The 121,896-nt window shown below is 31.8% G+C and overlaps 6 protein-coding genes across 16 annotated transcripts; 2 read left to right on the top strand and 4 right to left on the bottom strand.

The window, feature by feature from the left end:
• Positions 1–261: 261 nt before the first annotated feature.
• LOC143068922 (uncharacterized) lies at positions 262–17,088 on the bottom strand. 3 transcript variants are annotated; one of them, XM_076243303.1, is made up of 18 exons: positions 16,802–17,088; positions 16,164–16,276; positions 15,400–15,685; positions 14,891–14,984; positions 14,339–14,421; positions 13,864–14,003; positions 13,245–13,344; positions 12,679–12,791; positions 10,658–10,819; positions 10,016–10,123; positions 9,429–9,551; positions 8,464–8,592; positions 6,516–6,684; positions 6,187–6,336; positions 5,488–5,607; positions 4,473–4,576; positions 1,403–1,576; positions 262–737 (listed from the first exon to the last, which is right to left on the bottom strand). In XM_076243303.1, exons 1-18 carry the CDS (start codon positions 16,941–16,943, stop codon positions 516–518), a joined length of 2,532 nt encoding a protein of 843 aa, XP_076099418.1. In that variant the 5' UTR covers positions 16,944–17,088; the 3' UTR covers positions 262–515. The 3 variants fall into 3 exon arrangements, with proteins under 3 accessions (XP_076099418.1, XP_076099419.1, XP_076099420.1); XM_076243304.1 differs by having other exon boundaries at positions 262–734; XM_076243305.1 differs by having other exon boundaries at positions 16,164–16,267.
• A 10,296-nt stretch (positions 17,089–27,384) lies between these two features.
• Positions 27,385–34,624, bottom strand: LOC143068920 (cancer-related nucleoside-triphosphatase-like). 2 transcript variants are annotated; one of them, XM_076243301.1, is made up of 7 exons: positions 34,492–34,566; positions 32,184–32,287; positions 31,800–31,871; positions 30,850–31,021; positions 30,101–30,194; positions 27,993–28,187; positions 27,385–27,478 (listed from the first exon to the last, which is right to left on the bottom strand). In XM_076243301.1, exons 3-7 carry the CDS (start codon positions 31,843–31,845, stop codon positions 27,401–27,403), a joined length of 585 nt encoding a protein of 194 aa, XP_076099416.1. In that variant the 5' UTR covers positions 31,846–31,871; positions 32,184–32,287; positions 34,492–34,566; the 3' UTR covers positions 27,385–27,400. The 2 variants fall into 2 exon arrangements, with proteins under 2 accessions (XP_076099416.1, XP_076099415.1); XM_076243300.1 differs by lacking the exon at positions 32,184–32,287 and having other exon boundaries at positions 34,492–34,624.
• LOC143068917 (leucine-rich repeat-containing protein 57-like) lies at positions 34,596–49,916 on the top strand. Its single transcript, XM_076243289.1, has 5 exons — positions 34,596–34,845; positions 42,435–42,570; positions 43,188–43,456; positions 43,908–44,093; positions 45,875–49,916. The coding sequence occupies exons 1-5, from the start codon at positions 34,762–34,764 to the stop codon at positions 45,914–45,916; spliced, it is 717 nt and encodes a 238-aa protein (XP_076099404.1). The 5' UTR covers positions 34,596–34,761; the 3' UTR covers positions 45,917–49,916.
• A 5,418-nt stretch (positions 49,917–55,334) lies between these two features.
• Positions 55,335–95,490, bottom strand: LOC143068919 (synaptosomal-associated protein 25-like). 8 transcript variants are annotated; one of them, XM_076243298.1, is made up of 8 exons: positions 95,369–95,490; positions 87,491–87,606; positions 71,661–71,702; positions 68,837–68,885; positions 63,486–63,603; positions 62,534–62,671; positions 61,959–62,103; positions 55,335–58,060 (listed from the first exon to the last, which is right to left on the bottom strand). In XM_076243298.1, exons 2-8 carry the CDS (start codon positions 87,590–87,592, stop codon positions 57,992–57,994), a joined length of 663 nt encoding a protein of 220 aa, XP_076099413.1. In that variant the 5' UTR covers positions 87,593–87,606; positions 95,369–95,490; the 3' UTR covers positions 55,335–57,991. The 8 variants fall into 8 exon arrangements, with proteins under 8 accessions (XP_076099413.1, XP_076099414.1, XP_076099411.1 ...); XM_076243299.1 differs by lacking the exon at positions 68,837–68,885 and adding an exon at positions 68,113–68,161; XM_076243296.1 differs by lacking the exon at positions 68,837–68,885 and adding an exon at positions 65,384–65,432.
• Positions 95,491–97,044: 1,554 nt separating this feature from the next.
• LOC143068918 (transmembrane protein 223-like) lies at positions 97,045–99,779 on the top strand. Its single transcript, XM_076243290.1, has 2 exons — positions 97,045–97,474; positions 99,451–99,779. Exons 1-2 carry the CDS (start codon positions 97,081–97,083, stop codon positions 99,756–99,758), a joined length of 702 nt encoding a protein of 233 aa, XP_076099405.1. The 5' UTR covers positions 97,045–97,080; the 3' UTR covers positions 99,759–99,779.
• A 4,793-nt stretch (positions 99,780–104,572) lies between these two features.
• Positions 104,573–119,738, bottom strand: LOC143068916 (carboxypeptidase Q-like). Its single transcript, XM_076243287.1, has 14 exons — positions 119,661–119,738; positions 117,011–117,091; positions 116,433–116,564; positions 115,400–115,461; positions 114,393–114,560; positions 113,365–113,529; positions 112,563–112,647; positions 111,996–112,099; positions 111,535–111,621; positions 111,039–111,110; positions 110,271–110,315; positions 109,517–109,592; positions 107,766–107,945; positions 104,573–106,453 (listed from the first exon to the last, which is right to left on the bottom strand). Exons 1-14 carry the CDS (start codon positions 119,710–119,712, stop codon positions 106,347–106,349), a joined length of 1,416 nt encoding a protein of 471 aa, XP_076099402.1. The 5' UTR covers positions 119,713–119,738; the 3' UTR covers positions 104,573–106,346.
• Positions 119,739–121,896: the final 2,158 nt, after the last annotated feature.

The following is a 121,896-nucleotide window of genomic DNA, read 5'->3' as shown; positions in this document are numbered from 1 at the left end:
TAGTCTCAAATGACAAAATTGCAATAATACATGCACGTAATAATTTCTGAATTTACAGTATGGTCTCTTTGACACATTCCAATATTTCCATCCATTTTAAATTTTTCTCTACTTTACAGCTCCAATGAGATTGTCCATATGAACAGTGATGAGAGCAATAAACAGTATTGAGAATATCCAAGTATATTAGCTTAACACTCAACTGTACCCAGTTTTATAGTTGCAATTCTTACTTGCAGGCACTGTTATTAGAAACAAACAAGATTTTGATGATTTAATGTACAGATGATCAACAATGAACAATGATGACGATTTTACAACTGATAGTTGACACATAATTCTATATAAATTTTCTATTTACTTCATGTTGTTATCAAAAAACATTCAATTTACAACATTTAATGTCCACAACACATTTCCGAAATTGAATGTTATTTTACATAATTAAAAGATGATTTCATTTTCATTCAGAATATAACAATAAAAATATGTCTCTGATAGATAGAGTAAAGAGTTTATTTTCTGTAACTGTTGTAACTGCTGCTGCCACCACTACCACCCCAGCTGCCACTTCCCTGGTTGGTTCCTGAGCCGTATGATCCTTGGTTATATGATCCACTACCCCAACCAGATCCTTGTTGCTGCTGACCTGACCAGGATTGTTGTTGTTGTCCTTGTCCTCCCCATCCTCCACTTCCATAGCCTGTGTTTCCTTGCTGATAATTACCCCACTGCTGCTACAAAAGGAAATAAACTCATTAGATTTTAAGAACACATACACAAGTTCAAGAATTAAGCCCCTAATTAAAATTGATATTGTAATCTAATCAAGTTTGAATGTATTTTGTAATCAAATCAAGATGCATGTAATTTCTTAACAAAAAGAAAACTGTTTGAATTTCTCCGTAAATTGTGGAGAATGATTCTCAGCTACCATTAATTATTACCATGCAATTATTCTTGTTTCCATACATTATTTCAAAATTTTCATTATGATGAAAGTTTTTTTTTTCATATTTTATTTACTTGCCAAAAGTTAGGACAGAAGTTCAATCCTACTTCTTAAAAGAGTTTATTTCGTTTGATTCAAGGTCAAAATATTGTATATTTGCCCAAAATATCTCTTCTGGACAGTTTTTCTCAACTTGAAAGTATAATTACAAGCTTCTGTGTGAGCCAAGACTCTGTGTTGAAGACTGTAGTTTAACCTTTAATGGTTTAATTATACAAATTGTGACTTAGTTGGAGAGTTGTCTCATTGGCACTCACACCACATCTTTCTATATCTATTCACAAGAATCATGTCAGTATTGGTAATAGCATATTATTGTTTTTAAAGAATTCTACTACATTCTTATAAGATTAAATCATAAATATATTTATGTTTAAGCAAATGCCTTACCCCATATCCTTGCTGTTGATTACCCCAATTTCCTTGATTACCCCAGCTGCTTTGGTTTCCCCAATTTCCACTCCCTTGGTTACCCCATTGTCCACCCCCTTGGGATCCCCATCCACCGCTTCCCTGTCTACCACCACCTCCATAACTACTTCCACCACTCCTGGAGTCTCGGCCCTACAATATAAAATTTCATCTCAAGTTTCATCCAATGGCAAAAAGTTAGACCGACTCATAATCTAAAGTTGAGATTTACAACAATATGTAACTTAAATTTGTCTTCATAATATAACCATGACACAAGTTCTAGGCTTAATGTAGTCTGTATTCCTTATTTTGTTCATTTTCTTTTAAAACTTTTTTATAGCTATGAATTCTTTTTAAAATTTTTACATTTTTTACGTAAAGGATTTCAAAATCTGTAATGGTATATTTTAAAGCAATCAAAATGTTACATAGACATACTATATTCTGAAGATGGTTAAAGTCATAAGAAACCTCAGATTAAAAAAAAATAATGCATATGTTTTTTTTTATAACTCAATGGATAGTTTACATTATAAAACTTATGTACATATACTTTTTTTCTGAAAAAAATTCTTTAATTTATTCACATTTAGAAGTTTACTTTATTTTAATTGCTTCCTTCCTTCAAGGAAACAATCCCCCCCCCCCCCCCCCCCCCCGACATATTTTCTCAATTATGGTAAACAATCAACAAAAAGCATGGATATTGAGCACATGTTTAACACATACAATCAGATAATTGTTTGTTTTATTGACAGATTCATGCATATTGCAATCACCGGATTTTTACAAGACGGGTCAAGATAAGGTCACTTGCATATACAGAAAATATGTTGGCGAATTGCTTCCTGGAAACAAGCAATTAAAACAAATGAAACTTCTTCTGAATGTGGACAAATTAAGGAGTTTTCTTCAGAAAAAGGTATATGTACATAAGTTTTATAATGAAAACTATCCATTTAGGCCACACCAATTTAATTTCTTGTTGTACAGATTTTTGGACTCCAAAATTTGGGGCGAGCGAGCGATTTGAAAATTTTAATAAAAAATATTTAATTTGCAAATTTTTGAGGCGAAGCTTGAAAAGTAAAGGCGAGCGTTATAATTTTTTTTTGTAAACATAAAATAGTAGGTTTTGACAATATTAAAGCTTGATTTATCACTTGTACTTTGACATTTCTTTAATTTCTGAAGTATTTTTTCTCTGTTCACCAAGAAATAATTAAATCTGGTCTATGTATGTGTGACTGACAATGAGACAGTTCTCCATCCAAGTCATAATCAGTTTGGGGACAACCCCTTAATGTTATAAATATCCCTTTTACATGTTTTATGAGGGATCAATATAAGTTATAATATATTTGTTTGTACAAAAGGGCTCATATTTTCTCAAAGAACTATATATCTATCTGGTATTAAATGGTCAAACATGTCAAAGAATTTTGTAATATTCCTGGACTTTAACCAAGTTAACACATTTACTTTAACAGTTTAATATTATTCAAAATAAGTGGACCCCTCTTTTAGAAAAAGTTGTTTAAAATATGATGTAACTCTCCTCTTTTTGAGTACAAAATTCTCAGTTTTCAAAGATTTTGTATAGAAGAACTATACAAATCCTTGGTATTTCTATTTTCTTTTCTACATCAGTAAACTGACCCCTTGTCTGAGGGAGGGTTGTTCTCAACCTGATAATAACAAACACAGGTCAAAGTACGGCCTTTTACACAGGGCTTTGATACAGACCAAACAGCAGGCTATAAAGGACCCCAAAAATATTAGCGTACACAATTCAAACAGGAAAACCAACGATCTAATTTATATATCATGTATATCCAAACGGGAAAATACCAATGAACAACAGCAGTCAGCAACAAACAATAACTGCTGAAGGACAGGCCCCTCAATCAATCAGGACAGGTGCATAAACATGCAGCAGCTATGGATAGTTTTGTTTCGTCAGCATACAATATAATTGCAGTTGAAGGCAAATCCTTCAGAAGTTCTTTGTACTTTATTCTAACAACGAATATTTTTTGATAGGGAATATAAGTAAGGGGGAAAGTAACCAATTTTTTGTTCTTTACGGGTATCCGCTGTTATAAATTTATATCGGAGCACTCCCGCTTTGGATAAATAGGTTTTATGCTGAAACAAATATTCTCACAGATATTTACAAAGTGTGGTGGGGTGCTTTTATGTTTAAAATCGTTATATACAGGTTAGACTGTGATTTTAAAAACAAATGTTGATATCTTTTTATAATATTTACCAAAAAAAAAACGGTGCAGGAAATGGTCATGATTACATTTCCGGATGCGGGAAGCGGGAATATAAAAAAAATTCTGTTTTGAAAAAAATAGGTGCGGGAGAGTCCGTCGAACAAGGAATCAAATTGGTGTGGCCTTAGTTATAAAAAAAAGAAAGTTGGTACACATTGATATGGATGGCAAGGCTTCTAAAAACTAGAGGCTCCAAAGAGCCTATGTCGCTCACCTGTATTTACTGATGCTTTGGAAATCATGTAAAATAATGTTAAAATCATAACTAATAGTACAAAATCTCATTAGATACTGTAATAATATCCAAGATAAGAAAAAAAAAATGCAAAATTTCCATAATAATATTAACTCGGGGGCAGCAACCCAACAACTGGTTGTTGGATTTGTCTGAAAATTTCAGGGCAGATATATCTTAATCTGATGAACATTTTTGCCACCAGTCAGATTTGCTCTAAATGTTTCAGTTTCAGAGATACATGTATAAGCCAAAATCTACAATTTACCCCTATGTTCTATTTTTAGCCATGGCGGCCATCTTGGTTGGTTGGGCGGGTCACCGTTCCCATTTTTTACACTACATACCCCAATGATGATTGTTGCCAAGTTTAGTTTAACTTGCGCCAGTAGTTTCAGAGAAGATTTTTGTAAAAGTTATTGATGACGGACGCAGGATGCAAAGTGATAAGAAAAGCTCACTTGAGATGAGCTAAAAATGTGATTTTAACTTTCAAATTCTTGTTAACTAAGTAATATATTTTTCATACCTTCCAGCCTCCACTACTTCTGTCGTCTCTCCTCCTATCCCAACTTCTATTATCATCTCTACGATCTCTACCTCCACCGCCATACCTGTTGTCCCTTCCATAATCTGAAATGATAAATGTATTGATGTTCAAACTGGAAATCTTTCTTCACATTAATGTTAACAAGCTGAATTGACATTCAATAAGAACTGATTGTGAAACAACAAATAGGCTACACAAGTATATTTTCAAAGATCACAATCTTGAAACGAACATGGCTTAAAAAATTCATTCTATTAGTTTATCATGTTAAAAGTATTGTACTATAAAAACATTTTCTGTAAAAGTAGAGGGTTGAATGCTCACAGTAATGTTGAACCAGGCCACATTCTTTTAGAGCCTATAGTTGAGTGGTTTTTCTTGGTTCATGTGTGTCAATTTTTTTTCATAAACTGTTTTGTAATACAGTGTAGGTATTTCTCTTTGTTGAAGTCAGTAAATTTACATATAATTACTTCATTTTTACTCTAGTGAATAGTTGTCTCATTGGCAATCATACCATCAATATTATTATATATGCAGCTAATATTCACATCTGGTTGTCCAATTGAAAGCTTATCATCTACTGTAAAAGCAGAATTTTAGTGGAGGATTTACTTTTGTTTATTTTGTGGAAAGAATATCTCAACAAAAATTTAACCTTCATATAATATTACTTCAATTTACTGGAAACCACGAAATTAAATTCCCATGAAATCTTATCTAGAGACAAAACCACAAAATTTTAACCCTAGGACAATTTACGTTTCTTACTGTATAGCGGGTCATTTTCACGAGATGTAAAATTTTGCTTATTTTCACAGATAGAACAAAATCACCATAATAAATTCCGCCAATTTTTAAGTGCACATGCAAAGATATTGATAAAAGTTTTGAATCCACCAAAATATTTTGTATACCTTATTCAATGAAAATCGTGAAATTTTACACCCGTGAAAATAACCCGCTATATATGTTATCTATATATAAATCTTACCTCTTCCTCCTCCTCGTCCACCACCACCACCTCCCCAGCTATTGCCACCTCGTCGTCTATCATCCCTCCAATTATCTCGTCCTCCACTATGTCTCCTGTCACCTCTGCTGTCTCTGCGATCTGATGATAACATAATATTCATAAATTAATTAAGAATTATCATTTAAAACTACTAATATAAATCCCAATGAAACTGATTTGTGTATCGATAGGTGTGTTTTGAATTAATAGTATTGTAAATCTGTCAAATAAAACATTAATTATTGTTGTGCAAAGAATACCCCAATTCTTTTCACTCAGTAATAAAATAATTCCATACGCAGGAGGTACACTAAAAGTTCAGAGTACCATCAAACTGGAAGTAACTGTCCAACAGATCTGACCATTGATGACATGATAACAATCAACCATATTAAGTTCCAGACAAAATATATTCCTTTAAACAGCAGTTCATTTATTGACAGAAATGGTTATTGCAGTATATATCCATTTCTCTTGTCTGCAAAGTGTATGATAAAAATTATTGACTTCCTTCTTTCATTGTTGTTTTTGAAAAAAGATTCAGATTTATTTTTTGCAAACAGATACATTACAATTAAGTTCTGCAAATTAGGAACCTTGATTGAAAATGTATCATTTGACTCATGCTCATTCAACCAGTCAGATGAGACACTTAAAATCTTGTTATCAAAGACTGACCTTCAAATCTGCTTTTCTTGGATGGAGGAGGACATGCAGCCTTTCCTTCCTTTACATATTCCTCTACAAGTTTAGTTGCCTCTTCTTTGTCAAGTTCTATGAACTCTACAGTATCAAACAGAACACCTTCTTCTGGTAGTGTGAAATTAGCTGAAAATACCATTACATAACAATCAGTACATGGTAGAAGTGACAGAAACAAGCTGTTCCATTAAATATCCAGGTGAGGTTTAATGAAACAGCTTTTAACATACATAAAACACAGTTTCTACATCAATATTTAAATATCTTAAGTGTAATTTAAAATGTGTTGTGTCTTCACAGCCTACCTTTCATTTCAAGTACTGCTTTTTCAGGGACATCCTTGCCTTCATCCTTTTCTCGTGTCTCAACGCGCTTTTTGTATTCTTCATCACTGGGAACAATCACAACTGCTTTACGTTGAAAACCTTCAAAAGGCTGCATTTTACGTCTTCTTGCGGATGCATACACATTTGTCTAGTATGGCAACAAAGAATATATAGATAATTATTCTTGCTAAATACATGGCAGCCATAGATGGCATCATCAACATCATCCTCCAAATAAATTTATGGTATGACCCCTCCCCTACCTACCTTTGTTATCCTGGTGATCTGTCCAACCCCTATCCCCATTCAATAATACATCAAATATACATAATTATCAAGGCTTCATATTCGCCATCACCACAACATAATAATACAGCATTCTTCATCAATAATATCAGTACAGATTCAGTATCAACAAATATATATGGTAACTGGTCTACAGTACAAGTTGTAGAATGTGTCTATACATTACTTGGATCCTCCTGGATTCTATGCTGATTAAACTACTTCAAGGGAGGAGTCTCAAAAAAGAAAAGCACTTACCTCTGAAAAGAGGAATCCCAGGGGAGGATGATGTAAGGTCAGTCACAAATAAAATGTTATTTACTTACCATACCTACCTATCCTGTGTGTATTGACTTGCTGAAATTCTAGCTCTAGTGTTTTTAAAGCAAATATTTTGATCCTTTCATATATTTTGTATAAGTATCCTGTTATTTCAATACAATTGTATCTACAGAAATATAGCTCCTCGGATATATTTTGTTCTACTGACATATTGCTCCTTTCATATATTTGTATCAGGCTGTGACTATGTTCTTTCATACATTTTTGCCAACACTACTCATGAAAAACTGTGGCAATATAATTCCATGCAAACATTTTATAATACAATTTGTTTGGATGACTGTAAATTGGTCAATGTAACTTGAAACATGCGTGGTTCATTTTCAAGACAGATTTAAATCATCGTTTAAATGAACTGTCTGTTATATATATATAACTATTATACTCTCTTAATTCACCCAAGATCCTATTTCTTATGACGACTATCATGCATTAAATATGTATGCCCCTGTACTAATATCACGAATATGTAAGCATCCAATGTTTATCATAATCAACCCATCTCAAAAGAATTCAAATAAATCATGCTGAGTACATATTGCTGTTTGACCTACGTCTATATACCTCTTATACTAACCATATTAGATCTACAACTAGTTTGTATACCCAGTAACATATCAACCAATTTGTGCTGCCACTTTGACAAACACTTACCAACACACTCTATTACATCAAAAGCAACATATTTTCAGTATAACCTAGAGACTCTAAACAACATTAAGCTTGCATAAACATACTTCAGTTTACACTTTAGATTCAGTAACCCCATGGTACTAAAGGCCGGGATATCTCAAACAACAGAAATCCTATAATCTATGTAGAATTTTATTTCAATAACAAAAACTTGTCAAGTCTTTATATGTTGTCTCTTTCTCCATCAGTTGTATATTGATGCAATTCAATGCAATGTATATTGTTTCAAATTTAATGATAATTCCTTGTTCAAATGTATGTCTCCAATAAAAATAACATCAATCCATTTCACTAAAATTCCAGTCAGGTGTACTCCAAAAAATCTCCACATATCCTTTTTCGGTTAATATTCATAAATTGTGTGTCACAGCAAATCCCAATGTATACATTTACATCCATAATAAATATTCCCCCTTTATAGTCCATGTATTCTTTCTGGACTCACGGAAATGGTGCAGAAAGTTATAGTTACTCTTCCAACCAGTTGTAGCAAACACAGGGCAAATACAAAATACCGCAATTCACGAATTAAAGCGATAGTTTCAAGTTACAACAACCATTTTACAGTCATACCCTAAGTCTTACCAAGTGTTTTTTCCTAACATACCTGATCTAAAATGTAGTTCCTCTTTTTAGTAGCTCCTACTTCTAACAGCTTGTTCAGACATTTTGTAGATTTGTCGATCAATACATCCCAACGTCCAGCATAATTCTTCTTACGAGGGAGACCCATTACCTATAATGAAAATTGGTATCTTTTCACTTAACCTTATTACTTTATTTATGTCAACAATATTGGTAATTAACACCAATACACTGTATCATATTCATTAGCTCAAATCACAGTGTAACCTTGTGCTAAATTCAATAACCTCCAATGTTTACAAATTACTTTTGATGAAATTCTAAATTCATCCCAAGTTGCAAGAAAGTGCATCAACAAATACTTGACATTCACTATACAAAACTGTGTTACTGGTGGTCATACATTATATGCTAACCTCTAGGTCTTTCAGCTTTTTTCTGTCATCAGGTTACTTTCTCATTTTACATTTTTCAGTACAATGTTTCAATAGACAGTATTTTTTTAATAAATGAAGAATGTGTCACTCGATCAGTGTTTTGTGATAATAACCAGGGCCACAATTAAAAATATTTTGGTTTGCCCAAACCCTACCCAAAGGTTGAGACAGTGGGTAGGTAGGTAGGCATTTTCTTTTTTTTTTTTTGAAAAAGAGAAATTGAAATATCAGGTGTCTATTAGTCTTAATGCCTATCTGATAAAAAAAAAACTTCTTAAAATCAGGACAAAAAAGAATTTGAGTAGGCAGCTTTTTTCTGGGTAGGTAGCGTTTGGGCAAACATACCTATTCTTTTTTATGGCCCAGTGTATGAATTTTTAAACATTAGGTTGAGGCAAATCAAGTTAGAAAACAGTTATTTTGGGGCATGCAGAAGTAAAACTTAATGGCCCCTCCATAAGAGAGGGGATAAAATGTCTCAATTGATTCGGCAAAGGAATCTTCATTCATCATACTATTAGTTTATGAAATTTTCCTAAATTCGACTTACCCTCATTTTGTCAATGATATTATTGGTCCCAAGTACATTGTATCTTTTGTCAGCATTTTCTGCCACACATTTGTCAACCCAGTATGTCTTTCCTGCACCAGGCAATCCAACCATACAGATTATCTAAAAAAATCCAACAAATAAGTTTTCATAAATGAACGTTCTTAATGTGTCTGTCCCAAGTCAGGAGCATGAAATTCAGTGTTTGATGTTGGTTCATATCTGAAATATTTGTTTTATTTTTTTGTAAATTGTTTTGTTATATTTAAGGCCATAAGTTTTCTCAATTGAATTGTTTCATACTTTTCATGTCAGGGCATTTTATAGCGGACTATACAAAATAGGTTTTATTCATTGTTAAGGTCAAACAGTTGCCTTTAATTGATTACATCTATTTAATTTGAACTTTGGTGGATAGTGGTCTCGTTAGCAATTAAACCACATCTCGTTATTTCTTTAGACATATCATACTATTTCTTTTCTAAAATAAAATTCCTTTGATCAAAATCTTGACTATATCAAGCCTGCTCTAGCTTACGACTAATTTCATTATATTTACACTGCATTCATGTAAGATGAAGATATACCTCACATTCTTCTTTCTTTTCTGGTGGAGCAATTCCTTTAACTCTTTCTTCCAATGGTACTTTATCAATAAACACAAAGTCCTCTTTCAATTCAAACCAAGGTTCTTCCTAGAAATCAATGTAAAATAATAATAAAACATAGGATGGAAAGTCAGATACCTAGTCAATTATTGCTCATCCAGCTTGAATTAACAATAGTTTGAAGCAAATATTTATCCATTAGAGTTATGTCTGATTAAACTTTTTAAAATTAAGATTTTGTTTTGCTTACCAGTTTAAGAAATCATTTTTATAATTTATAAGCTTTAGCAGCCAACTTAGATATGGATATTCCCTTAAAAGAGAAGTGACACCACAGGAATTTGTTAAATTTGAGGACACTTATTGCAAATTCGATGAATGTTTTCCACATCTCTATCTGGTCAAGATTTTTAAACTTAAGTAAGTTCACATGTCCTTTTGAATGAATGCATTAGCTATGGTTCCCTGTGTAGTTTATTCACAGCAAGTCTGATAATCATCCATAAAAGGCTCGCAAAGTTTACCAGGACCAACAGATGATGCCAACCCCTAACAATTTTTTTTTGAAGAGCATTTCTAGCAAAGCAAAAAATTTAATGACACCATGTTGTGAATTCTTACCTGTGCACCAAAGTTGATCTCAAATGAAGTATTCTTGGTTAAAATATGTGGGAACATTGCATTTCCTTCCAACTTGGATTTTTCTACTTGAAAACAAATGCCAAGATCATCTCCATTCTTTGCATAAGACAAGTATGCTTCCTCTTCATCCATTTCATAATCCTGAAATATGGAAAATTAGGTCAATACATTTCTAAACAAGAGGCTGTCACAACGACAGCAAACCGGATTTATTAACATTTATTTGTGTCCTGGCAATATCACAAGAACCATTACTGATGAATGGTGAAAGTGAAAATCGTCAATATCAAATTTGACCTCCATTTTGTCATCAGTATCAACATATTAAAATTTGAAAAGCTTAGATTGAATGGTTCATGAGTAAATGCTACAACGTGAATGGAAATGCCATTTTACGATCTTTCAAGAACCATTACTCCTGAACGGTAAAAGTCAAAATCGTCATTATTGAACTTGACCTCTATTTTGTCATCAGTAATAACATATTAAAATTTCAAAAGCTTTAGTTGAATGGTTCATGAGAAAATGCACGGACACGACGGGAAACACCATTTTTCAATCTTTCAAGAACCACAACTCCTGAACGGTAAAAGTCAAAATCGTCATTATTGAACTTGACCTCCATTTTGTCATCAGTAACAGCATATTAAAATTTCGGAAGCTTTAGTAGAACAGTTCATGCATAAATGCACGGACATGACTGGAAACTCCATTTTTCAATCTTTCAAGAACCATAACTCCTGAACGGTTAAAGTCAAATTCGTCATTATTGAACTTGACCTCCATTCTGTCATTAGTAACAACATATTAAAATTTGGGAAGCTTTGGTAGAACAGTTCTTGCGTAAATGCACAGACACGACTGGAAACTCCATTTTTCAATCTTTCAAGAACCATAACTCCTGAACGTTAAAATTCAAAATCGCCATTATTGAACTTGACCTCGATTTTGTCATCAGTAACAACATATTAAAATTTCAAAAGCTTTAGTTGAATGGTTCATGAGAAAATGCACGGACACGACGGGAAACACCATTTTTCAATCTTTCAAGAACCACAACTCCTGAACGGTAAAAGTCAAAATCGTCATTATTGAACTTGACCTCCATTTTGTCATCAGTAACAGCATATCAAAATTTCGGAAGCTTTGGTAGAACCGTTCATGCATAAATGCACGGACACGACTGGAAACTCCATTTTTCAATCTTTCAAGAACCTTACATTGTAACTCCTAAACGGTAAAAGTCAAAATCGTCATTATTGAACTTGACCTCCATTTTGTCATCAGTAACAACATATTAAAATTTAGGAAGCTTTGGTAGAACAGTTTATGCGTAAATGCACGGACACGACTGGAAACTCCATTTTTCAATCTTTCAAGAACCATAACTCCTGAACGGTAAAAGTCAAAATCGCCATTATTGAACTTGACCTTCGTATAGTTGTCAGTAATAACATATTAAAATTTTAAAAGCTTTGGTTGAACGGTTCACGAGTTAATGCACGGACAACATTTGATTGCCGCCCGCCCGCCGTACATCCCCAAATCAATAACCAACATTTTTGTCAAAAAAATCTGGTTAACAAACTAAAAATTTATGATAAACAGTCGACTCTCTTCGTCTTTGCTTTAATATCATTAAATGATAACTTGTAGATAATTTTATTTATATGGATAATCTTCTATTTCTCATGGAAAACTCCATGAGAAGTAAACTTTACCCCTCAAATTAAACAGCACATCTAATACTTTTATACTTATAAAAAGAAAATAAACCCTTTTGAACAAGAATTGTTTCCACAGTACATGGATGTCCCACTTGCACTATCATTACCTATGTTCAGTGGACCAGAAAATTGGCATTAAAAGTAGAAAGATCATATCATAGGGAACAGGTGGACATCAACTTCATCAAAAATTACATACACCAAAATCCTGAAGAGGGACAGACAAAAGGGGGACATAAAAACAAAAATTTTAAATTAGCAGTTGAAACCTACAACATAAGCTGTAATGACATCTCCTGCTGTAAATTGTTGTCCATAATCAATAAATTTAGTGTCTGTTGAAGCTTTTCCAGTTCCACCAAATCCAAAAGATAAAGGTTCTTCTCCTGAAATAACAAATAATCATTTAGACTTTACAAATATTTATATGTAAAGAGATATGATAAATTTCTTTTTTTGGTGTCAACTTTGATGTTTATCTTGAAATTTTTTTAAAGAGAGAAAAAAACAGAAAACCACATTGTTAATTGCAGTTGAAATTATTTTTGGTATCTTGGTTGTCTCGCCTCCAAGTGCAGGTTTAGGATTAACAAGTCAAACTCTTTAAAACTGGGTTTTACTGCTTATCCACTAAGAATGCAGCACAATGATGTCATGATCAATGTTGTCTAGCTAATTCTTTCCTTGTGAGGTTCTACATTGTTGTCAAGTCTTATACAAAGCAGGCATGAGTATTAAAAGTTCTAAAATGCTAGTAATACCTTCTATTCTGCCTAGAAAGTACCCATAAATACGTTGATCAAAGTATCTGAGATTAAATAAATATAATCAAATTTTACCTAATTGCATAGATGTGGTTGAAGCGGACCATCCAACACGAAGTACATGTGTGATTATTTCTTCTGGAGGTAAATGGTCAACACTCAGATTTTCCAGCAACTAAAATTAAAATAAACACATTTTTTCATAAATTATTTTTGTAAAACACATACAGGTGAGGACAATGTCCTTGTATCAAAGTCAATCTGTTTTAAGTTCTTTATACCAACTGATTGAAAACAAGGTCTCAACCATCTCTTGGAAAACAGATTTTGAACAAAGCAAGCATTATCTCAATTTTGTTATCATGCATGACCAGTGTTCTTCATTTTATGCTATTAAAAGGGTGAATCAATTTGAGGAGCTAGCAGTCTCTGCCATTTGGACACAGTACATAACTCATTCATATTTCTGACCTTGAATACCCCTTCAAATTGTAATTACAACTGTAAGATGCTCTAATCTTCTATTGTTTAATCATTTATTCTAACCTCAAACCAACATGGATTCAAATATGTTCTACCTGCAACCAATTGAATTCAAACAAATGATCATTCTTTGACCACAACATACAAACAAAAAACTGTAAACATCAGTTATAAAACTTCCATTATTATTTAAATTCTAAGGTATACTTACTTTAACCTCATATGCTACTTGTCCTTTTGTTATTCCATAATTTGCACGTACTCCTGCCCACATCATGGCAAAGCCATCCTCTGTCATGGGTACAGCTGAAAGATTATTCTCTCCAAGCTTCAAGCTCAAATCAGAGTTAACTGCAAAAAAAAACGGCCATTAGAAAGTGTTGATAATGTTTTATCCATACAATAAATTAATGAATGGGGATATAATAAATTAATTGTTGTCCAAGAACATCTTGGGGAGATTAATTTAGAATTTTCTAGCCTATAAAAATAAATTTATAGAATGGCAGCTGAACACCATTCTTATATAAGATTGATGGACAAATGTTCAAAATTTCTACTTTGTAATGTACAATATACATTTTGCAATTCTTAAACATGTTAAATATTGTAAAATAGTCAGAGTGAACATTAACATTTGCCAAAAAAAAAAAAAAATGTATTTAAACGAAACTTTAAGTACTTACATCTGTCAAACAACACACTTTCAGATGTTTCCCAGGTTTCATCCTCCATAACAACTTTCTTTGGGGATCTACTGCGACTGCGCCTGTAATATATTACATAAATAAAATGCTGCTATTAGTTATAAATTTTGCTTAACAATAGACATGTTGTCTATAGGTAGGATATGCAAATTAATAGTGGTTTCAAGTTCAGTCTTGAACTGGTCAACCTGAAGAAGTTATAATTGTTATATGCCGACTCTTTCTTAACATGTGACACTTAAAAGTTACAGCAAATGATGTGATTTTCTGCAGATCAACGCCTTTTGTGCCAGCATGTAAAGAATCCAACCTGAGAGTGTTGGTCTAGTAAGATTTATTCATACCTCACTTTGTATGTTATAATTGCAGGTATGATTTTGATGATGAAAATAAAACCAACAATGGCTGTCAGTGTGTATTACAATTGTAAAGATATATATAATGATGATTGGTGCTGAACGTCAAGGGGAGATTTTTTTTTGCAATTCAACGTGATGTTCAACTAAAATATCAGCACTGTACAAAATATACCTTCTTTCTCGTGAATGAGATCTCCTTCTTTCCCTTGATCTACTCCTGTGACGGTCATGGGACCTTGATCTTTTCCTTCTGTGTTTTGAATCATCTGAAATGTACATTAAAATTCAATTTCACAAGTTCTTATTTGGTGATGTGGACACATTTAACAAAACCATTGGTCATTATCAAACAAAAGAATTGACAAGTTATATATGCTACTATTTCAGCATGTTTTGAATTTTATCACTAGACCAGAGCATCAAAATAATCAAACCAAATAACAATTTTCCTTACATTTGAAAATGTCATTTAATATTTTTATCTTCAATTTACAGGATAAGTGAAAACCTACAAATTAAACTTGACCATGATTTTTTATAAGGATTGGTTGAACAGTTCTCATATCATTGCAAAGAAACAGTTCAGAGCTGCCATCTGGCTGCAACACTATCCAATAATAAATGACCAGATATTTTTGGTCAGAGAACCCATCTTAAAACTGTATTTTGTCACTAACTTACCATCATCACATGTAGCTTCATCTACTGTTTGTAATTCTTGTCCAGCAACCTCTTCTTCTATATTAGTAGACTCCCCATTTGCTTTCTCCTCTCCATTTTGTTTATCTACTTCAATGGATTCTGGCTCTTCTGTTTTTTCTTCTGATTTCTCTTCAGCTGCAGTTTCTGCTTTGGGTTCCTCCTCTTTTTGGGGGGATTCTTTTGGTTCTTCCTTTTTAGGTGATTCTTTGACTTCCTCCTTTTTAGGTTCTTCTACTGATTCTTCCATTGGAGTTTCTTCAGCAGGCTGAATAGAAAATATAGAATAAGTAGTTAAAATTAAATGTCATGACCTAGATAATCGCCAACCTCTTTCTAGACCACTCAGTGAGGTTATGTAAGGAGTACATGTCCAATGCTCAGTATAGAATATAAACTTTTTTTTTAAATTATATCTTTATTGCATACATATGAACTTTTCTACACTGTTACATGGGCTACTCTCCACCCATCAAACGTCAATTTAGCTTTCAATATCTACTTCTAGTAATGAGTGGAATAAAATGATTCGCAAGTTTCTGACAGACTTAGCTTTGATGAAAAGAAAGGATAATCATTTTATTTCAAAACTTTAATTCAAGCATGTCATTTTCTTTTGACTGAAATGCAATTTGCTATCATTATATTTCCAATTTACCTTGTTTGACTGTAGACAAACATATTAACAAGTCTTTACACGTTTGTTATTTTAACTCGTAGACATAACATACAAAAATTGGTCATACCTTTTCTTCTGAAACTTCAGGTGCTTCCTGAGAACTTTCATCTACACTTTGGGTACTAGTATCTTGATCTTGGGAGGATTCATCTAACATGGAATCATCGCCAACTGAAAAACCTATTAGTAAATAACATTAAAGTTCTTGAAACAAAAAACATCCCTCGTTACACTTCATTGAAACATTCATGTTATTCTTGTTCTCAATTTGTGATTTACATACACTTTATATGTCCCTTTGACCAAGATTTTCATTTGAACCCAGTAGACTTTATATATAATAAGCTCATGTCTTCTTGCATTGGTCACTGAATTTTTGAGTTTATATTCTGTATACATGTAAATTAGCAGGTGTGTGTTTACCAATCTTAAGTCAAATTTCCTTACTTTCATCTCAAGACAAGTTATATAATCCATAACCAAACATTTTTTTCAATGTAAGCGACAAAATGCATGGCCGAAACGTCTTTATAAGCCATGGCCAATTCGGCTGTAGCCGAAACGAAGGAATGGCCGTAACTGTTATGGCCGAAACGTCTCACATAGACCGAAAAATATTGCTTTCATAACATTTTGTTTACAATTCCAAATCATTCAGCATTTACTTCAATTGTCAACTTTAATCTTATTATACATTTTTCCTACCTGATTCGCCTTTTTCTTCTTTTAATGCTTTGGTGAGTCGTCTGGCAAGAACTGCTTTTGTTCCTTTTGTGTCGAGGCTTCTTGCTTTCAATTCATCTCTCAATTCTGCAACTTTTAACTTATTTGGATCAATGTCACTCATGTTTCCTGATGTAATGTATGAAAATGAAATAAATGCAAATTGTTTGGTATATAATGTGACGATGTAAAGCAGCTAAATTTTCACTTGTTCTGCAAAGCATTTAACTCTGCCACCCTAAATTACAAATGGCAGCCAAAGGACGCACATGGATGGTTTATTGATATTCTAGATTTACCTTATCAAATTTACGAAACGAAACTAATCACACTTAGATTTACCGCGATGAAGATTTTTTTTTATAAAAGTTGTAATCTAGAAAAAAAAATCAGCACTGTTTAGCGATGATATATATATATTGGGTCGCTATACTCAGACTCACTATATGCATTATCTTATACGCAGATCATCCAATACATTTGCAATGAGTCTTTTATCAATACTTATAGGAATATTTAAGATGTATACAAATATTGTATAGAATTTTTAGAAATTATTTTGATAATAGCGGATATACTATATGACCAAAGGGCGAAAAGCTTGTCAATTACTACATTCTTCCCGGCGGCCTGACTTAAATAATTAATCTTTTAATAGTCATCTATAGCTAAAATCTTCCCATATAATTATTTTTTTGTTAAAAATGTAATGTCTCTACTAATCCGACAATGGACTTCATATCTACGTTTCAAAGTGCCGGACAGTTTTTATCAGATTATCCTAACAATTGACACTAATGGCTAAATCATACTATTATTATTATTTATATACTTTGAAATAATTCATATCTACTTTTTTTAAGATACTCTAACCGTAAAATACAGAACTCAATAATGTAACATCTTGTTTTAACTTTTTATTCTTGTTAGAACGTTAATTCTAAAAATGGTTAAACTTTAAAAAGGCATGAATTAAAATCAAAATATGATATCTTTTTTTTTTGTTCAACCATTATTGAAAGTGAAAAAGTGTTCAACAGCCAGTTTGGTTTAATTTTGTCAAAACAAGTCAAGAAATAATTACCGATGATTTTTTAACTTGCAAGTTAATATTTCGATCTCATTCAATCCGTATTTATGTGACCTTTGATTAAACTGCTTAGCTAGAGATGGTTTACTCATGACTTTGGCGTGTTTCACAAAAATTATAGAAAAAAACACGAAAAACGATCTGTACATTTTCAGCATTAATAACTAAAATCATTTTCTTTTCAGTCTTGCATTACTTTGGAATTTTATGTTTATTTACATTTATGTATTGTATAGTTTAAGTCCAACAATGGTTACATACAAAAAATGGACACAAATCGTCTTCCAATGATACAAGCATGAAGGGCGATGACTTCTAAACGAAAAAAAAATATCAGCTGTGTTGACCTACATGAAGATGTTATCTTGGTGATAGTTTCTCTTTCCTTTCTATGTTTTTTGCCTCAACACGTCAAAAAAGGTTTAAAATCACCCACTCTCCTATAAGAGGTCAACTGAAAATTTCGACAATTTTTACTTATTCTTTTTTTTTTTTCTTTTTTTCAAATATTCCCAAAAAAGAAAGGGGATAAAAAGGGTTTGTGAGTCTGACAATATGGATGTAAAAAGTAAAATCACAGAAATACTGAACTCGCGGCCGAAGGAAATTCAAAACGGAAAGTCCCTAATCAAATGGAAAAATCAAATGATAAAACACATGAAACGAAAGGATAGTATCTATAGATCTCTACACCCTGAAAATTTCTGTCCGTATAAAAATAAGATGTGGTATGATAGCCAGTGTGACAACTCTCCACAAGAGATCAACTGGCACAGAAATTAACACTTAAGTTATGGGTCAACATACGGCCTTCAACAATGTACAAATCTCATATAACTATAGTCAGCTTTAAAATGCCCTGAAATGACAACATGGACAAATGTTGAACACTTCAAACGAGAAAACTAACGGTTTACTTTATGTACGAAAAACGTATATGTTACACAGCAACCAGGCGCGTAGCTACGTTAACGTCAAAACGCCCGGGCGTACACTTGAATTTTGATAAAAAAAAAAAAAAAGAAAAGAAAAAAATATAATCTAAAGAAAAGAAAAAGAACTTTACATTTTTTACACAACAATTTCTTTGTCAAAAATTCATCTAATTAATGAAACTTAAGCAGAATCCAAGAATTTTGTACAAATTTTGTCTGAAGCAAAGTTTTGAAAGTAAATTTGTTTATTCCTTTTTCAGTATTAAACTGAGACTGTATGGCTTTTTTTAAATTATAAATGCATAAAACTTCACAGACTGTCATGAAACTTGGACCAAAACTAATATTCCAGATCAAGAAAAGTCTCTAAAGAAAATGTTTGATTTTTTAAAATCCTGTAATGGACTGATAAATGGATTCACTTTTCCGAGGAATATACCATTTAGATTCTAAAGTATGGTGCTACTGATGCGTTTTAATGACAGGAATGGTATCAATTCTCGATAACTCTTTCGATTCCGGGGGCCTCGCTCCCTAGCTCTAACCCACTACAGCACTTGTTTGACATGGACCCGTTTTTGGGATCCTTGGATTCCTCGCCAAGGTTCGGGCGTACACTTCAAAATGACCTATAGCTACGCCACTGGCAACCTGCAACAAGTAAGTAAGTAAGTAGTAAGTAAATTTTATTTAGAGTCGGCATATATATACATAATAACAAGCAAAACATGAGCTTTTTAACAAAACATGAGCTCTTTAACCGATATCACATAAAAAAATCATGCAGCATCATGCAATACTACCAAATACAAATGAAATAAAAATGAACCATGCAAAATAATGAAAGCAAAACTATTTGATTTGTGAGCCTCCAGAGTCAAAGTTCATGTGGCAAGCGCCTCTATGTGCATTGAAACGGGGGAATCAGCAAATCACTTGAAGATCATAAAATATAACAGACTAAAAGCATAAAAACAATAAATAAATAAATATAAGCACTAGCATTTAATGGTAGGTATATTCAATAAATGCATAAAAAGCAGAGCAAAAGGCCATTATAAAAAGAAAGGAAGAAATTTCAGCTTTGAGACAGCACTGGGTGGAAACGACATGAACTGCAGTAGCATTTTTGACCCCCACACCAGGAATTTATATAATTCCTAAACTGGTCAAAAGAAGTCACGAGTCTAGCCTCATCAGGAAGTGAGTTCCATACTTGTGCTGCCTCAAATCTAAAGGATCTTTTACCATAACTTGAGGTTATAGGTCTAGGTACCTCAGCAGTGTTTACATACCTGAAATTATAAGAATTGTTTTTTTATAACAACTAAATCTTGAATAAATAAAGGACATTTTTTATTAATTATTTTAAAGGTCTCCAAGGCAATTGAGCGCATTCTACGAGTTTTTAATGATGGAAGGTTTGAAATCTGCACGAGTGTTTCGTATGAGCTCTGATGGTCTTCATAAATAAATCGAAGCGCTCATTCTTGTATTTTTTTTCTATTTTTCTGGTATTTTGTTCCCCACAGAAATGCCAAGTCAAAGGGCAGTAACTAAAGTTTGACATAATAAAAGAGTAATAAATTGTAAGTTTACTTAGTTTGTTTAGATGTTTTCCAATTCTTTTCAAAACATTTAATTGCCTTGCAGCCTTTTTACAAATATTTGAAATATGTAAATTGAAGTTTAATTTAAAATCAATCGTAACTCCAAGTAGTTTAACCTCATCCTCACATGATATAGAAATACCATTCAAATCAAACACAATCTTTTTATCATGTGTTTTTTTGCCAAGAGAGATAGCTTGAAATTTCTCTGGGTTGGCCTGCATTTTATTGGAAGAAAACCACTGTATTAAATAATTGCTGTCTTCCTCAAGAGCAGAAATTACATCTTGTAACGAATTTCCAGACTTTGACAAAGTATTGTCATCAGCATAATTATATAAAGAACAATTTTTTACAAAAAAGAACAAATCATCAATAAAAATATTAAATAGGATGGGTCCAAGGATGGAACCTTGTGGTACCCCTTTAAATATGTCAAGCATACCACTTAAATTTTGGTTTACTTTCACACACTGTTTTCTTTTTGTTAAATAACTATATAACATATCAAGTGAGGATTTGGAGAGACCATAAGCTTTTAGTTTCAGTAGCAGTAAGTCATGAGGGAGACCGTCAAATGCTTTTGACAAGTCCATAAGGATAGCTGCTGAAGGTATTTATTTTGATCTAAGGCTAATTTCCAATCTTCAATCACTCTTAATAAAGTTGACTGACATCCAAAACCAGATCTAAAAGCTGCCAAAAAAGGACTGAAGATTTTATCAAAGTACTGTACTAATTGTACTTCTATGGCATTTTCAAAAATTTTTGAAATAGCCGGTAATACACTTACCGGTCTATAATTTCCCTTTTCTAATACACTATTCTTTTAGTGAATAGGTGCAACTTGAGCTTCCTTAAGACGGTCAGGGAAGGTCGATGATGATAAAGATAAATTAACAATATCTGTAAGGGGTTTTACAATAGCAGGTTTAGCAAAATGCAGTAATTTAGGTGAGATACCATCTATACCAGTGGCTTTTTTAACATTAATTTTAACCTTTGAGTTACAGGCTCCTGAGTTCTAGTTTCATCTATCTCATGTTCCAACGGCGTGTTTCAAGATAATAGACATCTCTAAACCATATCGGCAAAGTTGGTTGGCAACATTGATCTTGATTGACATGTTTAAAATTAGATGTCAGAATGCGGATGCTGTAAACTTCTAATTGTTCTAGTAGTTTCAGAGGAGAACACGAACCCTACAATAACCAGGGAAAGTATCAGGTGCTGCGAAAGGATAAGCAGATCATGCTCCACTGATGGCACAGTAGTCTAACAGGACGAACCCTACTAATAACCAGGGATAGTAGCAGGTGCTGCGAAAGGATAAGCAGATCATGCTCCACTAATGGCACAGTAGTCTAACAGGACGAACCCTACTAATAACCAGGGATAGTATCAGGTGCTGCGAAAGGATAAGCAGATCATGCTCCACTAATGGCACAGTAGTCTAACAGGACGAACCCTACTAATAACCAGGGATAGTAGCAGGTGCTGCGAAAGGATAAGCAGATCATGCTCCACGAATGGCACAGTTGTCTAACAGGACGAACCCTACTAATAACCAGGGATAGTATCAGGTGCTGCGGAAGGATAAGCTGATCAGGCTCCACTAATGGCACAGTAGTCTAACAGGACGAACCCTACTAATAACCAGGGATAGTATCAGGTGCTGCGAAAGGATAAGCAGATCATGCTCCACTAATGGCACAGTAGTCTAACAGGACGAACCCTACTAATAACCAGGGATAGTATCAGGTGCTGCGAAAGGATAAGCAGATCATGCTCCACTAATGGCACAGTAGTCTAACAGGACGAACCCTACTAATAACCAGGGATAATATCAGGTGCTGCGGAAGGATAAGCAGATTATGCTCCACTAATGGCACAGTAGTCTAACAGGACGAACCCTACAAATAACTAGGGATAGTATAGGTGCTGCGGAAGGATAAGCAGATCATGCTCCACTAATGGCACAGTAGTCTTACAGGACGAACCCTACTAATAACCAGGGATACAATCAGGTGCTGCGGAAGTATAAGCAGATCATGCTCCACTAATGACACAAAAGTCTAACAGGACGAACCCTACTAATAACCAGGGATAATATCAGGTGCTGCGGAAGGATAAGCTGATCATGCTCCACTAATGACACAGTAGTCTTACAGGACGAACCCTACTAATAACCAGGGATACAATCAGGTGCTGCGGAAGTATAAGCAGATCATGCTCCACTAATGACACAGTTGTCTAACAGGACGAACCCTACTAATAACCAGGGATAGTATCAGGTGCTGCGAAAGGATAAGCAGATCATGCTCCACTAATGGCACAGTAGTCTAACAGGACGAACCCTACTAATAACCAGGGATAATATCAGGTGCTGCGGAAGGATAAGCAGATTATGCTCCACTAATGGCACAGTAGTCTAACAGGACGAACCCTACAAATAACTAGGGATAGTATAGGTGCTGCGGAAGGATAAGCAGATCATGCTCCACTAATGGCACAGTAGTCTTACAGGACGAACCCTACTAATAACCAGGGATACAATCAGGTGCTGCGGAAGTATAAGCAGATCATGCTCCACTAATGACACAAAAGTCTAACAGGACGAACCCTACTAATAACCAGGGATAATATCAGGTGCTGCGGAAGGATAAGCTGATCATGCTCCACTAATGACACAGTAGTCTAACAGGACGAACCCTACTAATAACCAGGGATAATATCAGGTGCTGCGAAAGGATAAGCAGATTATGCTCCACTAATGGCACAGTAGTCTAACAGGACGAACCCTACAAATAACTAGGGATAGTATAGGTGCTGCGGAAGGATAAGCGGATCATGCTCCACTAATGGCACAGTAGTCTTACAGGACGAACCCTACTAATAACCAGGGATACAATCAGGTGCTGCGGAAGTATAAGCAGATCATGCTCCACTAATGACACAAAAGTCTAACAGGACGAACCCTACTAATAACCAGGGATAATATCAGGTGCTGCGGAAGGATAAGCAGATCATGCTCCACTAATGACACAGTAGTCTAACAGGACGAACCCTACAAATAACTAGGGATAGTATAGGTGCTGCGGAAGGATAAGCGGATCATGCTCCACTAATGGCACAGTAGTCTAAGAGGACGAACCCTACTAATAACCAGGGATAGTATCAGGTGCTGCGGAAGGATAAGCAGATCATGCTCCACTAATGGCACAGTAGTCTAACAGGACGAACCCTACTAATAACCAGGAATAATATCAGATGCTGCGGAAGGATAAGCAGATCATGCTCCACTAATGACACAGTAGTCTAACAGGACGAACCCTACTAATAACCAGGGATAGTATCAGATGCTGCGGAAGGATAAGCAGATCATGCTCCACTAATGACACAGTTGTCTAACAGGACGAACCCTACTAATAACCAGGGATAATATCAGGTGCTGCGAAAGGATAAGCAGATCATGCTCCACTAATGACACAGTAGTCTAACAGGACGAACCCTACTAATAACCAGGGATAATATCAGGTGCTGCGAAAGGATAAGCTGATCATGCTCCACTAATGGCACAGTAGTCTAACAGGACGAAACCTACTAATAACGATGGGATAATATCAGGTGCTGCGAAAGGATAAGCAGATCATGCTCCACTAATGGCACAGTAGTCTAACAGGACGAACCCTACTAATAACCAGGGATAATATCAGGTGCTGCGAAAGGATAAGCTGATCATGCTCCACTAATGGCACAGTAGTCTAACAGGACGAACCCTACTAATAACGATGGGATAATATCAGGTGCTGCAAAAGGATAAGCAGATCATGCTCCACTAATGGCACAGTAGTCTAACAGGACGAACCCTACTAATAACCAGGGATAACATCAGGTGCTGCGAAAGGATAAGCTGATCATGCTCCACTAATGGCACAGTAGTCTAACAGGACGAACCCTACTAATAACCAGGGATAATATCAGGTGCTGCAAAAGGATAAGCAGATCAGGCTCCACTAATGGCACAGTAGTCTAACAGGGCGAACCCTACTAATAACCAGGGATAATATCAGGTGCTGCGGAAGGATAAGCTGATAATTCTCCACTATTGGCACAGTAGTCTATAAGCAGCCTGAACCTACCAATAACCAGGGATAATATCAGGTGCTACACAAGGATATAAGCAGATCTTGGTCCACTATTAGTACAGTAGTCTAGGCATCATGATTCTTAGTCTAATATATATATAATGCATATATTGTATTATATGTCTCTGATGGAAGAAAGAGCAAGAAGTCTATTAATCCTAGGTACAGTATTCCAGATCGCTGTCCCTGTTTTAGGACTGTTTGAAGTGTTGAAGGCTGTACTTCGATCTACTAGTATAATGGTTTACTTTTTACAAATTGTGAATTGGATGGAGAGCTGTCTCATTGGCACTCATACAACATCTGCATATATCTATATATCTGTATATTTTTAGAACAATTAATGGTTTTCAAGTCAGAGGTTAAGCTAGCTTTAAAACCAGGTTAAATCCAACATTTTCTACATAAGTAAAGGCCTGTACCAAGTCAGGAATATGACAGTTGTTTTCCATTCATTTGATGTTAATTTTTAGATTGGTTTCTGAATAACAGTTTTGGTTTTTATTGCTGATTTTCAAATGATGGGAGAGATTTTAATGTCCATTGTCAAGATCAGAGTAATTTATGAGACAAAACATATAGAAGAGGGGTTATAGAAATATAGAGTTGCAATTCGTTGTTTATAGGTAATTTTATGTGCATAACAAGTGGCAGACAGCCTTGTGATTTTGAGGTAAATAGGTTATGATCACTGATGCATAAACAGACAACTATACATTGCATGAAGCTCTTTAGAGTCTGGGGTTTCTGGATAACACGCTCCCAACTACGGCTTTTTTTCTAGGAATCAAAGAATATTGGCCATGTGTATCTTGATCTGATGAATAAGCTAGGGTTATGGAAAATCTGTGTAAGCCCACTTCATTGCAAATGGTGTGAGTGGCTTCTGTATATCATGGTTCTCGAGCAAGTGTTTCAACACATGACAGCTGCATTTAGATTGTAATTTCTTGCCCAAGCCTAAAGTTTATAGTTAAATTGTTTTATATTGATGCCTATGAAATACTCACCAATGTGCATTTCTCAGATTTGCAGTGATCAAATGAAGTTAAATTGCAAATACAAAGTTTTTTAACCAATCAACTATCCTGAAAATGCATGAAATATTTGCCACTGGACATGAACAAGCTATGATCAATAAAACCAATGTGATGTTAAAGCTTTCATTGTAATGGCTCATAAGTTCATAACAAAGGTTTGTCATTTGAATTGCAAGTTTCAGTTTGTGGGAAATGTTTTAGAGATCAGTTTTGTTTGAAAATCTTATGTTAAGGTATTTTTGAAGATCAATATTACAGTTCAAGCGGCAACATCTTCTCTATGATGTCAGTTGACAATTTACACAATGTTGGCTTATTTGTAGATTATTTATTTTGCTGAACAGTTTTGCTATTTACTGTTGCTCTCTATCTATTATAGTTTCTGCAAAAAATAAAAAAATGTCCAAAATTGTCATGCAGGGGCAGTAACTCATTTGAAGAGTTAGTTGATTATTATTTTGCTGTATCAAATATATATTTTACTTTCTGTAACTATTTTGATTTCTACATAAATGGGGCAAATTATATTTCAAGGATGATAACTTCTTAAAGATTGATGATTTAAGATGCTAAACTCTTTTACAACTAGTTTCTCTTTATCTTTTATGGTTTATGCAAATCACATTTGCTTATTTTAAGATCTACTTGAACCAGTGATTTTTATCTGTTAAAAGTTTCTCTCTATATATATAATACATTTTAGGGGGCAATAACTCCATAATGGAGTGTCAGAATTTTCTGAAAATTCTATTCATATAGAAATTGAACTGCTGAATTTTTTTTCCACGATACTTTTGCTTTTTACTGTTTTAGTTTTGAAATAAGACAATAAAAATTGAAAGATAAAAAAAGCAATACATGTTCTCCAACTTGTCTTACAATCTAGAGATACAGTATAGGCAAAACACTACATTTAACTGCTATGTTCTATTTTTAAGCAACAGAGACCTGTTTTTTAATGGATTAAGTCCAGGATACAATTTTTTAACTACATTCCCTTTGGAACACTCTGGTAACTTTTGTAACAGAAGTTTCAGAGATTTTTTTTTGGAAAAAAAGTGAAAGACATCAGTTAACCAAATTGAATGCCAAGAGATTGTTAAAAAACAGATTGCCCTTTAGAAAGAGTGAGCTAAAAAGGTGTTGAGTTGAGTCCTATAAAGATGAGGTTAAATCCACCTGTCACATATGCCTGTTCCAAATTCTAGATTCCTGTTGTGGTAGTCACTAAATATAAATAAAATGCATTTTTGATTTGAGGGAAATTGGTGAATATGGCAGACCTTTAAAATTCGATGTTAAATTCAGTCACAACTTCTCCAAACTCATGGCATATTAAAGTTTAAAAAGCTGTAAACTTAACACTTCATTTTACAAAGACAGAATGTTGACCTCTAGAAGGCATTTGGTGTTTGTATCAAGGGGATGCTGTTTCATTATCATACACCCAATACATCTTTTAAGTGAGATTAGGAAAAATCTTAAGAGGAAGAGATGTCTTCTAATACATATATTTTTTAATTATCTTGCTTATGCCATGGAAATATCACCTTGATTTGCATGGTAACATTTTATTAAGTAACATATTTTTTCCTGCATAGTCTACAAATTTGTAACTGTTTGATATGTTTTTTCGGCTTCTATGGTTAGAACATGTAATCTTTATGTTTCAGTCTGCATGAAAAAATGTAAGCTCCATGATCTAAAGACATGGAGGATCCTGTTATCTCAAATAACAAAACTTTATAACATAGCTAATTAAGTATTATCCTTTAATGACAGCATTACTGATGTTGATATATCTGCTAAAATATTGTCTCTATTTTCTTTTGTTATCTGTAACAAAAATAATACATCGTTATGTTGAGTACAAAATATCTTACACTTTAAGTGCATAATACTATCAGTTACATCATAGTGTATTAGTGACCTAACAACAATATATACACAAAATTTGCATTCTTTCTTTATTTTAAAATTGGCTTTTTTCAGTTGATAAAACTTAAATGAATATATTGCAACCAAAAATAAAAGGGAGACAATTCATGATATCTCTTTACAATTTTTATTATTCTAAGGTATGCATGAATGTGGAAAGCACCTTTTGAAGGTCAACACTGATGTTAATGTATTCATTATTTTCTTGAAATCCATTGCAAAAATCTTTATAAGAAAACTAATTTATTAATTTTTTTGAAGAATAAAATACAACATTGTGTCTTTCTACTGCAATGCTACAAGCTACTCAAATAAATGCAATATTATAAATGTACAGAAATCAGCCTAAAAATGAAATTCCAATGTTTAATTTACAAAGAGTGAAAAATAATGCCTCAAAATTAAAACTAACTGTAAAAACTTGAGCATCTGGTCTTGCTCGAACTTCCTCTACCAGCTGTAGTGGTCTCCCCTTTGGAACAGGTATTGTTGCTATGACAGTTAAACCTTTTGTATCCAAAATATGTTTGACATGTCTGATAAAGCTCTGACTAAACAATTCCATCTTTCCAATCTCATCTATGATTATGACTCTGTTCTGTTTATCCTATCAGCAATAAAATCTTTTTTTTTTTAAATATAGATGGCGTAATAATGTGATAGGACTATAACAAATGGACAACTTCTGTCATTTGGTCTCTGGTGGAGAGTTGTTGCATTGGCAATCATCCCATATCTTCTTACTTTAATATAAATTATAAGCTTTTATCTGGTTTAAATAATGTACAGTGGCACATATTTTATTCCATTTTTTTCATAGCCAGTCATACTTGTCCTGATAATGCATGACATATTTTGGTATTGGATGTCTGACTTAACATCCAGTGGCAAATATTGTATGCATGCTTAGGACAATTTACATATTGTGTATTATAGTAGTCTCAGTGGATGTTAAGTACAAAATAATTAACCAATCATAGCCACATTTGCATTTTCTTGATTTTTTTTAAATTGGAATTTTGACAATTCTTGTTGTAATATAAAATTAGCCAGAAAAATTTACATTGAAAGTTCCAAATTCATATTTGCATGATGTTTACCTTATCAAAAATTGAAAAGTCAGCTTAAATTAAATTAGTTATGCTGCACTATCCATTTGAGATAATTAAACACTACTTAAAGTCATATGAAACCAGTGAGTGGTGAAAAATAATGTTTATCCAATTCTTGAACCAATGCATGTATATATCATAAACTTAGAACTTTGTGCACGATTTTGTCAATTTTTACGCAAATATATCGTATAATCGTCAATTTGTTTTTCTCTCTGTCTGTTGTGTTTAACAAATATGGCTGCTCATTAAATGCCGTGTTTTAAAGCCGAAGTTAACCGATTGTCACCTTATAGTAAACAAATAGCAAAGAGCATGGGTGTTGAGCACATGTTTAACATGAACAATCAGATAATTGTTTATTTCAATGACAGATCCATGCGTATTGCGATCACCGGATTTTTACGAGAAGGGTTATGCTCAGGTCACTATGCATACAGAAAATATATGTCGGCGAATTGCTTCCTGGAAGCAAGCAATTAAAAATCAGTAAACTTCTTCTAAATGTGGACAAATTAAAGAATTTTCCTCAGAAAAAGTATATGTACATAAGTTGTATAATGAAAACTATCCATTTAGTTATAAAAAAATTTGTAAGGGTTCCGCGGAACCCAGTGTCTCGCCTATTTTTGCTGTAAATCGCAGACTCAACAACAATGAGGAAAAAAATCAATAAAATATTCCTCTTGTTACTATTTTATGATTGTAAGAAAATCTAAGTCCATTTAAAAGTAAATTACAGAAAAAACGGAGTAATCTTTTTACAAACTTTACTTCTGGATACAATCTTATGATCATAAATAAGCTTCTGTCCAAGTTTGGTACAAATCCAGGATAGTTTAAGAAAGTTATTAAAATTTTAAAAACTTTAAACACAGAGTGAATGTAATGGTTCCCCGCAGAAAATCTAAGTCCATTTAAAAGTAAAATATGGAAAAAATGGATTTATTTATTTACAAAATTTACTTCTGGATACTATCTTATGATCATAAACAAGCTTCTGTCCAAGTTTGGTACAAACCCAGGAGAGTTTAAGAAAGTTATTAAAATTCTAAAAACTTTAACCACAGAGTGAATGTAATGTTTCCCCACAGAAAAAACTAAGTCCATTTATAGTAAAATACGGAAAAAATGGAATTTTATTTTTACAAAATTTACTTCTGGATACTATCTTATGATCATAAACAAGCTTCTGTCAAAGTTTGGTAGAAATCCAGTATAGTTTAAGAAAGTTATTAAAATTTCAAAAACTTTAACCACAGAGTGAATATTTGTTGACGCCGCCGACGACGCCGACGACGACGGAATGTAGGATCGCTTAGTCTCGCTTTTTCGACTAAAGTCGAAGGCTCGACAAAAACATATGCATGATTTTTTTTAATTTGAGGTTTCTTATGACTTTAAATACCTTAATTTGTAGTGTAGGTAAGGCTGTATTTTCAAAAGACTGTAGACAAACATTGTACTTTCCAACAGTGTACTGTCTGCCACTTGGTATATCACTGTGGAAATGAGAAATGGAAATGAGTTAAGCCTTTTTCAACTGATTTTTATAGCACATTCTTATGCTGTATTGTTGCACCATAGTCCCAGGTCAGGGGGAGGGTTGGGATCCTGCTAACATATTTAACCCGCCACATTGTATGTGCCTGTCCCAATTCAGGAGCCTGTAATTCAGTGGTTGTGGTTTGTTGATGTGTTACATATTTGTTTCTCATTCATTTTTTGTACATAAATTAGGTTGTTAGTTTTCTCCTTTGAATTGTTTTACATTTGTCATTTCTGGGCCTTTTACAGGTGAATATGTGGTATGAGCTTTGCTCATTGTTGAAGGCCGTATAGTGACCAATAGTTGTTAATTTCTATGTCATCTGGTCTCTTGTGGAGAGTTGTCTCTTTGGCAATCATACCACATCTTCTTTTTTTATTATAAAGACTTTAAATTTACTTTTTGATGGGTTTTGTCATTTACTTTTGATAATTTCTATCCATCTGAAGCATATCTTATAAGATTTATCCTCATTGGTATTTTTTTTTGTTCATTTGAGGACATGTGTTATAACATTGCCTGTATTTTGCCCCTTCTCTTTTCTCACATCCTTAGTAGTAACCATGATTACCACAACTTCCTTAGTATAACACCTATAATCTTCTTACCTACTAGTCTGTACTGTTGCTAAAGGACCCTGTTCACCATCCAGTGTTACAACACTGAAACCTGTCCTTTGTCCCCTTTCCCTGACCTCCTGGGTATAAAAGCCCTGCACATTAACTGACTTTGTCTTTAAAACTTTACATATTTCTTTGATAAGTGTTGTTTTCCCTACACCTGCAAATTGAATGGCATTATTGTTATTATAATGCAGTAAGTGAATAAACATGATGACAAGAAATCATATGTACTTCCTTAATATGGAAAATAATATGATGCAGATGTAACCTATTAAGGGGAGTTGATTGATTGATGGTTGCTTAATGTCCAGTGGCAAATATTTCATGTTCAGTAAAAAAGAAGAGAATAAAGTCTGCAATAGTGGATATAATTTTTGTATAGTTGTTTTCAAATATGTTCAAAATATACATTTCTGGGAGCATATTACATTAAATTTTTACATAATTTTATATTTGTTGGGAAAATGTGAGCTTTTCCTTTCAATGTGAAAACTTAATATTGACTTAACTCACATTTCTATATCTTAGTATATATACTGCAATATAATATTGTAATTTATGAGAAAAAAAATCCAGTTATCAGAAATGTTACAGCTAATAAAACATACATCCTTTATCAATGACTACTTAACAAAATATTTAAAATATTTTACTGTAACTTGACTATAATGTTTCTCTCTACCTATTGCAGTTCATTAAAATTCTGACCCAATTGTAATTTGTTTATCGGGTAATCAATTGAAAACTGTCAAACTGGTTAGAAATTTTATCAACCTGCTCTAGGAAAGCCAGTCTAGTTATTTAATCAGTTATACAGTTTTATTTGATCAGTTGTACAGTTTTATTTGATGCTTTGCAATAGGTGGAATAAGTGAAATACTAACAGTCAAGTCAGAGTAATCAATTTACACACACATTTACATTTAGAATAGTACCTGGCACACCAGTCAGTAAAATAACTCTTGCTGTGTTAGTTGCCATTTCTTCATTTCTTCACCATGCTCACTCTTAAAGTATACATTATAATATTAAAGGGTTTCACAAATGTCAATAGGAAGTAATATTTTATTCACATTTATCAAAACTTCTTTGCTGGATTGATTGTATGTTTATGTACTTTACATTTACAAATAACTGCTAAACTGATTTGCAATCAAATAATCTGTTTTTGTTGTTTAAAGTGTGCATTCATGCCTTGAGGTAAAGTGAGTGCCCTGCTTTCTTGGGACACACTAAGAAACCATTCAAAAATCAAATCCATAAGAGGTCTGTAGTTGGCCTGTTGCATTAGGAAAAATGTCTACCCCTATTATATATACCCTCATTATTCAGTGACTGTAATGATTTCCCTGTCAGCCTCTATTACAGGACCTGTGTATAGTGTATTTGTTGTTAATTGGTTCTTGCCCTGAAATATCTGCCACTGGAAATTAAGCAACAAACAATAACTACACCAACCATATTATGTGTAAAATATTGCATTTGTATTTTACTTAATTTCTAAGCTGTCTTGATGTATTTTTTTTTTAAATATTTGTCACTGGACATTCAGCAACCAACAATTCAATCTAATCATCCTTATGTTCATTTTCTTATTTGTCTTGAAATTGAATTATTAACCTTTAAAATTGTGCAATAGACATCATTGGAAAAGGGTTTATAAAACAAATAACAGATGAAAACATTTTTGCTGGATTTTTGGTTTAAAGGGTGCATTCATGTCCAGTTAGAAAAAAAATCTGATGCCAGACATAAAGTGAGTAACTTGCTTCCTTACAAATGTTTAATTTCTTCATCTATCAATATAATAATAAAAATTATCAATTTATTTCTGCCCGTATATTAAAAAAAACTACATTTGTAAATGCATATTTTTTTATATTTAGGGGACGACCATTTGATATTCTGGGGGGGCCAGGAGGATTTTGAAAATAGATAACTCAGCCTTGATAATCACAAAAATAAATGGTTTGTTCTGTGGTAGTTTGAAAATAAATTACCTGACTTGCAATGTATAGAAAATAAATAACTCAGCAGGTCTAATCGAAAGTATATGAGATGGCACCAGATTCTTCATAAATTCATCTTTTTTCCCAAAAAAAATCTGGAAACACTTCCCAAATTTTTTAATAACAAAAGTATAAATATTATTTAAATATACTTGAAATGTCTGAAAATTGGTTTCATTTAACTTGAAGTATATTGTCTCAGGAAACCTTACCTCACCTTTATTTTAACAGGGCCGTAACTCCATGTAGGAAATTTCAAAACCAAACGCTTGTCTCCATATCAAATTGTGTTCACGGCCTTGCAAGAAGAAAGTTCTGTTTTCCCTCAGACTTATAGCCCTGATTTTTCAGGATCAATGTTTCTTATTTATTTGTCTTTTGTTCATTGATTGCCCTTCTGTATTCTGTTAGTGTTGCATTCCTTTTGTAATCTAGTAATTTTGTTATGAACTTGATCATAAGTTTAAAAAAAAAAAAACAGCAGCCACAGGCTTAACTATGTGAATTCCATTTTTGCTTTATCATGCACATTGGTCTTTTGATGTTTTCCCTAGAAACTTCAGACTTACACTGAATTTATACATTTTGCTTTGAGACCAAAATATTGTCAAAAAATTATTAAAACAAAACTTCATTTTCAGATTATGAAAGGGTCTTCCGAACACCCAGAAAGCATGATTTTGTATCATTTGTTCTATAGCTTTTTGGGCCTTCAGTGGCTCCAAAACCCTTCAAAAAAATTTTTGCCTTGCTCCGCTCGGCATAGTACTGGTTTGCCAAAACATTTAAAAGTGCCTAGTTACAACTAAACTTAATACTATGTGTATATGCAGTTGGGAATTTAAAAGATTCATTTCTGTAGAGGGGGATGGTTAATCTAATTAAATGTTACATAATGACTTGACTATACTATATGTATTATTTATAAACAAAACATTTAAAAAATTGTATGTTTTTCGAATATCAAAAATATAGTTGTGAAAATGAATAATCAGTCCCTTGCTTTAATGAAAATGAAAAATCTTGCTTCAATAGTGCAGAAAATGAATAATCTGTCCTCTTAGTTTGCAAAAATAAATAACCGATCAAAAACAAATCCTCCTGGCCCCTCCCAGAATATCAAATGGTCGTCCCCTTAATAAAAAAAAATATGTTTTCTTGTCGCTAAAATTCTTCTTCTTGTCACTTCTTGTCGCTAATTAGTGAGACCCATTCAATCGACCAATTATTCTTTACTTAATCCAAATAGTTATGACGTCTTGGAAGGCTATTTTAAATTTTTGCTTTGACACCTTCCTGTGAAGTAAAGCCGAAGTAAGCGTCAGAAAAAAATATATATATATTAGCTATATAGCCTTTCAAGATGTCATAATTATTTGGACTATCTTTTACTTTAATAAACTGTCTTGATATCAAATTATTGCCCTTTAAAATGGTGCAAAAGACACCATTGGGAAAGGGTTTATAAAACATAATAACAGCTGAAGAATAGGGGCAAGCATCGCAGAGAGTTGTTTACAGAAAAGTCTGTGAATATTTTAGATGTTATCAGACAGGATATTCAACAAGAAGGCCGGAATCCATCATTTTTTAACATAGTTTGATTTCTGAAATTCACCTCAGTCAAGATTTCATCACAACTGAACCATTGGGAAAATATATTTATATTTTAGGAGTTCGTGTTTGTATGATATTGCCTTTTGGGTTATGGCTAAACCAAAAATACTTAGTTAATCTAAAAATAGCTTCAAGGTATCATTTTTACATTACTTTAAACGCTTAGGTGACAACGTAAAGTTAAATCAGTTAAGCGCTTATTGTTATCGTTTCCAGAAACGGTGTTTAAAGCTAAATTTTGACATTGACAACAACAAAATTATTGTGAAAAATGGGAAACTCCCCAGTAAAACAACATATTGATACAGCACAGAAAACTGGAGCTTGCCAACTCAGTAAACTTGGAATAAAAGAGGTTAGAAAGCGTAAAATTATAATTTTGTTTGCTTTCAGCTTGTTGGCTTTTTCATTCACTGAATAATTTATTTCCAGTTTCTTCCCGGAGTCAGAGGAATCCTGGTCCGTCCGTCCTGATTTTGGTTCGCCCTAGTTACTGTTCGCCCTAGTTCCGTTTCGCCCTGAGACCGTTCGCCCCGATTTTTATTTTTTATTATATAGTGTTGTGTTGCATGTATTTAATTGAATATGTTGAAGTCAGTCTACAATTTCGCCGAATATTTACGAACTATTGAGAACTAAGTTAGTATCTGTATGTAATTACATTACTAGGAAATCACTATCACACATCCTTTTACTTTACATTTCCACACATGATTTGATCAATAAAAATGATACATTAGGAGTACTAAAGTTATACATAAGAAAGTGTTCAAAGTTCAAAGTGTTAATTGATCTAAAAGTCTTTACTGCAGCGGATGAACGTTGTCTAGTGGGTTGTCGGACGGCTTGTACAGTTTGGCAATAACTTTGTAAAAATTTTATTTGAGAAAAATGTTATTTTCATTATTAATCCATCAAAGACAATTCATATAACAATCAGTGATATCAAAGATTTCAAATTATCAACAATCAAAATTCAAATTAACAGTAACTAAAAGTAATTATAAAATAAAGTGTAACAATGCAGCCAAGAATTTTATTTCATTAATATTCTGTATTTAACTTTTAATAGATATACATAAATTTAATTCATATAAATATATATTTGTTTCATTAATGTAACGTATACATTGTACAAATAGGGCGAACGGATGACCAGGGCGAACAAACTCAGTGCGAACGAACCTAGGGCGAACATGTAGTCAGGGCGAACGATCCCGATACCGAGTCAGAGTCAGTATCTAGTTTAATCTTTGAATACTCACCCTCATGCCTTCAGGGCAAAATCTTTCTTGAGTGTACAAAAATTCTTAATGTATAGATTAGTACCAGCACATTAAAATATGAGACATGATTGACCATCTCATCAATGATCATGCTCATTAAAATCGATGCAGGACGTGACGGCCATACTGCCATGACGTCCATAGGATGTATCGGCCATACCCCGAAAAGATGAAACGGCCATAATAGGACAAAAACAGCCATACTTTGTAAAGACGTATCGTCCACGTTTTTTTTTTTTTTTTTTATAGATGTTATTATATGAATTATTCTGATACTTATAGATGGTTATTACAACTTTTGAATAAGCTATACTGTTTTTACATTATTTATCATGTTTTATTTTGTTATATATTCTCTGAAAGAAGGTTGTTAATTGCTTATTATTACTTCTTTGATGAACATACATATTAATTATGCTTTTGTCAAGAAATTGTAAAGGTAATACAATTCGAGAATCACATCACTATTAAATTTTTTTTTTACAGATATACTAAAAAGATCAGTAACATGTGCTTGTAATTTGTATTTATATACTAGTATCGTCATCGACAGTCAACATTCCTATAGTTTCAAAAACTTCATTTAAAATAAGATGCCTTTATATTACATTACGATAAAAACAATTCTTCAGAAATTGTTTATAACTGATAATGAAGAAATAATCCATGTACTTACATAATGGCCCAAACAAGATGTATATAAACACGAGTGATAATGATAAAGCAAAGATAACTTTTACAAGAATAAATTAAGGTGAGCAGTAGATCTCTTGTGCAGAAAAAATATAAGTTACAAAATCATATTTATGTTATTACTATGAATAGATACTTATTATATTATTATATTTTATGTTATAACCAATAAAAAAATTTTTTTAAGTGTGGACGATACGTCTCACAATGTATGGCCCATACGTCCCATGGACGATGTGGCGGTATGGCCGACATATCCTGGGGCCGTCATGGAAGTATGGCCGTCGCATCTCGAAAGCATTAGAATTACAGATCAGTATCCAGACTTGTCTACAAGGATTTTATTTCTACAATGTACTTCTACCAGATAATTACTACAATCAATAAACTGATTTTTTTTGCCATGGCTACTCCAGATCAAATGAGGAAAAAAGATAGCAATTATAGGCAACCAAAATCATCCTTCAACAATGAGCAAATCTATATCATATGGCATAGCAAACTACAAAAAGACCCTATATGACAATATTAAAACTAATATGAGGCAGGCATTACCTGTAAATGGAGATGAAGTCTGTATGAATTATTTTTTTGTAACCTAAATATTTGTTAAAAAAAAGAAACGGAAATACCGTAACTTTTCTGATTTTGGTTCTGTTGTTAGGGATTTTAGTTGTGACGTTATTTAAGTTATGACGTCATATGCAATGTAAACAAAGAAACGCTATCATCAGGTAACGTTTTTATACGACCGCAAAAATTTTAATTTTTTGGTCGTATATTGCTATCACGTTGGCGTCTGCGTATTCGTCGTCATCGTCGTCGTCCGAATACTTTTAGTTTTCGCACTCTAACTTTAGTAAAAGTGAATAGAAATCAATGAAATTTTAACACAAGGTTTATGACCACAAAAGGAAGGTTGGGATTGATTTTGGGAGTTTTGGTCCCAACATTTTAGGAATAAGGGGCCAAAAAGGGCCCAAATAAGCATTTTCTTGGTTTTCGCACTATAACTTTAGTTTAAGTAAATAGAAAGCTATGAAATTTAAACACAAGGTTTATGACCACAAAAGGAAGGTTGGGATTGATTTTGGGAGTTTTGGTTCCAACAGTTTAGGAATTAAGGGCCAAAAAAGGGACCGAATAAGCATTATTCTTGGTTTTCGCACAATAACTTTAGTATAAGTAAATAGAAATCAATGAAATTTTAACACAAGGTTTATGACCACAAAAGGAAGGTTGGGATTGATTTTTGGAGTTGAGGTCACAACAGTTTATGAATTAGGGGCCAAAAAGGGGCCCAAATAAGCATTATTTTTGGTTTTTGCACCATAACTTTAGTATAAGTAAATAGAAATCTATGAAATTTAAACACAAGGTTTATGACCATAAAAGGAAGGTTGGGTTTGATTTTGGGAGTTTTGGTCCTAACAGTTTAGGAATAAGGGGCCCAAAGGGTCCAAAATTGAACTTTGTGTGATTTCATCAAAAATTGAATAATTGGGGTTCTTTGATATGCCGAATCTAACTATGTATGTAGATTCTTAATTTTTGGTCCTGTTTTCAAATTGGTCTACATTAAGGTCCAAAGGGTCCAAAATTAAACTTAGCTTGATTTTAACAAAAATTGAATCCTTGGGGTTCTTTGATATGCTGAATTTAAAAATGTACTTAGATTTTTAATTATTGGCCTAGTTTTCAAGTTGGTCCAAATGGGGGTCCAAAATTAAACTTTGTTTGATTTCATCACAAATTGAATAAATGGGTTCTTTGATATGCCAAAATCTAACTGTGCATGTAGATTCTTAATTTTTGGTCCAGTTTTCAAATTGGTCTACATTAAGGTCCAAAGGGTCCAAAATTAAACTAAGTTTGATTTTAACAAAAATTAAATTCTTGGGCTTATTTGATATGCTTTATCTAAATATGTACTTTGATTTTTGATTATGGGCCCAGTTTTCAAGTTGGTCCAAATCAGGATTCCATATCAAGTATTGTGCAATAGCAAGAAATTTTCAATTGCACAGTATTGCACAATAGCAAGAAATATCTAATTGCACAATATTGTGCAATAGCTATTAATTTTCAATTGGAGTTATCTTTCTTTGTATAAAATAGTAGTTGATAATATATGTTGGAAATTTGCCAGACATGACTATGATGTCATTTTCTATTTTTATTTGCCAATAACTTTATGTAAATAACTTCATTGGAAATTTGCCAATATAAAATGTTGCTGATGAAGTTTTTTTTATTGTTTTATACAATAAACAATGTATATTCACTTTTACTACCAACCAATCTTTACCATTCAGTGATAACAAGCACTTTATTTTACATTTTAATATTTTATGATGTATTTAAAAGAGTAGTTATTGTTGCAAACTCCATTAGAAATTTGAATTGATATCAGTTTTGAAAAAGGGAAACGGGGATGTGAAAAAAAGGGGGGGGTTTAAATTTTTCTCATTTCAGATTTCATAAATAAAAAGAAAATTTCTTCAAACATTTTTTTAAGAGGATTAATATTCAACAGCATAGTGAATTGCTCAAAGGCAAAAAAAAAACTTTTAAGTTTATTAGACCACATTCATTCTGTGTCAGAAACCTATGCTGTGTCAACTATTTAATTTTAGATTTAAAAAGTTTGAAGAAGAAATCTTTAATTGATTTGTAAAATCTTGACATTTGTTTTGTGTAAAAAAAAACCTCATGTAATGTCAAAAATTTGATCACAATCCAAATTCAGAGCTGTATCACACTTGAATGTTTTGTCCATACTTGCCCCAACTGTTCAGGGTTCGACCTCTGCGGTCGTATAAAGCTGCGCCCTGCGGAGCACCTGGTTTTATATCAAGGAATTTATATTAAAAATGAAATTGGTATTGCGTTCCTTCCTATTTTATACTAGACTGATAAATATATATTTTACTCAAAGTTTCATACAAAGGAGACCGGAAAAGGAAGTACATTATAGATTTCTGCGCATATGCGGGAATTCAAAACATGACATCCAAAAAATTGAACAATTTTGAGTTCATTAGTACAATAAAATTTTCGGGAAAATTTTCCCGATTTTTTTTTTTTAATTGATTTTTCTTCTGTTATTGGAGACTTCGTACCCATATTAAAGCGAGAAAACTTACAGCCTGATTTATGAACCAAATAATAAATGATTACAAATATGTTATACAGCAATATATGGCTTTAGTCTTTAGTGAGTGTAAACTTGACACTATAATCTCTCTGTATTTAGATCACTCTGGTAATTTTATGTCTTTAATGTTTAAGTGGCTGTCCAAGTAAATATCAGGCAAATCCTATGATATGGGTGGCACAGCATAATTTTTTTCCCACTGATTTTTTGGTTCCAGTGCAATGTTTATATCATACAAAGGATATATGTCAAAGATATTTTTGAATCACGGTGGATGGCTCAGAAAATGATTTTAAAGTTCACTTTAAATACAATGCAACAAAATTTTGTACAAAATGAAGAGTTTCAGTGCTTTCTATGTATTTTTTCTCTTTATTTGTTGTAGTTAATAAAAAAATAAAATTTAACTTTGAGAAAGAATGAATTTGTGATATGAAATAGATGAAATAAATTTGAAAACAAAATATGTCATGTGCCATCCACTGCCTGTTTTTTCCATGGACAGCCTCTTAAAACTCATTTGTACGTTTGTATTTATGATGTGGCACTGCAGAGAAAAATAATTTAATAAATAAATTAACCCTTATAAAACCTTAACTATCTATTTTGTGAACCTTCCAGTATCTTTAATAAAGACCCCTAACAAATGTTGAATATCTTCTATGTGATGTTTGTAATTTTCATTTTCTGTTGTTGCTAATAATACTTCTGATTCAAGTGTTAGTTTTGATGTTATGAAGTTGAGTGCAGAGGGGAGTTTCTCTCTAGCCTCCTCATAATCTTCACAATACAGTAGATAATGATCAACTGTTTCTTTTTGTCCACAGTTGCATTTGTCGTTGAGTGCTAGGCATATCGTTGATATGTATGAATTTAAATTACAATATCCTGAATATCCTGTTCTTAAACTAGTTGATATCCGATACATTTTAGTTGAAGGTTTGTCATTTGGAAGTGTATTTTTTACATTTTGTTGAAAGGAATAATATATTCTTCCTTTATCACTGTTGTCCCATCGGTTTTGCCATTTTAACATTACACTGTCTTTTGCTCCTTTTTGTATATCTTCAGTTCTTGTTTTGTGAATATTGGAATGCTTTCTATTTTTTCTGCCTCCTGTGCTGCTTTTTTAGCTAGTTGGTCTGCTATTCATTATCTTGTATTTCATTCAATGGAAACAATGATTCCATCAGATTTTAGTGCCAAAATACCGATTTTAATATCATGAATAGTTTTGTCGTAATTATCCGATATCAAATTAAAAGTTAGAATTCCAATTGCTGATTGGCTGTCTGAGAAAATTTTTATGGATTCTGTGTTTTTTCTGTTGTTTGGAATTATAAGAAAATCTATTACCAGCTTGATAGCTACTAATTAATTCCCCTAATAAAATAGATCCTCTATTAGAAACTGGCTGTGTTAACTCCACATGTTCTGTACTGTTTGGTATTAAAATAGCTGCCCCAGCCCCGCATGGACCTGGGTTTCCTCTGCAGGAGCCATCAGTGAAAGCTATTGTTGTATTTTTTTTTAGTTGATGTATTTTTTCCAAAATAATAGTCTTTCCCTGAAAAGCTTGTTCCTCTGATCTAGACTTTGAGCTTCTGAGATTTTTCCAATACTCTGGTGGTGATTTTGAGGCTGCTAATCCTCGGAATTCAAATTCAGACTCTATACCATCAGAATCAATTTCTGTTGACCTCTTCATGTCTTCAGACTGTAATACCATTCTTCCAATTAGTGAGATTATTTTTTCAGGTTCATTTATATTTTTCCAATCTTCAAAAATTTGTTAAATAGAGATAGTTTCTATAAGATTTTATTTTTGCAATTTGTCTTATACCGTTTTCTTCTCTTTTGAGGTCCAGTGGAAGAATTTCTGCTGCTAATTCCAAAGTTTCTATACTAGCAGTTGTTGGTTGGTTGGTTGAGACATAATGCTAGTCCTTTTCTTTGAATGGCATTTAATTTATTTATATGCTTGTTGTTGTTGATTTGCCATACACTGCTAGCATATAACATTGTAGACAGCACTATACTTTGATATATTTGTATTAAAATTTTTGTAGATACCTTTGCTATTCCCTTGATGTTTCTGATTATCCCTAAGCTGCTAAGGATTTTTGTGCTTTTTGCTCAACAGTGACTATGTGTTTATTGAAGTTACATTTTTCATCTAAAGTAAGGCCTTAAATTTTGGGGTTGAGATTGTATTTTAATTCCTTTCCTTGTAACATTATCTTGATGTCCTCCTTTGTCATACCATTTCTGGAAAATACACAAAATTCTTTTTTTTTCTATACTGAGGTTTATTCTCCATTTTGTTGACCATACATTGATAGAGTTAATATCTTGTTGTAACTCCTTCACTAATTCATGTTTGTCTTTGCCTTTTTTCCAGATTGTCCTATTATCAGCAAATTTACATTTGTTAGAGGAAATTTTAGCAAAAATATCAATAATAAAGATGTTGAAAAGTAAGGGGATAATACATTCACCTGACTCAGGAAAGCCACAACCTGTGTGGCAGGGTAAACATGTTTGTGGGCACCTTAACCTCCCCTTAACTGGTCATTATTAATGTGTTATTTTTACTCTAAACTTCCACAGAAGCACTTAACACTTAGGACTCACCGTACAGTCTTGTTAGATGGCTAGATTAATTGAAATTTAGTTTATTTGCAACTATATATTGAAAAACATTTTTTGAGCATTATGTTACAAATGTACATGGACTTACATAAAAGGTTTAATAACATATAGAATTTTGTGTTCAGAAGCAGGATTAATTTATATTTTTGTTTTCAGTTTCCTGAAGATTTATACCAACTAGCTAAAAACTTGAGAACACTTGATTTGTCTGAAAATAAACTACATGGGCTGCCACAGCAAATAGGCAATTTTACTTCTCTAAAGAGTTTGATACTAAATAACAACAAATTAGGTAAGTGTTGTGTCTGTATAAGACAAACCAAGCAGTAAGTTCCAGTATTCTTATTAATTGATTGATTGTTGGTTGCTAAACATCTAGTTGGAAATATTTACTGCATGTTTAGGACCAGAACAAGTTAACAATAAATAAATTGAGGTTTGGACTGCCTGGAAATTGAGGATAGATTGGATACAGACAGAAATTTGGCATCAGGCCACATACTGACCCCTCAAAGAGTTGTTGCAATAACAACGGTTGTTAACATGTGAAGTGTGTGGCATACACTTTACATAAGGTATCTGATTAAACTTTTGTATTCTGATCTTTAACATCCTGCACAGCCAAATGGACACCCCACATCATGTTGTGTAATGTATGCTGGCTAATACATATTAACATTTTATCATCTTTTCACAAAAAGAAAGTAAAAATAAGGTTAGCAGACTATTTAGGTACATGAATCTGAAAAAAAAACAATGATAGCAAACAAAATGAACAAAACAGGATTTATGAATTCTTCCACAATGTATAATTGCAGTTTTGTTAAAACATGTGACAATGTCATAGAAGTAAATTGTTGAAATTATTTGAAAGTATCAATGTTATTGTTAATTTTTTTCTTTTTTCAGAAAGCCTACCAGCAGAAATAGGAAATTTAAAGAAGCTTGAAACATTATCTTTAGAAAACAACCACATAACATCAGTACCTTCCTCTTTATGTAATCTGACCAATCTAAGAACAGTAAACCTATCTGGTAACCATATAAAAGTGTTCCCTGCTGACCTTAGTAAACTAAGGCAGCTCGATGCTTTAAATCTGTCACGAAATGGAATTACAACCATTCCAGAAAGTGTTTCATCGTGTCAGGCTATAGAAATTAATCTTAACCAAAACCAGGTTAGTAACAATATCTTTTTAATGCATGTGTACTTGTTAAAATAAAATTTCATGAAAAAGAAAAAAAATTTAGTTGTAAATTTATGTGTCTGGAAGCCTGAATGAGTTAATTGGTTAAATATATGTACCATTTGAGGCTAGCTTACTTTTACCAGCACTAAAACGGAATAATTCAAATCTGGAATAATTTTGAATTCTGGAGAATGGTTAAGAAATGTATGCCTTATATTTACAAGTGTGGGGAGGGGGAATAACCCAGGATGGGGTGGGGTAATCTCTGTATCTTATAGAGACACTTTTTTTGTTTTTTTTTATTTTCAATTGAAACTTTGGAAAAAATTGTTGTTATTCAGTATTAAACTGATGATTTTTTGTAGGACTCACCTTTAAAATTTGTGTTCTTTCACTCTGTAGGTGTACTTGTTTATAATATTTATGATATTAATTGTAGGTATCTGTTTTACCTGAAAGTGTTGCCAAATGTCCACGATTAAAAGTGTTACGATTAGAAGAAAACTGTTTAGAAATCTCAGCATTTACACCACAGATTATGAAACATTCACAAATAGCATTATTAGCTATTGAAGGAAATGTGTTTGATTTTAAACAGTTCAACAATCTAGACGGTTATGAAGAGGTAAGATTAAATAATCAAGTCCTGTTTTAAAGTTTAAATCTTAATAATTTAATTTTGGATGTAACGCGTCTTCTGATTGGCTGACGTTATTTTGTTATGAGCCCATAGACATAATTTAGTCATGTGACCGTGACGTCATCAACGTTTTTTCATGGTTTTCTACGGTTTAAAATGGAATTTAGAATTAAATTATAAGAAATGACTGTAACATTTTTTCTGTCTATTCGAAATAACATAAAAAATGTGGTGCACACTGTTAAATAACCCACTACGCGCGTTATTCAGTGTGCACCAAATTTTTTATGTTATTTCTTCATAGACAGAAAAAATATTACAGTCATTCCTTAAAAGGATCAGAATTATTTTTTAAGATTAGTTAGGATTATATAAAGACTGGTTGAATTATAGATGTTATACATGTATATTTTTATTACCCCATGAATATATCTGGTTTTTTAGAACACATAATTGTTCTGTTTTCACACAAGAGGGTGGCAATTCAGCCTTTTTTTTCATAATCATCATCTTTAATATCAATTATTTTCATTTTATTCTGTTTTAATGCATAAACAATATTCCAAAGAATATTTTGTTTTGAGTATTATTAAATTGGTAATCTGCATTATGAACTTTAGTTGAAGTTTTTTTCAAGTCTTTGACTTGACTGGATAGGGATCAAACCAAAAACTTCCCATACTTGAGGCCATAGATCTGAGAATGGAAATGTGTCAAAGAGACAACTACCAGACCAAATAGCACAAAACAGTCCAAACCCACCATTGTTCTTCAACACAGCAAGAAAATCTTGCATCCAGAGGCTGGCGTCAGTTGGCCCCTAAACAAAAATGAGTACTAGTTCAGTAAAAATGAACGTCACACAAAACTCTGAATGCTACCTAAGAACCAAGGAAGTAAAAAAGAATTGTTAACAGACAATAGAAGTATTTAAACAGAACTGTTATTGAATATTTTTCACTGATTTGATTTTTAAGATGAAAACTTGCAGTATTCTACTTAAGGTAGCACAATACAAAGATTTTTTATCCCTGATCAGGCATCTTTAAACTGACGTAATTCCACTCATCCTTCTTTAAATTTTATAAATGAGGTACCAAAAGAGAGAAGAATGATTAATCTTTCAAATTGTGATAGTTTCATAATGACATAATTATTACATAATTAATTGTTATGTAATTAGTTGCTATATTGTGATGTCCATACTTGAATGAATTTAGCTTCTTTGTTATTCATAGCATCCCAAAATATTTTATAGATTCTATCACAACACAGTTTGACCTCCAAAACCGTGTCTCAGATTTTTCCTATTGTATTTCATTCTCTCATAAATCTTCAATGAAGTTTGCAACATCAATTCATAAGAGATCACTAAATTCAATTGGGTATAAAATTTGTTCTATTGATGTTTTTGGAAATCTGAGACACAGTTTTGGAGGTCAAGCTGTGTTGTACAAGAATTTATAAAATATTTTGGGATGCTACGAAGAACAAAGACGCTAAATTCATTCAAGTGTGGACATCACAATATAGCAACTAATTACATAAAAAATTGATTATGTAATAATTATGTCATAATGAAATTATCACAATTTGAAAGATTAATCTTTCTTCTTTCTTTTGGTACCTCATTTATAAAATATAAAGAAGGATGAAATGAATTACATCAGTTTAAAGTTATCTGATTGGGAGTGTAAAAATCTTTGTATTGTGCTACCTTAAATAACTTGTAAACATGCTGTAATTATTTTAACTTTAAATTATAGTACATGGAAAGATTTACAGCAACAAAGAAAAAGTTCAACTGATTAGTAAAGTCTAGAGCCAGAATAGAAGTTCTGAAAATCCAGTGGATGACTGACTGGTTCCCTTCCATGATCACAGAGATAGTACTTAAGCAGACTTGATTCATATAGGTCATATGTACAATACTATAAACCTAGATTTAATCATCATGTTCTAAGATTTCTATTTTAAGGTCAGGGCTATTTCATCTAAATGTATGCAAGAGGAAAAAGGGAACATGTGTATTTAGTCTTTTATGTGTGTTTGTCCTTTTCATGTATGCAAAATTATTCAAAAAGTATGTTGGGTGTGTATAGATTTTTGAAATTCCTTCATACTCTTAAACAAAATATTTTAATGGAACATCCATTAGAAGAATGGATTGATTATGACATAGAGACTGTATTAAATGTACAGTTATCAAGTTACATGTTGTAAAAAAAGTGTATTATTTTGTATTAAGTTTTAATATAATTTGAATTATGTCTGTTACAATAAAAATGATTGTGCAATATGTATGATATTTGATACAATAATTGTAGTATTTATAAAAGTTTTGTAGGAATCTCCTTTAAGTGACAAATATACTAACTGCCCAATATTTTTAATTGTTATGTAAATCTTTGCACAAAATTTTGTAATTACCAAGTATCATTTAATTGACCTGTATAAATCTGATGATTGGGTCTTAGGTGAAATAGTGGCAGTTAGATTTTTAACCTTTGTGAATAACTGATAATGCATTAAACCTTTATGACAGTCTGCACTAAAATAGTTTCTAATTACTAGTCCGAAGACCATAATTCCAACATTTTTTTCACTAGTCTAAATTTTGCAAAAATTAACAAGTCTGAATAAAATTAAACTAGTCTGCGGCATCAGACTAGTGGCTAACGCTGCAGACTGTTATGGTCTGTTTATAACATTAAATGTTGAAAGTCTGTTTATGAGACCAGACATCATTGCATGTACCTTTTTGCACCTTTCTTTTACACTTTGACTGAAATGGATCCTTATTATATTAAACTTTTAATTACTTTATACCAGTAATTTTTGTTGTGAAATTATTTGTGTTGGTCCTCAACTGTATCAGAGGTGTTCAGTCAGTAATGTTGCAAAATTGTTAAACTTTGTGTGTTCATTATAGTACATCAAGCAGTTAAAGTATTTGCTTGGTGAACAGTAAGCTCAAAAGATCTCTAATCATCATTATTATAGGTTCAATATCTCTACTGTGATTTTTTAGGCAAGAAACAGTAGTATACTGTTCATTTTGTACACCAATCCATGGCAGCTTTGTGTCAGTATTTATTATTTCAGGTGGTTTAAAGTTAAAGCAAAGCGTCTGTATGTATGTATTGGTAGATTCCTATGTTATTTAGAGCACATGATCTTTCTTCTTCTGCTCAAAAAGCAATTTACTAGTGTTAATTTGGCACACCATTGCAATCCAGGTCTGTGTCAATACACATGAATGGATAATATATATGTATAAATGATGTGTAGTACTTCTCCTAAAGGATAAATGCTTAATGAGGCCTCATTCTTAAAAAATTGAAATTCCCTTGAACTACAGGTATTTAGAGTCCCAATCCATACAAAAAATCATCATCATCACTTTACCTGTATTGGAACTCTTTAGTTGAATTAATATGAATCTTATATATATAGAATAATACATGGCAAAATCCGTATCGCATGCTGTATCATCACGAGAAACCAATATCAGTCCCGAGGGCCGAAGGTCCCGAGGGCTGATATTGGTCGAGTGGTGATACAGCATGCGATACGGATTTTGCCATGTATTATTCTGTTTATCATATATTCTTACAGAATCAGATTCAAATCATCAGATTTAAATCGTCCGAAAATATAAGGAAGAAAAGAACATTATGATTTTCCTGTATTTTTTCAGCTGCCTTTTTCTTTTACAGTTCTTATTGTATTTATTTTTTTATGAAAATCGCTAGTAAAGTTACTGGGTAATGATTTTTTTAAAAATATGGATTTAAGTTGAAATGATATGACATTTTTTTTTAGTAGGAACAGCAACTTGACGTCATAGGTCAAACGTTGACGTCATTCGAATTGTGACGTCATGCCAGGTATGCGATACGGGATTGCTATACGATACGGGGTATGCGATACGGGTTTAGCCATGCGATACAGGGTATGCGATACAGGGCAGGTGATACAGACTGGAAAAAAGAACCTTTATTAGATATACAAAATTGCTGTATTTTGTACTAAACATATGATAAATGTATAGAATACATTTACATAAGCAGAGATATGAATACTAGACTGCCAGTTCTCATATCTGTATTGAGACATATATCTTTTGTGGCAAACCGATGTAAATGAACATATTGTTCAGTACTGAGCAAATTATGTTAATAATTCTGTAGGATGTAAATCTATGTTTTGTCATCAAGTGTATGCAATTTAGGCTGTGATTTTATTATATATGTGAAATAATTGTACATACCGTACTTAAAATATTTATAGAACTTAGTCTTAATAAATATTAATGAGAGACTCTAAAATCCTGTATTGCTCATCAGATAAGCTGTTTAATGTGCATTTTAGACTAGAATTTCTCTAAATTTTGTGTTATTTTCACATTTCCTGACTGGTGTGAGAAAAATATTTCTTCTCACTAGTGAAAAATCTGTTCTCGACAAATGATTGGTTGAAATTTAATTGTGACGTTAAATTTTCTTGTTTTCTTCTGAATTTTCTTATTGTGACATCATGAAAAAAGGCGACCACGCAGTGGCGGATCCAGAACTTTTCCTTAGGGGGGCCTGCTGACTGACCTAAAGGGGGGGGGGGGGGCGTTCCAGTCATGCTTCAATGATTCCCTATATAATCAACCAAATTTTTCCCACAAAAGGGGGGGCCCCCTGGATTCGCCTATGCCATGCCTGATGACATCACATCAAAAGTACACAACTTTTTTCTAATCTTTGAGGGTCCGTAGGTGGCCTGTTGCAAGGCAAAATTTCTGACCCTATCCAATATACCCTCATTTTCCAGTGGCAGTCCAAATTTCCCTGACCATCATCCCAGATGGCCTCTATTGTATCAACCTACCTATTGTATTTATTGTGAACTTGTTCTCGTCCTGAATATGCATGAAATATTTGCCACTGGACGTTAAGCAACCAACAATCAATCAATCTAATCTTTGAAAAGAAAGGATAAAAATCATTAGAGAAACAGATTCCACCATTGTAACTCGTGTATTACGATATTTCTCCACTCTCAACAGTTAAATTTTAATTACTTAAAAAGCTCGGCAAGCCTCGTGCTTTATATATTAAAATTTAACTGTCTGGAGTGGAGAAATATCGTTATACACTTGTTGCAGTTGTGGAATCTATATATAGTGCATGACTAAAAAGAATTTTCTTTCAAATTGACTTATTGTAAATTGTAAAGTCACATTTTGTTTTGCTTTGTTGTTTTTTTTTTTGGCTTAAAAACTGATTTGACTTGTTTAAAACTATATGTCCCATTGTGAATTTATGATTTATTTTGTTATTCTTTTAAATTAGTTGAGAGAGAATAGTGTAATGCATAATATGTAATATAGTAAACTATAAGGGATTGTGAATAGACAAAACTGTATTCCATTTTTATTGTGCTTTTATTTATTATTGTTATTTTTTATTAATCAAAACAAATAATGTTATGTCATGCTAGCTGCACTATTCAGGATAAATATAATGAGTAGTTTCTTCCAGAGTTACTAAATTCGTGTTACTTAAATATGATTTCATAAGGTATAATGGAATGCCTCGGCTCTGTCCAAGCAAAGCCTGAGGAATTGGAATGAAATTGCAACTAAGGTAGTATTCAATTTAGAAAACACAAATTGTCTGATTGGGTCAAGCATACTAAAACATTTGAAAATTAATAAATGTTATAATGCAGATGGTATGAAGTGTTGGCCTGATTACTGTTTATAATTATTTTTATTATGTATAAAAAAGGTCATAAATAAATAAATATAAATACTTCCATTTGTTATTCATAAGCATTTTCGACTAAACTTATTTTCATTGTGTGCTGTAACACCAATGTCCCAGGTAAAGGGCATTATTGAGACCTTAGAAACATGTTCAACCACGCCACATTCTTTATGTGCCTGTTCCAAGTTAGGAGCATGTAGTTCAGTGGTTATTGTTGGTTTGTGTCTGTCATATATGTTTTTTTCATAAACTGTTTTATTATAGATTAGGCTGTTAGTTTTCTCAATTCAATTGTTTCATATTTTCATGCATGGGCTTTTAATAGCAGACTATATGGTATGGGTTTTTGTCATTGTTGAAGGCAGTACAGTTGCCTATAATTGCTTACATCCACTTCATTTGAAAACTTTGGTGGATAACTGTCTCATTGGCTATATACCACATCTCCTTATTTTTATATAGGTTTTGTATCCTTCTGCAAATGTAATTATGTTATGGTTGGAAAAACACACTGCAGAGGATAAACTAGTACCATTTGAAATAGTTGGACTAAGTAAAAAGACAATTAGGTTATTCTGTCTGTAATTTTTGTAACAATAATCAGACCTTTTTTTCAATAAGAAAAATACCAGTACATCTTATTGGATCTTGTCTTAATGTTATTGTTACAGCAGTGTCAAATAAGAATAGGGATGTTCATTCTGAAGCTGAGTGTGAAGAGAGTGCCACACTCTTTTCAAATTTCAACAACTATTTGAGAGGTCCATAGGTGGCCAGATGCAATGCTTTTGTCGATAGGTGCTAATCCAAATACGGATATTAAACCTCATTTTCCAGTGGTGGCAAACCAATTTCTCTGAACATTATCACGAACAGCCTCTATTACAGGACCTACCAACTGTATTTATTGTTAAATTGTTCTCATTCTGAACACGCTTGAAATATTTTCCACTGGAGGTTAAGCAACCCAACAATCAATCAATTAATCAAAGACAAATGAAAACTAACTGCCAGCTGGAAATTTACACCTTACAATCCTTCAATACACCAAATGTAGTTGACCTACCACTTATAATATCTGTGAAACATTTCTAATCATGTGCCTTTTACCTCAGTCACTGATTTATTTAATGATGTCAGATGAATCATGTCCGACAGACTAGTAGTCTTTATGGATTCTATATGCTAAACAAATATTCTCATCTTGAAAACGGAACTTAAGTGCAATCATGAATAAATTGCTTTGTTAGGTCACACATCAAATATTTGTCTATACCAGTATTTGATTATCCTATTAATATCTTATTAATAACAATGACTTTTAATGTACAAAATACAGCAAACTTGAAAGAAAACATTTCTATATCTGTGTAGTCTCACTTTGTTTTGATGCAAAGTCATTGACAATGTCTTGACAACAATTATTGCTGTTTGACACAAGAGCAGTGAAATGACAGGATTTATTCAACATGTTTAATTATCAGTTTTTATTTGGCTAGTAAACTGCAATCAATGTTATAACTATCATTGTAACAACTCTTTGAGGCAATAAAAAAATCATCCATTTGACTTGAAATTTCCCATGAGAATTGTACGCATGCATAGATTACATTAGCCGTAATTGGCACAACTTTTTGGAATTTTGGATCCTCAATGCTCTTCAACTTTGTACTTGTTTGGCTTTATAAATATTTTGATATGAGCGTCACTGATGAGTCTTGTGTAGAGGAAACGCATGTCTGGCATACTAAATTATAATCCTGGTACCTCTGATAACTATTGACTTATTTTCAATGTAACCAGATGCTCTGCAGGGCGCAGCTTTATACGACCGCAGAGGTTGAACCCTGAACGGTTGGGGCAAGTATGGACACAACATTCAAGCTGGATTCAGCTCTAAATTTGGATTGTGATTAAATAGTTGACACTACATAGGTTTCTGACACAGAATGAATGTGGTCTAATGAACTTAAATTTTTTGTTTTGCCTTTGAGCAATTCACTATGCTGTTGAATATTAATCCTCTCAAAAAAATGTTTGAAGAAATTTTCTTTTTATTTATGAAATCTGAAATGAGAAAAATTTACCCCCCCCCCCCCTTTTTATTTCACTTCCCCCTTTCCCTTTTCCCAAAACTGATCTCAATTCAAATTTCTAATGGAGTTTGCAACAATAACTACTCATTTAAATACATCATAAAATATTAAAATGTAAAATAAAGTGCTTGTTATCACTGAATGGTAAAGATTGTTTTAATTTATCAGTTGGTAGTAAAAGTGAATATACATTGTATATTGTATAAAACAATGATTTAAGTTGATTCAACTACTATTCTGGACAAAGAAAGATAACTCCAATTGAAAATTTCTTGCTATTGCACAATATTGTGCAATTAGATATTTCTTGCTATTGCACAATACTGTGCAATTGAAAATATTTGCTATTGCATAATACTGTGCAATTGAAGATTTCTTGCTATTGCGCAATACTGTGCAATTGAAAATTTCTTGCTATTGCACAATACTGTGCAATTGAAGATTTCTTGCTATTGCTGAATACTGTGCAATTGAAAATTTCTTGCTATTGCACAATACTTAATATAATAATTTTGGATCCTGATTTGGACCAACTTGAAAACTGGGCCCATAATCAAAAATCTAAGTATATGTTTAGATTCAGCATATCAAAGCAGCCCAAGAATTCAATTTTTGTTAAAATCAAACTTAGTTTAATTTTGGACTCTTTGGACTTTAATGTAGACCAATTTGAAAACGGGACCAAAAATTAAGAATCTACATACACAGTTAGATTTGGCATATCAAAGAACCCCAATTATTCAATTTTTGATGAAATCAAACAAAGTTTAATTTTGGACCCCGATTTGGACCAACTTGAAAACTGGGCCAATAATCAACCAGATGCTCTGCAGGGCGCAGCTTTATACGACCGCAGAGGTTGAACCCTGAACGGTTGGGGCAAGTATGGATTCAACTTTCAAGCTGGATTCAGCTCTAAATTTGGACTGTGATTAAATAGTTGACACAGCATAGGTTTCTGACACAGAATGAATGTGGTCTAATGAACTTAAAATGTTTGTTTTGCCTTTGAGCAATTCACTATGCTGTTGAATATTAATCCTCTCAAAAAAATTGAAGAAATAGCAATAACTACTCATTTAAATACATCATAAAATATTAAAATGTAAAACAAGTGCTTGTTATCACTGAATGGTAAAGATTGTTTTAATTTATCAGTTGGTAGTAAAAGTGAATATACATTGTATATTGTATAAAACAATGATTTAAGTTGATTCAACTACTATTCTGGACAAAGAAAGATAACTCCAATCAATTGAAAATTTCTTGCTATTGCACAATATTGTGCAATTAGATATTTCTTGCTATTGCGCAATACTGTGCAATTGAAAATATTTGCTATTGCACAATACTGTGCAATTGAAGATTTCTTGCTATTGCTCAATACTGTGCAATTGAAAATTTCTTGCTATTGCACAATACTTAATATCCTGATTTGGACCAACTTGAAAACTGGGCCCATAATCAAAAATCTAAGTTCATGTTTAGATTCAGCATATCAAAGAAGCCCAAGAATTCAATTTTTGTTAAAATCAAGCTAAGGTTAATTTTGGACCCTTTGGACCTTTATGTTGACCAATTTGAAAACGAGACCAAAAATTAAGAATCTACATACACAGTTAGAATCGGCATATCAAAGAACCCCAATTATTCAATTTTTGATGAAATCAAACAAAGTTTAATTTGGACCCCGATTTGGACCAACTTGAAAACTTGGCCAATAATCAAAAATCTAAGTACATTTTTAGATTCAGCATATCAAAGAACCCCAAGGATTCAATTTTTGTCAAAATCAAACAAAGTTTAATTTTGGACCCTTTGGACCTTAATGTAGACCAATTTGAAAACGGGACCAAAAATTTTATGGTCATAAACCTTGTGTTTAAATTTCATTGATTTCTATTTACTTATACTAAAGTTATGGTGCAAAAACCAAGAAAAATGCTTATTTGGGCCCCTTTTTGGCCCCTAATTCCTAAACTGTTCGGACCTCAACTCCCAAAATCAATCCCAACCTTCCTTTTGTGGTCATAAACCTTGTGTTTAAATTTCATTGATTTCTATTAATTCATCCTAAAGTTATTGTGCGAAAACCAAGAATAATGCTTATTTGGGCCCTTTTTTGGCCCCTAATTCCTAAACTGTTGGAACCAAAACTCCCAAAATCAATCCCAACCTTCCTTTTGTGGTCATAAACCTTGTGTCAAAATTTAATAAATTTCTATTTACTTAAACTAAAGTTATAGTGCGAAAACCAAGAAAATGCTTATTTGGGCCCTTTTTGGCCCCTAATTCCTAAAATGTTGGGATCAAAACTCCCAAAACCAATCCCAACCCTCCTTTTGTGGTCATAAACCTTGTGTTAAAATTTCATAGATTTCTATTCACTTTTACTAAAGTTAGAGTGCGAAAACTAAAAGTATTCGGACGACGACGACGCAGGACGACGACGCAGGACGACGCCAACGTGATAGCAATATACGACGAAAAATTAAAATTTTTGCGGTCGTATAAAAATCTAAGTACATTTTTAGATTCAGCATATCAAAGAACCCCAAGAATTCAATTTTTGTTAAAATCAAACTAAGTTTAATTTTGGACCCTTTGAACCTTAATGTAGACCAATTTGAAACAGAACCAAAAATTAAGAATCTACATACACAGTTAGATTCGGCATATCAAAGAACCCCAATTATTCAATTTTAGATGAAATCAAACAAAGTTCAATTTTGGACCCTTTTGGCCCCTTATTCCTAAACTGTTGGGACCAAAACTCCCAAAATCAAACCCAACCTTCCTTTTGTGGTCATAAACCTTGTGTTTAAATTTCATTGATTTCTATTTACTTATACTAAAGTTATTGTGCGAAAACCAAGAATAATGCTTATTTTGGCCCTTTTTTGGCCCCTAATTCCTAAACTGTTGGAACCAAAACTCCCAAAATAAATCCCAACCTTCCTTTTGTGATCATAAACCTTGTGTCAAAATTTCATAGATTTCTATTTACTTAAACTAAAGTTATAGTGCGAAAACCAAGAAAATGCTTATTTGGGCCCTTTTTGGCCCCTAATTCCTAAAATGTTGGGACCAAAACTCCCAAAATCAATCCCAACCTTCCTTTTGTGGTCATAAACCTTGTGTTAAAATTTCATAGATTTGTATTCACTTTTACTAAAGTTAGAGTGCGAAAACTAAAAGTATTCGGACGACGACGCAGACGACAACACCAACGTGATACCAATATACGACCAAAAAATTTTCAATTTTTGCGGTCGTATAAAAATGACCATTTATCAGGGACCTTCTTGACAAAATAACCTTCAAGTTTTAACCAGGCCATTTCAGTAAATTGTAAAGACAAGTTAACATAATGATATGAAGATTTTATTCAGACTGTAATACAATAGCTGTCATTTGACTACTCCATAACATAAACATACTGTCATTATGTCTGTATTCTAGTCTTTAAACCATCATTGGATTAAGCATGATTTACAAGCGATTGTTTTTCGTAAAATGACGGTGAATTTGATAAAGCAATTACAAATGATGCTTACTATGTCAATAAGACTTTGTTTTAAATGATAGAAATTTAAAATGTGAACTATTTTTTACATCAATTGTTAAACCACTACAATATTACGTCCTGATAATGCCTTTGTTTCAATGACAAATAGAAATGATTTTAAAAACTGCTACAAAAATAGATAATGCACATAAAACAAAATATATATTATTAGAGTTGGTCCTACAGTTTGAAAAATTGTTAAAAATCATTAAATGAAGTTTCATATTGGTTCCATGTATAAAGTAAACAAAATATTCAAAAAGAATTGCTTTTTTAAAACATTGCATAATTGAAATAAGTTTACCAGAAAATCAGATTTCTAAAATATTTTTTTTGCTGAATTGATTACCAGAGATAAAACTTCAGAAAATGTTCTCCTGTTTATAAGGTGACCTTTTACGATGGCAGCCTCATCTGAGCTTCATAAATTTCCAAAATTTTTTATGTAACATAGCTGGAACTTAGACAAAAGTATGAATGAATCATTTTTCTGTGCAGATTTACGGATTATTTTCTATTTTCTACATACGTTTTTTGACAAAAAATCACGCCACATAAATAGTCCTCAACATTTATATTTATACATGAGTATTGCACAAAGTAAAATTTTTAACATTCATAATAAAAAATGCTTTTATCTATCACTAACATCTTCCTATGTACATATATATAATAATAATAATGATAGAATGATAAATATAACAAAGAACTGATAGCATTGGTAAGTCAAATTGCCAGAAATTGCCATAAAATATAATTTCAGAATCTAATGCATTCTGGGTAATATTTCCAAAATCATACTACAAAACTTTGTGATTGGTTTAAAATGTTTTTTGACAATGGAAATTCAACCAATGTTATTTCATTTTCATGTACGCACAATGGGGTATAATACCCATAGTTCTTTAAATTCTGAAAAGGTGAAATGGCAGTACATGTATATGTAAATTTTCAAGAATTGAATAGTATGTTTTGTATCATAACGAAATGGATGTCAAATATTATATAAGTGAACCAGTATTTTTTCTTTCTTTGAGCAATATATGAGTGAAATTTGATAAATGAACAATGGGGGGAGAAAAGTAAATAAATTTACAGCAATTAATGACTGGAATGTAAATTACTTCAAATGTTTAAACAAGCAGTCCTTTTAGAGCCCTCTGTCCTATCACAAAACACTAAATTGCTTAGAAATCACAGATATTAGGCAGATTATGAATGATATTATCTGAATAAAATGGCTTTGCTGTCTTAGATTGAAACTAAAAAAATTATAATTTCCAAAAATGTATTCCTTCATTTCAATAAAAATATGTTAAAAGCAATTTAATTCAAATAATATCTTTCATGTACTTGAAACAGTGAACAACTAAATACACATTCACAGAAAAATTCAACATATTTTTTTAAATAGTTTGATGCCACACTAGATAAATTTAAAAATACAAACGTAACATTTGATACTTGAAACCCTGTTTAATATTTAGAACATTCTTATATATAGAAGAAACATTTTATCTTTCGTCTGGTTCTCATAAAGATCACGATTTTGGCACCACCAGTCTTATAAAGCACGATAAATCTAGACCTAACTTATTTACACTATATTACAGACTTTCTGTACTGGTGTTACCAATCAGTCAAATTCTCTTCTTGCATATTTAACGTCACAGCCAATAGAAAGTCCAAGCAGTTATTTATTTAACTTGTAATTCAACATTAAATAACGCTCAAACAGAAATCAAAAATAAACTGTAATACAATTTACAATTTATAAATAAATGAATAAGTTACAGATTTCATTGTGGAGTGCAGGTACATTTTTAATTTACATGAGTACTGCAATTGGTTGTTAAGAATAAAATATATTGTTTATAAAGCACTAAATATTAGTTTAACACCATTATGTGAAAAAAAACTCAAAATAAAATTAAATAAGGTCAGAAAGCTAAATGCTGAAAATACTGTAAATTCAGAAATTATTATGATTTTTTAAGAATGGACAGAAAGGTTAAATTAATCATTGCAATTTCTGCATACAGATATGTGTTTCAGATATCAAATTGTGAGTTCTTATTATGGTGATAGTTTCACATTAATCAAAACCTCACAATAATTTCTAAATTTACAGTACTGGATGAATTTCAAAATTTACAATTCAAGAAAATATATTGAACAGTTAGTCTATAGCCTGATTCTCATCTCAACTTTTAAATAAAATAATTGAAGTGAGCCAACAAAAATATTCTTTTACTTCTTTTTTGTTATAAAAATTTACATCTTATAAACTAAGATTTGTCGGTTTTAAGTATGACATAGATTGAAATAATGATGGAGTCAAACAAGTATGAGAATGTAGGAAATTCATTTGGCAGAATGCTCTTTAACAATAGCCAATAAAATGTTGTCTGCTATGAATTTCATCGTGCCGAAACCCATCAAGGGTGAGGAATGTCATCAATTGTCCCGTAGTATCTTCTTTGCTCTGGTATTGGCTACATCTACTCTGTCGTTTAGGCTTGTTGCCTGTGTCACAAACAAAACAAAACAAAAAGTAAACAAAAGCGAGAGAAAATAAAAAGTCCACATCAATTTAAAAACGTCGGAAAAGTTCAGATAAAAAAGTTTATAATAAATAGACATTTAGTAATAGGTTAAACTCTATGATATGTTAACTACTACTTCTAGGGAAAAAAATGTTCAAATACTGCTTTATTTTGCATTTTTTCTAAAATTTACTACAATGCTGAAAATAACAACACAAATTACTTATTTAATAATTTTGAGTTAAAAAACTCTGATCTTAAAATCTGAAGAGAAAACACACAACATATAAGTCTTTGTTTGGAAGCAGCATGCAAAACAAAAAAATCCAAAATTTCAGTCAACTATGTCAACAACATAAAAGAAAATAAAGAAGTTTTTTTCAGTATCAGAATCATGCAAAACACAAAAAAAAAGAAAAAGGAAAGTGACTTCAGAAAGTGACTTCAGACAGTTTATGCTTCCTTAAGAATCTTAGTTGCTCGTTGATTTGCTGCCCCAATACGAGTAGCGTTAGAATCAGCCTGAAATTATACAATAGTCATATATCGTCAAATATAGAAATTAAATAATTTGATTTGGGTCTCGAATTTGGAAGATATTTGAGATAAAATGTACTGAAATAATAACACAAGAAAATAAGGAAATTTTGGCCTATTAACTGCACAGGGTTGATTCTTTGGAACCAAATGTTTTTCTTTAAAATCTCCTATTTTGTTGGGATTTACAATATATCTTCTTAAATTCTTATTAAGAACAATATGTTTTTTTGTTATTTTCAATATTGGCCTCTGAATGCTTATCCCCCTGATGAATTTCATAAATTACTAGTGATTCATTTACTTTTTTTCATGTCTTTTTCTATTGCTTGAGAAAAATAACTGAGTTTTTTTTTCAAAACTGCTTTTAAGATATCATCCTGAAATTAAACTGCAAATAAGTATTTCATAACTTTCTCCAATTAATATACAGTAAAACCTGCTTTATAATAAGAGACCACCTGTATAGAGCAATCAAAGTGCTTGTAAACCTGCTTTATAATAAGAGACCACCTGTATAGAGCAATCAAAGTGCTTGTAAACCTGCTTTATAATAAGAGACCACCTGTATAGAGCAATCAAAGTGCTTGTAAACCTGCTTTATAATAAGAGACCACCTGTATAAAGCAATCAAAGTGCTTGTAAGAACTGAACAGTAAAAATTGCTTCAATTTATCAGTGGGAAGTAAAATAATTATTGCATTGGTTGTAGTTGGCTAAACAGCAATTCTACACAAAGGAAGATACAATCATTCTATTTTTAGAAAAGATATTAGATTCCTGCACCTTGCAAAAGACCAAGTTATGTTATTTTCTTGACAAGTGTAACATCATTTTGTGCCTTTAATATCTGAGCATATATTACATCTATGAATTTCTTGAAATGTTCATGGATAGGATGAATAGAATTTTATGATTAATGCACTATTTTTTGTGTATCAGTCTTGGAACTTAGATATCAAGTCAGTCCAATAAGGTTTTGATTGCATTTCATACAATCTTTACCTAAACCTGTGTTATTAAAAAGACCACCAACTTTATATCCACTGTAGTACATTTCATATGCATTGAACCTGTATTAAAAGACCACCATTCCTAAAAGACCCCTTTTTTGCTCTCCTTTCAGTGGTCTCTTATAACAGGTTTGACTGTATTTGAAAATAAATACTATAATATTGCTGCAATGTTGAAGCAACAGTATCTGAAAATCTAACATTGGTTCCTTAGAAAGTTAATTAAGCATCATAAAAAGCGCTAGCTAAAACATATAAACACCATTAATTCTCCTTCAGAATTTTATGAGTTCTTTTATTGGCCTCCTTAATGCAATCTTGATTTGATTCAGCCTGTAAAACATGTGTTCAGTTATTATCGTTATTTTCAAATCTTTACTTCTATTATTAATATTGTAAAATTTCAAATCTTTACTTCTATTATTAATATTGTAAAATTTCAAATCTTTACTTCTAATATTAATATTGTAAAATTTCAAATCTTTACTTCTAATATTAATATTGTAAAATTTCAAATCTTTACTTCTAATATTAAATATTGTAAAATTTCAAATCTTGACTTCTAATATTAATATTGTAAAATTTCAAATCTTTACTTCTATTATTAATATATGTCGCCGCGATATAGCCTTTTTATGCTCATGCGGCGTAAAGCAACCAACAATCAATCAATCTAATATTAATACTGTAAAATTTCAAATCTTTACTTCTAATATTAATATTGTCAAATTTCAAATCATTACTTCTAATATTAATATTGTAAAATTTCAAATCTTTACTTCTAATATTAATATTGTAAAATTTCAAATCTTTACTTCTATTATTAATATTGTAAAATTTCAAATCTTTACTTCTATTATTAATATTGTAAAATTTCAAATCTTTACTTCTATTATTAATATTATAAAATTTCAAATGAAAATTCAAAGTACCCTATGCAGGAGAGGGAAACAAACACCTAAATAAAGTTACATTTATTAACTGGAACAAATTCATCAGTAACAATTAATTTTTCCTATAAAATTCAATCAATTTTCGTCATAGCGTGACCTGGGGGGGGGGGGGAGGGGGGGGGCACTTGCTATATAATTAGTGGTAGGGATGAGTCACTGGAATAGGTCACTTTTCCATGCTCTATGATATATGAAAAGGGTGAGATATTCAGATGAAATATATCAATAGGTTGATATTATCACTTGCTTGATTATATCATAAGTATCTGAAACTAATCAGATGTTCGTATTTATTCTTGATGTGGTTAAACCACAGTCGTAAATGCATCAGTTATTTGTCAAACCAATTAAATTCTATTTATTCTGATGTGGTATTTCCACTGATGCCAGTGATAGATGCAATAAATACAACTATTTTTGACATTTGCACCTAATTATCATTCAAGGGTTTGTATACATAAAACATGTTAACAATTATTTAAAGAAATTCCATTGTGACAGCGTCCTTTTATACGAGGGAACGGCAATGACACTTTTTATCAGTTTTTAATTAATATTTAAACATGTTAAAATCAGTGAAGGTGTTACACTCTGGGGTGATATTACATTTATCTGACAATAGATGTAATACCATCTATGATCTGACCAAACGTCTTTGTATTGTATTTTGGAATTGAAATATCTTCATAATGAAATATGTAAAATGGGCAATTAGAAAAAAGTGTTTAAGATATGACGAATTTATTGGAAAAGAAGGTGATATTATTGCGACTATTTTGCTTCTTAACAAGAACGTGATGATGAGCGGTGAAAATATTGAAATATATCTATAGGTCTGTTTTTTGTTAATTAATATATGACAAGGTATATATTTTTGATTAACAAAATATATGAAAAGGGTGGGGTACTTGATGTCTCAGCTGCTCACCCCTACCAAAAAAAGTTTGAAGTGTGTGTTTCAATTTTTTTTCAATTTTTATATTTTTTGTGTCAAAAGTAAATATTTTGTCAAAATTTTATGAAAATTGATCCAATTCAATGAATTCTAGTCAAGGTGTTTGTTACCAACTAAATATAAAAAAAAATAGTTACAGAGTTATACACAGGACACAGCAGATTCATTTATTTTTGTTCAAGCCAATTTTCATGGATTGAGGTAAACAAATTTTACAGGATAACTGACTTCAAGATTTTAATGAAATCTGCATTCACAAGCCTTTTGAAAATGAGATCTTTTTTTAACATTTAAATTCATAATTAGACTTTACTATGAAAATCTACAAAAATTGATAACCACAAAAATATACTGAATCAGGTGATATTTTCTGTGCATAGATACCATTTCCAAAGTTAGAGCTTTAATCAGTTTACACACCTTATTTGATATTCTATCCAGTTGATTGTTCTGTGATGTTATTTCACTTCCCATATCAATGGCCATGTTTCTAAGATTACCCAGCATGCCACTGACTTCAGTTAAGTTATTTTCCATTTCTTCCTCTCTAGCATCATTTGTTATTCTAAAAAGAGAAGAAATTACCCATAGTTCAAAACATTAAATGAATAATGTACTTTGGTAATTGTAAAATAGTATGTATGTAATGTTTTTTCATGTGCCTTCCTTGTATGTGGTATTTTGTAATATGAAATTTTTGCACCTGTCCCAAGTCAGGAGTCTGTGATTTTTGTTGGTCTTGTATGTTTTTTAATTTTGAATCATTTATGTTTTGGAGTTTGGTGTAACGTCAATTTTCATTAAACTAGTAAACATTTTGTATAGGGGCTAGCTGTAGCACTTTGTTGAAAGTCCATTAGTTGCCTTCGGCTTACTTTTTTCTGCTCTTTGGTCAGGTTTTCGTCTCTATGACAATTTCACAATTTCCATGCTAGAGTTTATAATAACTGTGTGCAACTAATGATAGTTATAACAATTTCTTATGAAAATCTTACTTGGTGATAAATCCTCCTTGTGGTCCAGCCCCATTTCTTTCATCAACCATAACTCTTGGTCCATCTGTGTTCACTTTGCCATCTTCAGATGCTTTCCATGTTTTATCATAAGCTCCTCCTTTCTCAAAGTTCTTCATTCTGTTGAAAAATAAAAGAAGGATTACTGCTTCTGTATTTGAATCAAACAATTTTCAGTCCATTAAGAATTGTGGAGAAAAAAATCTGTAATTCAGTACCAGTAGTAAAAAAAAGAAGATGTGGTACGATTGCCAATGAGACAACTATCCACCAGCATCAAAATCATGTAGATGTAAGCAACTCAAGGTAACTGAGGTTACCAGACAGCCTTCAACAATAAGCAAAATACTAGTAGACACATAGAGTGAGTTAAGCATACTCTAGATCAGTATGCAGGCATACAGACATAAGAAATTCCATTTATTTTCTCAATTAAAAGTTCTACATACATCAGATTTGTATGCAGGTATAAATGCATGAGAAATGTTGAATTTTTAGCTAGATGAAATTTCAACAATTCCATAAGCTGGAAAAGAGACCTGACAAATGCAAGTAAGAGAAAAAATAAATTGAATTATTAGCATACTCTTCACCGAAAAATCTGAAATGAAAAGGTATGCTATTTTAGATATGTGTTGAAAAATGAAATAAAAGCATTATTACTTGGTATTTTTCCCCGATTGGTGAAATGGTTCATTCTTGCATCCTGTGAAATATGCTTTTTAACACGAAATATGACTATCCGGCCAAAACATGAAGCTTTTTCACACATAAAGGAGAACTTCTAATTTGAGATGAGAACATATTCCAGTTGAAATATTATTTGATCAAAGGTCAGTTGAATAAAGCTACAAAGTGTGGTACACTTTATACGTTTTCTTTAATCAAGGCACTATCCAGTCAAAATGAAGATTAACTATATTTGTAGATATACCGTTTCCATGGCAACACACATAACCCACAACATTTTTCCATTCCTTCCAGATTTTTCTCTGCATCTTTCATGTCCTGATTAATCTGGTCCATACCTTCTTCAATCCTATCAAGTTGTTCTAAAGAAAATATACAATAAAGGCATAATACTGACTGATATAATGATCATGTGACTTATAAAGACCGGCAACTCTTTCCAAAAAAAATTTTAAGATTAAAGTTGGTCTCAAGTTATACTGAAATGTGTCAGATTAACCAGTATTTTCACTCTTCAGAATTTTGTGAAAGAGCCCCTGGCGCACAAGGAATATTTTAAAGTTGAAATATTTATTTAAATTTTTTAAATTAAAATGTCTACAGAACCATTTATATGGCAGTAACAGATTCAGGGGGCTGATATTTTTCTTATTGTCATAAAAATTAAGGTGGAGGTACTTGTAGTTACACATGACATCAATAAATATAAAGTAGTGTATGCCTTTATCACTTCTTCTATCAAATTATTTGTATTTTCACATTAAACTAACCTACAACTTATTGTTAGACATATTAAATGTTTCATAATCTTTTAGGCATTATCAATACTTTTTGTTTGATTTCATATTCATGTCTTAATGCTGATCAATGTATATAGAATATAATTGCATATAATTATAAGATAACAACAACCAATTTATCAATCATTTTAATTATATTTTTTTCCTAAAAATATTTTTCATATTTTGTAAGTTGTGAAATTGCCAGACTTGTATTTATCTAAGCTACATTATAGTGTTCTCATACATGCCTCTTTAATGTCTAATTGATTTTCAACTGACAAAATGATACATTTAATTGCTATGGCAGTCAGAAACAGCAATAGTGTCTTTTTCGCTTCTAGAACTTATCAACTATTATGTACTTGCTGCAATTTCAGTAGTGGATAAACCAAATAAGTTTTATTGAATATATATATCAATATATATGCTATCTGACTATTGGGTATGGGCTTTGTTCATTGTTGAAGGTTGTACTGTGACCCATAATTGTAAATTTCTGTGTCATTTCAAGTCTCTTGTAGAGAGTTGTCTCATTGGCAATCATATCACGTCTTCTTAAATTTCTCGAGTTTAGTCTTATGCAATAAATGACTGACAAGAAAATCACTTTAAAATGTTGAATGCATTAACAATCCTAAATGAGATTGCACCTGCTTAATATTGATACAAACAAAGCAAACAATTAATCCCATTTTCCTGAAAATTCAGTGACAGATGATAGTCAGACAAAAATGTTCATTGGGCTCGGTATTGTTAAGAAAAAACAACTTGTACATTTTTTTAAATTGATTTGGAGAAAACTACATGTTTAAAATTGTTTGCTGACACAGAAATATATGATATTATAAGGCCAAATAAAAATATATATGTGGTTCCAGTGACCCTACCTTCCCTACTTTTTCGTCTTGAAATTAGCCTACCCTAAAGATTTTATTGTCATTTTTCATTAAGCACTGTTAAAGTCAGAATGATGCTCCCATAGACTCAATGTAAAAAAAAAACATAAAATAAAAAAAAATCCCTACCTACCTTAACCTACCCTACTTTTTTTCAGATGTATCTGGAACCACACATACTATTTTATTTGGCCTGATGTTAACATCATAGTACATTGCAAATGAAATGGATAGATGGACTAACAGACAGATGGACAGACCAGAAAACAGAATGCCCCACATCCGACTTTTGTAGGGCAGGCATAATTTTCATAATGATTTTGCAATATATATAAATTCTCAACCACAAATCTTAAAAATGTTCTAAATGTATATTTCTATTTGTAAATGACATTCAATATAATAGCATGAATAAAATGACCTTACCATCTTGTGCATCCAACATAAAAATAAAATGACCTTACCCCCTTGTTGGTCCAACATAACAATGGTTTTAATTCCTACATCTTGGGACTGAAATAAGGGTAAAAATAAAAGAAAATATAACCATGCAACAACATAAATATAACCAAAACAATCCTTCTCTAGAATTTATTTTTATATGTATTGAAATTTTATAAAAAAAAATCGTAAGGGTTCCACGGAACCCAGTGTCTCACCTACTTTTGCTGTTAATCGCAGACTCAACAAAAATGAGGAAAAATATCAATAAAAATTTCCCTCTCGATACTGTCTTTTGATTGAAAGAAGCTTCCAAGTTTGGTAAAAAATCCAGGATAGTTTATGAATCTAATAAATGTTTTATAAACTTTAACTGCAGACTGTATGTAAGTCCATTTATAAGTAAAATAAGGAAAAAATGGAATTTTATTTTTACAAAATTTACTTCTGGATACTTTCTTATGATCATAAACAAGCTTCTGTCCAAGTTTGGTAGAAATTCAGTATAGTTTAAGAAAGTTATTAAAATTTCAAAAACTTTAACCACAGAGTGATATTTGTGGACGCCGCCGACGCCGATGACGACGTCGGAATGTAGGATCGCTTAGTCTCGCTTTTTCGACTAAAGATGAAGGCTCGACAAAAATGAAATATTCCGCAAAGTAATGCTTAGACTTAATTTTCTTTTTTTCTTCAAATTTATAAATATTCTGAACTTCAAACAGAAAAAAAGAAACAAAATCTGTGATTTCAATTTGAATGGGAATTATACTATTTTTGTCATGTCCTGCACAGAATTTTTTATCATTGCAAAATTTAAATTAAATCTTCAGTGATTGTAATTGACTTTGTCTGCCAGTGTCAAGTCGGCAATTTGCAAAAATTCAGAGTAAACTAAGTTTTAAATATTGAATGCAATATAAAGTATAAAGATTTACTGGAAAAAAGTTATAAAAAGAAGAATTGTTTTGGCTATGTTCAATTAAGTATATAAAGTGCTAACAATAATAAACACAAGGCTGAAGCACATTGAAACCTTACAGTATTTTAAAAAGTTTTATACTTAAAAAAATCTATGTACTGTAACATACAATTAATGTTCACATCTTTCAATTAATCTGTTCAATACTGGTTTTATCTACTGTTCTACAAAGTCTGTAAGTTTTCAATGTACATCTTTCTGCCATAAAATTAAATTGGTTTGGTACTAAAGCCATCCCTCTATCCTAATAAAGGGAGGTTGTAAAATTGGATTGAGAATCAATAAAACTAAACTAGGCTGCCAGTGTAAAGAAAAAACCTTTAAATTCAAACTAATTATTTTTATAGAAATCCTATAAAATTGATTCTACATTATTTCAAATTAGGAGAAATTAAACCAGATGTGCCATTTACACAGCAACCTAACAACAACAAAAAAAAAACAACAAAAAACCAAAAACATCAAGAAACAAAAATCTAGTCTTCAGCAAAGAAATATTTCTTTATCTGATTTGTTTCTTCTGGCTGATGGCTTGAGTCAAATAAAACAAACACTGAAACTCTAGCAAAATTCTAGTGCAAAACTTAATAAAAACAAAAATCAATTTAGTACCCCAAAATGTTTAACCGATTTTATATATAACTAAGGGGTTTGGACACCATTTAAAACATCTTTCAAAATGATAATTATTTTCAGATCATCTACAGCGCTTAAATATTTGGTTAAGAATAAAAATATATTTAGAAAAAGTGCATTTTTCATGTTGACTAAAATTACTCATTACAACAAAAACAACCTTTGGTAGTACTGCACAGAAGTCTACTTAGTGAAATCTAAAACAACATAACAACAAAAACAACCACTAATTTAGTCTAGTAATATAAAATATGTTTCTTGAGGCCACACTAAAATATATTTTGTTCTTTAGACATCTTAGACACTTAAATATTTCCTCTTGTTTTCCTTTTGTCTTTAGATTGTAAATTTTTTCATCAAATATAAACATTTTAAACAAGATCTCAAAATTTATGTTTTTTCCTTGTCATATTTTGGTCTTTTCATTTAGCATTATATTATAAAATTGAAAATGTTGCTCAGAAGCCTCTTTTTCAGTTGAAAAAAACATGCAAAACAAGGAAGAACAAACGAAAAGGGTTCTACTTTTTATAATGAGAACAGCAAGTCAGGTATATATTCTTCAGTAGTTAATCACAGGAGAGATATTACATAGCCTCTTTTTGAATCTTAAAACAGAGAAAAAAAAATTTCTCATTTAAGTAACTTGGCTAAGATGAGGAATGACCAAAATGGAGAAAAAAAATGTTGATAAAAAAATATCTGGACTGCAGAAAAACCACATTTGATTTTACTAGACCTTATACTTAACTCCAAAAAATAATAAAAAAATATATATCCTTCTTTTTCATTACTTGTATGTTACAAGAAAACTTCAACTGAATCCTCTATTTCTACTCAGAATTCAATAAAATTCAATTTCTATCTTTTTGTATAAACCGAAGGACAAAAAACCTTTTCCAATAAATATATAAAGTCTGAGCTCTGTCGCACCAATACCAAAAGCACAAATAAACAGCCATATTCGCTCATATACAAATCTTCCCTAAAACAGCTAATAGAATTTCAGGAAAGACACTATCTAAAGCTTTTGGACACACTAAATGATACAACATTTAGCTACATTTGTGTTGGCTTTTATATGAGGGTTACAATACCACATCAAAAGGAGATATTACCCATCATGCCTCTTACCTCCTTGTTCATCCAACATAACTAATGTTGTTATCCCTGCCTCCTTACTCTATTATTGATTGGTTGTAATAAAAAATTACTACCATGTAATATAACCTTAAATATGGGGTTTAGATTTACTACAAGATTGTAATAAAATGAGAAGTTCACATATTGTCGACTTTAGCGAACCCCACTTGTAATTCAAAGTACCGGTATTGGGAACAGGAAGAAGGTTTCTCGCAGACCCAGAAAAGCACCCACACAGTTTAACTTATCACTGTCAAGATGCTGAATAAATGTGACGAAGTACTGGAGAAATGTGTATGAAAAGTAAAAGTTTCAGCACACAGGAATGACAGATCCTAAAATTGCTCACACATTTCTAGTTATCAAAGTCAAGCTTCTGTCGGTGACCAAAGTTGAAGTTAATCTGTTCAATAGAAGATTGGGATGAATTTTTTTTTCGACAAACAGATGGACAGACAATATGACATCATTATAGCCCAGGGTAAAAAAAACTGAGATAATAATATTACCATCTTGTAGTAAAACTTAGAACAAGGTGGGCTCCGACTTAATTACTAGAAGACCAACTGACTGATTATGTCTACTAGATTCTAACTCAATACATTTAATTGTAATAAAGTAATAAAACATAAAAGACAATGTAATAATAAGTGTTAAGTCATAGTGGTTGTGTAAAATAAAAAGTTTTCATGTTGTGCATCATGCTCGTTCTTACCTCCCTGTTCATCTAAGTTTACTAATACCGTAATCCCTGCTTCCTTACTCTAAAGTAATCACGTAATTATTCATACAAATTTTACACCATAAACCATTTCTAAGATAATTTTTTTTTTCTCTCAGTTTAATTCAACTACTAAAAATTTTTTTTAAAAGTATGATTTTGAAATCAATGTGGCTTCAGTAAAAGAATTTGGCTCAGGCAAATTTAGTCCAGGCAATTTTACTTAAATGCACTTGAATTCCCAAGTTAAATAAAATTCATGCCTGAAATTGTATATATCTTTAGAATAGAATTGACCAATTGGTAGAAAATTGTTGAACATATGAATGGTTTATGCTGTAATGTTATAAACTGTGATATCATGTGTATATATTAAGTTTTTACATGGGGTTTGCTCTCTAATGACTGTTTCAAATATATTGCCTCTTTTATTGAACATAATTGTATCTGATTTTACTTTTCATTTAAAATTTTTAAAGAAAAGTATGAAACCATGTACGCTCTGTCAAGTGTCCAAGACTGGAAAAGTTTCTATATACATTGTATATCTGAAATTTTCATACAGATATTTTATGATTTAACAAGATGTGAATAATTATCAGAACAGAAATTTTATTTTCAGAGCCTTGCCCATATAAATCTTTAAATACACATATACAATCATACACTAAATTATGAAATCTGCAACATTCTTGTTTTATAATGCAGGCAAAAAATAGACAACAACTAATTAATCAGTCAAAAGTGTATCATGATTCGTCAAGATAACTGTGAGTACTAAATGCTTAAAAATGTCCAAGATGACCAGTGTATTAAATGTAAATATAATTCCACAAGATAACACATGAAAATAATTTTTCATACTTCGAAGACGACAAGTGGAAAAATATTTACCTTTCTACGGATACCAGTGAAACAGAATGCTTTTAAAAAATCTGATTTTGTTGTGCCATGCTTTAATCTTACCTGCTTGATCATCAATGTTTACTAGTATTGTTATCGCCTGTTCCTTACTCTAGTGATAATTTTCAATGAGAAACATGCCACTAGACGTTAAGCAAGCAACAATCAATCAATCAATGAGAAACACCAATTTGTTATCTCCCTTAGACAAAGATTATCTAGGGGACACAATTCAAATTATCCCCCTTTGATCTTAGAGCAAAGAGCAGTAACTGATTATCTCTCCTAGGTTATTTGGTTCAAGGTATATAACTGGCTTTGTCTTCCAGTTTAATCTCAATGTAATCATTGTCAAAGCCTGTAAGCAAGGCATTAATAGTTGTCTTTTTAATGTTTTTCCTTAATGTTTCTGCTTTATTTTTTAGGGATTTGCAGCAATGTTTCATGGAACAAGTTCTAATGGCATGAGTTTCTTTTCGTTCATTGTTAAAGATCTGAGTAATCCTTTGTAAGATCAGTAGGATGTTGTAGGTTTATTCGATTGGTTCATCCGATGTTTTAAGGGCATACGATATACCGGTAGTAGCAGGGGAGCTATTAAAGCATCAACATTTAATGCATTGTTTACTGTGATGTTGATTAATATTGCAGAGAAAACACACTGACATTTCTTTTCTAATCAGATGCAAAGCTAAGCAGACATGGGTTAGACATGCTGTTTATGGAAACTTGTGAAATAAGCTGCAGGCCAATAAAGTCTGGTTATATTTCTATCATCAAAAAGATCTAATAAATGACAGTGATTTGTTAAAAGTTGTGATGTATCAGGTAAAGTCTGCACTACAATGATGTTGCATTAAGAATATACAAATGTACTGGGAACTTATTTAGCACAGAGGGAAAATGTGATTTCATGCATTATAAATTGTAGGTTTACTACTTTAAGCTTAAAAATAAGAAGGTTGAAACCGTTTTTAGTCTTTGGCTATTTGATGGTGGATCAAAGCAAGATCTCTTCTGTGTCTTATGCCCTAAAGTTGTTTTTACTAAGTCTGGTATTGTTTGCAATCCTTTTAAAAATAAAATTTTGTGCCAGTACTAAGTTAGGTTATCTACCTAAGTATTTGTTCACCTTTACTGGTTTGTCAAAAGAGAGCCGTGGTGTAGTGGTTAGTGCATCGGACTACTAACACAAAGGTGCCTGGTTTGATTCCAGTTCGGGATGAAAATTTCAGGAACCCAATTTTCGGCTCTCCCTTGACACCATTTGCGAGTATGGTCTTAAGGAAACGGTGATATTCAGTCGGAAGGGGACGATAAATGGCTTACCCGTGTTAAGAGAGAGCCATATCTCTTGCACGTTAAATACACCCTTGTAGATTTCGAAAAAGAGTAGGCTAATGCCGCTACAAGGCAGCACTCGCACCCCCAAAGTGGAAACGGATTAATATAAGTTGCAAAACTTGTTTCCTAATCCACTATGAATAAATATGTTTAAACTAAACTGGTTTGTCTATGTTTTCCTTTTTGAATAAACTTGATGTTGGCATCATTCTGCAGCTTTTTTTTAATTCTAATTATCAAGTTTTTTTTTTTATATATATATCAGCATATTATAATAACAAGATTTTGTAACAGAAAGTAACATAACAGTCTGCACCAAAATATTTTCCAACTACTAGTCCAAAGACCAATATTCCATCTTATGTGTCAGAAAAAAAATATTTGTAAATTCTTACTAATCCGCATAAATTTTAACTAGTTTGTGGCATTGGACTAGTGGCTAATGGTGCAAACTGACATGTTAATTTTCAAATTAGTAATGTTTAAACTTTATCATTAACAGTTATAGTTTACTTAAGATTTGAAATATTTTGTTGCTTATATGTACAAATCCAAAATATTTCTAACATACCTCTTCACACATCTGCAGCATACGCCGGGTACTATCCAATGACTGAAAAATACATATAACATTTATTTTCTTATTGCGAACCCTATGATAGTTTTCCATAGATTCACCTGCAAGTTACCTGTCGATTTAAACTTTTGGCAGTTCTATTGTCCCATCTAACAAATACAACAGGTATTGTTCTCTGTATAGTTTATTCACTGGGACCTTTAAATTTCTTCCAAGAGAAATATATCACTCATTGATTAATTTACCTGAACAAAAAATTGAACTGTCAATGATGAAAAAATACTTATACCAATACTAAGTAAGGACTCATAAAACTGCATGTGTTGTATTTATTCAATACAAATAACTCATTTTTAATGTGTTTAATATTAATACTGATTCAAAAATTAAAAGTTGATTTCTGATCAAATATTCAATATTTTTGTGTGTTTGATAAATAAAAATTTGAATATTATTATTTTTAAATTAACTAGGTCTTCATAAACATAAGTCTATAAATAAACAACAACAAAAACATGCAAATTCATTGGAAAATACTAAAAAATGTGTCTGAAATAAACTTTTTATTATTAAACCAGATTTTATATTGAACAGATTGAAAATATATTAATGATATATTGAATAAATACAATATTGCATACAGTTTATGTGAGTTTATAGAAGTATTTCAGTAAAAAAGGAGATAATTTTTTGGTCAGGTAAATTAATCAATGAGTGATATATTTCTCCTAGAAGAAATTTAAAGGTCCCAGTGAATAAACTATACAGAGAACAATACCTGTTGTATTTGTTAGATGGGACAATAGAACTTACAAAAGTTTAAATGGACAGGTAACTTGCTGGTGAATCTATGGAAAACTATCATAGGGTTCGCTATAATTGAAAACTTTTTTTTACAGACAATAAAATAACACATATTCAGTCATATTAAGTGTAGAAACAAGGAGAACAGCTTTTCATTCCTGTTCCTAAGCTTCCTCAATTAAGGAAGCCTAAATCAAGGGAAGATTATATAAAAAAGACACAAAAAAAATATTCAATTTCACAAAACAATCCTAAGCATTATGCATGAATAAGTAAAATTCAACTCATAATTCATTTTTAACCAACATGCATTTCAAAAATACACCTTTTCAGCAGTCTGCATCAAAAACACAATTTCATTTATATATTTGGACTGTCTGAGTGCTACTTTCATCTTACTCTATGACTGCTCTGACAGCGGTTTCTAAGTTCATAGCCAAAGCAAGTCATCAAAAAAAGACCCTCAGAGCTATTTCAGACTGCTTACTTCAGCACCATATTTTCAACTGGCAAAAGTTACCAGATTGGTAGATTTGTTATTCTGCAGAACTTTGGACGTGATTATTCAAGAAAACAGAAGCCCAAATGATAGAATGTAACCATTAGAGGACAGCATGATCTTGTTTCAGTATATTTTAATCATTTCATAGAAAGATGAGCATGAGGTCATATATTTCCTTGCATTACTAATACCTGAGTTCAAGTATGAATCTAAGTTCCATATTGATTATATGTTTTGTTTACGGATGATTACTTGATTAAATGACTTTATCGTGTAGGATTAGTTGATTTCAAGAGAATTGTTTTATTCAAAATCAAAATATACATATGTTTTTATATTGAAAACACCCAATTAATTTTTCATTATAACTATAGCTGCATATATCAATTAATTTTATTGGAATTGGTAATATTTACTTGTACCAATAGATGTATATACTAAGCATTAATACTGGAATTGCTCAAGTGGAACTTTTGTTAATCCAAGACTTATTTATTGTAATCAAACTCGTTTAAATTGCAGTTCTATATATCTTACTAAACATCTCTTGACAAAGTTTAAATATGACTGGTTTAATAAAAAATTGATAAAATATAAACATTCTATGCTGCAGATGACTCATTTGGTAAGGCCCTATAGCTTATTTCCATTTCCATAAAAAGACAAGGCCATTTCAATTATATAGTTTTGAATAGAAAGAAAACAACAGCCGTGCATTTATCAATATGGAAATTGGTGCTTTAAGGTATTACACAACGTAACCAATGAGTTTGTTATCTGGAGAGTCTATCAATTAATTTCATCTAGAATTCAATAATTTTAGCCAAAAAACATATTCCAGTACTGGAGTACTAATTGTCTACTGACAATTCATTCTAACATGCTTAGACAAACTTTTTCTTTTGTCAATGTTTATAGATATCCATGGAAACAATTCTTTTTTTTTATTTACATTCAAGAGCAATAAAACATTTAATGGCAAAGCACCATCACTAATTATTTATGAATACACCATGTTCATTTGGCAGAAATGTTTGAACTCGGTATAATTTAAATAATCGTACTATTTGTTATAAGCACCACTATTGTGATCAATCACCATATCGCTACTAGGACATATTCCCCCAAAGACCCCTAAATCAAATATCTATTATAATGTGTATTATATCTCCTCAGCAAATTAAGCGGTAAAAAAGCTAAATATAAATAATTGATATATAATTCTACTGATGTGAGTGGAATCCCTGAAGCAGAAGTTTTGTCATGGAAGACTTTTGTGAATTTAAATATTTTATATAAAAGGATGTTATATAATTTATGTTCCCTATTGGAATTTTAAAACAAGAATTTAAATATTGGTAACTTTGAACTTTGTGATTAACATGTAATTGTTATCATTGACATCTTTGACAATTGTTTTTATTAACATGCTCGTATTTCACTATTTGAAAATTTTTACTGTTGATTCATCTATTTTTCATGAGTATTTATCAATTGTCGTGGATTGAGAAACAATGGTAATTGTTTGTTTTGCCAAAGTCTGCATTCAAAACTATAGCAAATCTGTACTTCGTTTCGTTGAACATTAAAATATTAAAATCCTTTATTTTCTATTAAAGCCTAAGGTCTTCCTATTTGTAGTAATTTTTAAGAAAAATTTAAATGATTAATTTGTAAAGAACTTCTGCACTTATCATTACCCTGTAATTTTCTCATAGGAGTATTGCTGAGTATAAATCTTCATAGCAATAACTCACATAATCATAAATGATCATAAAACAGATATACAGCTTAGAATAGAAATCTTCAGCTAATGCTTTGCATGTCATAAGATCTTTATTCTAGAAGCAGACGACTTTTAATATATAATTAATAATGATTCTTCACTTGAGTGTACCAATGTCAGGATGAAGATATATATAAAGATGTCTAATGCATGGTTCAGATAGATGAAAGTATGACCGAGTTTTAGGGTGACCCCAATATAAGAGATATTTTTAAAGCAGGAAATAAAGCTGAATTATTAAAGCTCTTAATCATGTTTATTGTAACATAAAATGAGATTTTCTAAAAGCAGTAATTAAAGCTGAATTTCATGATAATCTCAAATTCAACATAAAAAATAATTGTTCTAAAAAAGATGGTCATGAAAGCCAGAAGTAAAGCTGGATTTGAGGGAAATCTCAATGTTATAATCAGCTCTTTATAATAAAAAGGTCTGAAAAACTGATGTACGTAAATGTGAATTAAAGGGAGATTCAAATTTTACAATTTTTTTTTTTTGAAAAAAGACCCATGTCAAGTTGAATTTCAGGTTAATCCCAATGCTACAAAAAAATATAGGCCCTGACAGGCCATCAAGGTAAAGCAGAATTTCTAGCCCCAGCACCATAAAAGTTTTATTTTCTGAGAAAAAAAATATTCTTAGAATGAATAGCTAAGAATGAGAACATTTTTCTCAGACATCAAAAATTGTTCTCAACTGGATGATCCAAATGTTTAAAAAACAATAAAGGATCTGAAAGGCAAAAGTAAAGCTGAATTTCAATATGTTAAAATACAAATGCATCAGAAATAAAAAAAGTTCTAAAGGAGGAGGAGAAGACCTTATTGACAGTGTGCGATCCTAAATTATTTATCAAGAAGAATGTGTTCCCAGTACACGGATGCCCCACCTGCACTATCATTTTCTATGTTCAGTGGACCGTGAAAATGGGGTAAAATCTCTAATGTGGCATTAAAATTAGAAAGATCATATCATAAAGAACATGTGTACTAAGCTTCAAGTTGATTGGACCTCAACTTCTTCAAAAACTACCTCGACCAAAAACTTTAACCTGAAGCAGGACTGACAGACGAAGGACGAACAGACGGACAAACGAACGAAAAGGACGCAGAGACAAGAAAACATAATGCCCATAAATGAGGCATAAAAATAAAAATGGAAGTTTCTGGAAGAAGGAAATAAAGCCAAATTTCAGGGAAATCCCAGAGTTACCATATAACTAAAAATTTTAGAATCTAAAAGACGGAAGCAAAGCCGAATTACTCAGTACAAGGTAATTCAAATATTATCATAAACCTGATAACAGAACAGCTCATGCTATTCCTTATTAAGTAAATGTTCAGACTTTGCAAGTCTAATGTATAATCAACTTCATTACAAGGATCTCTAAGGACAACTTTATTGGATCATCTAAAGAGATATCAATGTAAATGTTCAATAATTACATGTAGATCATTACTTCTAATGAAAGGTTTTCTCACTAGGGTTTATTAAATAAACTAGTTCAGATGGTACATTTATTGGTTATCTTGTCCTATTTATTTGTCATATGCCAAGCTTCCCTCCTTAACGGATATCATTATGGGTACAGTTGTACTTGCTTGTATTTCAGATATACATGTAGTATTGAATTTAGGTGTCTTTTGGTGACATGGTATATTGCATTGTCCAACAGCCAATATTTTATGCCCATTTGGGACAATTGATGAGAGGGATAACTTAGTTCAGAAGTACTAATTTAATGTTGAAAGGGTATGGCCTGCCTTGAAATGGGGAGGTGGGTAGGGGTATTACAAAAAACAATTTCTGCACTCATAACATTCAAATTAAAAACTTTATTGGATTGAGTTTGATTTTCACCTGTTGCTAAGCATGTTCATTTCCGTGCCTTTGCAGCAGGAAAATTTATTTCACTTTTGCACATTACTTTTTTCCCCTGGCTTTGCTAAAGGAAAATTTAATTTCAATTGACTGATACATCAGTTTCCTGCATTTTGTGTTGAATAATATTAATCTTAATCCTGTCTTATGCCAGGACTACGGTTATATATTTTCAGCTCTTTCCAGGACAGGATATTAATTTGAAAAATCCTCCTGGTCCCCCACCCCTCCCCCAAAAAAGAAGAATCAATTGGTTATCTCCCTACCACTTTTATTTTTACATTGCAATAAAAAAAAATGTCACAGGAATGCAGAAAGGAAACAATTTTCACTGATTGTAGCCCTTCAGTGTTAAATTTAAACTTTTGTAGCCCTTCAGGTGAGTGCTAAATTTAAACTTTATCTTTGAAAAAGTTATATTAAAACAAAATATTTACTTGGAATGCAGCATTATCAAGGACTTCCTGAGTAATCACTCCGTTTTCTCCTTCTGTCGCCACATCTGGAACTTCCGTAGCATCCGAGTGATTGACATTATTCATAACTTTTTTTTCTCAAAAGATCACTTTCTCAAATAATCTAGTCATTAAAAAATACAATAAATTTTTCCTGATTTTTTTAACGCAGAAACTATAAATTCATAGTCAATATCCTATGATAAAGATGATACTCTTCAGTAATCAAGACACAAGATCCTATGAATCCAATAAAATTAAATCCATCAAATATTTAAATTAAAAAACCTATCTTATCCTAGCTTCTTCTTTTAGGAATTTTCTGTCAAATCAAATTGATAAATATCAACAGAATAAAAAGATTCATAATCACATCATCTTTTAAACGCCAAAAACACTGCATGTCATATTTTAACCATCACATATTAGTAACACTTTAACCACTCCTTTCAACATGAAAGTGCGTCTTCTCTATTATCAAACATGAGTCTGAACACTAAACATAGACTCTCTACAGGTTTGATACATTAGGTATTGCCATTATATACGTGATCCACTAGAGCCGATACTAACTATTATACACATCTACACTGAAGAATTGACTATTATATAACTATTCCGATATGCCATTGATCTCCATATTGATTTTGACAGAATTTTGTTTTTGATAATATTTAAAGCTGCTTCTCCCTGAGACGTGTATTGATTGATTGGAATCAGACAAGGAAAACCGTCATGTAGCTGTGAGCATCTATTGTCAACGGAATCCAAACTTATATTCAATTAAAACTGTATGCCACGAAGACTTAATGTTTCCAACAGTAAAAACCTATGTAAAACTGATTACAACTAAATATGTTCGTCACATATCACAAAACCGAAAGGAAATGCTGTCAAAAACAGTAAATCATTGTAAAACTTCACTGCGTAAAATTCATTCAAAACATATTTGACGTCAGACAAAACTGTCAATTTTTTATATCGTAACTGGAAAATACAGAGTGAGAGAGTAATATCATATTCAACATTCAGACGCACTTTCTTAATTGCTACTGACAAGGAAAACAATGCAATTTCTGTTTAACAAACAATTTTATTCAGACTTCAAAAATTAATTTGCCAATGCGAGCTTAATAATTTTTTCTTCTTCTATAAACGTACTATCAATCAAAGAGGCAAAGATTATTATTCAGTAATTCAATATTCATTTTAAGGTTTATAAAATGAAGAGTCGTTTGAAATGTTTTAGAATTTCCTATATAATAACAGGAGATGCTATTTAAGATGTCAAGCAAAGGTCAATAAATTAGTATCTTAGTCCAGTGTTCTTCCCAGGGCAATATTTTTGCCATGCATGTTGCCAACTGATAACATTTTATGACAGAATTTTTATAAATGTGTTGCTAAAAATTTATGGCTGCTTTGCTTTTGACCATGCTTATAAAAAAGGCTGTTAGTTTTCTCAATTGAAGAAATTCATATTTTTTCATGTCAGGGCCTTTTATAGCCGACCATATGGTATTGGTTTTTCTCATTGTTGAAGGCACCTCATTTGAACTTTGATGGATAGTTGTTGTCTCATTGGCAATAATACCTCATCTCCTTATTTTTATATCATATTTTTTTTAAACCTAAACAATTGGCCATACAGACTTGTGTGAGGCTCATTTTTAAAGATATGGGCTATTGAGCCTTTTGTTTAACTATAGACTTTCTTTGGATGAAGTATTTTTTTTTTACAAATCTGCGATATTGAGCCTGTCAAACTATAGACTAAGGTTGAAAAAAATATTTTTAATACAGATCAGAGCTATTGGATTTGTTTTTTAACTATATACTGGCTTAGTCTCAAACCTTATTTTTATAAATCTGGGCTAGTTGGCCTAAACTATAGACTAGCTATGAAATCTTCAAAATGTTTTTTAAGAGATCTGAGACATTGTGCATGTTGTAAAGCTATAGACAGGCTAAGGCTCATAAGTGTTTGTTCAGATGAGGGTTATAAGGCCTGTTGTTGAACTTAAGAATGGCTACAGGTTCAAAAGGTTTTATTTTTACTGTTCTGGGAAATATGGCCTGTTAAACTATAGACTGGCTGAGTATTCTGAGCACAGGCACTTGTCTCAGAAAAAAATCCTATATACCTTAATATAATACTTTAAGGTGTATAGGATTTTTTTCTGAGACAAGTGCCTGTGTGGCTGAGGCTCAAAAGGCATTTATTGGATATGATTTTAAACTAGGCTTCCTTAACTTCAAAAGTTTTATTTTACTGATCTGGGCATAGGCCTGTCATTCATTGATAGACTGGCTATAGCTAAGGTTGAAAAGTGTTTTTTCAGACATTGGTTTATAGGCCTGTACTTTACCTATATACTGGCTAACCTAGTATATGCACTGGACAAAATGTCTCTAGAACGGTGGAACTGATTGACTATTTAATAAGGGGCATGACTCAATTCATCCAACTTGATAAAGCAGCCTCTGACAGGGTTATACAAATTCTCTAAAACAAACTACATTCATAAAATTGAGAATGGAAATGGGGAATGTGCCAAAGAGACAACAACCCGACCATAGAAAAAAACAACAGCAGAAGGTCACCAACAGGTCTTCAATGTAGCGAGAAATTCCCGCACCCGAGGGCGTCCTTCAACTGGCCCCTAAACAAATATATACATAACATTTTTTGAAGTTAAGATCAATAATTGTCTACAAATGAGTGACACTTGGCTTTACATAATTGATACTTTTTGTAGATAATTAGTCTTGGTAAGACATGCAATTTTTCTTGTCTATCAATAATACATCAACAGATGGTTGGTTAGATCGGCACATTAATTACTATATTTACGTCATTTCAAACGGAAATCAGCCACATCAATATCTTATTTTTGAAACAGATTGTCTATAATTAGCCCCAATAACTATATATTTGTGAATACTTAGAGCACTTTAACCATTAGCAGGCAATTATATTGATTTAGAGAAACACAAGTTGTCAATAGATTTAACTTGTCTGAATATCCTAAATATGCAAGTAATATTTGATACAACCATTAATCAAAAATTTATAGCACTGCCTAAATTTAGGTTAACCATTCATCTTAGAGTTTAAGGGGTTCCAATTAGCTTTGAAGAATGGAAGGTTCATGACCATTTGAATTTTCAAGTGAAAGGCCTACATTTAGGAAGTCATCTATAGGTCCTGTAAGAAGCATCAATATAAAAGATCAGAGGTCAAGGACTTTTCAGTTTCGTTTTAAAAAACTAGAGGCTCTAAAGAGCCTGTGTCGCTCACCTTGGTCTATGTGAATATTAAACAAAGGAAGCTTATGGATTCATGACAAAATTGTGTTTTGGTGATGGTAATGTGTTTGTACATCTTACTTTACTAAACAGTCTTGCTGCTTACAATTATCTCTATCTATAATGAACTTGGCCCAGTAGTTTCAGTGGAAAATGTTAATAAAAATTTACAAATTTTATGAAAATTGTTAAAAATTGACTATAAAGGACAATAACTCTTTAGGGGTCAATTGACCATTTCGGTCATGTTGACTTATTTGTAAATCTTACTTTGCTGAACGTTATTGCTGTTTACAGTTTATCTCTATCTATGATAATATTCAAGATAATAACCAAAAACAGCAAAATTTCCTAATAAAAATTACCAATTTAGGGGCAGCAACCCAACAATGAGTTGTCCGATTCATCTGAAAATTTTAGGGCAGATAGATCTTGACCAGATATACAATTTTACCCCTTGTCAGATTTGCTCTAAATGCTTTGGTTTTTGAGTTATAAGCCAAACTGCATTTTACCCCTATGTTTTGACCACTGCATTAATAGTTCAAAGGTCAATTGGGATACTTATTCAAAGGTATGAAGCAATATAACATAATCCTCTTCCTTATTCAATGAGGCAAGAAAATAGATAATAAATACAATACACTTGTATAATTTCAATCATACAAGTGAATATTATAAACACAAAGAATGCAAATATTTTATCCATTCCTGACTAATATTTCTCCAGGGAAAAAAGTTTTATGAATATTTTCTTCTCCGGGGATTGTTGTTATATGAATATTCCCCAACTCAGACTATATTATAAATCATTACATAAATAACTGTCAATATGAGACATTAAACTGCAGTTAAGAGATGAAAGAAAATTTCACACTCCTTTCTTCTTAAATAAATGTATACTTGGGAAGACACTTAAATTCTAGGAAATATACCATTATATTATAAGAAACTAAGAATTTAAAGAATATGTTATCATTTATCAAACCTGAAGTATGGATACATAGAAATGCTTTTCTTGTTTTCAATTAAATCATCAATCATATGTTCCCATGTAAAACTATGTGCTATAATGGGAGATATATCTTAAAATATAACTTATAAATAATAGCATCATTTTAATGTCTATTGGTAAAATATTTTTAAATAATTACATTAGATGTATGTTTCATCATAATACTTTGTTCTGATTGGCTAACTGCACATCACATGTTATTCCTTAAACAATTGCATCACTCAATAAAACTTATCATTCATGATAACACGTGGTCCCACAATAAAGTGCACAGGTGAATTAAAATAATAAAAATATAAAATTTGTGTTTTCATGATCATAGCCAAAAAATGTAATTATAAGTATTGAATGCTTCTTTTTCTAACTTCATAGGGTTGTAAAAGCGTTGACCGTGCGCACATGTTTAGAATTTTTTTCACATATTTAGCCACACTAGATAGATTTTGATTTGTTAATCCTATCTATTACGAATTGAACATTGAGAAAGGATAAGAGTAGCATTTATTTAGCAATTGAAATTTTTAGAAACAAGAATGTGTCCAAAGTACACGGATGCCCCACTCGCACTATTATTTTCCATGTTCAATGGACCATCAAATTGGATAAAAAATATAATTAGGCATTAAAATTAGAAAGATAATATCATAGAGAACATGTGTACTAAGTTTCAAGTTGATTGGACTTCAACTTCATCAAAAACTACCTTGACCAAAAACTTTAACCTGAAGCGGGACAGACGGACGAACAGACAGACAGACAGACGAACAGAGGCACAGACCAGAAAACATAATGCCCCTCTACTATCGTAGGTGGGGCATAAAAAGTGGCAACTTATTAGTGGCTAGGGATCACTTGTGATGCCAGTGTGACATAAACATATTGAAAATTTACATACTTGAATTTGATCAAAATGGTTATTTTAGACATGTACCTGATCTTCAGTAGTTGTTCGCTGATGTGGTTCATAAGTATTTCTCGTTTCTTGTTTATTATATAGATTATACCATTGGTTTTTCTGTTTGAATGGTTTTACATGTACACAATTCATTTTTTTGGTCCTTAATTTATAGCTTGCTGTTTGGCGTGAGCCAAGGCTCAGTGTTGAAGACTGTACTTTAACCTATAATGGTTTTACCTTTACAAATTGAGACCTGGATAGAGAGTTGTCTCATTGGCACTCATACCACATCTTCTGATATCTATATAGTTTTTGTCAAAATATATATGAGCAAGAGCTTGATCCCCAAATTAAAATATATTTCAAACAAATGAACGTCTTTGTAAAATGCAAGTTGTTTGTTCTTTATTACTATTTAAAAATGTCTTAGAGAATTGAAGGCTTCAGAGCAAATGCAATGGGAATTTCGTAATAATAGATTTTTCCATGGGGCATAACTAGTTAAAATTATTTGATCAGCATTTATTTTTGAAAGTGTCAAAGACATTGCTGATATAAATCTATGATATTCTGGCAAGAATTGTACACATGAGAGTGCTATCAATGCAATTTTCCATAAAATCAATATTTCCTAGGGGCATAACACTTTTAAAAATAATTGATCAGCATTTATTTTCAAAAGTGTTCTGATATAACCCTATGATATAAGATACATCAAATTCTGGCAAGAATTGTATATATGAGAGCGCTAACAATGCAATTTTACATCTATAATACTAAAATTACGAGGTCCAATTTGTCAGCCGTCATCGGGTAAAAACGACAAATCAAAGAATTCAACTCTATATGAGCCAGTCCATGCGAAAAGGTACAAAAAGTCCTTTTGGTAAACTTTACAGGACACGTTATCAAAGTTTGTTATAGTATTTTTTAAAAACGATTTTATCCGAAAAAAAATTACATTAATGTAAACATTCATAAGATTGTCAATTCTATCCCGAATTTGTCAACTAAAACCGAAAAAGACGTAGAAATATCTGAATTTTTGGTATTTGAGCAAGTGTAAAATCATTTGTTCCCCGGACTAATGCTATACCGACCAGAAACTACAAAAAATTATGACACTACAGAGACAAAAGTCAATAATTTCCGTCAGTTCTACAGGTTTAAAGAAAGAAAGACAACATTAAAACATGAGGGAAAATGCAAAAACTATGACATCTTGTGTTTTAGAAATTGAAATTTAAGTTAAGTTAAGTTATTTAATATTATATAAATCAACCTTAGTTGGACGGGATTCGAACCGTTGCCCGGTTTGATTGCATTGATATCCGCATCGTAAGCGAGAGCCTTATCCCCACTGCTACCAGGTTTAACGTTATCAATTGGCAAATCAAGCCATTTAAACTGTACTTTGAAAATGATTGAAATATATGAAATAATTCACTAAAAATCTTGATAAAACTAGGGGGGGGGGGTCTCAACACTCGCAGGAGTGTGTAGCTCACAGCTTGATGATATGAGGGAAAGTAAATGTGTTTTATAAATCACAAGTCTACTACCAATAATTATGCACACTTTTTAGAATTTCGTAAATTTTTCGTTTTTGTACCTTTTCGCATGGACTGGCTCATATAGGTGATATCGGCGAAAGTACCAAGCAAAGCCTATGTATAGTAAAAGAGTGATTTCGCCCTAACTTTTTAAAAAATCAACATATTTTAGATGTGTTTTTTGCAAACTAGATGTTTTGAGAGATGCCGAATCCATTTGAAACTTCAAATCGTTGCTAAAATATTTGGAATATGGACTTTTTGCTGATTGGTGTACGGTTGCTAAGGGGAGAATTTTAGTTGCTAGGGATAATTATATGTCAATATTTGCATTAAATTATAACGTTAGATATGAAGTATTATAAGTATTTCGATATTTCATTGCTTTTTGGCAATTTCGATTTTTTTGTTTTTTTGTGATTTTGAAAATGATATGAGCCAGTCCATGCGAAAAGGTACAAAAAGTCCTTTTGGTAAACTTTACAGGACACGTTATCAAAGTTTGTTATAGTATTTTTTAAAAACGATTTTATCCGAAAAAAAATTACATTAATGTAAACATTCATCAGATTGTCAATTCTATCCCGAATTTGTCAACTAAAACCGAAAAAGACGTAGAAATATCTGAATTTTTGGTATTTGAGCAAGTGTAAAATCATTTGTTCCCCGGACTAATGCTATACCGACCAGAAACTACAAAAAATTATGACACTACAGAGACAAAAGTCAATAATTTCCGTCAGTTCTACAGGTTTAAAGAAAGAAAGACAACATTAAAACATGAGGGAAAATGCAAAAACTATGACATCTTGTGTTTTAGAAATTGAAATTTAAGTTAAGTTAAGTTATTTAATATTATATAAATCAACCTTAGTTGGACGGGATTCGAACCGTTGCCCGGTTTGATTGCATTGATATCCGCATCGTAAGCGAGAGCCTTATCCCCACTGCTACCAGGTTTAACGTTATCAATTGGCAAATCAAGCCATTTAAACTGTACTTTGAAAATAATTGAAATATATGAAATAATTCACTAAAAATCTTGATAAAACTAGGGGGGGGGGGGTCTCAACACTCGCAGGAGCGTGTAGCTCACAGCTTGATGATATGAGGGAAAGTAAATGTGTTTTATAAATCACAAGTCTACTACCAATAATTATGCACACTTTTTAGAATTTCGTAAATTTTTCGTTTTTGTACCTTTTCGCATGGACTGGCTCATATAGGTGATATCGGCGAAAGTACCAAGCAAAGCCTATGTATAGTAAAAGAGTGATTTCGCCCTAACTTTTTAAAAAATCAACATATTTTAGATGTGTTTTTTGCAAACTAGATGTTTTGAGAGATGCCGAATCCATTTGAAACTTCAAATCGTTGCTAAAATATTTGGAATATGGACTTTTTGCTGATTGGTGTACGGTTGCTAAGGGGAGAATTTTAGTTGCTAGGGATAATTATATGTCAATATTTGCATTAAATTATAACGTTAGATATGAAGTATTATAAGTATTTCGATATTTCATTGCTTTTTGGCAATTTCGATTTTTTTGTTTTTTTGTGATTTTGAAAATGATATGAGCCAGTCCATGCGAAAAGGTACAAAAAGTCCTTTTGGTAAACTTTACAGGACACGTTATCAAAGTTTGTTATAGTATTTTTTAAAAACGATTTTATCCGAAAAAAAATTACATTAATGTAAACATTCATAAGATTGTCAATTCTATCCCGAATTTGTCAACTAAAACCGAAAAAGACGTAGAAATATCTGAATTTTTGGTATTTGAGCAAGTGTAAAATCATTTGTTCCCCGGACTAATGCTATACCGACCCGAAACTACAAAAAATTATGACACTACAGAGACAAAAGTCAATAATTTCCGTCAGTTCTACAGGTTTAAAGAAAGAAAGACAACATTAAAACATGAGGGAAAATGCAAAAACTATGACATCTTGTGTTTTAGAAATTGAAATTAAGTTAAGTTATTTAATATTATATAAATCAACCTTAGTTGGACGGGATTCGAACCGTTGCCCGGTTTGATTGCATTGATATCCTCATCGTAAGCGAGAGCCTTATCCCCACTGCTACTGCTACCAGGTTTAACGTTATCAATTGGCAAATCAAGCCATTTAAACTGTACTTTGAAAATGATTGAAATATATGAAATAATTCACTAAAAATCTTGATAAAACTAGGGGGGGGGGTCTCAACACTCGCAGGAGCGTGTTGCTCACAGCTTGATGATATGAGGGAAAGTAAATGTGTTTTATAAATCACAAGTCTACTACCAATAATTATGCACACTTTTTAGAATTTCGTAAATTTTTCGTTTTTGTACCTTTTCGCATGGACTGGCTCATATATAACTAATATAGGACAATGGTGTAGACTAAAAATTACACCACTCCAGACCCTTTTGTTTTCCACATAATTAATATTGCCAATGATTAACAAGTTCCGGGTCTAATCCGATACCGATACCAATAGTATATTCACCTGTTAGCTATTACCTTATCTGTATGTTCCGCATTTGACAGGCGCACCACCAAACGGTGTATTTAGGATTTTGCTATATACACGAGTCATAATCAAATGGCTGACACTACTAAATTCAATCATTGTCAAATTGTTCCCTATTGTAGCTTTATTCAGCAATCAGCAAGACTTTCTAAGATAACTAATATAGGACAATGCTGTTGATTAAAAAATACCCCATTCCTGGATAGCCTTGACCTTTTGCTTTCCAAATAATTAATATTTCCAATAATTGATAAGTTCCAGGTCGACGGGTTCAAACAGAAAGATTTGAAAGCAGAGAAAACTGTGTATCTTATAATCGACATGACTTTTTCAGATGACAATACCAATTACTAAATTAAGGCTTAGGCATAGTTATATACTTTAATTCAGTCTCGGACCTGTGATATCACGGGTGTGTACTTGTATGATCAATATTTCCAAGAGGTTTAATTTCAAAAGTGTCAAAGACATCGGTAAAATAAACCTATGATCTAAGTTTCCAAAATATGCCAAGTATTCAATACAGGAGAGAGCTAGTGATGCTATTTTCCGTATAATTAATGTTTCCAAGGGGCAATTTTAACTCTTTCAAATATAAATGATTTGCACTGATTTCTGAACTCATTCAAGACATTAGTTTAAACATATTTTATTGTTTAAAATGACAAAAGGATCAGACACAAGTTTTCAAGACATTGCTAATATAATTGATACAAGTTTAATAAAAATCTGGCAAGAACTGTACCAGTGAGAGTGCTAACAGAACTGATGGACTGATGGAAGAAGGGACAGACGAACAGACACCTTATTTCTATGTCCCCTGCAACCCATTTGCTTGTGACAAAAATAAAAATACTGAATGTTTTACAGATTGGACATCTTATCGATGTTTTGCGTAGATTTATAATTCTTTTCAATCATACCTTTTCTTTAGCTTATAATTCTGTCCAGCCAGGCTATATATGTATGAGTTTTTCAAGTCCAAATTTCTTTAGAAATTAAAACTATTTACAAAATATACATTGTAGCCATTTGACCATGAAAGGATGTTACCATCACATCTCTGAGTTCTTGTTATAATTATAAGTGTTTATCCTTACCTCATCTGTCTTGGCATTAGCCTGCATCTGTAAAGTTTCCAGTTCTGACCTCATATTATCATCACTACCAGATGCTGGCATCTCGTTGGTTGGTGCAGGCATCTTTTATTTTGGATCTGAAAAAGAATTATTTTATAATATGATTTGGAGGTCTCCATATGATGCATAAGTATGCCTGTATGGGGGTTTTAAGATGATACCGGGAAAATACAAGTATGGTCAAAGACATGAAGTAATCTGAATGTTATCTCAGCAATGGATGAATGTATCTTTCAGTGCTTAATTAAATGCATCAGGCCAAAATAAATAATAGGTTTGTTTGCCCAAACGCTACCTACCCAGAAAAAAGCTGCCTTCTCAAATTCTTTTATTGTCCTGATTTGAAGAAGTTTTATTTTTAATCAAATAGGCATGAAGACTTATAAACATCTGATACTTCAATTTCTTTTTTTGAAAAAAAAAAAAGAAAATGCCTACCTACCTACCCACTGTCTCAACCTTTGGGTAGGGTTTGGGCAAACCAAAATATGTTTAAGTGTGGCCTCAGGATGAGAACATGTTTATATGATATGATTATATGTACTAGATTGAATCAGAGTAGTTTTTTATTTATTATTTCAAAAGTTACCAGTCAGCAAGAAAACATATCACCCTGACCTGAAACAGCATTCTGAGTCAACCAGTCTTTCCCCTTACTCTTAAAAACCACATGATTATAGCTGTGGAGAAGTAACTAATACTTAATATCAAATCTTTGGTGTGACCAGTATGTGATGGAACCAGTGTTGGCCTTCGTAGGACTTTGTGCTTTTTTTCATACAAGTGAGAGGTTAAGCTAGCTTTAAAACCATGTTTAATCCACCATATAATGATATTCTACATAAGAAAATGTATGTACCAAGTCAGGAATATGACAGTTGTTATCCAATCGCTTGATGTGTTTGAGCTTTTGATTTTGCCATTTGATTAATTAGAGACTTTCCTTTTTTAATTTTCCTCAGGGTTCAGTACTTTTTTGTTATATACCTGATTTAGGAACTCAGATCCAATAATCAGATAAAATAATAGTAAAAACTCCGGTCTCGTCATCATATTTGTTTCATGTTTGAAATGATAAAAGCAAAAGTAGTCATTTCATGATTAAATGGTCATACAATGTAATTTGTCTAGGTTACATAAGCCTCAAAATAAAACTTAATGCATTTTCTACCTATCTTGTTACTTTATTAAATTCTTTAATCAAAAATGTGTATATCATATGAATACAATGTACATCAATACTGTGTATAACAAAATGCCCAACAGTTCATAACCTTTTATGTACTGAAATTTAATCGTGCATCTGTGAACTAAATTGAATTGATTTCAGTTAATCCTGATCAGTTTACATCAATTTAACATCAATATTTTCATATAATCTTTTCTTCCATTTAAATTAGTGTTCAAATTAAATGAAACATGATAAAAGCTTTAAAGTTTACCTTTTCTGGGTGAATACAAATTGTAACTTATTACAATGAAAGAACCATAACTCTGTCAATCAACTCAATCATTTGGTAACAGATGTTGGATATTCTTAATCATTGATGAACCCAAACTGAGATTATGACATTAATTAGACCTTTACAATTGATATAGATTTTTATTATCTAATACATTTTTTAATTTTATTTCTTATATTTTAATGATTACCAATATCGATGTCTATAAGTACAAATATATTCCTCATAGTCAAAGAGAGTGTGTGTAATGCATACTTTATCTGACACCACTGCACAATTTTCCTGATAATCATACATGTAAGGCTTAATACCTGTACATTAAAAACATATTGCAAATGTGTACATTAATATAAAAAAGACCAATTCACAGCTGCAAGATTTGTATACATGTATACATTGACCAATTATTTTTTGGGGCGAAAAAAAAACTAGTTACACCCATAGACAAAAGATCATGTTTACCATAAACTTATATGAATAACCTAAAGAAAAAGACTCAATTGAAACGATTAAATACTTATTTTAAAAAAATATTTCTACTACATCACAGATATATATATATATATATATATGGCAGTCAGCAGGGTTTAAGAACATAAGTTGTTCGACCTGTTAGTCAAATGCATTTTGTTTAAATATACTTTTTCACTCTTTTGGTCTTTTGGAAAATGTTGTTTGTGCTGTATTTAGACCCTTCTACATTTACTACGAAATTTGTTTTACATGCACATGTATAAAAATTGCTGTTTTTATCCAACGCAATCATAGGTTTGAACATAGTTTTCAATTTAGACTTGTATATATATATATATATATATATGGTCCTGTGGTCTAGCGGGACGGCTACAGTGCAGGCAATTTGGTGTCACGATATCTCAGAAGCATGGGTTCGAATCCCGGTGAGGGAAGAACAAAAATTTTGCGAAAGCAAATTTACAGATCTAACATTGTTGGGTTGATGTTTAGACGAGTTAATAAAGTATAAGTCATTCTAATGGTCACATTCTCATTGCCAAAAGCACATTAAAATATAGTTTTATCAAGTAAATAAGTGGTTTTTTTTTCTAATTTAGATTTTCATTAAAATTCAGGAAATCTTGCACAATTTTACACCTGTGAAAAGATAATGTTCCCTAAAATAATTCCTCAAGGTTGAAAATGAATTGAATCAAACCTCTAGAAATTTGAACAAATTGGTAAAAGGTTTTCAATATTAGTCAATTAGATACATATATAATATAACATTAAAACCACTGTATTTTTTTTTTTATCTCATTGTAATTATGATTGATTGGTTATTTAATTGTTGCTTGCTTAACATTCAGTAGCAAATATTTCATGCATGATCAGGACAATGTTTTAATTTATATACCTGTACATGCAAATCTTACTGGGGTTTCAACTTTAAAGAGACAATTTTTTGGTATGGCCTTGAATAGGAAATAAATAAAACTCATTATGTTGTAACATATGTTACAACATATTATTGACACAATAAATACGCTATGATTCAGAGTTATAATAATTTTACATCAACATAAAAGATGGCATTATAATCTACAGCTACAGTGTACAATTGTGTATAAACTATATATAGAAATGACTTTTTTCAACACATATGTGCTGAAAATAATAACTTTAATAATTTAACTGAAGAAGAAAAAAATCATTATTTACTAAATCCATCAACGCCTCTACAAACAAATAAGTTTGGATCCTTCTTGAAAAAGTCATTAGAACTGAGGGAAGGGGACTCTTAACAGGTTGTTGTTTGTTATAAATTTTGATGCTGTTTTTATTGTGTACAGTGTATGTTTGATACGTATGTCACGTTACAATAATGTATATATGTTTATTGTGTTAATATATGTTGGTCACAAACTGTAAAGTTTCTACGACAATAAAATATTTGATTTGATTTGATTTGATTTGATAGATGTTCAAACATTGTCATCAATCTCTAAACAAGAGGACCATATTCTCCATTTTCATTCTCAGTTTCAGAATATATAATCGAAATTTGCAATTAATCTCTAAACAAGAGGTTAATAATATATGTTCAAACATTGTTACTTATCTCTAAAAAAATAAACAAAAGGACAATTAATATGATGGACTACAAATGTACTTCCCAGTTTAATATTTAATCAATTTGTTTTGTAGATAGTTTCATATGAAAAAATTTTGTTAAAAGATTTCACATGAAAAAATCTGCTCTTCCTTTTTTTTCATATTTATGATTCAGATTTTTACATATTTTGCCCTCGAGTTTCACTAATTGAATAATTTGAAAGAACATTTTTTGTTGAAGTGCACATCTGGTGCAGTAAACTTAGTAGTTTATATAATTTAAATCAAATTATAAAGTATTAAATTTCTAATATGTCCGATCATTAGTGATGTTAGTTTGAAAATCTGTTGGCATATAAAGGTCTGGCACAGCCAACAAATTCACTATGATATGTCAATGTTTTGAACATCTTTAAGGTCATATTGTTGGATTTTGACTAATCATGATTATGGATTCAGCCATTGTAAAAGCAATGTATTTTTATCTTAATAACCCTTTGAATTGATTCTAGTTTATATAAAATTTATCCACCAATTTATAATACATGTATTTCTCTTGTTACAGGTAAGAATGCAGGATGTGAAGTTTCATAGTTTAAGTACATGCATCCAGTGTGTATATTAAAAGTGGTTGTATTTTAGTAGTTAGTATCTGAGAAATGGACAACAAACTATTAAAGGCTTATAGTAAATCGCTGGTTTATGAAATGACCAATCTTAATCTGACAGATCATCCGATGACACAATTATCGCCCTTTGATTTGCATTGTCTACAAATTTACATGTAGTCCCTACTGTAGACAATAATCAGAATTACTTGCAAATTTTTTTATTCACATTCCTAATTTATTTCTTTAAGTTTTATGCTTCAAATAGCAAGTAGCAGATTGAAATTTCACTGTAAACAAAATTCGATCATATTGTCTGAAGCTTTTAAACTGAATTCACAATCCCTTTAACATAAAACTGTCCATATTTTAAGAAAGAGCTCATTGGCTATACTATAAATTTGATATTATTTGTCCCAAAAGTAGTACACTACATATATTAACACTGAAAAATAATATTAATAGGCACACTAATGACATGATTAACCTGGGGGCAATCACACAGGTGTCATATATATATGTAATTAACTTGGAGATCAGAAATCGATAAAACAAAATTTTACCAAAACGGCACAAGATAATTTTGGAAAAAGACGTCAGGGCAGAAGGGCGCGGCGCCCTTCTATTTTGGGCTAGCGAGACCACTGACATACATTTGTACATTGTACAAATTACAATGTATTTATCAACCTTCTCAGAATTGATTGACTGATTGTTGTTTAATGTGATTTCAGCATTATTTGCTATTTCTTGGCTGTGTTCTTATTGGTGGAGGAAGCAGGGCTCACGCTACCAAGCGACTTGGGCGAAGAAGTCGCCCTCCCGACCGTCACTTCGCTTTCCCCGACCCCCAAAAGCGAAAAGAAGTCGCCCTGTTCTTGACGAAAGTCGCTTTCAGTCGCTTCGTTCATCGGACATTTTCAATTTTTATCAAGTTGATGAAACATTAATTTTTAACTGATAATTAAAGAAATTCAGACATAAACTATTCATTATCTTTAGAAAAGAGGTTGAAGCATTGTCTTCGCAGTGTGTATCAGGAAGTCTGCGTGCCCATGAAAAAACAACCTTTGGAAGATAAACTAACAATCTTAAGTCAATTAAAATTGAAGCTGAACACACCTTCCAGGTATGGGATTAAAACTACATGTAACAACCTCAGTGTTGACAGTCTTGTGACACATTAGGTGGACTACATAGACAATTAGTCCAAAGAGGCAGCCCTTCCAATAATTTAAATGATTTAGTTGAGAGGAGTTACCCAACACCTTCTTATAGAACGATAGGTAGAGTAACCAAGATACATTTGTAGATACTGATTACACTGCGGTTGTCTCTAAACCTCATGAACATGAAATATCAATAAATAATAAAAATAGATTTAATTTATATGTTTTATTTGCCTATTTCGGATCATTCTTTGAGAGTTATTTCAGTGACTGTGGATCTAGCTAGGGTATCTTCAGATATTCTCACAGCTAAGAACAGGATATATCTTTGTGTAATGTGTTTTCGTACTAATAATAATTATCACTGCTTATGGTTTTCATCATTGAGTTTTTATTCACGTGTGTACTCAAATTTTAAAAGCATATTCTGTCGAATGTTTTTAAAATGTAGGTATCTAGAATTCTTTGGTATAAAAGGCTTACTACGATTTTTTACTGTTACTGAATATTTTGCAATTTTCGTATATAAAAAAACGGCGTCATATGTTTTCGTACGAATTAAAAAATGGATCAGTACACTGACAGGAAATCCGAAATGATTATAAAAATCCGGAAATGAGTATTTTCTAAAGTCGTGGTTCTGGTTATTGCTTGAATGATAAAAACAGTTATTTAATTCTTTTTAGTACTGAAACTAAGTGGTAAATAGTTTTTGGTTGATGTTTCATGTGCTAAAATTGTAACATTGTATTTTTTTTTCCAGATTGGCACTGGGTTTCTACAAAAGACATTATTTTTTTTTAATTTCAAATGCAGTTTACAAAATTTGTGATTAAATGTAAAAAGCTAAGATTGTTTTCAAATTTATATATTTATGATGTATCAAAAGAATTGTCAATAGAATATTGAATGAATGGAGTTTGAACAATCATTTTATATAAGAACCCTGTTCATTTTAACTCTCTGGTTTGTAATATAAACAACCAAAAAACCACATGACACTCACATGTCTTGAAATTCCGTTGTTGGACAGGCAAACGACATACAAATTTACATTTTAGCTGTACTTCATGTCACCCTTCAGAATTTTTCTCAACAACTATACTAGCAATAAACATTTTTGACATTAAATAAAAATGGCTAAACAGGTGTCTTTTAATAAATTTGTTTTACAGCGACTTTGAATATGTTTTAAACTTGTCAAGTTGTAGTGTTGTTGTTGTTCCAAATATAGAAACCAAACAACACGCAACAATATACGTGTGTGCAATCGCAACTGATGAAAATCTGGATAGCAGATATGAAAACATATGACACGACGATACCACCCTAAATTATACACCACATCAAGCAAAAAATACTGAATAGTGCAGCTGTGGAACCTTGGAAGAGGGTGGTAAAGGGGGGTACTGAACACGAAACACATGAAATAAAAATCGCAAAAACGTTGCACGAAAAATAAAAATAGGGAAAAACGAAGCACGAGAAATAAAATAAAAAAAGTACCAGACTGAATTTTTACTCAGTCGTTCTTGGAGATCATGCAGCCTTTATTAATGGACATGGAGACCTTGCAGTCAACTTTTAGCGTCCGCTACTTGCATCTTATTTGAAGAAAAAAATTATTCATAGTAATTTAATAGACTTCATTGATACCAAACATATTGCAAAAGTAGAATGGTAACAACATACATCAATTACTATTAGATTACACAAATTTCAGAAGGTATTATAAAACACTGACTTTTTAATCAAATGCGGGACATGCAGGAGAAATTAAGAGCACCGACACGAAACACAGGAAATAAATAAGGGGAAACACGGAGCACGCAAATCAAGCCAAACCCGAGAAACGAGAAATAAAACGTCAAAACATGATAATACAGGAAACGAAAACGTCGCACGAAAAAAATCCTTTACCACCCTCTTGGAAACACCACAACACTACCTCACGGAGTGCTCCAACTATGAAGAAGTTATGTACCACCAAGTAATGCAAGAACTAGGGATACACAACTTCAACCCAGACACCCTATTTGCAAGACTAGATACTGAAAGGCTGCCATACTGAAACTTTGAAAGTATAGAGGTTAAACAGAAATTAGAAATCGTGTCCATCACCATTACACAAACAGGACATTTTGACACACCATAACATTCTCAGCCTCAATCATAAACTGCAAAAACAAAATTAATGAACATGGAGATAATCATTAGGCTCGGCATAAAAAAAAAGGGGGGGGGCTCATTCTAATACAATTTTTAGCATTTTGTATCTTATGTTATATTTCTTATTATTCAACCCAATAAATATCATAGATCTAGTTGTAACTCATAGTAGCCTAAACCCTTACGTGCGTCACATCAGCCGACAACACTGTCACTAAAAAAATAAACAGATAAATGTAAACAGGAATCTGAGCACTGCCCACTTCGGTCTGGGTTTAGGTAGGGCAAACGGGGTGATTGCAGGACACTATATCTTTAATAAAACGATGTTGTATGAATCTGTGATTGTTATTGCCTTACCACAACCTCCCACGAATGTAAAATCTGTAAGATGAGCTGAAAAATGAAGTTTTATGCGATTTTCGTCTGAATCAATATGTCAGGTGACGTCATGAATATTATAATTTGTTTAAATAGGGAACGAAATCCCGAATAGACTTTAAAATCCGTCTAGTTATCTCCCATGTATCAATTTTTACCAGCAATCGTTAAAATATAGTTCTATTCATTTGTAATAATTTCCTTCATGAATAAAAAAAAAACATATACCCTAACAAGGCCGGGTTGTCCACTATAATCACATAATCATATATTAAAAAAAATGTTTAAACAAGATAATCAATAAATTAATCAAAAATACCGTTTTAGATAATCAAATAATCAATAAATCATAAAATACTTGGTCTGGTAATCAAATAATTATTATAAAAACGGCAAAGTAATCACATTATCACATAATAGAAAATACAAGGAGGCTCTTTGGTCACAGGCTGAGTTTATATATGGTAAGCAGTATTAACATAGAGACTCTGAGATCTCGAATAATAATAATTAAAAAAAAATGGGTCCGGGGTATATTTACTGCTCTAGACTATAGTGAGCCTCTTCAAGTGGTTTTTGATAATATGATTACTCGGTGGTTTTTATATTGATTATTTGATTACCTGACCAAATATTTCATGGTTATATTTATATCTGATTATTTGATTATCTCAAGTTGTACTCAGTATTGATCATTGATCATTTAATTGCATTCATTGATTTAATTGTATTCATTGATTTAATTGTATTCATTGATTTAATTGTATTCCGCATTGATTTAATTGTATTCATTGATTTTATTGTATTCAAATAATTGTAATCATTTTGTAATTTTGTAATCATTTGTACCAAATTTATCTTGTGATTATTCTGCCTGTAATGGACGTCTTTAATTGACAATAAAATATATTTGAATTTGAATTTGAACTGCATTTTTGATTCTTTGATTATATATCTTGTTTAAAAAAGTGATAAGTGATTGTGTGATTATATTGGCCCAAAAAATATATGTGATAACTTCGACACCCCATAATGAGTATTTCAATCATATGCGGATGGTCATGGATCATTGATCATAATGTGTATATACTCGTTTGGCCGATATCAAGACAACGGTCGGACCGGCCCATATCATAAGTAATGATACGATCATGACCATACACGTATATGGTACATACTCATATGCGTATTGTCCGCAAATCATTATTTGTGCTCCAACACCTCCCCACATAAGAGACTTCCAATAAAATGAACAATTACTGAAGTGTTGATTGATATATTGATTGATTGTTCGATTGATTGGTATAGTAGATCAATTGATTGATTGATTGATTGACTGACTGACTGATTGAGCGAGTGATTGTTTGTTTGATTGATTGATTGATTGATTTATTGTAATCAAAAACCCATTTCAACGTTAAAATTTAAAAAAAAGATTGTAATCAAAATCGAATACATCAATGTTTAATAGATTGGTAAGAAAATCTACTTGAAAGTCTTATAAAGGGTTATAGTCAATTTCTGTCGATAATGAACCTTGTCAATTTGAGGAAGAAGGGGAAAAAATCGGCACACCAATACGGATTTAGATTGCAAAATATTGCGGTGCTCCATATTGTAGGAGTTATACATGTAAGTACTATCCCAATATCATAGTTGACACTCGCTTGCTCGTTTCTCTACCCATCACCATGGAGTGCCTCCGAAATGCAAGGAGAGTCAATGTTATTCTACTTTTATATAGAGGAAAATGTCAGTGTTTAAAAAACCGAATCCACACGTTTATTCACAAACAAAACGCTAACAATAATTCCCGTTTTTATAGTAAGAGACTTCCTTATGAGGTTGACACCAACGTCCGTCAAGACATTTTGCTTTACACTAACAAGCAGAGAAATGGCATGATGTTATCCCTGTCAGTTGCTGGAGTTTTATCATCAGTCATATTTGGAGGCTGGTTTACTTATACATTACTGTGTGTGAGAGACCCAGCGCCTGATCCTGATGAGACCAGGTGGTGGAAGAATAATATATTCTGGAGGAATAAAAATAAGACTGCACTTCTTACTATAATTGGCCTTGCAGGTAAACACACAGGTTTTCTTATAAAGAAGCCAGTAAAACAAACTCCAAATCCTTAACCTTTATTGGGTCATTCTGATATGGCTGCTCAATCAGAAATTACGCAAGCGGGTCAAGGAATAGATTTTAATGGATATTATTTTTAAAATAGTAAAATATGTAACAGTACATGAAGGTTTATGGTATCGGGACCGTTCGCCCTAGGTCCGTTCGCTTTGAGTTCGTTCGCCCAGAGTCCTTTCGCCCTACTATAAAAATATTAATATTCAGGGCATTGGAAATTGATTAAACTTATTCAGATATTTCTATGGTATATATATCATATATATTCTTGAAATTTATGGAAACATTGAAATATTTAAAAGTTTATGGCTTGTTTTTGATCATTAATTGTTCAATTACAAAATAATACGGATAACTGATTATTGTGAAACTTGTCTTCTGATGGATTAATAATAAAAACAAACGTTTTATTTTGATAAAATATTCAGCTTGAAATTAATAAAACTAATGATGTACGAACTGTTAATTATGAAACGGATTTACAAGTTCATTTATTTATACTGCATACTTTCGTGATTGACTGATTACAATTATTTTGTTAACAAATATCAATAAAGATAAATACATTGTATTCCAGTATTCTACTCTGCAAATCAAAGGGAAAATGATAAATTGATTGCGGCAATATAAATATTCTGTCAATTTTTCAACAAACTTTAACATAATTTGTTCAAACACTTAAAATAATGCAATTAGACAACAATTAGAAAAAAATAATAATCAGGGCGAATGGACCCTGGGCGAACAGGTATCAGGGCGAACAGGTTCTCGGGCGAACATGAATCAGGGCAAACGGACCCGGATTCAAGGTTTATTATGGCATGAAAATATTGGTATTCCTAAGGGATTTTATTTGAAAACTATATTTAAATTTGTGTTTATAACTATAAATTTTCATATGATGTAATGAAGTATCTGGATTATGAGATGTTTTCTCCTCCATCTTTGGCTTTGTTCCAATCTTGGAGTAAGTTCTGTACATGTACATGTATTATATGAGATAAAAATATGAGAATGGAAACATAGAATGAAAGTATCATAAAGACAGCAACCCAACCAAAGTTATTTGAGATGTATCAACTAGAGGAAAATATGTATATAAAAAAAGAAGATGTGGTATGATTGCCATTGAGACAACTCTCCACAAGAGACCAAAATGACACAGAGATTAACAACTATAGGTCACCATACTGCCTTCAACAATGAGCAAAGCCCATACCGCATAGTCATGCACATTTAAAAAAACAAGATCCGTGAACTTTTAACCTTGTACATGTAGGTAATTTTATGATTACTAATTAACTGACTATATATATAGCTAGCCAAGACAACAGAGAAATCTCAGACTGTACAAGCAAGGAAGTTCTCGTTAAGATTTTATTTGATACAATGAGCTCAAGACTGATAATGAAAATTGACAGGAAAATTATAAAATACTCATACTTAAATTTCTACAATATGTATTATTTAAACATGCTGGAAAAAGTTTTTATAGAAACATGTATTTTTTTCCCCTCTGTTCTAGAGAGGAAACATTTTGTCTTTAAATCTGTATGTACATTGTGTGTTGTCATAAAATAGATGTGGTTTTTTTTGTCTCTTTTACCAGACAGTTCAAAGTTTTAAAAATATGTTTTTTTAAATTATTTGACCTTATCAATCTTGCTTGAAATTTTGTTTGACATGCTTTAATAGTTGTTCCTTTGACATTTGAATAGATAGAATGGATCTGCAAAAGCTGATATTTATAAATGATTTTTAAATAGCCATTTTCTGAAAAACATCAATTGTATGCCACAACTATAAATTTTGTCTTAGGATTTTAAACATGTTAGATTGCTTACGAAATAGTTTATTACTTCTTTGTGACCTAAAATACACCAATCTAACATTCAACATGTTTTATATAATTACAGGATTTGGCTTTACATTTATTGGTCACCAGGTTCCAGCACATACAGTCAAAAACATTTGGCTTTTAGCAGGAGGACAAAAAGTCAGAATTCATACATATGGACCTTTCTTATCAACAAAAGAGATGATAGTGCCGCTTAGTAATATGACATGTACTGTTCTCCCAGAGCCTGGAGAAGAAAATAAAGACGTTTCATTTAAAATTAAAGGCAGCCGGCTGTTTTATAGTGTGGAATGTAAAGGAGACTTTCTTCAGCCAAAATTATTTAATAGTACTGTTGGAATGTATAGGAAGAATTTTAATCAATAAATAAATGTTATATTTATACAAGTCAAATTCATTATATCTGTTGCTATTGGTGTTTCATGACCTTGCCTTGGTGTAATATTTGATTTTTTTTTATTCCATATTAGATACCTGTATAAGTTTTGAAATGGTTTCTGTGTCACATTTATTAAAGAAGATCAGGTCAACATATGCCTTATACATGTATTAAAATATATGAATGTTTCACCCTTTTCCAAGCCGTTTCTAGCTCGTCTAGCTTCACTTATATATGTACATCTAATAATATATTGTTAGTATTAGACAACTTTTGGCTGTGAGTTTGTGGTTGGCTAATCTAGAAAAGTGTATTAGGTTAAAATTACCGTAGACAAGATTGCACACACTGAAATGTTTCGTCTTCTTTAGTCCTAAATACAAAGCTTTACTATAACTATCACATAAACTTAGCATAATCCAAGAAAATAAAGTCAAGGTCAGAGAGAAACCAAACTGAAAATACATGTTTGCCTTACAATCATTCCAAACACTAAACACGCTTTAAATATAGTTGACTTATTACAAATAGTATCTAAGAAACAAACTTAAACTAGGAAAACTTGAGAAAACCTTGAGGTCAAGGTCAGATGAACCCTGACAGACCAACATGTTCACCTTACAATCATTACATGCTTTAAATATAGTTGACCTATTGCATATAGTCTCTAAGAAACAAACTTTACCAGGATTACTTGAGAATGACAAATGAACCATGAAAATGAGGTCATGTTCAGATGATAATTGCCAGACAGACATGGCTATCTTACAGTTCCATAAAACATATATACCAGGTACATTGTAATTAAACTATTGCTAATAATATTAGAAAAAAACAGACACACTAAAAAGAAAGATAACATTGAGCAATGAACCATAAAAATGAGGTCAAGGTCACATAAACATGCAAGACTGACATATACATGGAATAAGATTTTCATACACCAAACACACTTGACCTATTGCATACAGTACATATATTAGAAAAACAGACCAAAACACAAAAACTTAACTTTAACCTCTGAACCAACTGAAAATGTGATCAAGGTAAGATCACACCTGCCAGTTGGGCATGTATAACTTACAAACATTTCATACACCAAATTATAGTAGACCTATTGCTTATAGTATCTAAGACCTTGACCATGTAAACTTAACCTTGTTCACTGATCCTTGAAATGAGGTGGAGGTCAAGTGAAAACAGTCTGATGGGCATGTAACCTTGCAAGGTACACACATATCAAATAAAGATTTCCTATTACTAATGATAAGAGAGAAATCTAGAATACGAAAAATCTTAACTTTTTATTGAATACTGATAGTCACTGAACCATGGAAATGAGGTCAAGGACAATGAACATATTACAGAACATTAGGCATCTATATACAAGTCTTCCACCTTCTGAAAGATTTTACCTCTTAAAAAGTTTTTTCAAGACCATTGCTGGATCAATATTCCTATGTCAAGCTTTCTGCAACAAAAGTCGCAGGGTCAACAAAATTTACTTCCAGGTGTGTAGCTACCATTAGGCTGTGCCTTTATGATATAGGAATGTGAATTGTTCACTAGTCTGCCATCATTAATGAAGGAAGCGTTGGATATATTCAAACATAAATACATACAGAAACTAAATTTTTTACAAATCGGTGAGTGAAACCGTTGAAATTATAGAAACTGACTTGAGCTATGCAATGACTTAATTGGATTTGAAGTTATCCAACTCTGTTTCAGATTTCACTTCAATCAACATCCAAATACCTGAATGCAGCTACACACTATACATTTCCCTTTTTTTCAGATTAATGACACATTAGAATATAGATCCACTCCTATGTCCACCCTTTGCTTACAAATCTTAGTAGTAAGGGAGGTTTTGACACATTACCGGTATCTTAATTTTATTCTAAGATTGGAAAAAAACTAATATTTTAAAAGGGCCTTAATTGTCATTCTGAACCCCAATAAAATCTGTCTTTAACCTGATGAGAACTTTAGCAGCCTCCACTGGTTCCCCTACCACAATTTATGCAACCTCTGCTTCACTCCTGACTACATTTATTTTAGCTTTATTACCACCTTGGAGTGACGTCACCATTTATTATTCTTATTCTCAAAGTTATCCTCTATTCACTAGTATTTTGCTCATTATTGAAGGCCATACATTGACCTATAGTTGATAATGTCTATGTCTTGTGGTCTCTGATGGAGAGTTGTCTCTTGCAATCATACCACATCTTCTTATTTTTATATCTCAAGACTTTTTATGTGTCATGCTGGATCCATTTAATTACATGTACCGATATTGCTTTGCATATAGAAAATAAAGTATTTGATGTACATGTATAATACATGAATGACAGAGACATCCAATGACATGAAAACACTCCAAAGGACAACCTCCAGACCAACTGTAACCAGTGTGTTCAGTTTGATTTCATTGTGCTAGATCACAAGATAACACCTGTATTCAGAAAGACATAGCATTTCAAATTATTCTGTCTTGGAGTCAAGTAGTACAAACAAGTGCTTGATAGCGTGATAGCAAACAAAAACATTAAAGTCTTGTTTTGACCAAGTGTTTAAACCCATAATATCCAACACTTGCCTTGCATAATATACTGAGACCACTGAGGTACACAACACATGTAGTTGTTAACTATGGACAGAATATGTTAGGAAAGACTAAAGACCAAAGCTTGAGAGCTGTACTTTCTTGCAGAATTATACACTTAAATCTCAATGATTCTAACTATAAGCAGATGTTCATACTTTGAATTAAATGGACACTGAAATAAAATCTTAAAAAGAGTACGAAACCATGCTTCAGAAAATATATGATTTTTATTAAATTTATAAAAATTACAAGAATTAGATATCACATTTTGAACAATCAGATCATAAATTTCTAATAACAATTATAAATGAGCAGAAATATTTTGCCTGCATTTTTGAATGACTATTATATATAATATGTTGAAAGATTTGTGAAAGGACAAGCTACACAATTTTTCAGACTTGCATGGAGATCCATAAAAACTGAAAACTGACCTCATCATAAAGTCTTGTAAATCAAAGATCCATGAATACAAAAATCAAATTAAGAAGACCTTGTACAGAATTTATAAACTGTTGAAATGTTCAACTAAACTGTTGAAATGTTCAACTAAACTGTTGAAATGTTCAACTATCATCTTGATAGTTTTCAACATTTATTTATAGTGGATTGGGAAACAATTTTTGCAACTTATATTAATCTTTTTCAAATCTTGATAGTTAATGACTTCATCCTCAAACCATAACATTACATGATTTAACATAAAAATAAGTTGTCTGAATGCTATTTTTTAACTGGCTTAACCAACAGTCTATATTTAAAAACAATTACCAAGACACTGACCTATTAAATTGCATAAAATTCATATTCTATCATGAGTCAATGAAATGAGGAAAGGTTAGACTGCCCCTATTCAACCAGCATTTATGGTTTAATTTTGAATTGTTTAGCTCTTTTAAACTAAAAAAAAAATACCTTCCTTGATGCCATTAATGGAAGAGTGTACTCACATTTTGGAACATACTTGTGTTTTGGTGTCTGTGACATTTGTCAGTGATAAGACAAAAATTATCTTGTAATGTAGAAGCCAATATTTAATAAGCATATTTTGTATAAGTTAACAATAATTTGTAGCAATAAATAATATGTTCAAAATTTTATTTTACAAAAAGAATCTGAATGAGCCTTTATGAAATAGTTCTTAGAATTCAGAACTTATCATAAAGGGAGACAATTACTATCTGTATGATGAAAATAAAAATATTTATCATACATTTAACTATTATGCAATCAGATTTAAATTCAGGACCTCAGGATTTCGTGTTTTTTAGCCCTGGATTTTGGTATCAGGACCCCTCCGCCCCCCTCATTGAAAGCACCTCTGTTTTTTACTTCCCTGCATAGATCAAAGTGGCAATGGAGTAAATATTATGTCAAGGCATAAAAATATAGTATATATACCAATACACATAATTAACAGCGCCTGGTGATGCTTCATAGCCTGACCGGTTTCGGTCCGAAAAGGACCTTCATCAGAGGCAGAATGGTGGATTAATGTTTGCACCCTATTTATATAGATATGGTTACCGCCAGTTACCATATCTATATAAATAGGGTGCAAACATTAATCCACCATTCTGCCTCTGATGAAGGTCCTTTTTGGACCGAAACCGGTCAGGCTATGAAGAACCGCCGGTTACCATATCTATATAAATAGGGTGCAAACATTAATCCACCATTCTGCCTCTGATGAAGGTCCTTTTTGGACCGTTAACATATCTATATAAATAGGGTGCAAACATTAATCCACCATTCTGCCTCTGATGAAGGTCCTTTTTGGACCGAAACCGGTCAGGCTATGAAGCATCACCAGGCGCTGTTAATTATGTGTATTGGTATATATACTATATTTTTATGCTTTTACATTTCTCTCACTGATACACATAGTTAATATGGCTTCTACTAAAGAAAGCTCCATTTGGAGTTAATGTGTTTAGAGACTTCTTATGTCAGTGCACCTTTCCTGTATTGCCTAAATATTATGTCAAGCTTCGATACTGAGATATATCCTTCCACAGCAGATCCCACAGTCTTTACTCAACACACAACAAATATGACCCTGTTTTTTTTAACTGGTCCCTTTTATAGCTAACAGAGAACCTGTCATGAAGGAGTAAAGGTAAGCATGCTTCTTTTTAATAAAGTTTGAGATTCATAAATTGGCTTTTTAAGAAATCTAAAGTCATATTCTCTTACATCATCATTATAATGACTTATTTTTAATCTCCCAATCTGTTCTCTTTTAACATTGCTTCTGGTGCTGTACAAAGACCAGTGCAAAAATATATTTATAGAAACGAAGACAAGTTATGAAAACAAACATATTGTAAAACTGTCTTCACTACAATTGATATAAAAATGTAAAATCAGATTTTCATTTAGAACATACAATTGACACAAAACATGCCATTGAAAGTTATTCAAACTACTAACATTTCATAAACTCTATGCAAAAACCAAAACATGATATGACTCATATAACAATGACACTAATTTACTAATGATAATTTTGTATGACAAACATAAGGAATGTACAGAACTTCATGAGTAAAAAAGCTTTTTTTTTCAACCAACATACTATGTGGACCTATTTCAAATTTTTGTTGCCAAATCCAGGTTGAAAAAAATAACATTGATCTGACTGAAAATATTGTACAGAGGCAACATTATGCAAACTATAAATAAACAAATTAATTATATTCTAAATACATAAGAATATATATATAAAAAATCTTAACAATCAACATTGATTTTTGAGTACAGATGTGCAGCTGGGATTTCAAAAACACCCCCATTCATGTATTGTAATATTGTTAAATCCTGACCCATAAACGTATTTCATGGCAAAATCATAACCCATTCCTGTATTCCTCAGTTATCACATATTACATTTATACGAAAATCTAGTCAAAAGATTATTGATCCATTGACATATTACCTTGGTGAAATCGCAACCCATTGATATATTTGATGTGTCCAAAAATGGACCTATTTCAACGCACATCTGTATATATTATATTCATATAGAAAGAGACCCCCAGTGCATTTCCTCAAGGTCAGCAACAGTACAACTACACAGCTACTTTAGTACAAGTAATCTTGATGTACAGTTCTAAAGATGCATATCAAATGTACATCTGTAAAGCTGTATATAAACTGTTCATCTGTAAAGCTGTATATAAACTAAACATTGGTAAAAATGTACGCTTTTAAAGCTGTATATAGACTGCAACTCTGTAAAAATGAACATTAACGTCACATTATTGTGAAACCAATCTTTTCCACAGATTCACTTGATAGTTACCTGTCCATTTAAACTTTGGGCAGTTAATTTGTCCCATTGAACAACAACAATAGCTATTGTAAATTAATCAATGAGTAAATTAATCAATGAGTGATAGATTTCTCTTGGAAGAAATTTAAAGATCCCAGTGAATAAACTGCACAGAGAACAATAGCTATTGTATTTGTTTGATGGGACAAAAGAACTTACAAAAGTTTAAATGGACAGGTAACTTGCAGGTGAATCTGTGGAAAAGTATGATTGGGTTGAGCGATAATAAATCTGTGTATAAGCTGAACATATAGATTCTACCACTGCATCCTGTGTGATACAATATCTATCCACAGTTTAGATACAGCTTTACAGATGTACAGTTTATATACAGTTTTACAGATGTACATTTGATATGCATCTTTAGAACTGTACATCAAGATTACTTGTACTAAAGTAGCTGTGTAGAAAGTTTTAAGAGATAAAATTTATCTCTGTAGCATTTTTTCAAGGTCATCAACAGTATAACTAGATATTTTCTAGATATAAATACTTATCTCAGCAACATTTCTTTCAGATCAGCATAGTTAATAACTTAAAGATAGTTTTTAGAGATAAATATTTATCTTGGTAGCATTTCTTCAATGTCATCAACAGTATAACTAGATAGTTTTTAGAGATAATTATTTATCTTGGTAGCATTTCACAAAGGTCAGCAACAGTATAAGCAACAACAGCCCAAACTGCTGAACAGAGATTCATGGCCACAGGATCTTGTACTGTCATTGTATCACCTGTAAAATTCAAATACAGTCCTCAATGGATTTTTTTTTTTGCATACTTGATTTGCATAGGATTTTTTCAATTAAATGCTAAAAGTATGCTTAAAAGTATTAATGCATTGCGAAAAAAACAAATATTTCAACAAATGAATTTAAGTCAGATATTCCTATGAATATCCTTTTCTTATTGGATACAAATTTTATTAAGTCTGAAGCAGACATTTCGTGGTAAGAGCATTTCAACTGAGGTACTAAACAGGCGTCAAAGGGCATCATTATGGAGTAAAGGGGGTGGCGTCAAAAGCCGTCATTATAGAGGAAAGGGTTAATTTGTCATACAATGTACATGATGCATATAAATAATATAATGCAAATTAAAAATTTCAAAGGTCTACTTATTAAATATACCTATATAACCATGAGGTGCCAATATCAATACAAGTTATTTAATATAAATCTTATTAATGAAGTGTATATAAAAAAAAGATGCGGTATGATTGCCAATGAGACAACTATCCACAGGAAACCAAATGACACAGAAATCAACAACTATAGGTCACTGTATGACCTTCAACTATGAGCAAATTCCATACTGCATTTGACTTGTAGCTTGTTAGTCATTTATAGGTTAATGTGACTTAAAACTTGGATGGCTGTAAAAATTAGCATTTACTGGCAGCACAGTATTTCTGATTTAAATTTTTTTTTTTAAATAACACTTTTTTCTTAACACCCTTAACCTGCATAAACCAATTGATAAATTTTACTTCTGTTAAAATCACTCAATTTTCTTTAAAGACTATAGGCAAATACCAAAAGAAATGTCTCTTGATATGATTTTTGCAACTTCCATGTTAAAACAGCCTCTCTCTTGAAAATTCCAAGAACTTTCAATTAATACATTCAGCAAAAAAAATGTGTATTAGAACAAGTATTCAAAGAGAATAAATCCTAAAGGGAGATAATTACTGAATAAATGGGGGGGGGGGGGAGGTCACAAGTGTAATTTTTTTCAACCTCCTGGTGAAACAGTCATTTGTCCTTAAGTGGGGCTTTTATAACTGACTTTGCGGTATGGGCTTAGCTCATTGTTGAAGGCAGTATGGTGACCTATAATTTCTGTGTCATTTGTTCTCTTGTGTAGTTTTCTCATTGGCAATCATACCACATCTTGTTTTTTATATCTCTCTTAGAATTCCCCTTTACATTCTCTTTAATGCAATCAGCAATAGAATTATGCACGAAAAGACATCTTCAGACAGAACTTATTATAAAGGGAGATAATTAATATCTATGTGGTGAAAATAAAAGGGAAATGATTTACCATCTGTATGATGAAAATAAAAGTATTTTTCATTGGCATTCATTATACTGCCACCAGGAACTCCTGCTTTCATCCACAGAGTTATATCTTCACCTCCTTCTCCTTTCTTCAAAGCTGTGGCATTGATTGGTTTTAATAAATTAACAATGGAACCCATTATTTCCATAGTTTTGGGGTTTCCTACAAAACATATCAGTAAACATTTTAATCCTTGATTGTATTAAAGTTTGAAAACTAAATGTACTAGTTGTTCTATGTTCTGCTCTTTCATTCAGTTTTTTACACATCCCCTATCACAAATCCCTTTTCTTGTTTGATGAATATTTTGAAGTTAGTCGGTATTTTTTTTTTGCATATAAAAATCAAAGTGATGAAAATCACTCATGGAAAGATTAGAACAGTAGTTTGAATTATTTCATATTAAGGTATGGTGGGGAAAAATGAACATTTATAAAGCACTATTGCTGAAAATTGCATTTACAGCAGGTCTTTAGAAGGAAACTTGCTTTTCCAGTATGAGGATAAAATGAGCTCAAATTAAATAATATGGGTCTCTTAATTTGCACAATTTTATTTAAACTGCAGTTTATATCTGATCAAAATTATGTTGCCAGTTCTGAACATGTTTCAAAAAAACAAAAAAATGCAAAAATTCTTCTAGTAAATGTTACCAACCAAGTTGAAACAGAGGTTATATGGCATTGAAGATTAAAAGTTTTAGAGTGCCTTTTGATCAATTTTTAAAGTATTTTTCAACACAAACCAATTAAATAACTTATCTTATTGAAATGTGGATTCTTTCTTGATTGCAAAAATATATATTCACTTCTAATAAAAATTCAAATTACCAAAATAGACATAATGATTGATGGGAAATAAACTAATAACAATGGTTTGTTATAATTAAAAAAGTTTTAAAATTTTTAAACTGTTTCAATCCAATTCCTGATAAAAAAAGAGTGTACTAAAATTAATCTAATTGTTGATTAATTACAGATGATTATTGGAAATTTATCAAGTAAATTATAGGCCTTACTTGAATTCCTTTTATTTATTCATATTTATATTCATATTTCATTTTTTTTTAAGATCTTGTTAATCCATTAATCATTTATCTTTCAGATATAATTTACAGAATCACTTTATGTAATGTAGATCAAAAGTAATTGGCAATAAATAAATCTATCATCCTTATAAATATCAAACATCTAATATACACATTTGTGTATTCAATTATGAGGTCAAATGCTTGTGTATTAAGAATTATATGTATATTGAGTCTGATAATTATGTAAGACTGAGGTTGATCGGTAATGTGGTCAATTTGATTGGCAGTTTAGGAGGTGGGGTATTGTAATTAAAGGTCCACCTTGTCTTTGATTGTTTAGTGATAATGACAGTTGTCAATCATACTAGTTGAATCAATACCCAGTTACCTAATCAAAATGTTTTTTTAAAAAGCCTGCACATCAACACACCTTAATGACATACATTCTTGAATGAACTGCTCCAAAAATATACCCAGTTTTTTTCAGTTTACATGTGTATTATGTGCACATACATGAGAACCATAGGGAACTATATTTCAGTGTGAATACATTTAGTAACAGTAGCTAACCTGTCCTGTTGTTAGGGAGGCTGGTGCCTAAGTAAAGATTTAGAACAAGTTCTAATCTTTCCAAAAACTATCTAACTCATCATATTGATAATCTTAAATTGCATAATAAGGGCTATAATTATGGATAATGTACCTTGAAAATTCATTCCTAGTGCAGTAAATGTACCCATATCTGATTCTAAAACCATATCATAATTAGCTATATCTTTCTGAAAATAAAAGTGATGAAATATACTGTTATTGCATATATCATATAAAACTGGGTGTATTCAATCACTAGTAGTATTAATTATTTTGCGTAGTATTGCTAATACATTTATTCTTGTTTTTACCATATAATACAGATGAAAGTATACATATTTTTTTTATAAACTATGCAAAATAATAATTTTTTGGTGGATTTTCTTTTTCCTTTTTCAATTGTGGAAATAGAATAGAGTATTTTTCCCAAAAAATCTCTGTAACTCTGATTACCAACTATGAAAGATCCTCATGGGTAGTCAATGTTGTTAATAAAAACTTGTTGTCAACTCTTAATATCCCTTACTGATGCAGATAAAGAATAATTACTTTCTTAATATTCAAGATGACCCATGTGACATCAAAAAACAAATGTCACATCTTTTTACAAAGCGGAAGTTAAAAAGATGGATATTTTCACAAAAAATATGTTTTTGAGTTTGTTGTCTCTTTTGATGTTACTTTCACCAGCAGTACTGTTCTTCTCAAACAGACGTAATGCATCAGTGCTTACCCTTTGTTCAAGGCTATATGATGACCTCTAGATTTATACATTGATATAATAGTCTTGTTAGGTTGCTGTCTCATTGATATTTACCTAATACTTTCTATTATCCACATGATCTGTGTTAAAAAGGAAAACTTACCTTGTGTCTTCTGTAATACTCATTGCCACCAAAACCACCTTCTTCCTGTAAAGATATGGTTGATAAAACTGATTTTTGTAGAAATTAATCACTGCCAGCTTACATTTCGTTTTGTTCTTTTATTAAACTTCAAAAGAGTATTGTCATTCAAATAGTTATCAAAGGTACCAGGATTATAATTTAGTACGCCAGACGCGCATTTCGTCTACATAAGACTCACCAGTGACGCTCATATCAAAATATTAATAAAGCCAAACAAGTACAAAGTTGAAGAGCATTGAGGATCCAAAATTCCAAAAAGTTGTGCCAAATATGGCTACGGTAATCTTTGCCTGGGATAAGACAATCCTTATTTTTTCGAAAAAATTCAAAGTTTTGTAAACAGGAAATTTATAAAAATGACCACATTATTGATATTCATGTCAACACCAAAGTGTTGACTACTGGGCTGGTGATACCCTCAGGAACGAACCGTCCACCAGCAGTGGCATCGACCCAGTGGTGTAAATAGTTATCAAAGGTACCAGGATTATAATTTAGTATGTAGGTTGTGAATAAAATCATTTTTTCTTCCTTGCGTTATTTGTGGTTTCAGGGTCTGCAAATTAAACTTAATGTAATTAACCAATGGAAAAGTATTTCATCTCATTATTAAATGAAAGTTTACATTCTTTGATCCCATATTTAGTTGCTGGTCCGTAGTATCATTTAAAACAATCACAAAATTTACTAAAAGTATATGGACACTGATTTACTAGTATTGTATACCTCGGCTGTCCACATCACAAGTCTAATGGTTCTCTTTGGTCTTAATCCTAACTGTTTGATCAATGATAGTGCCTGGAATAAGAAAAAGAAATAAAAGATTTTTGATATGTTTTCTAATCAATCAATCTGATCTTAGTGGCTCCTGTTCCAAAAGTACATTTTTGTGTAATTGATTGTACATAACAATCTTTTGCTTGTTTGAGGCACTTTCCTGAATCCTTTAAGACTTAAAGTGTCATAGTAAATAGAATTTAGTAATATTAACTATCTTCAAAGTATATATTTGGTCATTAACCAAATGCTCTTTGACATAGCCAAAAGAATGTTAAAAAAAGCAACTACAACTTACAAACAAAACAGTCAAAATTTTCAAAGCTTAACTTGGGAAAAAAAATTGTTCAAATAATTAAAATGAGAGTCAAATTACCATATACAAGTAAAATGAATATTTAAAATTAACATACTGACAGACAAACACATAATATTCTGTACATACCTGCCATGATATAAATGCTCCACCACCATCATCCATGGCCCCTTGACCTACATCCCAACTGTCTAAATGTCCACTGACCAACACAATCTGTAAGACATAAGTCAAAGCCATTGGAATGATTCTGGATTCATCTATGATAGTAGTATTCAAGGAAATGTTACATTGCCAATGATCAATATAAAACATGATCTGTGAGCATTGTGGGATAAACCTCAATGAGACAGCAATCTAACAACCCAATTTAATCAAAACAATCATCTATAAATCAATATATGGTTCTCCAATGGATATTTGCCAATACATAAATTGTGAAATATTGATATTTAAACGTTGCATTAATATCTATTTTGATCCTGTCTTGGACAAGATCATTCACTGTCAGTACTTTTTCAGTTTTAACAGGCCAAAATATTTGTTTCTTAAAATCTTCCTCCCCACAATATCAAATGGTAGTTTCTTACCTGTTCAGGATAGGTACTGCCTTTGATTTCTGCTATAGTGTTCCGTGATGTCACTGAAGGTAAGGTTTTGGCACTCATTTTTAACTTCACCACTATCTTATGACCTTAATAGACATACATACTTTATGAAAGATCATACCATGGTAATTGTGTTTTTTTTTTAATATATTCCACTAAAATTTGAATTTAATTTTCAGTAAGTATTCTTTATTAAAAAAATCTTTTCAATTATTTTACATCTCTTACTTTATATACATTTAGTAGATAACTGTATAATGTATTTTAAGCTCCAACGACATCAATTGGTGATTAGATGGTCGCAAATTTAGTTTTCTGGCGATGCGTAAGCGATTTGTTATCTCCATTCTAATAAAACTGATAGAAAACAATGTTGAAACATACATTTAAAATCTGGCATACCTAGTCTGCACTTCAGCATACATTTTCCATCAATTGTGAATTGATGCCATGAATTTAGTGACGTTTTCCAAAAAAATGAATGTTACAAACGATGTTGCATTAAAATTTGAGTTAACAAAAAATTTCAAATACTTTTGCATCAATTACCTCGCTGTTGCATTCTATCCATCATTTCAGCATCTTCTACAGTTATACAGGCAGTAGGGATCTTTTTCACATTATCAACATAATCCTGTTAAAACACAATTTCCTCATTAATGGAAAAGAAGAGGATTTGACATAAATCATGACAGCAAGTATTTTACTCACATGAAAAAAACAATATAAAGGAACAGAAATTGTATTGCTGTTCTTTACCATACTTTAAGGCAGCAGTAAGAAGCTGAAAACTAACACATCATTGAAAGATCAGTACTGAACATGTCCAACTTGTGAATTTTTAATATTTGGTTTTTATCATCATACACTGTTGACTCAGACTGCGATATCAATCAATACACTTTCAATTAAATTTAGCTTAAGAAATCAAAAATCCTAAAGGTATGATCTTATACAATGCAAATATTCAGATATTATTGAGGATGTAAGATAACAGGTGAGTAACATATTCAGTTACAATTCAACTTATGATAAAGAATTCAAAAATATCTTTAATTGACAGGGGCCTCGGTGGCTATTAAGTGATCTAAGTAGTTACTACTGTAATCACAATCCAGTCAGCACTGAGGTTGTGAGTTCGAACCGGTTCGTGCGAGTGCACTTAACTCCATTCTTGATTGTTTAGGATTGTCAGTTTTCCTATCTAAGGTCTAAATAAAAACTGGCTCCCACTAAATAGTCAAAATTAGTGCTTATAAGGGGCGTTAAAACACCAAAAATCAAAAATCAAATCTTTAAGAAAATTGACTGCTACAAGGGTGTACTTATATTTACTCATTGACAAACTTACCTGCCACCCAGTATGTGGACTATTTATAGATAATGGAGTAACACTCCTTATTAATGATGCCACACCACCAACTTTAGCAGCCTCTACAGCACCATTTGATCTGTAAGCAACAGATATACCATATGAAACCCATTTCTGATTAAATACAATTATCTTCCCTTTGGCCTGAAAAAAAAAACATAAGTATATATGTTTGCTAAATCAGTGATAGATAAGATAGATGGAAATCATAATTTTCATCCAAGGCTTCTTGATTAAAACACAGTTGCAAAAATCTCTGATTCTCATTTTGGAAAAGATTTGATCAGATATCAATCATATCATTTGCTGATCTATGATCAGTAATTTAGTTTTTGAAAAGCATGACATAGAGGGAGACTGCCTTAACAAGATACTGAAATTTATTTTCAAATCTACAGGTTATAAAAGAGAGAAAAAAAAAGATAATTTACCCTCCCCATACATATTATATTCTTTTGTGGAATATCTTCACAAGCTAATCATATTAAAAGTTTCTTTTTGTTGAAAAGTAAAAAATATAAAAAATTATCATTCAAATCTAAAACTAAACTTGTTTATAACACAATTTAGCCTACTACAGTAAGTGAATCTTTTTACCACTGAAATATAGTATTTTGGAACACTCGTTATCTTGAAATAAATACACAAATTTATCATTATTCCATATTACTAAAACTTTAGTAGGTTTCTCTATATGAATTGGATTGTGAATAAATAAGCATATTCACCTTTGGAAAAGTATATTCACCGAGCAAAACGTCGCATGCTTTTACGTGTATAGTTCTGGTAAAAAACGTTTGATGTACAATTTGTTTTCATTAATATTTTCCATTGCATACATTTCTCTTAGAATATAGAATAAAACAATAACTGTCTTTTGTTTCGGTAAATATGTGGTTTAATTGACTTATGAAAAAGTCAATAAAACCACATATTTACCTCATCAAAAGACAGTAATTGTATATTATCAGATAAATATACTGAAAGGAAAATAATAATAAAGTTACCTGAGCAGCTTTCTGATGTAACTCATCAAAGGATCGTACAACTAAAACTTCAGCTGTTATACCATCTTCTGGTGTGGCTATGCTTGATCCTAGGCCTAGCATGGCCAGTTTATGATTTCTAGGCTCAAGCATTGTAGCATATTCCTCTCCCCTAACCCAGTGTGGAACCTACCAGTAAATAAAATATGTGCATCATTTTTTTTCTATCAAAGATATGTTACAAAATATGCACAGTGAATAATTTTCTGAATCTCAAATTTTTACATCCTCCTCTCCCCTCACTGATGAAAACCTGGAACTTCAAACATTGGCAATTAAGGATGTACTTAGGTGAGGTTTTGGAAATTGGTGTCAAATGTTCGGACTCCTTGGTATTTTTCCATCAATACAGGGTAAAATATTTTGCCCCATAACACCCCTTTTTCTTTGTATAAAAGACATCAATAGCTCGTAAAAGGCCATTTTCCAAAATTTGAGCAATTTCTTAATTTTTGTTCTTTGGATTTGAGACCCAAATAATACCAATGCAAATGTAAGGTAAAAGTCCGAGTCAGCCTTTTCCCGCTTTTTTTAAAAACTCAAATATCTCGAAAAGGAGGTCCATGACCTATCAATATTTTTAGCATTTTTTGTTACTTAACTGGTACTCTTTCAAAATGTAGTATCAATTTTAATTTCTTGATTTTTTAAATTTCACCTAAGTAAAATCCTTAAGCATGAATGGAGTTTCAACAATCACTGAATCATGGTAAACAGATTAAAGCCTTATTTTCAGCATTCATCTGAAATGTATGTGGGAATGCTACAACAACAATGAATTATAAAATATTTCAATCACCTATTATGAGGACTTCTGACAAGTATGTGCAAGCTGGAAAATAAACGTTTGAACAAACTGTATAGGGTACCCTTTATTAAATGACCTTGCACTGTTATCTTGTCTTGACCTTTCACTCATACAATGAATGAGTGATGTGTAAGCTGGTATTATCTGATTACAAACTTACAGTAACATCTTCACCATGAACATTATCCAAGCCATCTTTCTGTAGTTCATCTAACATATAATCTACAAGTAATCATAACAAAACTGATTAAAATTACAATGCTACCGAAAAAATAAATCAATTATATGCAACAAAATAAAACAGATAACAGGCCCATAGCCAGGAATTTCCAAAGAGGGATTATTTGGACTCATCAACTTGACTTTAACAGTCACAATTCAAACAGAATGTTGACTTTAACAGTGCTTTAACGGAACTAAACACATTTATTCAAAAACCAGTTGTTGGCATGACACGGGTTATGTTCTTCTCATATATGTTATGATGGTATGATACTAAACCCCTAACGGGAAGGATTGTGCCTGATGTTCATATGATGAAATCATAATCTTTCAGTCAGTTTAATTGAAGTCTGAAGCTGGCACGTCAGTTAACTGCTAGTAGTCTGTTGTTATTTATGTATTATTGTCATTTTGTTTATTTTCTTTGGTTACATCTTCTGACATCAGACTCGGACTTCTCTTAAACAGAATTTTAATGTGCGTATTGTTATGCGTTTACTTTTCTACATTGGCTAGAGGTATAGGGGGAGGGTTGAGATCTCACAAACATGTTTAACCCTGCTGCATTTTTGCGCCTGTCCCAAGTCAGGAGCCTCTGGCCTTTGTTAGTCTTGTATTATTTTAATTTTAGTTTCTTGTGTACAATTTGGAAATTAGTATGGTGTTCATTATCACTGAACTAGTATATATTTGTTAAAGGGCCAGTTGAAGGACGCCTCCGGGTGCGGGAATTTCTCGCTACATTGAAGACCTGTTGGTGACCTTCTGCTGTTGTTTTTTTCTATGGTCGGGTTGTTGTCTCTTTGGCACATTCCCCATTTCCATTCTCAATTTTATTATTTGTTTTCAAGGGATTCAAAGTTGAAATGGATAGGAAGAGGTAAAAGAGGAAATAACTTTCATTTCAAGAACTGAAGTTTTAATTCAAAGAAGCTAAATGAATCAGCATTTATCAAAATATTAAACCTTACCAATAGCATTCTCCAAGTTCTGTGAACCAGCTATTCTGCTACCAAACTTGTCAACAAAAGTAGCTAATCTATCATAGGACTGATTTCTTGCTCTACCATGTACAGATAGGTTAATTATGGCATTTGCTGCCTCTAAAAAAGAACATGTAATTGTTCAATTCTATTAATCAAATTCTAAAATTCATAAACATAAAACCAGAAGTCAATTAGTGGACTTCTAATAAAAGCTCTAATTTGGGTTACATTTATATATGTTCTATATTCAAACATACTGGCTAATTTTGGCACCACTTATTTTATAATTTATCAGGCAAAATCTAATTTTTCAGATATTTATATTATTATTATACATACTGTTTTGGTGTGATCATGGTGTACATAAACATGGTTCTTATTTTCTTTTTTTATATACTGTATAATTTGCCCTTTTTATTGAAAAAAATGCAAAAACTAACTGGAGTTTATCATATGTAGCCTGAAGTCTGACCAATCTCTTCTATAAACAAATCATTATTTACACTAAAATTAAACCAAGAACATTTCCTGAATTTAAATAAAATGTCTTCAATTTCAATCACCTTGATAGCTATTTACTTCATCATGGACATCCAGAAATCTTTGTGTGAGAGGAGTCTGTTCAAATGTTTCTACATATCTGCCTGCTAAAACAAAACAATGTTCAGTTTAAACAGGAACATGGATAAAAATGAAGGCCGATTGATTTGCAGTGAAATCCCAAAGTTATACTCCAAAAGGCATATATACTGAAAATTCTTTAAAACATTGTAATGTTTGGTTTCAATTTTGTTATTGAATAATTATGTTTTACTGTTTTAAGGGTTTATTTAATGTTAATTCAGATATTTTTAAGATTTTTTTAACAAAATGATTTTTTTTCACTTTTTTTTCACTTTAACTTTATATTCTATTAATTTGGGCCATAATAATCAAACAAGTTTATACACAACAGACAATATTTATAATTCTAACATGACGTCCTTCAAACGCTTTGAGTACACACCCGTGGTAAAATATGAATATATTGCCAGTGCTGTTCCGATTGTACTCCCACGTCATATGCTTTTTTATGAATGAGATACCCGACGTCATAGAACAATGACGTTAGAATGTAAGCATTTTACGGGAAAATACTTGCTTGTGAATCCGAAAATCATCACAAGAAAACATACACAAATGACGCTAAAATGTGGCAAAAGCCCTTTATTGTACATCATATAAGACATATAAATAAATTATCATTCAAATTCATCCAAAACTGTCTAAATACATTATTTTAAATAGTTTAAACATGTCACTAATGCAGTTTGCTCCGTTCTTTTACGCTAGTTTATTAGTGCGTTTATTTATGGGAACGGCAAATATTTGCCTACACCTAGAGCGCTTCGATCCAAAAGAATTGCCGTATGTGTCCTATCAGAATGGAAATAATTCATGGGGGCTTGAATATATCTAGATTTTACCACGGGTTGTCCCTTTATGCCGATATTTTACCCCTCGCTATCGCTCAGGGGTAAAATATTTGTTATAAAGGGCCAACCCGTGGTAAAATCACGATATATTCAAGCCCCCATGAATTATTTCTTAAATAGATTAATATTAGGATTCTCTTTGAATATTATAAATGTTACACATATCTTTTTATATCATGTTCAATAAGTAGTCCTGAGAAAAGTAAGAAAAATGGTAGACCTGAAGTTAAACAGAGAAATGCACAAAAATGCTGCATTCAACAGGCATCTTATGGTAGACAGAGATGACAAAGTCAATAATGTTGTTATACACCTATTTTTGGGATATCTCTTTATTCTAAAATACAGTACTCACAATAATATTTCTTGCAAATGGATGTTTTTTTTCTTCAAAACTGTATTTTTGTGAATTTATTCAGCTACAAATTAAACCAACTTTTTATTACCATACAAATTTTGTTTTTTAAAATGGGATGACGTATTTCCAGCTGCTTTTATTTTCAAAGAAAATCTTCAATTTGTTTTAACCCTCTCCCCGGGCCAGGAATGAATTGATACTCATTTTTCTAATAAATATTTAAGAATTGAATGCTTCTTTTTGTAACTTTATTGGGGTGTAAAAGCGTTGACCGAAGTACATTTTGTATGAAAGCGCTTCATACTTAAAATGTGAGCACGGTCAACACTTTTACAACCCTATGAAGTTACAAAAAGAAGCATTCAATACTTATAATTACATTTTTTAGCAATGATCATGGAAAACACGACTTTTATTATTGTTTTATTTAATTCACCTGTGCACGTTATTGTGGGACCACGTGTTATCATGAATGAAAAGTTTTATTTAGCAATGCAATTGCTTACGGAATAACACGTGATGTGCAGTTAGCCAATCAGAATAAAGTATCATAATGAAACATACATCTAATGTAATTATTCATTATTAAAATGCTACTTTTATTTTTATAAGACCTATTTTTTCAATAACCATGTATATGTATGAGTAGGTGAATAGGTAACCATTCATAAGGATATGAAAGTGTTTAACAGATATTAGACTGAATAATGAGCAAAAAGTAAGTCAGAAGCGAGGCCAAAAAATATAGATAACAGAATATAGATCGAGGTTGTGAAATATAAAGAAAATATTGCTTGATTGTTGGTTATTTAACACACAGTCCAGTGACAAATATTTCATGCATGTTCAGAACGAATATGATAAAAATCGATTGGCAGGAAAATACGAAAAGTTTGAAGTGAAATAGTAAAAATATTTAAAGATATAGAAATATAGAAATGATGATCTGACCCCCTACCCCCCCCCCCCCCCCCCAAAAAAAAAACAAAAAAAAAACCAACAACAACAACAACAAAACAATCACATTCGCACCTACAATGATACATACTTTTCTAAAAAAATATTTTTGGTTTCATGATCCCCCCCCCCCCCCCCCCCCCCCTCACAGACATCGAGGTTCTGGATCCACCCCTGAGATTAGATTAGTCCAATAATTGTGAGTTAAGTGTGATGTGATTAGGCTATTTTTGATTGCGTCTCGTATCAGTTCATCATTACACATGTTACAAATGGATAACAATAAATGTACATAAAGTAAACTACTCTGTGCAGTTGGAAAGGTTTTAGTTTTATGGACTAACAACTACTAGATATATAAAACCTAAATGCAGTTTGTGTTTCAGAAAGACACATTTCTTTCTCTTGTTTATCAATATTAACCTATAACTGGAAAAAGAAAACAATTAAGAAGCAGGAAGATATATATATGCATTATGTAGTCTTCTTAGTTTGTTCTCAATTTTGACCTCCTGTACATGTACCTTCTTCTTTTCTATATCTTCCTCCAAAAGTTCGAGCACACAAAGCTTTACCACGTAGATGTTGGTTTGTAATAACAATGATTTAGATAGTACTATATATATACAAATCCTTGTTAATACTAAAATGAAAGATTTAGTAAAACCAGAGATATAATGTGTATTATATCTATGGAAAAACCGTCATTGTGTACTGTCAAAATAATCAATTTCTATGCTCACAAAGCATCATAATTTAAAAGCATTTGTTCAAAATAAAAATTCCATTTAGGATGCTCTAAGATCATTTAATATTCTATGAAAATTGGGTATGAGTGGCTGCATAGTGACTAGTCTATGTAGTCAAGTTACTGTATCAACAGTCAACGCTGACACTGACGTCTCTCCAAGCATTCCAGTATCCCCCACCAAACCTCCACAAAATAAGGAGTATATATGTTCCCTTGTCTTGATTCAATGCTAAACATAGGGAAATCTTCAGTTTTTCCCCTTGTACTCTCATATTTGGCAATTCGAGGCTTGATATGTAGAGGATTATTGCATGCAGTGCTAGCAATGATTTCCTTAAATCAAGTTTAAAATCTAGATATTGGTTATAAAACAAATATAAATTTATGGACCAATTCAAGTACACCTTTTAGGTTGCGCTCGACTAAGCACGAGGTGTTTTAGAATTTAAAGGTTGTTTGGGACTTTTTGTAAACAATAAACGCTAGCTGAGCATAAAAAAAGTGAGTAATCTATGTTTTATAACAAAAATCTCTGTATTAAAGTTTGTAGATTTTCTATAAAAATCTTGGTTTTATTTTCACCAAATTCTCTTTTTCTACGAAATGCAATTGAACTATAAATAATAATGCTTTGCACCAGGAACATATATATTAGATATACTGTTCCCAGTTTGCACGAAGTTTCCCCTTGACATATGTACAAAATTGTCCATCTCTATTATTCATTACCTTTGCTGTTTTCACAGTGTAGATACTATTCTGTACGCTATCCGGAAGTCGCGATTTTCGAAGCGAGAACTTTTTGGATCACATTTTAAATTTGATGGGTATACTGAATTAAACGGTAAGTTGATCATCTGTACATTGCTTAATGATTAATTCAGCCGACATCGATATTCTAAAATGGTTTAGAATTAAATTCCGCACATTCATTATTCGTATCTTTGCCTTAATCAAGAGATTTTCAAGTGCATCACTAAGAAAAATCAGTCGGCGAACCTAAAAACAATCTTTTTACCCTCTTAGTGTTCAAATTAACGTAAAATCCAGACTTAATTAACTAAATGAAGTATATTTCAAGTGGTGGTAAAAGTTTCAACCAGATCTTTGAAGCCAGAAATAAGAAAATTACACTTGTTTGAATTTCTCACTGTACGACCAGTCTCGCTTGTATATTTTAAAACTGTATGATCAGTCTTTATGTCACTGTATTCTAGTGGTGATTTCAAAGTTATTTACGATACATTAGAAGGTGGCATTTTTCTAAATAACACAAATATCTTTCAATACATTCACATCCTGAAACATATTTTAGCTTAATAGGGTGTACTCGACTTACTACATTAAGTATATTAAGGATGTTTAAACGTTGCTAAAATAAGAGGAAGGTTTGATGTATACTACTATATAAGTTTCAGAAATGTCCTCCGTTATACTTAAAATTGTACAAACACACAGATTTAGTTGTTATATAAAAATGCATGTATTTACACACATTCGAGGCCGTACTGTAGCCTATAATTGATCACAGTTCCTTCACTTTGTTTAAGATGTAGAGCTGTCTCTTTGACACTCAATTGTATGTACCAGTTTGTCAAGCGGGGGGTTAAAGTGATGAAGAAGTCCGTCTTTCCGTTCGTCCGTTCGACCGGTACAATATGTTTCGCCGGTTTTGTAAGCGCATCTCCTCATAAACCACTTTATATACATTGGGGGTTCCGGCCATTTTTAAATAAATAAATTTGGTGTATTTACTGTTTTCTGATTGGTTAAAATTATTAGTTTTATTTTCAATGTTGTCAATTTTGATGGCGACACGCCCACTCTGACGGTGTGTATTCATACGCCAACATGTGTGTACGTTGTTATTGTTAAGGGAGCTACCATTTGATTTTTATGGGGGGGCTA

The sequence above is a fragment of the Mytilus galloprovincialis genome, chromosome 3, assembly GCF_965363235.1.
Source record: "Mytilus galloprovincialis chromosome 3, xbMytGall1.hap1.1, whole genome shotgun sequence".
Taxonomy (NCBI): Eukaryota; Metazoa; Mollusca; class Bivalvia; order Mytilida; family Mytilidae; genus Mytilus; species Mytilus galloprovincialis.
Note: the sequence above shows the minus strand (reverse complement) of the source record. Positions and strands in the feature narration are given on the sequence as shown.

Excerpts from the sequence above, each read along its gene's own strand:
- LOC143068922 (XM_076243303.1), bottom strand. The coding sequence starts at position 16,943 with ATGAGTGACATTGATCCAAATAAGTTAAAAGTTGCAGAATTGAGAGAT. Across the intron at positions 5,608-6,186 it reads CAAGAAAAGCAGATTTGAAG|ATCGCAGAGACAGCAGAGGT; the intron begins GTCAGTCTTTGA and ends TGTTATCATCAG. Across the intron at positions 4,577-5,487 it reads TGGACGAGGAGGAGGAAGAG|ATTATGGAAGGGACAACAGG; the intron begins GTAAGATTTATA and ends TTATCATTTCAG.
- LOC143068917 (XM_076243289.1), top strand. The coding sequence starts at position 34,762 with ATGGGAAACTCCCCAGTAAAACAACATATTGATACAGCACAGAAAACT. Across the intron at positions 42,571-43,187 it reads ACTAAATAACAACAAATTAG|AAAGCCTACCAGCAGAAATA; the intron begins GTAAGTGTTGTG and ends TTCTTTTTTCAG. Across the intron at positions 43,457-43,907 it reads TTAATCTTAACCAAAACCAG|GTATCTGTTTTACCTGAAAG; the intron begins GTTAGTAACAAT and ends TATTAATTGTAG.
- LOC143068919 (XM_076243293.1), bottom strand. The coding sequence starts at position 77,181 with ATGAATAATGTCAATCACTCGGATGCTACGGAAGTTCCAGATGTGGCG. Across the intron at positions 62,672-63,485 it reads TGTGTGTTGCCATGGAAACG|AATGAAGAACTTTGAGAAAG; the intron begins GTATATCTACAA and ends ATTTTTCAACAG. Across the intron at positions 62,104-62,533 it reads CAAGGAGGATTTATCACCAA|AATAACAAATGATGCTAGAG; the intron begins GTAAGATTTTCA and ends TTCTCTTTTTAG.
- LOC143068920 (XM_076243300.1), bottom strand. The coding sequence starts at position 31,845 with ATGGCAACTAACACAGCAAGAGTTATTTTACTGACTGGTGTGCCAG. Across the intron at positions 31,022-31,799 it reads TTTACTGACTGGTGTGCCAG|GTGTAGGGAAAACAACACTT; the intron begins GTACTATTCTAA and ends TTCAATTTGCAG. Across the intron at positions 30,195-30,849 it reads GCAACAGTACAGACTAGTAG|TGATATACCAAGTGGCAGAC; the intron begins GTAAGAAGATTA and ends TCATTTCCACAG.
- LOC143068916 (XM_076243287.1), bottom strand. The coding sequence starts at position 119,712 with ATGCATATATATATCTTCCTGCTTCTTAATTGTTTTCTTTTTCCAGTT. Across the intron at positions 115,462-116,432 it reads GAACTTGGAGAATGCTATTG|ATTATATGTTAGATGAACTA; the intron begins GTAAGGTTTAAT and ends GATTACTTGTAG. Across the intron at positions 111,111-111,534 it reads GAGCATTTATATCATGGCAG|GCACTATCATTGATCAAACA; the intron begins GTATGTACAGAA and ends TTCTTATTCCAG.
- LOC143068918 (XM_076243290.1), top strand. The coding sequence starts at position 97,081 with ATGGAGTGCCTCCGAAATGCAAGGAGAGTCAATGTTATTCTACTTTTA. Across the intron at positions 97,475-99,450 it reads TACTATAATTGGCCTTGCAG|GATTTGGCTTTACATTTATT; the intron begins GTAAACACACAG and ends ATATAATTACAG.